This window comes from Vidua macroura, chromosome 3 (assembly GCF_024509145.1).
Source record: "Vidua macroura isolate BioBank_ID:100142 chromosome 3, ASM2450914v1, whole genome shotgun sequence".
NCBI lineage: Eukaryota > Metazoa > Chordata > Aves > Passeriformes > Viduidae > Vidua > Vidua macroura.
Window position 1 is genome coordinate 103,792,669 of NC_071573.1, and position 144,179 is coordinate 103,936,847.

The 144,179-nt window shown below is 39.1% G+C and overlaps 3 protein-coding genes across 12 annotated transcripts in view; 2 read left to right on the forward strand and 1 right to left on the reverse strand.

Annotated features, from left to right (window-relative positions):
• The first annotated feature begins 2,530 nt into the window (after positions 1-2,530).
• VSNL1 (visinin like 1) lies at positions 2,531-87,274 on the forward strand. 2 transcript variants are annotated; one of them, XM_053973917.1, is made up of 4 exons: positions 2,531-2,674; positions 40,833-40,999; positions 85,067-85,282; positions 86,228-87,274. In XM_053973917.1, the coding sequence occupies exons 2-4, from the start codon at positions 40,838-40,840 to the stop codon at positions 86,423-86,425; spliced, it is 576 nt and encodes a 191-aa protein (XP_053829892.1). In that variant the 5' UTR covers positions 2,531-2,674; positions 40,833-40,837; the 3' UTR covers positions 86,426-87,274. The 2 variants fall into 2 exon arrangements, with proteins under 2 accessions (XP_053829892.1, XP_053829894.1); XM_053973919.1 differs by lacking the exon at positions 2,531-2,674 and adding an exon at positions 3,479-3,583.
• Positions 87,275-91,942: 4,668 nt separating this feature from the next.
• Positions 91,943-131,616, reverse strand: SMC6 (structural maintenance of chromosomes 6). Of its 9 annotated transcripts, none has more exons than XM_053972634.1 (29): positions 131,516-131,576; positions 128,456-128,569; positions 125,193-125,338; positions 123,197-123,314; positions 121,163-121,268; positions 117,521-117,657; positions 116,913-116,974; positions 115,970-116,050; positions 113,432-113,533; positions 113,122-113,241; positions 112,939-113,034; positions 111,653-111,799; positions 111,206-111,294; positions 110,508-110,672; positions 109,613-109,791; positions 108,580-108,781; positions 108,346-108,460; positions 106,846-107,006; positions 105,720-105,855; positions 103,844-103,924; positions 103,051-103,221; positions 100,732-100,869; positions 99,855-100,000; positions 99,065-99,190; positions 98,346-98,451; positions 96,393-96,545; positions 94,574-94,671; positions 93,179-93,295; positions 91,943-92,166 (listed from the first exon to the last, which is right to left on the reverse strand). In XM_053972634.1, the coding sequence occupies exons 3-28, from the start codon at positions 125,331-125,333 to the stop codon at positions 93,187-93,189; spliced, it is 3,285 nt and encodes a 1,094-aa protein (XP_053828609.1). In that variant the 5' UTR covers positions 125,334-125,338; positions 128,456-128,569; positions 131,516-131,576; the 3' UTR covers positions 91,943-92,166; positions 93,179-93,186. The 9 variants fall into 9 exon arrangements, with proteins under 9 accessions (XP_053828609.1, XP_053828613.1, XP_053828612.1 ...); XM_053972638.1 differs by lacking the exon at positions 131,516-131,576 and adding an exon at positions 130,291-131,049 and having other exon boundaries at positions 98,346-98,448; XM_053972637.1 differs by lacking the exon at positions 131,516-131,576 and adding an exon at positions 130,291-131,049 and having other exon boundaries at positions 93,168-93,295.
• A 71-nt stretch (positions 131,617-131,687) lies between these two features.
• The window catches only part of GEN1 (GEN1 Holliday junction 5' flap endonuclease), a 21,994-nt gene continuing 9,502 nt past the window's right edge, over positions 131,688-144,179 (forward strand). The window contains exons 1-7 of the mRNA XM_053972641.1: positions 131,688-132,003; positions 134,851-135,048; positions 136,416-136,602; positions 137,944-138,120; positions 140,715-140,825; positions 143,150-143,223; positions 143,746-143,837. Coding sequence (XP_053828616.1) covers positions 134,888-135,048; positions 136,416-136,602; positions 137,944-138,120; positions 140,715-140,825; positions 143,150-143,223; positions 143,746-143,837 — 802 coding nt within the window. The 5' untranslated portion in view covers positions 131,688-132,003; positions 134,851-134,887. The remainder of the gene's footprint in view (positions 132,004-134,850; positions 135,049-136,415; positions 136,603-137,943; positions 138,121-140,714; positions 140,826-143,149; positions 143,224-143,745; positions 143,838-144,179) is intronic.

Here is a 144,179-nt window from a genome sequence, read left to right on the forward strand (position 1 = left end):
TTGCAGCATTTTGTATTGCGTTGTTTCTGTGATGTAGCACATATAAAAATAAGCCAGTTTTCTAGAATAATACTGTAGAGTACCTCTTTTTTTGGATGAGAATTTTGTTTTCAAATGCATTTGAAAATGCAGTCTAAGTAAACTGATTTTATATAGAATTACCTAAATGTAGACAGGGAAAGTTTTATATGAAAGCACACTACATAGTATCTTTTGTCTTCTGCTTAATCTACACCCTTTTCGTAGCTGATGGGAATTCTGCCATTGAATTCAATTTTTAAAAATACTATGATGTAAAAAAAGTAATATTTAAATGTGCTTTAGCCACTTTTTCTTTTTTTAATTCAACCTATTATTTCTGCTTTTTGAGGGTAAGCAAATGTTCAGGTTTTTGCAAAGGCTGACCCCAAATGATGGGGAAAGGGTCTTTAAGTCCCAGTCACACAGCAGACAATCAAGACTAAGGCAGCTTTCTACCAGCTGCCTGAAATACTGCTACCTTGGCAATTGTGGAAGAACACAGCAAAACCCAGCTAAGACACCACATAACTATGAGTTTAGAGCCACCCCAGAGCTCTGCACCTCCATTGCTATGCTGCTGCCACTAGAAAAGTTACAAAGATGAGATGAAGTAATGCAGTAACTGCAATACGGATAAAATCAAAACAGGTCACACAGAATAAATGTTGCATTGTGGTGGTACAAGACAAACTTATAAAGAACTGAGCAAGACACAGAAAATATGAGGAAAGATGTGGTTAAAACTTAGAAGCAGATGTTTACAGCACTTTAACTTTCATTATGCTAGAGATGATTATTAATGATCTGCCAGGCCAAGAATGCAATGAGGTAGCACAATATGAAGATGACAGGAAATAATTTAAATTAATCTGAACAAATAAAACATGAATTTCAGAGATATCCAGTCAAGTGTATCAAATCCTGTTTCTTTCTGCTAAGCCTGGAATGGAACAAAATTTTTAGCATTTTCAGACAGTATTTTTAAACATCTAGAAAATAAAAACATGAACTGAAGTGAGGGGTGCACTGGGAAATTAAAAAAAAGTATAAAATCATAAAATTGCTGCCTTCCACAAAAAAAGTAATTCTGGGAGCAAAATTGGTGACTTTTGCCAACCACAAAAAGATAACCTATGAATTCACTTGTCTACATTTGCAAAGTGAAAATACTGTCACTTCCTGTACATTTGTACACATCATTTGTGTACAAATAATTTGTGTGTTATAATTTAATTAATCAGGCATTTCAACAGTAAATGAAAAATTATTTTCCTTCTATCACTTACTACACAATCTTCATGCTTTCCTCTTTCTGAAATAATGAGCAGATAGTTAAAAACAGGCATGGTGTAATTCACTCTTTTTTATATGTCATTATTTTGCCTCCCTTTCACCTTCTTGATGTATCCATCTGCTTTCTGCAGTGTTGTGCTTAGGACATGCTAAATATGCTTAATTTATGTAAACAGTCAGTGACAGAGCTTGTCATGCATGAAAGTAAACACTGATGTATGTCTCTGCCTTAAAAAGGACCTACAGTCAGATACACGCTGTGCAGTGTCTTGTGTTGATCGTTTACTCCTACCACAAAAGCGACTGCTACAGTGACGGTGACAAAAGCGAGGGCAGGGCAGCCTCAGCTGGGTTTCTTATTGAAGGGCAAGACCAGTTGAATTTCACATTTCAGGGGTTGAATGATGTTTAAAAGCTAAGCTATATAACATCAACTTCCATGACAGTATAAGAAGCTTGTGGACAAGAGCCGATGTGTAAGCTTGCAATGGAAGATGACGCCTACACACACGTGTGACAGCTACAGGCGGGGGACACCGCTGCCCTCACCTTGCGCATGAAAAGAACCAGATGGGGATCGGCCTCTTCTCCAAGACAACTGGCTGTATGAGGACACAGTGTTGAGCTGTGCCAGGGGACGTTTAGGTTGGACATCAGGAAGAAAATCTTCACGGAAAGGGTCGTTACATAACAGAATGGCCCGCTCAGGGAGGTGGCGGAGTCACCATCCCTGGACGTGTTAAAACACTGGACGTGCCACTCGGTGCCACGGTCTGGTTGACAAGGTGATGTTTGGTCACAGGTTGGACTCGATGATCTCAGAGGTCTTTTCCGACCTAATTGATTCTGTGATTACCCCGCGCCGCTCGCGCTGTCCCCACGCCGGGCGCCGCACGGTTCCACGTGTGCAGCGAAGGAGCCGCCGAGCGAAGCGCAGCCCGCCGGGCAAGGCACGGACGACGCCGGGCACAGCGAGCCTGCGCTCGGCCGTGAGTGACGGCGAGGCCACCCGGCCGAGGCGGCCGCGGTGCCAGCGCCGAGCCCCGCCGGGCCCTGCCCCTCTGCCCGCGCCCCCCGCGGGTCCCGGCCCCGCGCCCCGTCCGCCCCGGGGCTTCCCTCGCTCCCGCCCGCGCCGCCCGGCCCCGCGCGCATGCTCGGAGCGGCGCGCGGGGCGGCGGTCCTGCAGTGCGGGGCGGCGGCGGGCGGCGCGCGGGGCGGAGCGGGGGCGCGCACAGGAGCTGCGGCGCGAGCGGCGGCGGGCGCGCACCGAGGCGGCGCCGCGTGTCCCTCCGGCCCCAGCACCGCGCGGGACCCCGGGCCCTGCGCCCTCCTCCGCACCGCGGACCGACCCCCGCCCGCAGTAAGTGCGGGGAGGGACCGCAGGGGGAAACGGGGGGTATCCGGGCTCCGCACCCGCGAGGTGCGGGCGAGAACCGGCTGCCGGGCTGCCCCGCTCGGGGCTTTTCCTCCCGGGAAGGCGGCGGGATGGAGGCGCGGCGGGGCTGAGGCGGGGGCTGCGCGGCCTCGGCGCTGCTCAGCGGTCGGAGATCATCCTCACCGGGAAAGTTGGTGTGCGCGGTCGGTGTGCGGGAGTTGTTCCACTGGCGAGATGGAGGGAAATTGTACCCGCGGCGATTTGCCGGTTAGCTGTGGAGAGATGGGACCGAAACCCCCACCGATCCGGATATGAGCACCGACAGCATCGAAAGGAACAGCTGAGCTGTCGCGTAACAATTTGTGCTTGGAAACGCTTTGGTGGAAGAGGGAGTCTGGCGTTCGTGTTCGTTTGAAAAGGGATAGGGAAAAGGGCGTGATTTTTTTTCCAGTAGGAAAAAAAAAAAAAAAAAAAAAAAAAAAAAAAAAAAAAAAAAAAAGGAAAAAGAAGACCGTGCGAAACCAAGCGCCAGAGCAGCCCTCACAAGGTCATCACACCACGAGGGAGGCAAAAGTGCTCCCGATCATGCGATCGCTGTATCGCTTCTCATACTGCCTGTAAGGGATGTTTTTATCATACTGCCTGTAAGGGATGTTTTTATCATTAATTTATTTAACAGGCGAGGTGTTTGCAGGTGGCAGCGGGGTAGGTGCGGGGCGGAGGTGCCGCGCTCCTGCTATTTACTAGGGCATCAATCGGAGTGAAGATGGAGGTGGGAGGAGATAACAAAAGCTGGTGTGCGATCCTGGGCATCTCCCAAACGAAGGCGTGAGAAGGAGGAGGGAAAGGAGACGGCAGGAGAGAGAATTTCATTTCCAAAGATCAAAACAAAAGGTGGAGCAGGTTGAGGCAGATCGTGAGCAGCCGGGGCGGAAAGCGAGGGAGGCGATTTCCGCGCCGACCCGAGCGGAGCGGAGTGCGGGGGCTCTGCGGGGGCCGGGATATGTGCGGCTGCGGAGGGAGGGAGGGAGCGCGGGCGGGGGCTGTCCGACCGGCGCAACTTTGCGCGCTAGCATCGCTTGGAAATAGGCTGCTCGCACCCGGAGGGACGTGCTGCTTGTGTGGGGCGAGGGGAGGAACGCCTGCCGGTGCCCCGAGGGCTTCTTCGCCCTCCTCTTCCATGCCCCGCAGGGAAGGACCGGGTCCTGGCCGCGGGGTGCAGGGGAGCGCGGTGCTCAGCGCTGCGGCGGGGGCGCGCCGTGCCGCGCCGGGGCACGGGGGCTCAGCGCCGTGCGGGCGCTGCCAGAAGGGACCCCAACACTGCCGCCCTTCCGCACAGCTCTGTCCCCGGGCACTGCGTGCTGCTCGGACCCCGCCGCTCGTTGCCCTCTGCAGCGCTGCCCGTGCCGCCGGCTCCCCCGGTGCGAGGCTTTTCCCGCCTGCCCAGAGGTGTCCACACCCCCCGGAGTCCCCCGCTCTCCCCACTGCCCCCACAAGGGAACGCCTCCCTCCTCCCACCCCAGCCAGGCGATCCCCTTCCTGCATGAAGCCACTTGGAAGGTTCCCTGCACCCCAATTTCGCATCCCGTCCCCAATGCCAAGAGCCTTTCGTCTGCTGGGTGTTCCCCCCGGCACCTCCCTGGCTTGCCCCATCCCGGGCTTGCTGCTCCGGCCTCTGGCGTGCGGAGAAACCGTTGGGGATTGGGAGGGAAAGGAGAAGGGGGGAGTTGATGTTACGCAATTGCAGACCCTCCGCTTCCCCGGCCCTGGAGGAGCCTGTTCGAGGGCTTTTGGGAGGTGGGACGGGGCTCTCCGCCTTCCTCGGGCGACGGGCAGCTGGAGCCGGAGCGGGCGGAGCTCCCGCTGCCGCGCAGGTACAGCGCTCCCGAATCCTTCACGACCCGGAGCAGTGCAGCAAGGCGGGGAGGGGGTTTACCTGCGCCGCCAGGCTTTTCAGCTTTTCGAAAAGCAAACGTGCAGATAACAGGGTGGTGAAAACACCCGCCCTTTTCATTAAAATTGAAGAGTGATTGCTTGGGCATTAAACCCATAGCCAATTATCAAAAGACCTAATACATGAATAAATTCTGTGTTCTTGTACAGAAGATGTTAATGTAACAGATGGGTTTAAGAGATACAGGTACTTCTCCCAACAATTCTGGTGGTGATATATTTTTAGCAATGTTTTGTTATTAGTGTGTCTTTGGATAGACATTCTCTTCCTTCATATATTGGAAAGTTCAGATCTCAGAGGTATTCTTTATGAAGAATAAAAAGATGGATATATTTTATAACCAGAATATGATATGCAACAGATTAATCACACAGAAGAATAAGTGTATGTGGAAGCTCAGTCTCTGTAGAATACATAATCACTGTCCCTTTCAGAACGTGTGCTTCTTCGTAGTTGTTTCTGTCACGCATTTTCAGAGTCATTGGTTTTCACTACTACCCTATTACTTGACAGAATGCCTTTCCTTTTTAAAGAACATAGTTCATTTAAGAACATCAGTTAGCTTGAAAGATCTTCTTTTACAGTGTTCATACAGCACAATCCATTTCAGATTTGTGGACTGTGATCAATTCTAATTAAAACTTTAATTATGTTTTTCTCCATTCAAACAAAGCATGAAGTAGTCTGGGCTGATGTTGCTGTCAAGGAAAAGTAAGGAAACATGTTCTTCATCTTGGTTATGTGTTATCCCTGCCTTTTAATTAAGGACTGAATCTTTAATCTTGTTATTTATCCACAAACTTTTATGACATTGGGCTGCAATATTTAACCAGTTTTCTAGGTTGCCCTGTCTTCTTGACTGATACAAAAGTATACCTGCACACCACTGATTTTTCAATGTGCTTCTTGTTCTGGAACATCCAGCTATTGCCAACAGATCAGTTGTGTCATCAAGCAGAATCTACTCTGGAGTATCACAGCGTTATGTAACTCACAGCACAGAACAAATGGCGGAGATGTCTCCGCTGCTGTCAGTCCGGTTGTGCGGTTCCCTGGTGCCTTCCCCTGCTCTATTGTACCAGAAGAGTCAGAGCTGATACCACCCCACAGCACCAGCCAGAAGGGAAACTCTGGCCAGAATGATGAGGCCAAGTCTAACTGGGATGTGATGGGGCAGGGCAGGCTAGGGCAGAGCAGAGGAAATGAGGCTGGCTGTGCAGGATGGAAGCAGTGCAATGCTGCTGGCTTTGGTGCTGTTTGGAAAAGGCACCATGTGTCCCGGGCTGTGACATCCTGCTGACTGCAGCATGTCTGGGGTCGGGGGGATCCCGACGTTCCTTCCAGCAGGCTCCTCCTAGAGAGCTGCAGTACCATTGTGCTCCTACAGGCCTCTTGACTTTGTTTTCTGTCTATACATTCAGTAGAGCTGCAGGAAGGATCTAAATCTAAGGATACAGGTTCCCTTAACAAACACATGAACGTGGTGGGCTTTGTTGTGGGTGATTCCATAATTGTTTACATTTCAAGCTGTTGTCCTGGTTCTGTTTTTTGGTTTTGGAATTGTAATGTTATGTCTGTGTGCACAATGGATTCCTAAGCTTTTTTGTATTGTATCTGTGCCTCATGCTCCCATTTTAGGTATTCAGTTCTGTCAACCTTTGCAGATTCCCATAGATTTCCAGAATTTTATGTCACTTGGCCAAAAAGTGCTGGCTCATCCTCTAATTGTGAATCAAACAGCAATGTACACTAATTGAAGATAGAGTTAGAAAATGTAAAGTATTAAAACCAAAACAGATTTGGTTTTAAAGTCCTAGGAAGTGAAACACGCAGCACTTACCCTGAGCAGCTGTGCTCCTCATCTGTGATGTTAAACATTGTCAGCACCGGTCTCCATTCTTTTGTTTTTAATAGGTATTGTTTTAGCAGTATGCACTGGGGCTAAATACCCTTTGACTTTTGAGTGGTCTGTAAAGAAGCTTGTTTCCAGGTGGGTTTGACTGCTCACCTGGGCAATCAAATTGCTTTCTTTATCAATTGCTTTAATTTTGTCTTACATTAACAGAGAAAAGCACTGTGCGATCTTCCTGCATTATTTCGCATGCCTAATTTTGATTCAGACTACTCTATAATGAGCCTAGACCATTTAATATGTCCCCATTTTCTTTTGGGTCACAATTACTTGCATTTGCACAGCTTTTGCATTCTCTACATCCTTGGGCTTTTTCTTTCTTCCCTCAGAGTGTAATTTTGTTCCTTCTTTTTGTGCATGTTCATTGCTTCTTTGGATCACTTCCCACCTTACCAATTATTTTCTTTGCTGTTTATTTCTTTCTTGGGAAAGACCATGGTTTACCCCATGGCTTCTCTCCATAGCATTGTTGAAAGCTCTGTGTGGTACAGGAATACAGCACCAACAGGGAAGGCTGTGAGCATTTGCTGTGCTGGAGGATGTAAGGATCCAGATGGGCTCCCATCACACGGCGGCGCTTTCTTAATTCAGCTCCAACTACTTGCCTTTATTCATAGAGAAAGAATCTTATATTTTGACTTTTATGCTATTGGTCTGAGAGTAATAGCTCTAAACCTTTTCAAGGAAAATTAAACAGATGATAAAAAGGATATTTGTTCACAGAATGCAAAATCTCGGAGTAGTGCTATAAATTTTTATTGCTTCTTAAGTTATAAAGTGCTAAAATATATATGTATTTTTTCTTTTTTTAACTATGTTGATGTTATCCACAGGGTCTCTACTTTCAAGAGCTTTTCCACATTTGGATGTGAGTGTGACTTTTTTCCTGCACATCAATTCAGACTTTTTTAATGTAGATTGTTTAGATAATGTTCCTCAAAAGGCTTTGTGATGGTAAAGTGATTTTAAAATTCTTTATCTTCCTATTAATTATATAAGATATTTATTTAAGATAATATTTAAGATAATTATTATCATAATTATCTTAAAAGACCCACTTGGTAATCTCAAATTATCACTTCTCATTATTTCAAAGCTTGTAGGTTCTTGACAAATTCAAGAATGTAGCAAACTCCTGATTTTTCAAAACAGTGAAACTGAGAAAATTATAATACATTCCACTAATTTTTACAGTCTGGGATTATACATATTACTTCATAGGGTTTATTTCAGGGAGAAAATCTTCAAAAATATCTGTAATGTGTATTCCTTTGTCCTTGATATCATAATTTCAGAACACATCATGTTTAGCTCCTAATGAGTTGAATCAACCAATATAATATCAACCAATGGGATTACTATGGTTGCTCAAACTTTGTACAAGTCAAACTGTATACTCAAAAAGAAAACAATTTGTGACAGTAATTTACAGAGTTTTTAGACTAATAAATATAAGGCTCCAAAACTTTTGGTGAAAATTACTTTTATTAGTTTTAACTTCTAGCTAAATAGAAAGTTGTATGTTAGAGAAGAAAACTCTTAGGTTCATAAATGTTGAAATCTACAAGGGATATTAATGAACATTTTAACCATGTCTAGCAGAGGCCATAGTATTTGGCTCAGTGATGCCTTTACTCTCCTTTTACATACAAATTTGAGGCAGGGGAAAAAAGTCAGTCTTGGTTTAAAGACCATGGAGAATGGAAAATGTATCTCTGTTCTCACTAAGCTTTTTTAGTAATTAATTATCCTTAGTGTTAAAATGTGACAGTTCTGGACTTAAATATGACTTCTTGAACAATCAATCCCCAAAGCAGTTTAGAAAAAAATCTTAAATAGATCACCTGTTGAGCCTTGTGTGTGTAGAGTACCTATGACTTGATTTTAATATCTGAAAATAATTTCACAGAGGTAATATGTTACTGAAATTTTATTTTTTAAATGAAAGTTTAGTGTTCCACTTTATAGAAAACATTTTTACTCAAAGTAGATATTAAGTCATTTACTGTAAGATGGAATAAAATAGCAGTGAGGAGACATGATTATTATCCATTTTGTGAACTGCATTTGAGAATATATGTGGTTTAATTAGACTTTATTCAGAATGGAGTAGTCTAAAATTAGAAACTGTTTATAAAAGCTCTTACAATACAGCATATTTCTCTGTACTCTTATCTGCTATATTTAGAAATACAAAGTAACTGAAGACTCTTAGAGAATGAAATATGAGATATTGGTTAGTAGTTAGAATTAAAATGCTTTTGTTTTTTAGTAGAAGTTGGTATATAGAGAGGAAAAAGTTAAGATTTTCTAAAGTTAGTGAAAGTGAACATTTTAAAAGTTTTTAGCATTGAAAATAAAATCAGCTTATATAATGGATAATGCTGCAAAAAGTTATTTGTGCAGTTATTGTTAACATACAGCACATATCTAGTCAATTTCATTACAATGTTCTTTCATTACACCAGAATATATACTATTTTTAAGCAGTAATTTTTCCTTTTAAATATACATTTTAAAAGCATACAAATGAGTAACAAAATCTGTGAATGTTCTTGAAATTTGTGTTTTGAATGGCATAAAAGGCTTTTAGTTTGGAAGATTGATAACCTGAAAAGTGGTTTTAGTTTGATGCATGAAACATCTGATGATATTGATGATTTTTGCAAACCAGACTGACTTGTACAAAAGGACTGCATCTTCAAATGTCTAACAAAGTTTGATCTGTTTTTGTTGTTGTTGTTGGCTTTTTTTGTTTTTTTAAAATTTTGTTGTTTTGTTGGGGTCTTTTTGTTTGTTTGTTTTTTTAATCTGACTTGGATATGTCACATCAACCACATTGTAAGGTTGAACAATGCTTAACAAAGAGGTCCAGTTGACTCAGATCTGTTCCCTGCCATCCATGCAGAATGAGAAAATTTAGAAGAATAGTATGAAATCAGTATGTTACATGTTTAACCTTGTTAAAACTTTATATCATGCATCCTTAAATAAAGAGAGTCAAATAATCACAAACTCTTTTTTCCATATGCATAAATATTCTTGCCTCCTTCTGTCAGTGAAATCCTAACAATACACCACTATTACTGAAATGCCAAAGTGTTTAACAAAAGTAGCTTCTAAGACTCCTTTTCCTCCTCAGGTATGGTAAGAAAACCACAAAGTAGCCTTTATCATTCTTCATAAATAGGTTTTGTTTGCAAGAGTTGTCCCCCACACTGGGTGAGTTCTTAGCTATTTAGTTCAATGGCTATTGTTTATTCATTTTAATTCCTCTTTGGGAAAATAGGAGGGTTGGAAGAGGCTGCGATGTTTTTACATTTTTCTCATGTGTCTGCCACAAAGAGGTGCTACTGGAACACAGATCAGTAAGTAACACTTGTTTCTACATGGTTTAAGTGATGAACATCACTCAGTCAGGCTTCCCACTCTGTTGTATGAGAATGTAATCATGAAGTGTCAACAAGTTCTAACTGCCTCATGTCTTATCTCATCCTTAGCTTTTACTGATCCCTTTTTTCCTCCCTCTCTGGCTCTGCTTCCTGTCTTTGATTCTGCTCCAAAGTCTCCTCTTGCCTAAGAGCCTCGCTCTCCCTGACGATACTGGCTGTGCGTGTTTAACCATGGTGGATACCTCCTTCATCTTGCATTTTAGCTGTGGTTTTGTGTTTGTTTTTTAAACTGGGAGCTTTATAAAACAAGGATCTGGCCATTGCATATGTTCTGGAAAGTGCAGCTGTATGTACAGTGCTATAAGGGTAAATACTTCTATTAAAATTCTAACATAACAGATACATACTGTGCCTACAACCTGCGCAGAAAGGTAGGGTGCATGTACAGGGATTGAATGGAGTGACTTTGAGCCAATCCATGCCTGGTAGCAGCGACTGGGTTTGTCTCCTGCAGAGCTAATTAGGATACATTCATACTGGTTCTGCTTCCCCCCGTGGGGCTGTTCACAGTGGCAAAGCCAGAGAGTAGAAAGCTGGCTGAGTTACACACTGTTCTCCAGCTCTTGGGCTGCAGTGTAGATATACCCTAGAATATGTCCTAAACAGCTGGGTTTGTATATAGGTATCTCTAGATATGTACAAGGTATCTGGTACTTTCAAAGTCTGTAAGAAGTCACAGTACAATGTAAACAGATGTTGAGTACAGCTGTGTTCCTTCTGTGTATCTTTTTATGTTGAGTCGCTCTCTTCAGTGCCTTGTAAATCTGCAGAGTAGAAACACAGCCTACGTACTTCTTTTTTTTTTTTTTTTTTTTTTTTTTTTTTCCTGGGATGTGGAATTTTGGGGTAAGAAGATTCAATAGAGACTGAAAATGTTACAGTAATTTATCATAACATTCCCTGTGGTTTTTTTCCTGCATAGTGCTATAAATAGTTCTACGGTATGTACCTATCATCTAACACAGTTGTTGTCAATTTGCTTAACAAAACCTATCACTGCAAGTCCTTCAGTTACAAAGCAGTTAGCTTTCTGTAGATAAAAATGAGCTAGAGAACTGTTGGCTAGTTATTTCTATTGTTTGTGAGGTACATTATTTTAGATTATTACCTTCTTCAAATATTTGTAACCAACTGTAGATTTTTTTCAAAATGTGCAGCTATAAATAAATGAAAACAGTGTAACAAAGATCTGAATTGTTGCTTGAGAAATCCATGGTATATGTAAAATACAAGAGTAATTTTTATTTCCGTATCAAATGGTCCTATCATTACTTTGTATTGCTTTTTTAATGTTGGTGAATTAAAGCTAGTTAATTTAAAATAAAAAAATAACACTGCAACTTCATGTGCTTCAAATACATGAAAAATAACTGTCTGACTATGACTTGAGTTTTAGTGGGTGTCTTGCATTGCACAGTCAGCTGAGGAGGAGACAGATATTTTTTAAATTGCACTTTCCATATAAATTGCAAGGTCTTGCAGTATGTGACTCATTTCAGCTGCTAGCATCTCTCTGTTGCCAACAGGAGTATATTAGTGTAGACCAATAACAATGTATCAATGTCAGCTCTTCTCCAGATAAAAGAGTTCATGAAATGTTCAAGGTTGTTCTGGTGTTGTATGTAACAGAGATAGCTGGAGATTGTAGTTCTTGTATTGCCCAGTAAACCCATCCATTTACTGTTGACAGTGTTGATATATTCAGAAGGTGTTCAACATCTGAAGCTGTGTGAGACACCTAACACATTCCCTTGTTTTTCCAACTCTGCATTTTGTCACTTTAACTTATGAGATTCTCAAGTCTATGAAGACCTACACAGCAGCTTGCAGCCATTTCAGTCTTGTACTTCTGTTTGCCTTTGAAAATACCTTCAAGAAGTTTGCAGAAATTAGCATTTTTGGTTTGTTCTGAATGGGGAAAGTTGTGGTATCACTCTGGGCACTTGACTAATGAGGTACTCTTGCATAAACATTCAGTCTGGGAAAAAGAAACAAACAAACTAAAAAGGTAGCAAATTCACACAAGTTACAAAAGCAAAGTCACCTTATGACAACTGTGCTGTGCTACTTTGCCATGCTTTAAAAATTCAAATTACAGCAAAAGGGAGTTACAGTAAAAGTGAGTTACAGTAAAAGTGGTTGTAGAGTGAAAAGAAATGTGGGCCATCAGTGGGCAGTGGCATTAGCAGCACTACTGGCAAATACTGACATCAGGAAATCTTTAGGAACACATGAAAAAGATTGCTTGATGGTCATTATAAAAAATTACCATAGAGTTAAATGTGAAGTGGAGATTTCTGGATTAATCCCTTCCTGAAGAAACTGGACCAAAGTCCAAGGCCATACTAATGTAAGGACTCATTCTCTGAGCTGATCTGTCTGATCCCTACTGGAAAAAAATTGATCAAGGAATGAGTTTGAATACTGCAGAGTACATGCTAAACCACCACAACATGTCTGTGAGTGACTAGATTTAAATACATGGGGAAATCTGTTGCTTTGAACACACAGAGTTGACTGGAAAGGTAGGTGTAAGTGTTCAGCAAGCTCTTAGCCTAAAGAGGATGAGACTCAGGGAAAAGGAGAAGGTGTGATCATGAATCATGTCAGAGATGTAGGCAGGATCAGATCTGTGAGGATTTCAGTGCTAGGGAGATTAAATGAATCAAAAAGGAAGAAGGGAGCGAGGAAAAGGAGTAGGAAAACATTTGAAGATAGCAGAAGGCAAAGGTGTTAACATCTAGGAAACACTGAGTGGAGTGTCTCACAAAAAGAGTGATTAATATGAAAAGTACTAACAGATGCACCATTTTCTGTGATTTTTTAGGTGTTGTGAGAAAACTCCACAGGGAAAATTTGAATTTTCAGGAAACATTGAATTTAATGATAAATCCATCTGATTCTTGCCACTTTTCTCTGAACTGCTTATTCAGATGTAATGACAGACAAGCTGTATCAGAATTGTGCTAGGGCAGAATCACCTGAGTTAGGTGCTCAGAGGAAACTCCTATTGAAATGCCAATGACTACCTGAGCTGTGATAACTTCTCTTATACTGTGTGTCAGATGAGTGATAGGTGCAGCTGTTGGAGAAAATGAAGGAGAATGGAGATGGTTTTAAGTCACATATAAGTCCTAAAAATGACCACAGAAACACCCCCAGTGCAGGCTCTCTCTGGCAGTGAGCTCTGTGTGGGTGCAGGGGAATTTGCTCATCTAAAGGCATTTAGGACATGAAACTAAGTGGGGAGAAGGATTGGAAAATAAAATGTGAAGTATTTGCATAAGACTTTATATGTTTTCTCATCATATGATTCATTGATCTTATGACTGAACAGCTGTTCTTAAAAAGTCTTCATTTCTGAAGTAAAAACCTGTTTGGAGAGCTGATTTTGAAGAATTTATGGGATAAGTTGCTCATTGTTTTGCATTTGTATTTATGTGCCATGTAATTTTTGACTGCTTTCAGTTTTGAATGGGATATGGCAACTACAATATTGGCAAATTTATAAAATTTAACATAATTTCATTTACTTTATATTACGTAATGATGATGCAGAAGGCAGAAACACACCTTGTCCAAGAGCTTTTAGAGAACTGATGGCAAAGCAGAGGATGGGATCCCAAATCCTTATTCTCAGAAGACTGTAGAACCTGTTTCACACACGTGCTTGACCACAGTGCTATAACTGAAGTTCCTGTCATGGGAGAAGCTCAGCACTGATAAATTTAAAGAGGCTGTACAAAACCTCAAACATTTTCTAGTTGTTATTAGTCAAGGTGGAAAAACATTTGGCAACTTGTGTAAATTTTTCACCTCTAAGTATTTCAGAGCCATACATCAGTAAAGGCCAATCTCTACCTCAAAGGAGTTGTTCACACAGTTCTGATATCATTCCCATATCCATGATTGTCTTCTGTCAGAGACAAGTAGTACAAGATTTGCAGGGGGGGTTACCACATCTGGGGTTTTAAAAGAATGAAGATGCAGGACTAGAACTTTGGATGAAAGCAGTGTCCTGTTGGACTTGTGGTGTGACACTGGTGTGCCCCAGTCTGTCTGTCTGATTGCCCCAGCCCAGGTGGTCTATTCTCCTGGAAGCAGGAGGGGGAACATGGCACCAGCTTGAGCTGAGCTCTCCCTCCAGCCTAACCCAGCCTTTCCTGGCAGGGCTTTATGGTCTATTTTTTTGTGGTTTATCTCACCCCAATGACCCTTTTTTTCCTTTTCTGGGTAAAGAAGCATGACCAGTTTTTTCTTATCTAGCTTGCACATGGCCACACAAATCCTGGGATATACACAAGACATTAGGTAAGGAGTTCTTTCCAAAAGTGAATATGGTTCTTTGGAGAGAATAAACCCTTTTTGGCAGGAGAACTGGATTGTGTCAGATTAAAATTGGTGTGTAATCATCCCATGGTGCAATGGGAGCAATACAGAGTTGTGATCTACCTGGGACCTATTCCTGGGGCTTGTCTTTCCTCTTGGCTCTCTGAGGTATTTGGTAGGAAGCTAAACATTGCAGTTTAGTAATATTGGCAAACCTTATAAATTGTTACAGGAGCTTGTGTGTAGTTGATGAACTAAAGATTTAACAAAATTATTAAATAACAATAGTAAGTAACAGGTAATAAAAATAATAAATATTGTATACCTTACAGTTAAATCATTAGTATCAGCAGCAGTCGAATTTTGGAACGTTTATGAAGTGGAAATAAGCAGGTATTTACACGTCTCCCAGTTTCCTGTGCTTTTGCTGGTGAGATCTGTTGGGTGGTATTGTGATAATGTCGATCCATTTGGACTAAGTCTGATGAGGAGTGAACTGCAGAGCATAGACTGGGCTCTTTAAGTAGATAGTGAGGACGTGCATCTCTCTGTTATCTCTGGGTTTTAATTACATTGGATTAATTACATCATTATATTGCATTTACATGCAATTCTTATGTCAGTTTTAATTATTAGTTAAGCCATAGTCCTTCACATATTTTTTCTTTTTAGGCTTTTGCATAAAAAATGCAGGTGTCAACATGCTCATTGCACGTGCACGCAATGTTGTCAAAGTACTGTGAAAAAATAAGGTCAGACCAGTTTCTTGTTTGCGTTTGAAGTTATCCTTTAGAAAGGAGCATGAGAGCAACCCCTGTGCTTTTTACCATACAGCTAAATTGTAAAGTTCTATGATGTACAGACAAATTCCATTTTGGACAGGCTTTGTAGATTTTTCCCTTGGACATTAGCGTTACCTGGAACCCAGTTTGACTGTGAATGAAATGTGAGGATTTCTCAGTACAATGCAGAGAACAGGAATAACCAGTTACATTCTGCTAATCCACAGGTTGTGCCTGAAATTTGTCGCTGCAGTAAGCCTTGGCAGGAGTGGCTATTATCCACTCTTCCTTGTTTCAGAGGGGCATGGGTGTGACAAAGTAAAGCCCAATACCTGGTAAAAATAGTGTTTTTAAAAGTACTAGAGCAGAGGAAAATGAAAGGTATGTATTTTATGTGGAATGGTCCATAAGTTGTGTGCTTCCTGGTTGTCCTTTAAAAAAATCCCTTATTTATTTGGCCAGCTGTGGGTGATCATTATTTCCCATTTATTATTATGGCAAAGTGTTTTAAAAAATGGAGTCATTTGAGCACCAGTCATGCTGGATATAAGTCAATTCAACTCCATCAGGCTCCATCAAATTGTTATTAAGTGCTCTCCAAATCCACATTACGGAAGGCAAAGATTTGCCATGTGTAAGAGTTGGTTATACAAATTTTTTCAGCACATCCAGACTGAGGAGCTCATACAGCAAACTTCCCAGCTTAGGTGTGTATTCTAAAAGTAGAACTACAAAGTCTCGTTGTTTTTGAACAAACAAACTTGCCAGTTTTACTCTGCTCCTGCAGTAGACTATTCAATGGGACTTTTTATCACTCTAAATGAAAAATTTAAATGTATGCTTCAGCTGTAGTGGGACTTTGCTAACAGCCCTGCATCCTATGGCTAGCTGAAAGGGCTCAGTCACTTGGTACTTCACTTATTTTTTCTGCCAGAAACACTTTTCACAGCACATGCCCTAATGTGTCACTGCAGTATAACTTGTTCCCAGGGGAATAGATGAACAAGCAGGGAGGAAATGATCATCCTGCTGCTCTTCCTGGGCAGGTTGCATTGATTAGTAGGCAAGGTTGCTCCCTGCACTCTGGCATTCCTGCAAGGATTTTCCATATCTGTCTTCCACTCAGCCAAAATCAAAACAAGCTGCAAGTAGTGGAAAAGCAGAATAGGCTAGTGGGAAGTGGCAAGCAGCTCTTCCTGTGGTGAGCAGATGAAGTAGCTTTTAAAAAGATTATGATCGGAATATAGTCACTAGCTTGCTCAACCTGTCTCAATTTTTTCTCCAAAGTTTATCAGATTATTTCTTTGAGTTTTGTGTCAGAAATAATCTCCTGTGCATCTGTATTGCACATATTACCCTATATCTAGACTACTTTTGGCTGGAATACATATTTTCTTGGCTGGGAAGTAGGTGGTGTGGAGTGAAGCACAGAGGTTGCTGCTGAGGTCCAGTTTCTACATCTGGTGTGGGTACAGCCAGCCAGCATCAGGTGTCTGCCTTGGGCAGTCTGGGGAGAGCTGTGCTGGGGACAAGCCCAGGAGCTGGGGCAGTTCTGAAATCCAGTGCAGCTCACCTCAACACCACCAGTTAGTGACAACTGGCACCTCCCATGAAGATCCTCCAAGAGAATGCAAACCTGAAGACTGCACGGACAGCTTGAATGATGACCTGCTTTTCCCTAAGATATAAACATCCCACATCAGTTATGCCCAGGTCAGAAGTTTAACCTTGCGTTTTCCTGAGGTCTGTGTGAACCTTGGAGAAAAAGTTTTGCGCTTGTCTGGGTCACACACAGAGTCAGGATACTGTGCCATTACCTCTGCTCTGTTACTTGGCTCTGGGAGAGCCTAAACTACATTTATCTACACTATTCATGGAGGAATTTGCAAATCTACCTCCAACATTTGTGCAGAACCTCCATATGGTATAGTGTAGAGTACAAAAACTTATAAAGTATTCAGCACCAGTGTGCATAGCTTATGTGGGGATTTAGGGATCTGTGGGGATTCTTTTAAAGTAGATTTAATTTAATTTAATTTAAATATTTAAAAAAGGATTCTATAGTTCACTGTAGAATCTTTAACTCTTTTGATTATTTTTATGTGGTAATTCTCCTTCCAGTGTGGAATGGTTTGGAATGGAACAAACCTTTCCACTAGACCAGGTTGCTCAAAGCCCCATGCAGCCTGGTCTTGAACTCTTCTAGGGATTGGACATCCACAACTTCTCTGAGCAACCTGTTTCAGTGCTGCACTACCCTCACAGTAAAGAATCCTACTACTGATAATCCATTATAACAATTAATAAATAATATGAAAGTTATTACTGTTGGAATCTAGTTCTGTGTATCTTATACCTTCCATAAGGGAGGCTTTATAGCAGCCTTCTAGTACCAAAAAGGGTAAAGCTGCAGAAGGAGTTTTTACAAGGGCATGGGGTCATAGGACAAGGGGTAATGGCTTTAAACTGAAAGAGGACAGGTTTAGATTAAATGTTAGCAAGAAATTTTTCACTAATTTTTCACACTTCATGCTGGCTGTCTGTGCCCACACCAGATTTTTCACTATGAGCATAGTGAGACAAGGTAATAAGTTGCCCAGAGAAGTTGTAGGTGCCACAGCCCAGGAAATGTTCAAGGCGAGATTGGATGGGGCTTTCAGCAACCTGATCTAGTGAAGGGTGTCCCTGGCCATTGCAGGGGTGGTGGAACTGGATGATCTTTAAGGTCTCTTCCAAGCCAAATTACGTGGTTCTATGGAAAATGAGAGCCCACATATTTGTAGTAAAGTGAAGAGCAAAGAGAAGTTCTCCTGTTCCAGACTGTTCTTTGGGAAATGCTATTCCAAGGTGTTTCCATGTATAAGTACTCTTATTCCAGGGAATTATTATTCATTGGAAACATAACTGTATTAACAAGTTGTTTTTCTGAAGAATAAGGAAGGAATGAGAATATTGTCACGTTGAATTTCTCAGAAGTGCCTTGTGTATTTCATATCCACTACCAATTTTAATTTGAACTATTGCTCAAGTATAGGCATGTTCATAATGATTAAATCACTGGAAGTGTTTGAAGGAATTACAGAAACTTGAAAAATGCTGGTTACCAAGGGAGTAAAATTAGTTCTCTATATGTAAGAATAGAAAGCTAAGCCTGAGACTGAAGCCCCAGCTCCATAAATGGTCTTGCTGCACATCATGTTCCTACCCACAAAATCCAGGATGCAATTACCTGTCTTTATTAGGCACAAAAGAAGGGCTGTCCCAGGAAGAAATTACCTCATCTTGAGGTTGGACCTAAGACAAAACTCCCTGATCCTGAGAAAGGTGTATTTACCTTTCTCAGGGTTTCCTTGCTGCTCCTGAGGCAATTGGTGGTTAATTGGTGGTTAACATCTCCATTTTGTCTCAGTGCCACAATCAGCCTCCGTTCTTTTTCCAAAAGCTCAGCTTTGTCTGAAATGCCACCATGTGACCCGTGGAGCTTGCTGCTGGTAAGCAAAGCTTGACTGACAGCCTCCACTGTTTCCAGGGTTTAGGAAACATTAGGAAATACTGACAAGATCAGTGTGATGAAATAAATAGTATTCTCCAGCTGCTCTTTGTCTTACTTTGAAAACATTACTTTTTATGGCCACAGATTTTCCAATGGGAAACACTGAATACAGTTCAGGACCAGCTTTATCTAGGCTTCCACTGGTCCTAACTCCAAGAAACTATCTGGCTCCTTGTGCTGTACAGTGTTAGAATTTATTCTGGTTTCTGACAGAAAATCGCCCTGGAGTTAGTGCCTAAGGCTGCTAAAGTTAGTGCTGCATTTTTGCATCAGCATTTTTGATGCATAAATAACTGTTGCATTATGTTTCTATCTAATATCCTATCTCAAGTATAGCATTTGGGGCACAATTAATGGTATTTGTTTATCTAAAAAGTGCTCTGTCAGAGCATACCGCAGGTATCTAGGTGGTGGATGTAGTGTTGCTATTTATATCATAGTGCTCTACAAATATTAATAACACTCTGCTTCAGAGTGAGCTATAGCCATAAACCTGTAAAATAACTCCCCACAGTTCTTCTTGATAGTCTGTTGAAATTGGACTGCTCTGACTGTACCCCCTTCAGGCTCACTGCCAGTCTCATATTTTATCCTGAAATTCCACAAGGAGACACTCAAAATAAACACTACACTAGCAATTGCTTGAATTATACTTAAGGCAGTAGGCACTGGTTTCACTTTAGCCTCTCTGTGGCTTTCTTGAAAATCCACAAAGTTTGACCTTCTGAATACACTTTGCTCTTATTTGTCTCCCCTGTTGACTGCAGTGGGAACTGAATGAGCACAGCTGAGAAGGGAATGGGTATATCATAGATGCTAACCTGTTATGACTGAATTATCCCTGTTAGTCCCGTGTTGCCCAGCCCCAGGAACTTTATACAGTGCATATCTCCTCAGTAGCTTGCTTTTAGCAAAAAAACAGCTATTAGATTTGCTTTTGAGTTTTTCTTAGGAGGAAAAAAAAAAAAAAAAAAAAAAAAGCAGTATTATTCCAGCTTTTTGTTCTGCAAGTGCTTTTTCTTTGCTTCTTTTGAAAGTAGCTGATCTTGTAATTCACTATTAAGGCCTAAAGGTGATCAAAATAGCCCATCACCAAGGTCAGTATACCCTTGAATCAGGCAGGTTTGCTAATTTTAAACTTCAGTGTTTCACAGAAAGTAGCATGTTTAGCAAGAATAAAGAGGTAGAATGTGGGATTGGGACAATATGAATGTTCACACATCGCTGCCAATGAAAGCAAAGCTTGCAGGTCTAATTTTAGGCTTTTCAGCCTTGGTATTGTTCCTTACAGCACAGTTATTTTCCATATGATACAAAGCACTCCTTTTCTTTTCAAGTTTTATAAACTGCTTTAGAGAACAAAAACAAGGACAAAGTGAGTATATGTCATGGTTGAAAGCAAATCAAAGAAGCTTAAGTAAGGCTGAAGGTAGTGATGGTTGCATGCCTCTATATTCAGAGGACAATTCTTTAAGAAAAACAAGAATCTTGAGAAACATGTCACAAGACCTGGAAGTAGAATTACATGGTGTCTGAACTGGCACCCTTGGCTGTGACTGGATGTGCTTCTACACATTTAGTTAATTTACACTGTGCTCAGATGCTTAGTAAGTTAGTCCTCTTTTAAAATGTCAAAATGACCTGTGCTGTTTGGAGAAGTAGGATTTTAAGGATACTTGCCTAACTCTTGGTGCTCCAAACTAAGCATTGTAGATGCAGTGAGGATGTCACAACTAATTCTTTATGTAACACCAGATAGATGCTGTTTTCTAAAGTTAACTTTTACTGATGCATTAATAAAGAATATTTTATAGAATTATAGGAACATAATACTGTAGAAATGGTTGTATTCTCTCCTGTAGATTAATTACCAAGGACTGGAACCAGTTGATACTAAGTCATTCCCCATGGAAGTGTCAGCAATGGTATTAACCTGTGAAAAACACCTTTAAAAATCATTAAGTTAATGTAGTCCCCATTTGTCATCAAAGAGAAGCTTATTATCTGCAGGAATATGTGACATGGTTCAGAAAAATCAGAGAACATGAATCTGTGTGATTTTTTTAGTACTTCTGCTGTTTGAAGCTGGTTGGTAACTGGCTGTATTGGCAGAAAGTTTCTTGGGAAGAGTCTGTGCAGGGGCTGCTGTAATGTTGAGCTGGTATTTTGTCCCACAAGCTCAGCAAAGGGCCACTGCCTTCACTGGGCTTCACAAACCAGGCAGTGCCAAGGTTTGGGTCACAAAGTGTGAAGCACAATTTGGCTGAAGGCTCTGCAGTTGTCCCCAAACTGGGTGAGTTATCTCAGTCTGAGCTCAGGGGGTAGAATATTTTTTCATGCCTTTCTAGGAGTTAAATGTTTAGTCTAAACTAATTGTGTAGACAAGAGTAAGTATTTCCAGAGAGCAATTAATGCCAGTCACCTTTTATATATACTTTCAGCATGGAATTAATTGCTTCTTGCTGAAATGGGTGCCTGTTTCTCTCCACTGCACATTGGAGCCTTGATGACTAGTTTAGATTAGATATCCAACTTCTAATGGCTGCCACCCAGGTAGAAATAACCTGGATTAATCAAGTTCCGTGCTACTGACTATAATAACTTCCCTGTTAGCATTCTGTGTATGATTTATGGATGCTGTGTTAGAGGAGTAGAGTCTTCTCTTGTTTTTCTTTGCAGTAATTTCAAATGGTTTGTCGTTAATAGTATGGTTGCTCAGTTCTCTCTTGTTCCTGATCATATGAAAGTTTTAAAAATTGTGGTTTTGTTATTGACTGTAAACATTAATAATATTGTAAAAAACACAAACTCATTTCATGATGGAACAGATTAAGTTAAAGGCTGGTTGGATGGCTTTCTGGATTCTGGCCAGCTTCTTGGAGGCATAAATCAATGTGACTCTTTTTCAAGTTAAAGAAAAAAAATGTTTCTAATAAAGTTTGGAGCACAGATACTGAAATAGGGTGGGAGCATGACATTAGTGAAGAATAAGCCAACTGTCAAATGGCTTTATTTGGAGGCAGGCATTAAACTTCAATATAGTAATTATTTGGATATTCTGGAGATTGTAGCTCCTCAGGGCTTTCCCATGCATGTCAGATCTAAGATTTCCCCCCCTACCCTTATTTTTTTTTTTTTTTTGAAACAGACCTACCTATATGGCAAGCAGAGCAGAAGAGCAGAGCAGAGCAAGATCTTTTTTAAAAAAGAAAGTACAAATGCTAGTGACATGACATCTCTGGCCTCATTGCCTTTTCCATTTTCATTATATCCTTTGATCAGGGGCAGATTGGCATCAGCAATAGTCAGGTTCATTTCTGCATTTGTTTTGGGGAAAACAAACACAACCAGTTTAAGCCTCTACTGAGAAATCTCAGCTCTCTTCTTCAGTGTTTTCATCTCTGACCAGTCTGTGGTGTTTTAGGGTACTTGGAGATTGTTTGCCCAGATGTGAGGAAAACATTTGCTATAGTCTCATTCCCTCCCAGCTTCATCTGCACCCCCATCCCCAACCTGTAAACCATGGTGTTCCTTTCATGGCTAGCTTGGGTTTCTTAGGCTTTACACAACATACATCACTAAGCTTTACAATCTATTTTTTAACATAAAATGCTCTCCAATACTTTAGAGTTTTCAGCATCATTTAAACATGCTGCATCCTGCTGCCATGCCTTCCATTCAGCCTCTGCCTCTCTGAATGATGCTGACAGCCCTGCTGGCAGCCTGGGCATGCATCCCTCTCTGCTCTTTGGGAGTGGTTGTGTTATCTTTGTGCCTGAAGATGCCAAAACTATTTAAATGTCAACAAGATGTTACCCAGATGATTTCCACTGTAGCTTAAACAAGCATACCTGGGTTTTTGCCCTTGTGCATCCATCTTGAATGCTATGAACATCACTGCTCTCACTGCTTTTGCTGATGGAAAGTCAGAGAAGGAAAAGACAAAGTACAGATAAAACACTAGGGGTGATGAGAATTGGCATTGGGTAGGGAGTAAGAACCAGATAGGAAGGAAGGAGGGAAGGAAAGTAGGAGAAAGAGTCAGGATGAGCTGGTACAGATTTAGTGGGACTGGCTTGGCAAGCCAGGGAGCCAAAAGTACAGGGTAAAGATTGGACAAGGAAGAAGAAGAGAGACAACTTGGGCCTGAGATTTATAATCAATTTGCTCTTACCATGTGTCTGTCTCACAGTAGAGCCATGGTAATGCTGTGCAGGCATCTTTAATGCTAAGCACATCTCTATAATAAAACCAGCTTAGCCTATATTTATTGTGTGTGTACATCTCTAAATGTGGTGTTGTTTTTCAGCAACACTTATAGCCCATCCTTTCACCAGGCTGCTCAGGCACGTGCTGTACCACACTCTGTTACTGTGCACTCACAGCTTAGCACTCACAGTTACCCAGGTCTAACAGTGATATAATACAGGATTATTCACAGGCCTGGCTATTTTCATGAAGGATCAAATGCCAACCTGAATTTTCACAGCTTTGCAGTGGCAGTATGTGAGAAACTGGGACCTTCAGAATGTTAAGAAGTGGTACCACGTGAGGTACCAAGGCATGGATTCACAGCCTTGTGAAGTTCAGTGACTGGCCTGCTTTGTATGCTGGTGTTGTATTCTTAGAAAGTAAAGGTGACAGAGTTAAAGTTGCATTTTGAGCAGGGAATGCAGCAACTAAATACTTGAGATGAGATTTGCATAGCTATTTAGATACCTGGTGAGATTTCTGAAGAGCACTCAAGCTGCTGGAGGGATGCTTGATACATTTGTACTGAACATCACCTTGATTTACTTGAATAGAAATGAACCAATGCAATTAGGCAACAGTACCTACATTAGCCAGTAGTCCAGACCCACAGAAGCACTTACATGTTTTTTGTAAAGCTGGCCTTATATCATTTGTCTGGAAGTCTACATTTTTCCTTTCCAATATATGCATATTTCCCACAAAAAAAAAAAAAAAAAAAAAAAAAAAAAAAAAAAAAAAAAACCCAAAACACCATAATAATACAGATTTTTATAAGCAAGAAAAGAGATTTTTGATCCTTTTTCTTGAATCTATTTCTTGACACACACTCGCTCCCCTCCCTTCTTGCTTGGTCATAGTAACAGGGCTACTCTGATCAGGAAAGATAAAGGGATTGTTTTTCACTATGAAAAAGCAGGTTTCCTGAATACCATTTGTTCTGTACTCCTTTTTGTCTTGGAGATCGAAAAATATCACTACCAGAGGCCCATCACTTGGAGCCTTGTTCAGTCCCAGAGGCCATTCTGTAACAAGTTCTTTTTATACTGAATCTTGTGGGAGTAGTTGAGGGAAATTAAAAAAAAAAAAAAGGAAAGGCAAAAAACCCCAAACCCTGCTACAAGTATAACTAGCTCAAACAGTTCTGCCTTCTGGCAGGGAACTCTTCTTATATTATGTCCTCTGATTTGATTTAGTATGTGTTCCAAACTCCTGGAAAGTGCCACTATAGTTTTTAACATTATTGTGTTTTTGTGATGCTGAATTCTGGGTATTTGGGGATTTTTTTTTTGTTACTATTATATTTTATTCCACTGTTTATCTTATTCCTAAACTGCAACCTTAATTTATTTTAACTTCTCTTCTGTGTTGTCACACCAGAGAGAATTAACAGCTCTACCAGCACAGCATTTAACATAAGCAGGGCCTGATCCAGCTGCAGACCTGTAGATTATCTGTTGCTTTCAAACTTTGAATCAAGACCAGGTGACTATCCAAAAACTGTATTCTTGTTCAATGACAAATATTGGAGATGAACCAGGAATTTGGGTGTGAAATCATAGTTTTTCAGCCCTAAATGATTGCAGCACTTCTTCCTAGGTTGTTAAAATACAGGACTCGATGAAATATTTTATCAAGTTTTTAGCCTTTAATGATAACAATATGTTTAAGGCATTTTCTATCTAGTTCTAGATTTTCCAAGTTTTGTGTAGTATTTATATACACATAATATGGTAAAAAGTAGTAGACATAAAAGCAGTTTTCACACATTTTTGCAATTTATGGAGAATGGGAGAAAAAATGAAAAGTATTCATAAATGACTTGTGGAATTGACTAGTGAAGTGAGAAGGTTTGTGTATGATCTGAGATTACTCATAAAAATTGGATTTAAATCTGACTATAAATTGCTGCAACATGATTATAAAATACTGAATATCAGGAATATAAAATGTCAGGTGGATTTATTGTAATAAGAGGAAGGCAATGCCTGTGGGACAAAATTCATTGATGGCTATACCAAGTAGAAATTGGGAGAGGAAATGGAAATCAATGCAGATAGATCTCTGAAATTACCAATTCATATCAAATAGCAGCTAAAATATCTAGGAACTAGTATGACAGTAGAAATATATTCTATTTTATAAGCATGTGGAGCATTCCATCTGTAATTATAGTCACATGTATGATAAAGAATTAGTAAATTTGTAAAAAGCCTAGAAAAAGGGAATAAAGTTGTTTAGAAATGCAGCACATAGGCTGGACAGAGTCTGGCTATTTCATGTCTGATGAGGACAGGTGAGTAAGAAATAGTCACTCACTCTTTCTCACAGTGCCAGAAAGAGGGTCACCAATGAAATTATTGTATAACGTTTAATTAAATTACAAAACTGCTTTCCACAGGATGTTGTGGAGACCAAGATATAAATGTGGCCAAAAATGGATCAGACAAATTCAGGAAAGCTAATTTAATCAGTGATTATTAGACATGATAGTCTGGAGAATCAATGGAGAGAGGACAGCACCTCCAACGTATGACTCATCCCATCCTAGGAGAAGTGTCTTAGATCAACTTGCTGAGTCTCTACCTGGAAATGACTGTGTCTCTATTGGTCTCAATTACTAACTTAGTACAGACACCAACATTTCAGAGCATTAAAGCAAGCTGATTTAAATCCCACCATAGATGTTATTTTCCTATACTAAAGATGTGGGGCATTTTTGCAATTAAAAAAGCTGTGGGTGCAATTCAGTGGTGAAGAGGGTGTTTGATTATAAAGAAAGGATATTTTCCTATTTGTCCATCAAGATATGTTTTTTTTTCTTTCTTGCAATCAGTTTAATTTGTATGCTTTATAGCAGAAGTATAATAAATATGAAAGAGATTATATCATCCCCAAAGAGATTATATAATTCCCAGTCTCTGGAATCATTAGAGAGAGCAACAACCATTTTTATATTAAACCTTTTTTCCTCCACATTCTCTAGTGATGAGTGAAGTAATCATGAGGTAATGCAAAGGAAGGCAGTGTTTGATATTTCTAGCTTTCCAGATTCTACAGACTTAAATAGTCCAGGGTAGCTGCCAGTGCAGTTCCTGCTTAGTATCATGGTTGGGAATAAAAATATTTCACCCGCTGCTGTCTCCTGTCACCTGGGAGTAGCAGTTGCTGTGAAAGGCACAGCCATGCAAAGGCTGTCCAGGCTCTTTGTCCTTGCCTGTTACCTCCAACAATTCCCCCTCAGTTTGGAGAGATCCTCCTTGATCAGCTTTGGCAAAAGCCTCAAGGTTGTCTCTGTAAATGCAGGTGTGCTAGAAAATAAAAATATCTTTTTATGGTTACTTTTCCTTTTTTTATCCAGCACCTTTGTAGTTCGGTTCCACAGACCTCAACTATTCCCATGGACAATTCAGTGACAGACAGCCCTAAATTAGGAAAAAACATCCTGCCCCTTAAGAATTAGAGTTATATATCATGCTTTCCAGGATTCATAGCCTAAAATAATGTCTTTTTCTTGCTTGTTTTTCTAAAATAGTTTCCTCAGTGGGTCCTTATCTACCAAAGGTGGACAGTGAATCAGAACAAAATTATATTTTCCTAGACAATTTAATGGAACTGTAGGCTGCTATTTTAGATTTGCAATTTTGAGACCTTTGGAAAGATTTCTGAGTCAGCTTGTCTGTGCTTAGCAACCTCCATCAATTGCTTTATCCTGGTGGTTGTTAAACTGAAGGAATTCAGACAACAGTTTTTGTGAATTTCATAATAATGTAAGTGTTTGTATATCTTTCGTTTGTTTTCCTCCATATTTTTATCTGCCTCACCATTGCTGTTTTTCTGTTTTGTTGAATGTATTTCTATAGCCTGTCCCAGAGCTGTTCCTTTGTAGCAGCTTTCCACATACTTTGCTGAAGGAGTTCTGCATGCACTGATATCTACCCCAATCAAAAATGTTGCTCACCTTTTTATGTCATCACCAAAAATATAACTCCTGAATTCCACGTCCTAGAAAAACAAGCATTTTAGAAAGTGATCTGAAAAGTAGGCATCTCTTTACACTAAAAAAGCCCAAACCACAACAAACTTGTTGTCCTTTGCAGGATGAGGCACAGAAGTTGGATGAAGATGGATGATGTGGTATTACAAATGTGTGGTGTGTTATATTGGTCTCTTCTGTCTTCTCCTCTTTCTTCGGTATAGATTTTATTATTTTTGGCCTTGGTAAATGCTACTGGAATTTAGACTGTATCTCTCTGTTTTTTTCATGTTGTATACCTTTTCTTATTTCATCAAAAAAAAAAAAAAAAAAAGCATGTTTGCACACACATGGATTCAGCTGAGCAATTTATGAGTTTTATTAGTACAGCAATAGTAGCCAGTTTTTATAAAAATTTATTTCAGTAGAGCTCTCATTGAAAAACAGTTGGAAGAAATTGTTCCAATTACTTTTGATGTATGAAATGATGAAATTGTGCTGTCCTTTAGCACAAGAGGCTTTCTCTCTCTTCCTCCCTGTCTCCCTCTGGCGTCTTTTAACACAGAGACCATATGCTGTGATTCATATTTGGGACCCATGGAATGTTGTATGTTTTACCATGCTGTCTTGCAGAACTATTGTACTGTATAAATTAAGTCAAAACTAGAAGAAATAGCTAACAGCTTTCAGATACTTCATGGCTGAGATTTACTGGGTTGTATTTGTAATTAGTCTTTAGTTATGAAGGACATACACGAGGCTCAGGGGCTTGCCATTAAGGTCATTAAATAATAATGAGGTTCCTGTACTGGGGACGTAGAGTCTCCTCTGAGACAGCCAGCATTCCTTTTGCTTTGTCCTTTTTGCTCATTTTGCATTTTCTATCAATATTAATGTCAGAGTGAATTCTTTTTTCCCTCTCAATATATAACCTTGCTAGTAGCTCTATCATCTGCAAAAATACTTACATTTTTCCAGGAAGAAGAGTTTATGAGGCTTATCTATATTATCTATGAGTTATTTCAAAGAGTTATTAATATGTGTTAATTAATGAGGAAACACCAACTAATAGTTATATGCATTATTGCTTTTTGATGCTGGGTTTGCTGATGTAATAGAGTCAGTCTGCATTAAAGACATATTAAAATTTGAATCAGTTTTGCGCTTTATGATATGAATTGGATTGGCAGCTCTGGAAAGGGAATGTCCTAGAGGAGGAAGCACACTTGTCAGTGAATACTTCTAAATTCAGTCCTGGTGGGGCTAGTTCAGTTTCACACATTCCCAGCTTTGACCTTTTTGCTCCACTATCCAGTCAGGATAGTAGTCAAGGTTGAAAAATGAGATCAACAGTGATTTGGACCTCTTGTGCATTATTCTAGGAAATAGCAGAGGGGATTTGGTGGTGCTGGGTTAATGGTTGGACTCGATGTTCCTAAAGATCTTTTCCAACCTGAACAATTCCATGGTTTTGTGGTTGGATCTATGCAGGCACAAAGAGCACGTGAGTTGGCAGCTCTGCTTTGGGCACTGCTGACACAGCAGCTGGCTGCACATTCCCTCTTTGCTGGTTGGGTGTGTGCTTGCTGGAGTGGGCAGGAAGGCTCACAGCTGGATGTCTAGCACAGCATTGCACAGCAGAGTCAGTGTGTTAAGCAACATCAGAAACACCTTATTTCCCTCCCAGCTTTCAGATGCTGCCTGCATAGCATAAATGGGGATTAAGGGAAGGCAAGCATTTTTCATGGACTCCAGAGGGAGAGCCTTTAGATATAATCTTGATTAATCAATTTCACTGAGCAAGGTTTCTCTGCAATGACTTTTCTCTGCTATAGAAGCACTATAGGGCATTGCAGCATTTAACTGTTAGGTTCAAGCTGGTGTGGGGGTCGGTCTCTTTGCTCAGGTAACAAGTGACAGGGTGAGAGAAATGGCCTCAAGTTGCATTAGGAAAAGTTTAGATTGGATATGAAGAAAAAGTTCTTCACTCAAAGGGTGGTCAGACATTGGAATAGGCTGCCCAGGGAAGTAGTGGTGTCACCATTCCTGTAAGTGTTCTAAAGACACATGGATGTGTCACTTGGGGATATGGTTTAGTGGTGAACACAGTGCTGCTGGGGTAATGGTTGGAATTGATCTTATATTTTTTTTCCAAGCTAAAGAGTCTATGACTCTAAGTTAGCTAAGTCTGGAGGGCAAGATCTCATTTGGCTGATTCATCTGCTTAAGCAGAGGTATCTAGTGGCACCTGAAAGGACTTAAAGGTGTCTGAGACATCCACATGGGACATTCTGTGTCTCAGCAGCTGAGATGACTTAAGTCATCTGAGTGGCTTAAGTCATACCAGTGGGTACTTGTTAGCGCATCTCATCCTTGTTAACAATCTGTCAGCTTAGAGTTAGATTGAAGGAACTAAAATGTTATTTCAAATGAGCCATCATACCACTCTAAGTAAAATTTTTACATTTATTCCAAACCATAATATCAAAAGTGATGAAAAAAACATGCCTTTCATAGTAGTGGAAAGAAAGAAATTTTATTTGAAAGTTCTTGAATGCTATTTGAATGCTTACGGAAAGCATTTTCAATTTTTCTTCTGGTTTTCTGTCATAGTCAAGGCTACTTCTGATCGAATTTTAAATACCTTTTTCCTGTCCAAGCTGTGTACGTGATTCATCTGTTCACTCATTTGTATGAGTAACATTTTTGATCAACCCTGTGTCCAACTCAAAGGTGTAAAGCCATTGATTTCATTCTGCAGAATTATGATTCATCTTCTCAGTAATATATTTCCTCTGCATTTAATCAGGCTCCATCTGAAGCAGTCACAAGGGATAGTTCTGGCGATTCATTTATAATGAATTTGGGGTGAGCGTTGCGTCAATGGATCACTAGCCACAATGATACAAACATTTTATTTTGAATTTGAAAGGTTTTTAGTAAAATAAAAAGCTGTAATCTGCTTTTCTGCTAACCACTCCTGTTAACATTGGCTGTAACCCAGCCATGTGGCTTTTAGTAATGCAGTGTTTAGCCCATAGGTCAAAATGATCTGTTGAAATCAGCTCATGCACAGCAGTCACGGGTATGCAAAAGCAGCTAACACCAGGGTTTGGGGTACTCCTTTTCATGCAGAAATGGAATGTAAATGAAGGTCTGAAGTGTGTCTGTATGTGTTAACTTATATTTATTTCAGTTATCACAACACTATTTGTAGACCATGTGCTGATATCACTGCTCAGTTTTACTCCACCCTTTGCGAATCACAGTTGTCATCACAGGATGCAGGAGCATGAACTAGATGAAAAAGAGATTGTCTCACTACTGTGTGAGTTGGGAACAGAGAGAAACCAGTCTGAGCAAGAAGGAGGGTGACACAGTGCTCACCATACCTGCTTCTCCCTGAGAATCCAGAGCAGTGAGACAGGGCCTTGCATCACGGGACATGGCTGCTAAAGGGACTCTGTTGTGTAAAAAGAGAGGTGGATATTAGAGATGAGTTGGAGAAATTAATATAGCATTTAGATGGTCAGAGTGAAATTTGTTGCAAAAGATATTTATTATTATTATTTAATAATAATAAAAAAGATTTTTCTTAGAGGTCAGTACTTTACTTGGTTAAGAACTATATTGAGGAAAAAGCAGGAAATGAAAAGGGCATAATGAAACAATCCTGAACAATTTGATCTCTGCAGTTCAGCTATTTAAAACTATTTTGGTTTGTGGGGGCATGGAAAAGAACGGAAGAGAGTTTTTCCACTGCTATGATGGACATAAATAGCATTGTGGGAAGGATTGCATTTGGTACACCAGCATGTTGCATTATAATGACATTAATCACACCTGAGTAAGTGTTGTGATGCACAGAAATAACAATCAACTTTGGCAAATGTATGTTTTTCCTAGGGAGAAACAGCATTAGGTTATCCACTGCCAATGAGCAAGGTGGGATTTTTCTTGCGTCACTTTAAGCATTTAGAAATCCAGTTTCAGATCCAAGAAGGTTTAGAGGGCTGGCTCTACAAGTGGCAGAAAGAAAGAGATGCTTGCTGATTCATTCTGACTTAAAAATATATTCATCCTGCCTCTTTCAGAAGTCTCTCTCTGCACGGGGTGAATCACTGAAATTTATGGCCCTCTTCATTGACTGCAGAGGGACCAAAGACAACTGACTTTTTAAACAGCAAATATTTGATTACTCCACCTTTGCAGAAGGCAGGGCAGTTATTGTGATGAGGAATATGGATATAAGTGAAGACTGAAGCATGTACTATTAAGTAAAGGCAATGACTTATGAGTCAGAGGTACAGTCCTAAAAAGGCACCTGATGGAGTCAAACTCAAATTAAAATGAGGCTGGAAGGTGAACCGTAAAAGTACTTCTTGGTAAGCATATCACTTTAGGGAATTTGGCTTTGCACATATCAAACAGAAGAGTAAAATGGCATTTCAAACTAACAATAAAACAAACTGATAGCAAATAAGACATCCTGTAATTTAAGTGGAAAGAAAGCACATGTTAACTTTTTTATAGGATGATTTTACTTTTTCATAGCATTGTGACAGAATAGGTGAATATTTATTTACAAACAAATGAAAACTAAGAAAAAAAATTGTGCATATATGTAAATGAAGTCAAGGCAGTGGCTAAAGTCTAAAAAACCTTCTCTCCAAGCATGAACCTTCAATAATCTTTATCTCAAAGAAAAGCAGCATTTTAATTGATGCTAGAATTGACAGTAGTCTCTACAAATTGACAAAAAAAAATCTGTGTCTCAGGCAGAGGAAATGTTGATACACTTTGGCATAACAAAACAATTGTTTAGAGTCTACACAAATGTAGACTGGTTCCAGAACACTGGAACATGCTCAGGGAAGCTATAATGTTCAGTCATGCCCTGTCAATCTTCCCCTAAAAAAGAGATGTTTACAGCAACTATCCCAGAAAATGTTCAGTACTGAATATTGGACAGATCTGTGACATATCTAAAATTGTATAAATCACTCTTGAAATGCAAGGCTCAGAAAGTGACCTTTATGTAATGCTGCTGTGTAATTTTCTCCAGTGGCCTCTTTGAAGTTGCAATGTCCAGGAGGTCACAGATTTCTCATCTCATGAGGGAAAGACTACTGGAAACCATATTCTAGAATAAAACCTCAGAGAAAGTAATCAAAAACTCTTATATTTCATATAAGGTACAAAACAAATTTGTCACAGCAAGGCTCTGATTTTGGAGCACTGTGGATAATTAGGTGATTGTAATGCTGTTCATCATATGAATTATTAGAGAAAGGTAAATGTTCTGCAGGCATTTTAAGATTATTATTTACAAGGACAGAATTTACTGGACAACAATCCAGTGAAGAAAATACTCATTCCATTGCTGAAAAGTCAGTCTTCCTCCTCAAATCACACATCTTTGTTAATTACTATCACCACTGCCTACAGACAATGGACCAATAGCAAAATGAAACTATGGCAACAGATTTACTCACGTATGTGTCTGACACTCAGCATTAACAAAGCTGATTGTTTTCATCAGAAATTAATCACTAAATTCTGTAGAACATATAAATCACTAAATTTTATTGAAATATTGGAAAAAAGGGGACTTGGAAGAAAATAAACCACAAACAAACAAGTCTGAGCTATGACGTATCAAAGCCAAATAAAGGAGGTAAGGGGGAAGCAAAAATTTTCTTAAAGAGAACTGAGCATTCAGAGCCTAAGCTTCCTCCAGAAATGTGGACACTCCTCCACGTGGTCTAAAAGAGCCCAAGAGAAAGACAAGCAAAAGGATTTTGTTCCTGTCTTTCCAAATCTAAAATTAACTGGTACAGCCTGGAAACTCTTCTGAGCACTTGTGTCTCGTTGGACAACACAAATAATTTACACTTTGTCCTGTCATCTATGTCCACTTGTAAAGGAGGAAAGCCAGCTATGGCTTTTTGTGAGCAATTTCCCAATCCAAATGAGAAAGAGGGCAGAAATGAGACCCCATGTGTCTGCAGGTTTGTTTCTACCCAAGCTGCTGGCTTCAACATCGGGCTTTGAATAGAGCCCTACTGTGACTCACAGGGCTGCATCAACAGTGGAGCTACTTGTGGGTCTGGAATGGCCCTTGATTCTCATGTTGAAAATTGAGAGAATGCCCTTTTGCTTTATTCCAAAATTAACAGAAAACAAATACATACTTTTAATGAAATAAGTTCAATGTTAGTTTTCTAGTCACCTAGAGAGAAAAGCCCTATATATCAGTCATTGTTATGTTAGAGTATCCTTCTGTACAAGTTTTACCCTTTCAAATGCTTTCTTTATTGCTTGAATCTAATTGAATATCCATCTCATTTCAAATAAAATTTAAAAATATATCTCTCTTCTTTTGCTTAGACCTCTTTTCTGCATTTATTATTCAATTTGGTTGGATAATTGCATTCCTTAATGCCATTACTCTCTATTTTCCCCCATTTATTTTACAGAGAGAGCTTACAGGCCTGAATCTGATATTTGGTAAAGCCAGTAAAGTAATTTGAAATCACTGGATTTATTCCAGTTTTTGCTGTAGTGCCACATAAATCGGAACTTAGCCTATTTTTTCATCCATAGTTTGAGGTTTATGTTATCAGCAGTAAATCATGACTGCTTCTAATTTCAGTATGGTGTTACACAAACGCAGAATCACAGGATGGGTCAAGTTGGAAGGGACTGCAGTGGATCATCTGGTCCTGCTCAAGCAGGGTCATCCCAAAGCTCATGGCACAGGATTGTGTCCAGATGGCTCTTGAATATCTCCAGTGAGGGAGACTCCACTACCTCTGGGCAGTCTGTTCCAGTGCTTGGTCATCTGCACAATAAAGAAGTTATTCCTCATACACACATACATGTCAATTCTAAACTTAAAATAGAGCCCTAAGTTTTGTATGAAGGAGAGAGTTGTTAGTTCAGGGTCAGTTTTGTTTCTGGGTAAAGGGAAAAACGTGGTCCTGAGGTCACTACGGGAAATATAACAATATGAAAGTATATGTATCTACCTATACCTGATAATAATTTTTCTCCTACAACAGCTACTGAAAGGATGTCTGCAGTTCTGGAATCTTAGAACTGTGGAGGTTGGCAGGGACTTCTGAAGACTGTGTAGCACTCAGCCCCACTTGGCAGGGTCAGCTAGAGCAGGGTCACTGTGCCTGGCATTGCCCAGCCCCGTTTGGCTGTCACTGTGGTGGGTACCTTCTGTCCCAGTACCTCCGCCAGTGTCTGGCATGCTGCTCCTTGCCTGCCTTTTCTGTCCTGGCAGCAAACACCTGGAGCTGGATTGCTTTCATCTTCCACTCCTACAGGTTTTTGCAGCCCTTCTTTCTCGTGGGCAAAGTGCAGGTGTGGAGCTGCTCTGTGTTTGGATCCAGGCGTTCTAAGAAAAGAGTAGCAAGATGGGACTGAGCTGAATGAGGCAGTTCTTGTCCTGTAGGAGTCTGGAGAACTGCAGATGCCATGACATGAAGTAAAGGCTACTTCAAGGAGAGATAGTGAAAGGAGAAAGTCCCTTCTAGGCTGACTGACCCCTTTTTCAGAAGGTTTAATCATAGTGTAGGACTTATGTCAGAATCTTAAGAGCTGGTATCATGCCACAGTGCCAGAACCTCCTCATTTTAAAATATCTTCATCTTTTGCCTGTATTGGGAGAAAAAAGGGCTTTCCTGAGTGGTTCTACTATGCAAGACATAGGACAGAGCTCAGCATCATCCCTGTCACATGCAAGCTGACTCAGAAATTGTGTCGACGAGTTATGTGAAGAGGTTCTTCACTAATTGCTTAGGGAAAATATAATTGTATAACAATTTGGGATGGAAGGGAACTTAAAGATCATCTAGTTCCAGACCCCCATCCACTGGCAAGGAACCTTCTCTAGAACAGGTTGCCTATAGCCCTGTCCAACCTGGCTTTGAACACTTTCAGGGATGGGACATCCACAACTTCTCTGAACAACCTGTTCCAACGTCTCACCACCCTTACTGTAAAATATGTCTTCCTTATATGCAAGGGTAAATCTACCTTCTTCCAGCTGAAAACCAATGTCCCTTGTCATGTCATTACAGCTCCTAGTAAAGAATCTCTCTCCATAGGGATGGCAAAATTCCTCTTATTTTCCAAATATATAGTTCCTTGGATACTTATTTCCATGGGACTTTGGGTATGAGGTTGTTGTTTGTTTTGTGTATGAAAGACAGACTTTAGCTCCAAATTTCTTCTTCTGTAAAATAATAAATGTATTTGAACGAATGAGGCATCTGTGTGGCTTGATAGCCTATCTATCCTTTGTGCTGGCATTAGTATAGAAAAGGCAGTATCTGACACAGCCTGAAGAGAAAGGAACAATGCTGGGAGTTGCTAGGAGTTATCAGCACAAGGCTGGAAATTTGATAAACAATCTGCTTAAAAATCATGTGAAAATTATTCTGCTACTGTAGATTGTAGACATAGGTCTTTGCTTTCCCCAGCATTAATTGTTTGGGGGTTTGTTACCCCTATATATGCGTGTATGTTGGAGTCTATACACTGATGTGCTGTTTATAGATTTCCATTGGGTGAAGGACTGCAAAGACACCCACCACTCTTGCTTGCTCAGTGCCTGGATTTCACATGTCATGCCCAGGAGTCAGCACGTTCCTGTGGGAGCTTGTGGGCTGGGAGTGGGCAGAGGGGTGGGGATGAACCACAGTTTTCCTTCCAGCCTAATGAGTGCCTGCCAGCACAGCTGAGCTGGCAAAGTGAGTGTTGTCATTTGCCTCTGGCATAGTCCACACGACTCATTCCCACTTCCCAAAGCCAGGGAAGAGCAAGAAAAACATGCACCATACAAGGGAATTCATTTAATGCACAGACCTCACGAGGCTGCAGAGGTATTCGTTGACTACCAGCTACCTCAGCTCCTGCAGAATTACTGGGAAAGTGAGCATGTGAACATGGGCAGGTGTCAAAGCAGCCAGACTACATGGGAATAAGTTGGGGTGGCCTAAATCACTTTGGTGCTTTTGCCCAGGGTTATAAGGTGAATCTTTTTGCACTGCTGGAATCAGTGTTGGGGGGGTAGGTGGCTTGAGTGATCAGTACCTCTTCTCCAAATGTTGCCTTGGAAGAGCACTTTTTCTCTCAGCTACCCATGTGCAAATTTAGTGAAATTAGGCAGCTACTGTGGATATCAAAAATAGGTGTGTGACTGACCCATTTATGTGTGAAACACATTTGCCTATGTTTCACAGAATGACAGACTCACTAGGATTGGAGGGGGCTTCCAGAGATGCTCAAGTCCAAGCCACTGTTCAAGCATGGTCGACTATAGAGGATTGCTCAGAGTTGTGTCCAGCTGGGTTTTAAATATCTTCAAGGACAGAGACTCCACAACCTTTCTGGGTAATCTGTTTCAGTGTTGGATGACCTGCTCAGTAAAGAAATGTTCTCTTACATCAAGAGAGAATTTCCTGAATTTGAATTTGTGCCCATTGCCTCTTGTCTCACTGGGCACCTCTGAGAGGAGGCTGACTCTGCTGTCTTTGTTCCCCTCGTTGGGTATTTAGACCCACACTGATAAGACCCCCTGAGCCTTCTCTTCTACAGGCTGAACAGCCCCAGCCCTCTCAGACTTCCTTTCTATAACCAGTGCTCATCACCTTTGTGTCCCTTTGCTGGGCTCCGGTAAGTCCATGTCTGTCCAGTATAGGGAACCCAGCCAGCACTGGACACAGTGACCTGGGGAATGGTGAGAACTGCCTCAGCAGTGCTGGGCAGAGGGAAAGAATCACCTCCTTCAAACTGCTGTCAACACTTTTCCTAAAGCAACTTGGAAAGAGAGTGGGTTTATGTAACTATGTCTAAGGAAAGCAAGCAAAACAACACAGAGCTGGGTTATAGGGACATTGTTGAACATTGTTGGTGCTGTCTTCTCAGTGGAATTTGGGTCCTTTTTCAGCACAAATAGGATCTCTTTGGCAGCACTCAGTTTACTCTTCCTTAGGAACACACAGAGTTCAATTTGTTTGCTCTTGGTCCCTTTGAACACTGAGCACATGCCAAGGAGGCTGAAGGGGAATGAGAGGAGGGGAAAGAAGACTGGGAATGGAGCTGTGTAAGCAACAGTTGAGGGGGTCTTTTGAGATCATTAAAAAGCTAACAAGATTCTGTAAGTCATGTTTTGCTATTCAAATTATTTTTTTTATTTCTTAGGTGTGTAGTTTAAATTTTGTTTTGTGAAACTACTCACACAGACAGTTTACTGCTGGCAAGCCAAATGGGAGAGGCAGACCTGATAAACCTGTGCAGGACTTGTTGTGAAATATTCTAGGGAAAAAGCCTTGCCATTGGCCAGGAGGTTTGGATGGTGATCGAGTGGAGAGCTTTTGAAACAACATGAGCATGTGTGGGACAGGATAACATTGCAGGAAATATATCAAACAAACAATATCAGGCCTTAGAGCTAGAGGATCTGTCTGGCTCCCCCTGAGGTCCAGCACAGCAAAGAGCAGGCATATCCATCCTCAAAGTGCCTCACCTGCCGCTGGCACAGCCTAGACTGCCTTAGGTTGGTTGTTGGGGATTGGCTGTTCAATAAAATTCCATCTTTACTATCTGACTTTTCTATGGACCTGTAAAAGCAGCAATTAAGGTGTTACTTAATGAAATACTGGAGTAGCTTACTAAGTATTTCTGAAAAGCAATTTTCTCTGGATGGCTGACAGCCTTTTCAAGTGTTTCAGAAAAGTGATATGTTTTTAAACACAACCTTCATTGCTCTTGCTACTTGTTGCATAACAGTAGAGTTTTAATATTTTTCTTGATCTCTAATTTTGATTGTGTTGCCCTTGCTAGTGTTAATAAGCATTCTCCTGCTAGAGCAATCTCACTGGGAACAGACCTGACATGGTATCGATGCTATGTGGCACCCACATACCTGGTTCCTTGGTTATCACGAATTTCTCCTCCACATGAAGCCTTTTTTTTTTTTTTCCCTTTCTTGATTTTTTTGCCAGAAAACACAACTGATTATGAATAGCAGTGCTTGGATTGTCACATTGCATGGTTGGAAATATGGCACTTAGAAACAAATTTACAGTTGAAAATAATAAAATTTGCTAATCAAAAAAATGCTTGCAGAGTGATCTTTCCACCTCTTGAAATCTTAGTGATTGTGCAGCTGTTCTCTCCTGTCTTTTCCTAAGGCATATTTGTAGATTTTCACAAGGAAAAAACTTGTTTGGGAAACTGTGATTGTAAGTTAATTAAAAATAGTTTTCATTTTAGAAAACTAAATGTGTTGGCAGTAGCATACTCATTGCTAATGGGTAATTGTACTTTTTCAATAATAGTAAGAGATTCAACGAAGCTCTAGAAGATGTTAGGATATGATTAACTAGATAATCTATGTATTTGAGTTTTATTCCCAAATAAGATGGATGTCCCAGAGCCAAAAGTCTGAGTTTATATTTGATAATTATATGAGACTCTTGAGCTTTCTTGCAGATTGTAATTCAATTACTCTAAGAAAAGAGCTTTAAAACATGAAGAAAGAATGAGTGCTTCTAATTCCAGGAAATCATTGTGACCAGCTCGGTCAGTTTGCTTATTCTGTCCCAAACAGACCCCAACAGATTATGCACCATGCTGTGCTGGAGCAGCAAATAAGAGTACAGAGCCCAGCAATCACTAATTATACCTTTCTTAAATACTGGTTTGGTTCTGTGGATAAAATAGTTTCTGAGAGTGTTTATTAAAATGTCAGCTGTGATTTCCTTTACTAGGAGATATTCTATGGTGAGGTACATCAGAAATGGCTGAAAGGTGTTTGGCACTTACTGGGCAACCTGTGACAGGCAGCTGCCCAAAATTAGGGACCTGGATCACAGAGGCAAAAAGCTGGTGACTTGTTTCTCTGACTCTGATGATAGGATATGTGTGGATATGTGTGTCTTTACTCATGTATTCTTCCACACATGCAGACCCACTCTAGATGTTCTACAGTGGATTATGTTCCCGTCACTGAGAACAGCAAAGGCAACTTTGGCAGATGTGGCTGAGATTCACCACATCTGTCCTGTTCCACCTCTCTGGAGTGCCAGGTCCAAGGGCTGTAAAGCTAACATGGATGAAGATAAAAAAGCTGCTATAACAGAAAAGTGATCAGTCAAAACCACCTGATTTTTGCCCATTGAGGATGCTTTTTTTCATCTGTAAATATTGTTAAGTTAAATACTTCTGGGGATATGAATCCAGGTGAATAGTCAAGCAAAAGCACAATTGGTTAAATTAAGAGAGAAAAAAATGCTTTTTGAATCTACCTAGTATAGTTACTGTAACTACTGAGTATCTTTGGGGGTTTTCTGGATCCTAAGCAAAGCACCTCATGACTTCAAAAGGTAACAGAGTGTAAATAAAAAAGAAAAACAGGAAGTAAACATGCCCCATAAAGAATAAAACAAATTTTAAAAATACATTGTTTCTTGTAAAACCTAACTGAGTGGGAGCTAGAGAAATAACTGCATTAGTATTCTTTAGTCTCCATGGGATTTAAATTCAGAATGTGCCAAACTGTGTCATTGTCATAAATGAGAAGATGGGGACTTCAGAGATAAGGCTGGGGCAGTTGCTCTAAATACCATAAATTGCCAACCCATAATTCAGTCAAAACAGCTGATTTCTGGACATCTGCATGTACAGTTTTACCTGTGGCAATTAACTGGAAGATTGAACTCTCACATATTTGTGCTAAGTTTACCAAAATCTGTGAACAGGAGCTTGGCAGAGCCTCAAAGTAAGTTTAGAGCATGGAGTAAGTTTAGACCAGGGAGGACCATGGCCAGAAAGGAGAGGGGCCATGAGGTCTTTCAGGAAAAGAGCTGGTGCTGCTGGCACTATGGCACCAGGGGATATGTTCAACACACACAGAGACCAGGAGGAATTATTAACTTTGCATCTGCTCAAGGAATGTTCCCATAAAGAAAATTATATAAATATATTTATTTGTTGGAACAGAACAATATATATCCTTCTGAGGAGAAAGAAACTTCTGCTTTGAAATAGGGGAAGATGCCAAAAGCAATAGATTAAAATTGGGAATGGGTGGTGATATGGACTAGAAATCAATGCATGCAGTGTTGTGCAGTTATTAGACACAGATGTTAAACTGGAGATAAAAATGGAAATGCAAAGCTGGGCTCTGGAAAGAAATTATTCATTGCTTTGCAGTTCTCTACAGGACAAGTTAAGTGCTGTCTGTCATCTGATTAAAAAGTAGCAGAAAGACATCTGTCATGAAAAAAACTGTAGCAAAATAGGAAAATGTTAATGATGAGTTTTTCTCTAAAGTTCTCTGAAAGGACATCTTTGGTCAAATGTCAAAGCACCTGAAAGTATCTCAAAGGGCCAACATGAGTAGTACTGAAATTACTGTATTTATCTATACACACATGCAAATTTAGTATTTCTGTTTAATATTTTAAGTGTATACAAAATGTATTTAACAAATGCAGTGAATATCTTCAGAGTTAATGGTGATGAAATGTAAACAGTGATGAAATGTAAACCATCTAATGTTTATCAATTATGCATTAAATATATAAATATACATCTATTTATACATACGTGTATGTACAAATGCGTAAGAATTAAATTGATTTTTCCAGTTTGGTTTCAAATGAGAGCAATCTGTCTCCAGGCCTTGAGATTCCTAAATGAAAGAAGAATGCTGCCTTTTTCACTGTTTTCAGCCTCCAATAATCAAGCATAACATAGGTTCGTCAGGAAAATCATCATCATCATAGCAAATCAGTGAAGTTGTGTTTGACTGAAAGCAGCAGTGAATACAAAACAATTGTTCAAGTTATGTGGCAAATTCCGATTTAAAATGTTCACATTTGGCTAATTGTATTCATTTATTTCTTCTTAAGGCAAAATGGGGAAACAAAATAGTAAGCTGGCCCCTGAGGTGATGGAGGATCTGGTGAAGAGCACGGAGTTCAATGAACACGAGCTAAAACAGTGGTACAAAGGATTTCTAAAGGACTGTCCAAGTGGTAGACTGAACCTTGAGGAGTTTCAGCAGCTCTACGTCAAAGTAAGTTATTTACTAAGTTATTTGTTAACTTAAAAGTAAGTTATTTGACTGTAGAAAAAGTTATAAAGTAATGTAAAACAAACATATGGTCCACAGCTGCTGGTCATTTAGACTGAGGAATAACTTTCCTTGGAGAAGCAATGGTGAAGATGAGGCAATGAGTGGGAAGTGTTACCCTCTTCACACCAGTGATTTGTGTAACTATAGTGACAAGAACCAAAAATTTAGGAAAAAGGCTGTGATTTATTCACAAGAAATGTAATACATTCTCTGTGCTCTGAAATTCATGACGTGAATTTCAAATTTTGAAGGTGATGTTGTTCACCTTTAAAGGTTGGCCATGGTCCTGTTCAATATAAACCATGTGATTGCTGGACATATTTATATAAAAGAGGTGAAGTTTCATGACTGTATGACCTGCAAATAAATTATGCACTGTCCACAAAACATTTCTTCCATAAATTTTAGGTCTTGCCTTTATTTTTTCCCAGCTGTCACTTCTTCTGATTTTATTGGGAAGGGAAAGCAGGCTGATCTGCTTATTTTCTTCTTATTTTTCATTACTTTGTTACGTTCAATGCAGTCTTTCCTTTACATTTATTATGTATTTGTTCTGTAACAAGAGGAACATGGGGATAGCATGAAATGTATATTCATGTTACAAAGATAATTATATTTTAATTCAGAATTGAGTGTTGACCTAAAGGTCAGACACTCAAAGTAATGTTAATTAGGACAAATATTGAATGGCAATGATGAACTGTAGGATCAGAACAGCTCATAAATACAATGTGAGGCTGAATAAAAATAAAGCAGCCTTTCAAATGTAGTTAATAAGTAGTTAAGACTGAGCACACTGGCAATTTTTGCAGACAAGTGGGACTGTCATTTTCCTTAAATGCACGCTGCAGTTCTTTCCTAAATTTCTTCAGCGCTGAACCAGATCACTCTGCAAAGTATTACCTAGACCCTTTTTCTTTCTATTGAATGGTTCTAGCATAAACTTCTAATTCAGCTTACACAAATAAGCTTCTGTCTTCATATTTTAATATTCATGGCTGAAGAAGATGTTGCCTCACAATCCTATTCCTAAGAATAGGAGTTTGTAATGAATGAGTTTGTAATGGATTATATTTTCAGATTAAAGACTCTGTACAGCCTCAGGTGTTGTGCTTGTTATTGACTGATAATTTGTAAGTTCCATTTTAAACAGTAATCACTGCACATCCAAGAGCAGACATCCAGTCATTTCTCATACATGTTTCTGGGAAAAGTAAACAGTCTTTAAAAAGGTCTTAATAAAGTATGTCCACTCTTCAGAAATGATTTTTTTCTTTTTGGAAAATCACAGTAAAGGTGTTTTTTTGGGACTTGTTTTGTTTTGTTGGTTTTTTGTTGTTGTTGTTGTTTGTTTGTTTGGGGCTTTTTTTGGTTTTGTTTTTGTGGGTTTGTTTTGGGGGATTTTTTAGGGATTTTTTTGGTTTGTTTTTTGGTGGGGTGGTGTTTTGGTATTTTTTTTATGATTTTGTATGTGAGGAAAAACATCTGTAAATAACTCAGAACTCCCAGGACTTCCTTCCTTCAAACAGGTGTTTGAAGCATTCATAGATATTTCACAAGATACTTTACTTGTGAAGACACATCAGAGAGTAAATTCAATATCATGTTTGCACAGATGGTAGTGCAAAAAATAACATGAAGACTACAAACAGTATTTTGCTCTTGAAATTTGAAGACACCTTTGTAATCTTACTAAGCTGCAATATCCAGCTTTTAGTTTTATGGCCTCATGTATCTTTAGACATGGACATCAAATATGATTCTGTCCCTTGCTTTGGTAGTTGTGGGGTTTGATTTTTGATATGTAATGACACTGCCATATATTTAGTACAGTTTATTGTCATCCTGTATTTAATGTCTATACGGGGCAAAATACTAATCTTGTGAGGAGAAATATGATTAGCTGTAGTAAATCCAGAGCTTTTCTTCTCTGTGTCACAGAAATGCTTGTAAAATAATGTCTCTGAGGAGCTCACAGTCTGAGTGCTGGCCATGGTGACAACTTCTTCTGTGTAGGACATTCTATATACCCCAGAATGTTTATCTTCTGGCTGCAGATAAACCCCTAGATGTAAAATTTGATCTTTCCAGGAGGAGTCACCAGCAGGAGACCTGAATCATTATTATTACATTTATAGCATCTCAGTTCACTTAAAATATATTCAGGGTGAAAATGCATGAAGAGTGTATTGATTTGTAATTCTTCTACATAAACTTCTGTTTGGGAGGGATGACATTTATCTGTTTGTCTGAACTGGATTTTATTGAGGAAGATTTCCATAGATCGATATATTTTGAAAAGAAATGCAAGATTTTTCTCCACTTCCAATTCACGTTGACTTAAGGTGACATTGTTTCTTTGCTTGTGAGAGCTGTGAGGTGCATTTTCATGTGTGTTGATAAAAAGATGTTGGTCATCTCACTTAGGTGCAAAGGAAACTCCTTTTTTTTTTTAGTGATACACAATAGAAAATATCCTCAGCTTAAATAGACAAAATATTTTATATTAGCAATACTTTGAAGTGAATTTCCTGGTTATCTGCACTTCTCTTCCATCAGAATTACAAAGTGGGGTGCACAATCTTAGGGCATAGAAACTGCTTGGGTTTTTGGTTTATTTTATGAAACATAACTAGGTGTGTCCTGGGATCACACCTAATGTGTTACTGTATCTAATTACTGCTAATGAGTTTGAGTTGGTCTGAAAGGAAACATCCAGAACAGGTGTGATGTGGATGCCAGGTCCTCAACATGAACCCTTCCAACTCTACATATTTTGCATCAATTGTACTGTGCTGTTTACTGATGTAGATGAAGACTGTATTGACTAAAGGGGGAATTACTCTAATTTGGCTTGGGAACATTTGCTATTGAAGTTTCCATTATGAATACAAATCATCCAGTGTTTAAAATAAATACCAGTTACACCAATGGACTCTACAGAAAAAATACTTGCATCACTTTTAATGGAAGTGTCTATAAAATATTTAGTCTAGAATACCTCTTTTAAATAAGCAGCTAATAGGCAGAAATATACTTCATTTTGTTGCATATTGAACATTTTCTGCAATATAATAGGTTCATTGAAAAGACTAGTCCATTTTTGGGTAGATAGATTCTTCTCAGGATACAAAATCTGTGCCAAACTGCTAGGGCTCATGTTTCCCTCCGTGGTGCTGAATGAAGTGAATGCTTCTGCAGTTTTTTAAATAGTTTATTAAAGAGTTGGTTATATACTGCAAGCCCAGAGCCACAAAGAGTCCTAAATACTGAAACACTGAGATAGCTGTCCTGACAGTCTGCACAGAGCATGGGAGAGGAGAAATCTGTGGATAGCACTCTGAGGAAGCTAAAACTCAAGCCAACATTTTGTAAAGGAACATGCAAAACCACAAGGCATTGCTCAGGACAGGAGCTGGTGCTAAATTCTAAGTTTCTCCTGGGTATGGGAGTTGCATCTTCCTACTGCAGAGAACTATCTAGAACAGTAGAAAAAGCAAAATCAACTGAATGGAGTCCTTTTGCTTTCTCTCTTAAATGACAAAAATAATATAATTGCCTTACCTTTATCACAGTGGTTTATGTACTACTTAAGCTGTAGAAAACTGAATCAATTAGAGGAACAGCATTGCCAGCAGGTCGAGGGAGGTCATTCTGCTCCTCTACTCAACCCTGGTGAGATGCATCTGGACAGTTGTGTCCATTTCTGGGCTCCTCAGAACAAGAGATAGAGCTCCTGAAGCGAGTCCAGCAGAGGGTGACAAAAATAATGAAGGGACTGGAGCATCTCTGCTATGAAAAAAGCTAAGGGAGCTGGGCCTATTCAAGAAGAAATAACTGTGAGGGGATCTCATCAATGTTTATCAGTATCTGAGGGGAAGGTGTCAAGAAGATGGACCAGGCTCGGCTCTGTGGTACCCAGAAAGAAGTCAAGAGGCAGAAAGTGATGCACAGGAAGTTTCTCCCAAATATGAGGAAGAAATTCCTTACTGTGCAGTGACCACACACTGGAACAGAGTGCCCAGAGAGGCTGGGGAGTCTCCCTCACCAAAGATATTCCAGAACCCTCTGGATGCAGTTCTGTGCCATGTGCTTTGGGATAACCCTGCTTGAGCAGAGAGGTTGCAGCAGCATGATCATCTGCTGTGGTGTCTTCCAACTTTACTCATTCTGTGAATTATCATGTCTCTGTTTGAATCTGCACTGCTTGCCCTCTCATTTATCTACCTGTGATGAGATGCGACCTTCTGGGCTGCTGGCAATATCCCAATTAACCTATTTTTCCATAGGAAATAGCATCAGAAAAGCTGAAACCTAAAATTTCCTTCTTCAAAGAGAATACCCTAACTGTTAAGCTTAATCCTTACTCGCTGTCTTAATTTTTCTTTTTCTCTCCTAAAAAGTCCTTAATTCTTTTATCTTGCATAAAACTTCATTATCATTGCAGGCAGAAAGCTAAGAAATTAATATACAAAACTGTCATTAAAATAAAAGATACCAGTAAAAAACTCTTGAGTGTTCCTATCATTTTTTAGGGTTTCTTGCTGTCTAGAGGGCCAAATACATTTTCCTTCAGATCTTTTGAATTCACTGTGTTTAGATGAATATGCCCTAGAGTGTATAAGTGTGCATAATCACTGCTAATATTCACAGGAATTATGCATGTTTATTAAGTGGAAAATAGGCTTCTATATTGTGATACTTCTTGGAACTGGGTCACTGAACATGAGAAGCATATCTCTGCTCTAAGAGAAACAAGCACCAATTGTCCTTTAGCGGGAAGAGTAGAGTTAGGAATGATCATGATATAATGCTAACATTAATAAAGTAACTTCCTTTGTGAATTTAGTGCCCCTATATTATTTAGATATGTTTTGGAGTTTTATAGACAACTTTTAAATGAAGGAAAAAAAAAAAGAAAAAAAGAATGCTATTTCGTTAATTGGAAACAAATGGTTTGTCATATTTTTGGCTTCTATCTCACATTTCTGGCCTTGAAGGGAATTGATTTTTAGTCCTTCATTTTAATATGCGTAGAACAAAAGAATCTCAAAAATCTATTGAAATTTAAGTGGGTGTATTTGCAGCCTCTTTCAAGACAGACTAGCATCTTTCTAAAGATGGCACAGAGCTCCTCAAAATATCAGGTTAGAGCTGGATTTCAGGCTTTCAGTGGCTGTAAAAAAGTAGAATTCCAGAATGGCACAGCTGTGTTTACAGATGTCCCAAACATAGATGCAATTGTACTGGCAGAAATTGATGTTTCCTGGGATCATCTCTTAACTGGTAGAGCTGTGCTGGTTTTATGAGTGTGCTTGAGCACTTAAGCTCTCCCTATAACAGGAATACTTTTAAGGTATATTATACCAATGTTAAGTATATTATGCCAAATATAATTGATATATTTAGCATATTACGCCAATCCTGTGATGCTGTAGAACTGCAGCATGTCTTGAAATAATGTAGATTATAAAAAAATATTGACTTATCTACCCACAGAATGATTTTAGTCTTGTTGCTACCTTCCAGAAGATTACATCTGGTTTGCCAGCAGTATTCCTGGACAGTATGACAGGATATTTGCTTGCATGAATCATCTAAATTTAACTGCAACACAGAAAACATAATATGTATTTATTTAGAAAGATTACTCAAAAAAACTCTTTAAACTTATTAATATTACAGTGTTATTGAATTTTTCAAATGGATATGGAATAATAAAACTAATGCTGTTATTTTAGAAATTTTTGATGCAAACAAATAGAGCGACAAATAGCACTGGTTTGTGGACATCACAGTATGGCTCTGTAAGGAGGAGTGCATATCTAGATGGGCAAATAAAGTCTGGAAAGGAATGACAGTAACATTATTTGCCTCAGTAGAAGCTTTGCTTATGGGGGGTAGTAAAACAGTTGATGAGGTAGAGATTCTTAATGCATTCCTTAAGCACTTAATACAAATCTGCACATCTGAGACAATTACTATAAATCATTAGGAAAAAAAAATCTCTTTTTCACCAGAGGTTCAGTGAAGTTGCTATGAAAAGAAAATTAATATAGCAGAATCTAAATGCAGTGTGCTGAAAAGCAACTGGGCTTGTGGCCCAGCACTATCACTGGGGAGTGCTTTTCAGGATGAGCAATCTTCTCAGTGCTCCAAAACTGTATTAAAACTGGGTTCTGATAACTTTAAAACCAAAAGTGATTGCAACTGTTTTTCAAACAGGACTTGGCTAAAAAAAAAGGCATGGTCTTTTTGCTTGGATGTTTTCCATACAAAACTGCTTTTGCCATTATTCTTTTTCTTCTCCTTATAGACATGAATAAGCAGGTCTGTGCCAAAATGCAGGTCTACTTCTAAACCACATAAAAGGCTTATTTTATATTTCAAACAGAAGCTGAGATTGTGCTCCATGAATTTTAAAACAAAGGACCAGAATGCTTCTTACTTATAAAACTGAAATCAAACAACCCCTGAAGGCAGTGTTAACTTTGAAGCTGACTTTGAGCAATTCAGGGAAGGGGAGGATACTGGTAACGTGCCTTTCTGCTGCATTTCTGTCTCTGTGTTTATCCCAGGAAAAATAATGTCTGGGCTTAATATCATTTTGTGGAACAGATTTTAAAATCTATCTTTAGTAAACAGAGCTTTAAAAATCAGCAACCATGTTGAAAAACAAAACAGAGTTTAAAACCACGGATTCTCTTTTAAGCTGCAAAGCAAATTGAAAACAGTAATTTGCAGAAGAGGAGCAGCATGCTGGGTAGCAAACAGTTCTGAAAATACGTCTGTAAATCACAACACTGGATACTAAGAGCCTTTAACAATGTGGAATGGAGTCAGTTTAGATTGAAACACTAATCTCAGTGAAGCTAATGGGAGTTTTCATTCCTGATCTTTACTTAAGCGCTTAGCACTGCACTGAGCTCCCAAAATTGTTTATCTTTGTGAGACCCAAGTGCTGTGAAGTCTGCTGCAAGCACCATTAACCATTAGTGTCCAGTCCTGCAAGCTGGATCTAGAGTCTGGAGAGTTCCTCTCATCACATGTGAAGATGTGCACACTGGGAGCTGTCATTTAAAGGCAGCAATGGACCTAAATCTGGGAGAAAAGGGGTGAAAGTAAGGGTCCTAAATCTGGTAAAAAAGTTTCATAGGCAAAGAAGGACAAGTTCTTTTCTTCTTGCAATATTATGGCTAGTGGCTAATTTTAAAGGCTAAAATTTTTTTTTTCTTTTTTTTGCTTCTGTTGCAGAGCATCTAATGGCCATGTCCTCTAGAAAATCTCCTCTGGAGACTAAATCTGGGAAATGAGGAAGTCAGACAATTTTAAGAGATGAAATCTAAACAGCTAAATCTTAATTGCTCTGAACAGTAGCTTGTGGAGTGTCCAGGCTAGTGGAATGAATATTCCTAATGCTTGAACAAATCAGTAACATATGCTGACACTCTGTCTGGAAGAGGCAGGAATCATGGTCGCATGAATCCAAAAAGCAGTCCAATTGTCCAAAGGCATCTTCAGGGCTTTCAGAGTCAGCAGATGTGTGGGAATGCAAAGATTTAGTCCAAACCTCTGATTATTACCAAGTATTGAATATATCTGTAATTCTGTGGCTATATGTGGTTCTTGGAGGCATTTAAAACTGCCTCCCAATGCATTGAAGAGAGTACATAGAGACAGGACAAGATGATCCAGCCTGGAATACTTAAAAATATCACCATTTACATGCATGCCCCAGTTTCCACCATAGCCTGATAAAAGAATGCAAGCTGGGTAAATTTTCCAACAATAACATGCAAATTACTTTCACTTGATCTTTTATTTTGAAGGAAGTTCACCAGTTCCCAAAACTGTCATGCATTTTTATAAGAGACCTTCTTCATTTGCAGCTCACCTTTGATCTATGTTTTATTCCTCTGAGAAATCAAAACAATGAATTTGGGATACTGTGATTATTTCTGAAGCAAAATACTGAATTCATTAATAAGGTTATCTGAAGGGTAATAAAGGAGCACTGCAGCTTGGGTGGAAAGAGCCATTGCTAACACTAAGAATGAAAGAGCTCAAAGAAAAAAAAACAGTGAACTGTCAGCATCACATCCCATAGCTGTTATCATGTTCAGATCTACTAGTTGCTGTAGCAATGCTTATTTTACCATTGTTACATTGTCCTCACAACAGCTATCAGGACTGATCAGTGATTCACAACCTCTACACAATCTGTTGCAAAAGTCAAATGTTTCAGACTTTTGTCATCCTGAAACTTCTGCTTCCTACCTCCTTTCATCCCACCTCAGTGCTTTCCTTGTGATCACAAGGAATAGTATTCACAAAAACAGTGAAAATCCTTGAGTATGTGCAGGAGAGAGAAAGAAAGAGAGGTAATATTGATTGTACTTCTTCAGAGATCTTCCCTTCTCTTGCAATCAAATAAAATTGTCATGAATGAAGCACGTAAAATCTCTATATTATGTATGAACAGTTGAAATACTAAAATGTTAAACCATTTGCTTGATGTCTAGCAAAGTCAGGATTGCAATTACTTCATGGGTCAAAATATAAATGTCCTTTACTTCATTTCTTTGGAGTGAGGGTTTGTTCTTTTTTCCTACAGAATGGCTTAACAATGCCTTCCTGGAGTTATACATATACATAACAGTATGGCACTTCTGGCCAGATGTTAATCAAATATCTAGTTGAGATCTACACTGGTTTCTGGGACTTGTAGTTAAAGTGTGACCATGTCTTAGTGGAAACCTGTATTTTAGGTCTTCAGTGACCTAGATTTTGAAATGCAGATCATCCTTTTAGGATGATACTAGCCTTATTCTGAAGGCTACTAAGCATGTGTTTTTGTTACATGAGACAAAGTAAATAGGATCTTTCAGTAACTTCTTGTCACATTTCTTAAGCTATAAACATTTGTTTAATATATATAAAAAAGCTGTTTAGTATTACAGGGTCCCTGAAGGATGCATTAAACCAGGGTACTTAATTTCCGCACTGGAGTGAATTACTGTGATTTAAATTTTTTTACTTTTAAACATTAAAGTGCTTTCCTCTAGTATTAAAGTGTGCATTCAATATCTTGCTTGTGCACAAGGCCTGGAGCTGAAAACAGCATTCTTATTTCAAAAGGTATGGGCAGGAACTTGGTACTCTGAACCACAGCCCTTCACCTCGCTGCGTTGTCTCTGACTCCCTGCCTCACCTTCTCCTCCCTCTCTCCTCCGAGGAAACTCATCAGTCCTGCAGCAAGTTAATTTACTATACTAAAACACACTTGATGGAGTGAGTCACTGTAGCTGGGTGTGAAAAATCTCAAAACTTAAAGGGGACTCGTTAGAGTGAACCATGGTGCTCACAGCCAGGCATTGCCTGTGTCAGCCCGCTCCATCTGCTTGTGGTGTGCTGAGATGGCAAATCACTGTTACCACTGCAACACATGCTGCTGTGGGAAGCTACAGCTATGCAGCTAATGAAACAAGTGCTTTTTCAGAGTACTGTGGAATGGAAAAGCATTTGGGAGCTTGGTTAGTTATCAAGTCAAACACAGTTTTTATTATCATGTAGACATTAGTTGACATTCCTGTCAGATTTCTACTACTCATAGTTTGAACACTTCTAGTACCTTGGGATATCAACTTTTTTTTCTTCAATGAGAGTAAATTTCCATCTTTTTATGTTGAATTAAGACTCATAGGAATAGACTAATTGCACTGACAAACCTAATGATTGCCAACTTGAGATGACTTACTGCTACCTGGCATGAGAATTAGATAACTATCGTAATTTTATAGTCAATCACAAACAAAACAAAATGAGAAAAACATAGAGTTTGGAAGATAAAGTAATCAACAGAAGGAAAATTAGAAGGAGATTTTGCCATTTTACTAAAATACGTATGAAACATTCTCGGAAAAATGTGATGTGAAATCCACTAGGTTAAGAAGATGTGAAGGTTGGCTCTCTGATTGCATGAATAGCCCAGAATTGAACATGCAGCTTTAAATAAAATCCTCCTGTAGTCCAGAGAAAGAGCAGTATATACAAAAGTGTCAGTCAATACTGCAGTTCACCTCAAAGTGAATAATATCAATTGGGGATTATTTCCGTGTTAACAAAAAAAGGAATTAAAAATTCCTACGTCATTAATTGAAATAAAATTCTATGTAGACTTTGTCAGCAGCTTTCAGAAGAAGTATCTTCAATTATGAAGTTATTTCTAGATGCCTCTAAAGGTCCTCTTTAGTTTGGTAGAATATACCCTAAGATTGCTGTAATCCCTTATTAGGATATTACACACCTCTAAGCATACTTATGACTCTACAGCTTTCTTTGACAGATATCCTCAAATTTGCTCCTCCTTGTCAAACCCATCAGGGTAGGAGATGCATGAAGCCCTATTCCAAGATACATGAATTTTGGCAATGTAGTTCCTGTGAACCACAGGAACCTGGTGCTAATACCAGATACACAGGGATTGATCAAAAGGAGCAGTCCTTGAATTTGCTTTTGTGTTTGCCGGCTCCAGCTTGTACTGCTAATGTCCATGTTGGCTGTACCTGTGTCCCTCTTCTAAATACCTTTTTGGTTCTGAAAAAAACTTTAATTGTGTTGTTGTTTATTAATGTAGCAATTGTTCCCTGATTTTATGTGTTAGTGATATAATTATAGCTTAAAACATTTAACTGAAATGATGGAGTTGTTTAAGAATGGATCAGCTAAAACAGAAAATTGTGTTGTGAAAGCCTCACAGGACATCAGAGGCATGCAGATGAATTTAGGCAATGTACTTCCTCCTAGCATGGATCTGTTTCCACCAGAATAAACTCCATGCATCTGCTTTTCATCCAGCTGCTAAATGCTGGTCTCTGGAAGGTGATGCTCTTTGAATGTTGTCCTGGTGAAATGCAGATGTCCTTAGCTTCTTTCTGAGCCTTTCTATCCTCACACACATGCCCTAGCCCAAGCAGGAAAGGATGGAGTTGTGAAATCACTGCTTCCCATCTACCTTCTGCTTCCCATTTACCCTCTCACCCACACCTTGGCACATCAGGTGCTGTCCCCTGTGCTCAATTAACAATGCTAATTTCATTCAGGAGGAAAATACATCTCCTTTCCTCAGGGTCCAATTTCTACATTTCTGTACAAAGCATCTTCAGCACATTGAGTCATATATTACATGTGCGTTGGTACACTCAGTACAAACATTGTAGACACACATTAAGCTTCTTGATTAGGACAAGTGATTTAGGTGGCAATCACTTTTGAGCTCACAGTTGCTTAATGATGACCAAATCCCACAGTTTTCTTGGAGGGAGACAGTTGTAGTACATCTAGAGCTATAGAAGGATACAGCTGAGCATCATTAGTTTTTATCTCATGCACAATTGTTTTTCATCTCGTCTCTTCTGTTGCACATTTGTACAGAACAAGGGATATCATAACACTCTATTTCTCTTAGAAGTCAAACTTCCCAATATTTTAATATAAATATTTTAGATATTTATTTATTTTAAAATATAATTTACATACTTGACATTTGTTTGTTTCACTGTGTTTTTTTAAAACAAATAATACTTCAGATAACACCTACACTGAGAAAGGTGCACTTTCTGAGATCTATATTGTGGTTCTTAAAACTCAGCAAGAAAACTGTGGCTAAAGTATAGAACACAATGCTGAAAATTGCAGTTTATAATAGTAATAATCATAGTTAATTGTAAAGGTGCTATATTAGTCCTGGCTTGAAGAAGCAATTATTTATCTGTTGATTAGCTCTTGCCACAATTAAATGCACAGCATATGACAAGGGAAACCCAAAAAATTAGTGACCTTGTGTTAGAATTGCTTGCTCAGTGCCACAAATTAGCCCCTATGGTGTGTTAGTCTATCCACTCATTTGTTTTAAAGATTCTTTTCCCCAGGAGCTTTTCTGTATAGTACAAAAATGGTGTTTAATGGACCTGAGGTTATTTTCACAGAGACATAAGTTCTCGTGTTATTCTAATGTACAGCCAAGGATTGTAGGAATAAGGATATTTCTGCTTCCTGTATCTACTACCCTGGGGTATTTTTGAAACACAAAAAATCATGAGAAAGAGCACATGCTCTGGAACAACCTGAAAGGAAAGCATATTTTCATTCTCAGAAAATCTAGTTTCTCATACAGAAAATCACTATCAGGTCCACAGCAATAAAACTGAGTAAAAAATACTGCTAACAAAAAGTAAATGCTGGTCTTTGTGCCCAGCAGTTTCTTTTAAAGTGATGTACCTCTTTGTTACTTCTCTGTAAGAATAATGTCATTTTGCCAAAAAAACGAAATCTGTTTCCAAAGAATGAATTGAACACATTCAGTATGAAAATTGCATTAACTTGTAGCCAAATTTATTAAAAATGCAAGATTCAAAATTATTAGTTTGGCACACAAGTGTCTAATAATTCTATAGAAGTGGACTATCTGTGGGAAATTAGCTCTTGAGCTCTATCCAGAAGGCAATTGTCAGTGGGAGAGAAAAAAAAACTGTATTCTGGCTGTCCAAGGCTGGAAATTTTTTTCTGCACAGGCACAATAAATAGTTTTTGATAGAAATAAAGAGACTGCCAAATCAACCTATCAGAATAAAAAGTGTGTTGTGCTTTACACATGGGAAAAGTGCTCCAGAACAGTTAATCCCTACGAAAACATTATCCCTGGATTATCACCAGTAGTACTCGCCTTCAGGCAGTTTTCAGTTATTTGTTTCCATTTTCTATACATGTACCCAGTGTTTTTATTTGCACGTGACTGTTCATCTCAATCATTTTCTTTGCTCTCATCTATTCTGGGCTTGTGCGTGTGCATTTTACATGCTGCCAGAGTACTTTGGGCTATATTTATGTTTCCAGATTCATAGAAATATTGTTCTACATATAATGTTATGAAAACCAGTATGTAGTCCTAAAAGGACGACTGATTTCCATGGAGTGGCCTATGTCACTGCAAAGTACATCAGTGAGCCAGAATGCCTTGTACTTTTCTCCTTCCCATTTGTGCAGACACGATATAAAAATCCCATGCTAGTCCTGTGTCTGGGTGGTGTGAGTGAGTTCACATAGCTCCCTGGCTGAAGAAGCCTCACGGGTTTTATTGCCAGCGTGTTTGTGCAATAGCTGGGTCAAGGGACAGCTGAAATCGTGTTGCTATGCAGACAGGATGTCTTGGAGCCAAAAGGAAAACAAAGGGAGAAAGAAACTCTTTACAAGAAATGCAGTCCCTAGTTACTGTGTAGATCACTTCCTGTATAACCAAAGGGAGTGGTAACAGTGCACCTCACATCTGCAGTGCAGTGGAAGCATTATGGTGGAGGGTAAGATTTTGCCCAAAGTGAGGATAATTCCATTAATATAATCCATGATGGATTAAAAATGTGCTTTTTTTAAATTGCCAGAACTCATTTATTGCATTAAGGCCTCAATTCTTACTATCTTGCTATCCTAAATTGACAAAATGCAATATAATGAAAAAGTAAATGTTTTCCTCCTAAAGGAGCAAGTACCCTCCTTCTTCTTGGAGTGCACCAGAAGATGCAGCCTTGGCATGTACAAACTCCTGTGCAATCCTGGCTGTCAGGCATGTGGAATCTTTAGATACATCCCCACCTTCTTCTTAACTATAATGTGCTCTTCTTTTCTTCCCAGCTAGCTCATAATCCTTCTTCCCTAGGGCACTAGCTAGATGAGTGGTGAAGCCTGATGGAATGTCTGTACCTCTGTCCTTTTCTCCTCCAGCTTTTGAATTTCTGCAAACTTGGCCTTGTGACTTCAGGGTAATGAGAAACTTGCTGTTAGTCGTGCTCATTCAGCCTATGATTGGGGCTTGGTCATTTTATTTTCATTTGTCACTCTCCTTCCCTCAAGACAAGGGCAGTCCAATATCAGAAAGCCAGCCCAATCCTTTATGCAAAGAAGAACCTTATATCTGGAAACTTCTCTAAAATAAAAGTCTACAAGCTCTGTCTGGCAAGATGCTGCATAGCAAAGCATAATGAATGGGCATAATTAAGTGTTTGTTATTCATTGTTAACAATGCTGAGAAACACTTGAGAAAAACAACTATCCAGATTCTATTACCTGAACTAAAATGAAATGTGTCCAGAAAGATTTTTGAAGTGCCTTCCTTTTAGTCTTTAAACATAAACATTTCTAATATATAAAACCAGAGATTGGGTGGGGGTCATTCTTTGCAATTTTTAATTTTTTTTAACTTATTTGGCAGTAATGAAAGTTATATACATGGTGGTATCAAATAGTACAGGCTTGAGAAATGAAAGTAAATTTAAAAGAGAAGAAATTGAGGTTGAGTAAGTGCAAAACTGCTGTAGACTTTGGAAGACTTAAAATTACATTTATTTTTATAAACCTAAGGGATTTAAAAATTAAGAGAGATGATGAAGATTATGTTGACAGAGGGACATTATCTAGACAAGCCATTCCATATTTATGATTGTACATTTATAATAAAACACATGGTTGTGAGAAGACCTGCACTTGCAGCCTTTAGATAAGGTTGTAAATAAACAGATGAAATAGCCAGTGGTGCTGTTCAAATCCATGGGAGATTTGACACCTTCTGAGGGACCAAGGTCTGGCTTGCATTTTTCCAGTTTCTTGTTTTATAACATATGAAACCCTGCAAAAGAATGACAGATGGCCCTATGGCTAATTTTTTTTTTTTTTGTGATGAAAATATGGTCACTTTTTGTCTCTTGTATGGAAATTCCTTCTCTCTTGGTAACTCCCACAAGCAAATACGCCATTGCCAAGCTGTTCCTGAAGTGATAAACGTAATATCTGGAAGCACAGAGAAGATGCTGGATTGGGCACTCCTGGGAACTCCCAGTCAAGCCATTGTGGGTTTTTTCAGTTCATTGGTCAAACAAATCAGATTACCACATCTGTTTAGCCAGATGGTCTTTCTAGTGTCATGAGGAAAGTGCAGTTAAAATACTATCTATAACTAGCACAAGGATTGTATTGGCAACTTGACGCAGAAAAAGACTTACATTACAGAAAACCCCTCATAATGGTATTTGATGACAGTTTCCTTTTTTAGCAGGCAAATGAGCTGAGCACCATCCCCATCCATGGTTTGGGTAGGTGGAAGCCATCACACTGAGTAGAGCTATGGCTGGTTTCTAGATTGCAAGATGGGAACACTAATTAATATAATATTAATATATTAGAATCATAGAATCATAGCATTGGTTGGGTTGGAAGGAATCTTAAAGATCATCCAGTTCCAGCCTTCCTGCCATGGGCAGGGATGCCATTCACTACATCAACTTGCTCAAAGCCTCATCCAACCTGGCCTTGAACATTTCCAGGGATGAGACATCCACAGCTTCTCTGGACAACCTGTGCCAGTGCCTCACCACCCTCATGATAAAGAATTTCTTCCTAACATCTAATCTAAATCTGTCTTTTTTAAGTTTAAAACCATTGATTGCCCCTGTCCTGTTACAGTCTGGCCATATAAAAAGTCCTTCTCCCTCCTTGTTATAAGCCTCCTTTAAGGTACTGAAAGGCTGTTATAAGGTATCCCCAGCTCCTTCTCTCTCTTCTCCAGTCTGAACAACTTCAATTCTCTCTGCCTGTCTCCACAGGAGATGAGCTCCAGCAGTCTGAGCACCTTTGTTGCCTCCTCTGGACTTGCTGTTAACAGGTCCACATCCTTCCTGTGCTGGGGACCCCAAAGCTGGATGCAGCCCTGCAGGTGGGGTCTCATGAGAGCAGAACAGAGGGGCAGAATCCCCTCCCTGCCCTGCTGCCCACGGGACTCTGGATGCAGCCCAGGACACAACTGGCTTTCTGGGCTGTGTGCTCATGTTCAGCTTTTCACTCACGAGAACCCCCGAGTTCTTCTCTGCACGTCTGCTCTCAGTGAGCTCTGCCCCCAGTCTGTGTTCATATCTAGGATTGCTTCAACCCATGTGTAACACCTTGCACTTGACCTTAAGAAACTTCATGAGGTTCTTTTGGGCCCATTTCTCAAGTTTGTCCAGGTCCCTCTGGATGGTATCCCATCCTTCTGTTGTGTCTTCTGTTAGTCTCAGCCTGACCTGCTTGATATATTATCAGATCTTGATTTGTTTTTTTTTTTATTTTTCCAGCACTTGCCAACAAAAGACTACTGTGTCTATTTTGGGTTCATTAGACTTATTTTTCTTCTCTTCTGCTCGATCCACTCTACAAACATTATTATTATTAGGTCTCCCCCACCTAATTAAAAAAGAAGAAGGAAACTACCTTTCCAGCTAAATAGAAATTACTTCAGATCCTTTTCCAAATTATCATTTTGTTCCTTATGGCCTTATAAGGAAGATTCTCCCAGAGGATAATCAAGCTGTGGTTGACTTCTAAGAATTTGCAGTGACTAGATATTTGTGATGGAGCCAATTGAACATTCAAATGTTGTATGACAATTTAATATAGCTAATAAAGTGGATTTTGTCCCTGTAGACCTTGAAAATTCCAGTATTATAGGAGAAATGCATGGGACTTGGCTACTTGTGGAGAGCAAAGGCATTTCAGTGGGAAATTATCTCATTGCAGGATAGATGTATGAGGGACATGGTAGAAATCATTCTTGAAAAGAACCTATCTACCTGTATCTAAAGGGTGCCAGTGAGCTGTTAGATGTCTAGAACTGGGAAGAGGAACCCAGACCTTTGTAAGAGGTATTTGAGAGAAAAGCAATTTTGCATAATAACAATAATAATTAACATTTTATCCCAATTGCAAAATATCATATAGATTTTATAATGTTGTTTGGAACATATAAGCATATTTTATATCAAGATATCATAATGCTTTCTTAGCAAATGCTAAAAATCCCAGAGATAATCCTATTTCGCACATTCTTTATATATTTGTTGTTGTTAAATTCAAGTATGCACTGTGGTCATTGAAAAGAGTTTCTTCCCCTTTGGTGGAAACACAATCAAATTCTGTGGACTCAGATGGACAAAGGGAAAGCAAAAGCTGAGATACTTGGAAAAAAGTGTGCTTTTAGGTATTTGTAAACTATTTCTTTGCTTAGCTTAGAGCATATTCATGCTAGGAAAAAAAAGATTGTTTCTGACTTTTTATTAGTTTTGTGATAATTACAATAATTACTTTAAAAGTTAAAACCCAGGAAATTCTAAATGAGACAGTATAATTATAATATATAACCATAATAATGCTTCCTTCCATTCCTCACTTGGGTATTGTGAGGCTTAATTAGTTAATGTTTGTACAGCAGTAAAATGCAAAACACCGTAAAAGTATTAAGCATTTTTCCTGTTTCAGTTCTTCAGTATAACCAATTATCTTTCATAAGGTTTTTAAAGGAGATAATTTAACAAGATCTATGTAAACCAAACTGTATTTTATATCTGTCTTGCTGGGAGATGGAGTGGCAAATCAGTGTTTAATTGCATCACTATTTCACATGAGCCTGCTGACACTGTGACAATGGATTTGGCCTAGAAATATTTGTTGATTATCATATTTCTGGGCCATGCAACAAAATTAAAGTGTTCTCATGGGAGCCAGAGACACAGCTGATGAAAATAAATAGAAAATGAGTGTCACAAGCTGACAAACCATCATACTTAGAAGGGGGAAAAATAATGAATAAATAGCATTATGTTGAAATAAATAAAATATTTTGTCAAATATTTAGAGTAGGAAAATCTGTTATTTCATCCTTTCCCTGCACAGAGTTCAGTGAAGAAAAACAATCTTGTGTCATATATAAATATGCAATGCATAAACAACAAATGGAGCTAGAACTCAGGGAATATGGCACTGTAGAGCAAAATATGAGGTTTTTAATTATCTTTAGATCTAAGAAGTCCTGAACAAGGTCTTTGTATCAAAATAACTGTTTTACACACTGTAAGAATCAGTCTGGGTTGGAGGTGGAAGTAGACATAAATTAATTTTCAGATGATCTCTTGCACCTCTGGGGATGATATGCAGAGTCGGTCATTTAAAATCCAGGGCATTCTCCAGCAGACCATTGGTTATTTAGTCACCCTCATCTCTACCATTGAGCTTCAGCACAGAATCAAGGGTTGGGATTAATTTTGCCATCTGAAGGCTAGTTTGCTTTTTTGGGCTGCACTAGAGTCAGTGGAAAGACAGAGGTAGTTCCACAGGATTATTTATTTTGTCTGCCTTATGCAGAACCACCTCTGTTTCTTTAATAGCTGCTGGACCAAAGGACAGTTCTCAAAGGAATTAATCTGATCATAAACCTTTATTTTTGAAAGAAATTAATGATGCTATGGAAGCAGCATTCTCCTTTCACTATAGAGGGATTTTCATGTTTTGTATCTGTCTTTTAGATTTAGACAACATGGATGCAAATTAGATAAATTGCATGAGGAGTGTGGGCTCACCCCTCAACATGTTACATGCCAGCAATGCAGAAAATACTGACGTAGGTGTAGAAAGGGACAGTTCTCATAATTGACAGGGGTCATTCTCAAGTTAATTTGTTTCAGTTTGGAGACCATTTTAGGTTCCCTTCTTTTGCTGGTACTGTAGAATTAAGAAGCTTAGGTTGTAATCTGCATGTTTCTGTGAGCACATGGATCTGTCAAATGCAGATTAAAACAGGTATTTTTTTAAGCAAAGATGGAGTGCTAAGCAGTTGGCTTTGGATCCACATTAACACTTGGATCAATGCTTTTTAAAACAAGACTTAATGAAAACGGATTTAGAGAATAAGAAATCCCAGTTCTATAAAGGTGGTGAAAGTTTTGCGGTTGACTTTTGAGAATCTATTATTTCACCCATTAAATGAAATGAAGAGCGGCCTATTTTACTGGTAATCATATGATGGTTAAAATGCTGAAATAATCAATATGTAAAAGCAATAATAATTAAATATTGACTCTTACATTTTTAGCTTTAGTCTCTATTACTTGTGTCAGGCCAGTTGGATATGTATTCAAAACTGTACTTTGCTGGAAAGAAATGGTGCCACTTACTTCACTCCCAGACGATTTATAAACATCTGCTTTTAGCATGCAAAGGCTTTCCACTTTTGAAACCATGAGAATTTCCATTATTGCATTTACATGTGCCTCAGCTGCTGCTAAGCAACAGGGCTGTTACCTGCCAAAGCCTGGAGTTAAATCCCAGATCTGTAAAGAGGATGGATAGAAGCACAGATGTATAATATACTTAAAATAACAAGTGAGGAATGTGGTTTTGGAAATATGTAGAAGAATACAATTCCATTCTAGAAACATGTGAATAAGGGTTATATAATGTATTTGAGAAAGTTAAGAAAATCAATCAATTTATTGTATTTTGGTGATTTGTTCTTGAAAACACACTGTGGTCAGGTTGGTTTTGCTTTGCCGAACCTTACCAAGAAGCGTTAGGTGTATATGCAATGTTGGGTAATGGGGAGTAAGGAATAGGGAGAACATCACCAAGAAAATTTAATTCAATTTAATGCATATAGTATCTCTAAATCATAAAATCATATAATAGCCTGGGTTGGAAGGGATCTTAAAGATCATCTAGTTCCAACCAAGTTTGGTTCATAGTATTTTGCATAGTGATTTTGCTTCTTTTAGAGACAAATGTATTTATATTTGGATAATAAATGAGTCAGTATCAAGTGCTTTTCAAAGGCTTGATTTGCTTTCTTTTCTATCAGTCTTTTTGGTGTCAGCTTTGGCTCAGCTGGGTGGGACTGTTTCTGAGAAATTGTTTGGATGTTAGAAATGCTGTTGCAGTTAATGGCATTAGCATCTATGTCTAAGGGTGCATGATCAATAGTGTTGTACCAACACAAGGCATAAAGATGGTCTTTACCCTGCAAAATAGCCTGCACTGGGGAGGAGGAGGCAGTGCACAGAGGGGAACGGACCATGAGAATAAATGTGAACAGTGAAACAACACCAAGAGCCCCAGAAGTCACAACCCAAATGCTATCTGCCTAATTGGCAAGCCTTGGGTAACAACAGACAGACTTCAAGGAGACATTTGAAAAGGAGGAACCACCCTGCAGTGGGAAATGCTGCTTGCTACGGAACTGTAATTGGTAACAGGCAACATCCACCGCTTGGAGTGAGGACCCAGTCTGCATTTGTGCCTTGGTAGAGTGAAGAAAGAGGTACCATGAAGGCTGCAGTTCAGCTGACAGGACAGCTAAATGAATTCTGCAGCAGTGTTGGCATGGTGTTAACAGCAGGAAGACAAATTTTGTAGGACAGAGAAAATTTTCAGTGAGCAAGTTCAAACTGTTTGGACAGTGAAAGTGACAGATATTCATTATGTTCAACAGAAGCAGAAGTTCTTTATTCTCCTCTAAAATTTGTTCATGTTTCTCTAGTTTTGAAGGCATTTTATAATTCCTTAAGACATTTCCTCCCCTAGAATAACACTATATGCCATTTAACTTTTAAAATTTTATTAATCTTTATTAAAGCATTTAAGGGAAGTTTCCTAGAAAATGGTTACACTTTCCTGCACTTCAAGACAGAGTTTGATGACAATATGACATCATAAAATGTCATTTTAACCAGACAGTTTATGCAATCAATTCCTTATTCTTTAATTCCCTTGGTTGTCTAGAAACCAATTTATATACATGCAATCCCTTAGGAAAACTGTTGTAAGAGACAAAGCGTTTTCATATGTATTGTTAGTACTTTGGTACACACTGCTTTACTAACAAAACTGTTGAAATGAGGCAACAAAACTGTTGTGACATTTGGGGCAAAATGTTTCAATGTGAAAAACATTGAAACAAAATTCTATGCAGAAGTAAAAAATATACACATTTATAGCTGTGCACAGTGAGAACAGAACAACTGGATTTTTAACATAATTCCAAAAAAAAATAGGATTATTTTATCTTTTTATAATAAAACCGCATTTTTAGGGAGAAATGGCAAATGGCATGGAAAATAGACATACAAAAAAATCAGATTATATCAATAGTTCAGTCTGACTGAACAAAATTTTTTTCTTTAACGCTCAGGTAACTGTCCAATTTAGCTGTACTTCCCCTGTCTAGTATCACTAGTATGAAGTCTGAAATGTATCTATTGCTATTTACAGTGTGCTGGGGAAGAGTCAACACTGTGTATTCTTTCCTTATCTCTTAGAGGTTTCTGATGGGGTAGGTGAACATCTGTGTAAAGATAATCTTGTTAATACCATTTCCTTGACTTTCCAAAGAATCTAGCAAAGACCTTCACCAGACTGAAATTAGTGTCTCCTGAATTTCTTACAGAAAAGTTATTGAAAAGAAATAAAAATTCTCCCTAGAATCAACAAGAACAAGAATATTTCTACTGAGTGCAGAGAAACTTTGAGAAACACGTACACATCAGATAATCCCAGACTTTCAACTGCTCACTTTAACATCCATATGGGGTCTTTGACTGGATTTTCTGGGTTTCTGTGCCTCACAATACTTTATTTTTTTTTTACTATATTATGTTAATGCTGTTTTGAAAGGCAATGTATTCTTAGCCTTAACTTTTTTTTTTCCCCTAAGGATATGTTTAAAGCTTTAGGAGAGGCAATGGCTATCTCATTTGAAAATCTTACTGCTGTTCTCAGAGCAGTAGTTGCTATCTCATAGAGCATGGCTACCTTTTTCTTTTCTCATATGTATTTTGATTCATAAAGGAGGACCATATTACTTCTTGAATGGCAGCACCTGAATGTGCCAACCTGAAATGCTTGGAGTAAAGAGATTGTGTCATCAGCACCAGTGGAGAAAAACCATGGGAAAAAAAAAAGAAACCTCTAAATATTTTGATTATTCCTCATGCTAGCACTTCCAATGAATGATCTCACCTGCAGTCATATGTTTTAACTTAACTGAAGGAATCTGAGCTAATGTACCCAGGGAGAAGTTGAAATACAAGTTGAAATAGGATCATGGGTCACAAATAAAATACTTGTAAGCAAATTAAAAAAAAAAAAAAAAAAAAAAAGAGCCAAAAAAGGTCATGTAGACGTGGTGCTTAGAGAAGTGATTTAGTCATGGTCTTGTGGAGTCAAGTTAATAGTTGGACTTGTCATGATCTTAAGGGTTTCTCCCAACCTAAATGATTCTATGATTCTATAAAAAACACATCTGGATGACATCACTCAAGGCAACAACTAATCATTCTTTCCAATAGTACTGTTGGAATTAAGGAACTGTGTCCTTAGGTTAACTATCCAAGAGAATGAATCCATTAATCCCCCTGATTTTGGATGAGAGCAGAGCCTCAATTTCACCTGTTCTGACAGTGGGAAGTTGTCTTTGCCAATGGCTGTGCTGGCAGAATTTGTGCTCACCATGACCCCCATCTGGGACTCCTCGGGACACAGGGGTTATGTTGTCACCCCTGAACCAGCAACTTTTGGAGCTGGGACCATAGGGCAGATCCAGAAAGGGCAGGTAGCCTTTATTCCTATCCTCTTCAAGCTGCCACCTAAAAGTGTCCTTGCAAATTACTCTTCTGTGTTGAAGGAGTGAGGAACAGTGCTGTGAATCTGGCAATGCTATTTCACCTACAGAGAAAATAGAAGCAGCCTCCTGCTAAAATAGTCCACTGGTGAAATGGGAGCCATCTACAACTACAAGGAGAAGTCAGAGTTCTGGTAACAGACAGGTTGGAGGAAAGAGTCCAAAAGCTGAGGTGGTTTCAGCTGCCAAAACAGTCTTGAATTCCTCTGGAGAACCAACCATCACTAAATTAAGAAGAAATAATTGATTGTCTGGTCTTGTGAGACAGTTTTTTAACTCTTAAAGGATTTCCTCCTCTCATTGGCTTAGTCTTTAAAAGATATCTTCCTCTTGCATATAAGAGAATCTTTCTGGCAAGAAGGCTTACTGATGTCAGTGAGCTATCCCTTATTGTGCAACCAAGAACATGTAGTTGTTATTTTCCCTTCCACTGCTAGTGTGTGTAATCAATAAATTGTGTGAGCAGTGGCTATTCTGCATGGTAAGCTTTATTTTTTACAAATCAGAGTCCAGTTTATTACAGCATCTGTGCTTGGGTTTGATCTTTTTCTCCCCGTGCCAGCATGAGAGAAGATCATTCTTTGTCTGCCTTTGCCAAGATAAAGGGACCCAGGGTGGGTGATAAGATAAAAAGGTCTATGAGTTAAGCACCCCTCTGTTATACTCAGAATTCAGAAGTGAAATCCAGGTGCTGACAGTCTGTCTCAAAGTAATGAAGCACTTCCACAGCAAGAGCTGTGAATTGCTCTAGTGGGCTAATTTGGGAAAAGGAGCATGAACAGCCTGTATAGATGAAGAGCACTTTTGGGAAAAATTTGTGCAAACAGCATGTCCACAGGAGATCCTGGGTGTACCAGCATAATGGAGACATTAAAGAAATAAAAACTGTACAATTAACCTAACTGGACAAATTCAAGGGGAAATATATTTTCATTTCTTCTTCACACAAGGTGTGTGTCTAGCTGCCTGCTCAGTGAGGGGGGGGGTCAGCTTAGTCACTTGAGCCGATATTTTCAGGAAAGAGCTGATTTTCCAATGAAAAATGTGTGGGGAGAGGGGGGGGGTTACATCTAAAAGTGCTCCCAGGAATCATGGCATCCCATGACCTGTGCTGAAGATGGCTGTGTCTGTCAGTTTTTGATTGCTAGGGTGGAGAACCCTTCCTGGAGCAGGACACCACAGCAAAATCAAACCCTTCCACAAAAGCAGTGTTTCTGTCTCCTCTAGAGCACATAAAGTAGTACCTTGAAGTATCCTGGGGGTTGAGACGTAATCTTAGCACTACTGGAAAGTATTACTTCAATGTGGTTTTCTAAGCTGCCATTAAGGTCCCCTTGACACTTGGTATTAATGTAGTTTTGGCCCTTGGCCTCTTCTCTGTTATGCTGAGCAAAGGCAGCCATTCTGGGCCATGCTAGGTCAGAGCTGATGGCCAAGGCCACTGGTTGGGCCTGGAGTTGGTCTGTCATATCAGTCTGGGCAATATTTGCTGTCTCCTTTCTCAAGAAAATGAATATGATGTGATTGAGCTGTGTGCACGCTTGCAACCTTCTGATGTATCAGATAATTCACGTGGGCGCTCAGTTGTGAGATGCAATGATGAGTTTCTCTGAGCCCGATGCTCAAGAGGTTATCCTTCCCCTGTTAGCAAGCTTAATAACTTGTTCAATATCGTATTTAATAATGAAACTAAATTATTAACGATTTCAATAAAGAATTTGATATTAACCAATTAAGATTATGAAGCCTACGGAAGCAATCGAGTACTTGTTTCTCTCCCATTCTATTAATAATTTAAAACAAGATAAAATGTATTACATTATTTTTGTATTATCATTATGATTTTAAATTTATTGCTTAAACCATAATAGGTTATGCTTAGTAGCCTTACATACAGATCTTGCTAAACCTTCATGTCTATTATAAGTTTGTAATTCAAGGCTTCAGGTATGCCCTGCAAACTATTTTCATGGCTTTTTAATTGTGACATATCCTGTAACCGTCCAGTGATGTGATACAGTGATTATGTCTGGAAGAGGTCTTCATTAATAAAGGCAGTAGCTCTTTTAATATAACTGCTTTTGCTCAAATGTCTGCATGTTTTATAAGCATTGTTAGATTGACATTTATTTGGGATTCATGTCTGATTTCTGAGGAATGACCAGTTCAGTGCCTCAAGACAGCATCATGCATGTTCATTGCGGCCAGTCATGAAGCAACAGATGAAGTCCAGTGACTTCTCTCCCCATATTCTCCATTGGTGATATCTTGAGCAGAATCACTCAGTTCACTACTTGATGAACTGTATAGCTTGTATTAGAAAATAACTGCTTATAAAAGCCGTACAATTAGGGCATAAACAGAGATAATACTGGCCAGTAATATCAATAATCACCAGAAACCATGAGCTTGCTAAATGACTTTTGTTGTGTGACAGCTGAGTTTAATAGGTGCTTCACTACAACCTCAGTTTTTATTAACAGAGAATAATCTTTATTCTTTGCACTGACAGACCAACTCTGTTAATATCCATGTAAGTTCAAGTGGTTCAAAAATTGTGATGAAGGAGACTGGGCTGTTTACTGCACCACTTGTCCATTACTGTCACATCACAAGTGTACTTGCCTCTTTGTCAAACTACCCAAATGATCTTTTCTCAGGTTAGATCACTGAAATAATCTTCTTTGTTTCTAATCTGGGATGATAACCTTTAAATGAGGTTTGAGGGGGTAGGGCTTTCCATTTGCCTTCTGTTACCAGCTACTGGCAATTGTGTTGGAATTAAAAGTCTCTAGAGTTAAGCTGTTAATGCCATAAATGATTGATTTATTATCACTCTTTGGAAATGAGTTTATCATGGGAGGGAGCTGAAATCTCTCAGTTGTAGAGTGAAGGGGGCAGGTTCTCAGTTAAAAAAAAAAAATTAAAAAACCAACAAAAAACCACAAAACCCAAAACAAAACAAAAACCAAAAACAAAACAAAACAAACCCCAAAACAAAACAAAACCCCAACCTAAAATAAAGCTAGAGATGAAGGAGGAATAATACCAAGTCTTCATGCAGGCAGCAGAACAACTCTTGTTGGGGAATGACAGCTGCTGATCAGAGCAGTGACACAGGAGCAGAGGTCCCAGCTGCTCCCCGTGGGAAGGTTTTTCCTCCCTCCCTGTTCCCTCAGTATTCCTCTGGTTGCCTGTGCAGGACTGATTTTAATATTCCCATTAACATCTAAAATGTCATGTTGCTGTTTCAGTTTAGGTTGGAAAGAGGATTTTTGAGGAAGATAAGTTGTTTTGAGGAAAAAACCTCTTCAACATGGAGGAGCTCTTGACAGCATAACCTCCCTCTGCTCAGGGGCTGGATGCTCTGGGGACATGGTTTGCAGGATGAGTTGTGTAATCTAGGTCCACATCAGCAGCACAAGTCAGAACTGGGTGCCAATTGTAGCACCTTTTAAAATGAAGAGCTTTTAAAATGCAAAATGCAAGAAATTTATGTACAGGAGACTCTAGATTAAAGTATACTTGAAGAAGTAGTTCTACTTAATGCTGAAAAAGCCTTTGGGATACAATCCCATTTCATCCAACCTGTTTGCAAATTAATTATGCTAAGCAGGCTTTTTAATTACATTGCTTGAAGGAAGAGCAGCAGAACATGTAAATTCCATAAGAGAGGAAGCAAAAAGGTTTCCACTGCCAATTATGGAGCTAAATTCAACCAAGGCAGCTGAACCATGATGGGGCAGAGTGTGATTATTTTAAATGAAATCTAGAGAAACTCCCAAATTCCTCATTTTTGTTTTTGTCAGAGTCCTGCAGTGCTTTGTTGTTTCACACTGGTTATGACATTTTTCCAAAGTTTTAAGACTTTCCATTATGGAGCTTTTGACAGTGATACAACAGCCTGTAGCAAGTTAAAGTGCTTGGTTCTTGCTTGGAGGAAGACATTATCAAGGATAATGTTTGACTTACAGCACAGTGGAGGTTTCCACAGTGTGCCCAAATGTTTCTTGTGAGAAAGACAACCAAGAAGTGCCAGGTACCCTGTGTGTGGCATCCACCACCACCATCTAGTGGTGGTTACCTTCCAGCCTGATGGATAGCAGTTTGGAGAGTACTATGTAGAATTATCCTGGAAACTGGGAAAATTCTCACCTGGGGCTATTCTACCTCAATACATTTCTGCATCATTTATTTGTTTACTTAGTGAAAACATTCAAAGAAAAAAAATCTGTTTGGAAATCTGTCCCTGTATAACAGCTGGAGAGGCCATGTGAATGATCAGTATAGAATGAAAAATGTGATATGAAAGATCACTGGTATTTATAAGATATTGCTGAATACAAAATACTTGCAAATGTGACTCTTGAATGTCATGTACACAGTTCCAAAAGAAGTGGAGGAGTTTTAAAAGGAAAATACTTTTTAAAAATCCAAACAAAACCCATGACTCCCTTTTTGGCATGCTTCTTATTATGAGCAGTTTAAACAACATTGGGAGTTGAGAAGAAGAAGTATTTAAACCTATCATTTTTAACTCTATACTATCCTTTTTAGACACATATTTGATTTTTCATTTTCACAAAAAAATAACCTTCAGACATTCTATCTGTGACACATATAAGTACTGTGCTTTATATAATAGCATCAAGTGCACACTGGTCAAGACAGAACCCAAAATACCCTTGCAAAATGTCCATAAAATGCTTCAACAGTTACTCCAGGTTACAAAAGATTGTGTTCAATTTGCTTAACTTTGTCATGTTGGAGTCCAAACCAGTTATACATTGGGCACCTCCAGTGACCACCACCTAAAAGAAGAATTCATCCTATCTATTCCAAACATCCTTCTAGTTTAAGAAGAGCAACCTCCTGTTGGAGGTGACTGCTTTTTTTCATTCACTGTTGAGGGAAGCTTGATAAGTAACCAAGATGGAATACCTGGGTTTGTAACAGATAAAGTGAGATAAATTTTGTCCAAAAAATAAATGCACAGTTATTAGAGAAAAATAAAAGAAAAAATCACCATTGATCTTATGAATCTAAACTGAATTTTTAAACCTGGCCTTTATTAAAAAATTAAGGAAAAACAAACCAAAAAACCCACCTAAATAATTTTTTTTTTTTTTTTAGTTAAGCATAGAAATCAGAGTTTTCTGTTCTGATATGCAATTGGGAGGATTTGTCTTGCAAGCTGTAAAATAATCTCTTCTGTCATTTCCTGAGGTGAATGTGAGATATTTCACATGGGCTTTAGGAATCCAGACCTTTCTCTTATGGTAAAGAAAAGGCTTTGAAAAGGCAGCAGTAAGAATTCTGTTTACTTATCATTTATGTGTGGACCCTTTATTCCAGTCATGTGAATTCCAGCTTTAACCTCTCCCTACACTGTACTTCTCAATTGGCAGGTTGCTGAGACTCTGGAGAGGGACCCTGGGCTGAGGGTGGGTCAGTGATACATGGCCAGGCTGTTTCTGCAGCCCTGGTGCCCTCTGCGACCCCCTTGTGAGACAGAGGGGGACCAACAGTGCACATCTTAAATTCTTACTGCACCAAGATGTGAAAACCAGCTCCATATGGGGAAAGACCCATGCTAAGGTCATCTTCTGCACTGTTCAGAGCACCTTTTTCCTTCTCAGTCTCTTTTTTGAGGCCATGATCTGCTCTCTGCCTTCCTTCCCTGGCTCCACATGTCTGCCTTTGCATCTGCTGGTCCTGGCTTTGTGCTGCTCTTGTTGAAAGGAGCAGGGAGCTGCCCTGGGCCAGTGTGGACTGATGTTGTGCTGGCACTTCAGTGGAACCACCAGCTGGGGAGCTGGCCCTTGGTCTGAGTTCAAGGCAGCAGAATTACCACAGCTCTCTTTGAACTGTTTTTTGCTCTCTTTATCCTCTGTTCACCCACAAAGATTTATTACCCTTGAGATGTATCAGGTTGACACTAATAGGAAATGAAGCTTTTTGGTAAGGGGGTAGAGATCCTCTGTCAAAGTCCAGTCAGTCCTCAACCTTCCTGCTTAGACTTTTTACAGCATTGCAGTTCTGTTGATATGCTATATTTTGCAGATACCACTAGCAATTAAGCAAAGACCACCATCTCATTCTATGTGGCTGCCAGGCAGCTGTCAGATATTAATGACTGGAGTTTGCTATGAGCAGAGCTGGATTAAAACGGGTGACCTACATCTGAAAGACTTTGCATCTCACTTCCTCAAGCTATTCACCCCTAGACTTCTTTGAAATGTAATGCTGTTTCCTGGCTCGCTCTTATTAATCACATTTACTGGTGTCTGCCTGTTTTAGTCAGTGAAATGTCTGGGATCGATATTTCATGGTCCTCTTTCTCGGATCACACAATTTCTACCCATCCTAATTTTTATTCACTCTGGTTGACCTTAAGAGATCCAGAAACTGGATAATAAACCAGGAGTAAGAAGATCAAAGCTTTCTACATCTAGGTCACTTCTAATAATCCAGTGGTGGTCATTAGAGCATATGCTTAGCAGCTGATTTAAATTCTTTCAATCCCTTTCCTTGTGGTCACAAAATAAAATGTGTCTTTGTTTGATTGGCACTTTTTTTGACTTCAGAGAGAGTTTAGCTAATTAAGAACAAATCTATGAGCAAGGCATCTATTCAGGATTTGACCCTGGTTTAGTAAGCTGCTTGACTGCTATTGTTTCTGTAAGATGGGAACCAAATAAAGAATCCAGTGTTGAAAAATTAAAATGCTCCAGGCTGTCAGTAGAGCTTAGACCTGCCTTGCCGTGTGCTTCCATTCAGGGGGAAGATCGCTGGTGTAGGGGTCCTACAGAAAGCCTGCAGCTGCTGCATGTTTCCAGAGAACACTGAAGAAATAAAGGTTCTAGGCAGAGATCCAAAGCAGGGATGTTACCAGGGTTCAGCCTGCGTTTCAACCTGCCAGCACACAAATTTTCCAGACAGACTGGTTCAGCAGTTGAGGTGGTTCCACCCCAGCTCCTGGACAAAGCATGTGACACATGACACATACACGTGTGAGAGGCAGCCCTCTGTGCTGCATAGCTGCTGCCAGACACCAGATGCCATGAAGGAACAGAAAAATGCTTTGAATTTTGTCATGCATGCTTTTGGAAGGAGAGTGATGTTATTAGCAGCAAGATTGTCTCCTGAAATCGAAATACATAATTCAGTTTGTGGTTCAGTTAGTTCTATTAAAACTTTGTCTTTATTTCTGCTGTCAAAATATATTTAGAACAAAACCTTCAAGTTGAAGGCAGGAAAGATTAAATTGCTTTTATCTTTTCAAGTTAAACTGAAAAGAGATGATGGTGGCAGGGGCTTTTGAAGGTACAGCAGTGCTGTAGCCTCCTTGCATCTGCTCTTCAGACAGGGAAGGACATGCCCACAGGATTTTGATGCAAGAAACATCATGGGACCACCTTCCTTCCAGTGTCACAAAAGTTTCCAGTGAAAATGCTCACTATTTGCAGGGCCCCAGAGCTGTGCCAATTCCCTGAAGCTTCTTGGGATGCTGCCTAGCTTTTAGCAGCCCAGAAGTGTTGAGCAGCATCACATGCTGAGACAGTATGAAACTGGCCCCCCCACTGTGGGAGCTCCTGGAAGGTCTTCATACTCTCCCTCACCTTCAGACAATCTTTAAGTAAAGCTGAAAACCTGGCATCAAACATTGCCATGGAAAGCAATGAATGGCACAGTATTCAAATGTAAATGACTAAGTAAGTGGTTGAGACTTGTTCAGAAACATAACACAGACATAAATGCCTCATCTTAGCTCATCAGTTGGCCTTGGCATTTGTTACTAATGCCTAAAACCAAAAACTAACCTTTCCATGGAGAATTTGGCAGAAGATCAGATTCCCGATCCAAAGTATTTGGAAACCAAGATCTCACCTGCTTTACATGGAAACTGTAATTCCTGGGCTTTTCAGAGCAGCCAGAAATTTGCCTTCCCTCTCAGTAGAGTGCTATTTGCTTTTGTGTCTTGAGAGCTGTGACAATTGTTTCCAATATCCAAATTTAAAAAATTCTGTTTCTCGTAGTTTTGTTTGGACTTCTCAGTAATCTTCCTGGGGAGAGTTACGTGCTTCCACACCACACAGTGTGAATAACAGGTGGCTCCTCCCGATGTCTGTATGTTGTGTAACTGATGTCTGAATGTTGTATAACTGATTTGCAGTGAAACAATGAGCTTTGCACCTTCTGGCATCAGTCCTGGGCATATCGTTCATGTGCTGTTTGACTGCAGTGCAAGGGCAGCCACCCTGGTGCTCCTGGTACATGTTATACAGCCTGTGCCTCACTGGGGACTCAGTCTGCAACTGCAGGATGATCCTTTATCTGGGAATTTGAGTTTTCATAAAGCCTACTTAAATTCCATGCTGTTTTCACCTGATAGTCCCAAGCAGATGGATCAAAAAAAAAAAAAAAAAAGTGATAGGTCAGGTATAAAAGCTGGTAGATGGCTTATTTATGTGTGATCCCATGAGCTCATTTGTTTTGTTGCTTGGCTTTACAGGTTCTCTGGTGTCCACCCATGTGCGTAGGTAGTGGGATTAGATTGATGCCAGCAAAGCACTTCGGGATCACTCAGAGTTCTGTAGGTGTGAATACAGCTTTTTTTTAAAATTGAAAACCTGTTATTAAGTACACATCTTACAAATTGGTATAGCTGGCTACATCTACAGATTGTTGTCTCTCCGGAGACTATGGGAATGTTGATATCTGTCAGGGGAAAAGCACAAACTGGTTTTCTGTGACTAGAAAATGTACATTGCCCTCTTGTGAAAACACAGCTCTGCTGCAAGAGAAACAGCCAAGGATATATTTCAGTTGAAAAGTCAACATATTCTGCCACTCTATAATTATAGCTCAGGTTAGTTGTTGCTTTAGACTGACATCTCAGTGTGCTCACAGGACAACACAACTAGATCCTTCCTATTTATGTACACAGAGTAGGAAAAAAACCAGCTTTTTTACCCCCTTAGTTCTGCAGTTGTCCTGGATTTTAGTCTCTTCACGACCATGCTGAACTGTGCTGTCATTGTATTGCTGTGACAGCTTCACTTGTACTTCAGCTTCTTGACAGGTCTCAAACACATGATGCTGTGGCCTCAAATTTACATTGTGCTCAAGCTTCAGCACCACACCATCCCTTTCTCTCCCTGCAATTTCAGATCAGCACATGAAATAGCTAGTTGTAGATTGCAGATATTTATGCATGTTACTGGACGTGCAAGAGAACTGTCTTGTTCATTGGTAAATCTGGAAGAACTACAGGTACATCATCGGTTTAGGACAGAATGAGGAAATACCACTTTATATTTCAGTTGAGAATTAAAATCTTACTCTTCACTGAGATATTCATGTATTCAGCCTATGGTTATGCAAATCTTCATAACCCTAAGAAATCACAAAGTTTTCACCTGGAACAGGATCTGGGTCATGCCTATGTTTGGCTCTATAAACCACCTTGGGATTTATCACCCCACCAAGATGCAGCATCTCTCTCCACTGGGCAATGAGCATTGAACTGGTGTTTGTTGGGCTAAATGGGCCAAACCATTTAAACACATCAGCTCACAAAAATATTTTTTTGGTGAGCAGTGCTACCAGAAGAAAAGAGGGTATACTCCCAGATACGATGTGTAGGTCCTGTGGCATCAGTTGGATACCAGGACTTTTCCACAGCTGAGAGGGTGTCCAAAATAGACTGAATGAGAGAAGCCAGATATAAACATTTTTTAGGGTAGGGCTGGAAAAAGTATTGATGCTACCTGACTGCAGGTAGAAGTGATTAAATTTGAGACATTCTGTCTCTGCCACCAGGGCTTTATTTAGATTGAATTTAGACAATTTTCTTCATGAATAATCTGGACAGCTGTGAAAAATCTACCTTTTTCAGTGCTTGCTTTGAGTATATGCTCACTGTTTCCCAAATGATAAGAGCCAAAACCTTGACACAAGGATTCTCCAGCTGGCAGACTTCTGTGAAAATATCATTCAGTTCTGGGAGCTTCCAAAGAGCTGGCGGTGTGCTGACATCCTAACAGGAGAGACTGAGCTATTGGAGGTGCAGGCTTTTGTATGAAAGGAAGAGCAGAGCTACCTACTAAAGCAGTCTCTGATTGACATTCATAGATTCCATAGAATTAAAATCCTGTTCCTAACTGCTAATGGTGTCTTCTTGGGTGAGTGCTTAAAATGTTGAATTTGAGAGCTCTGGAGCTGTGGTTTAGGATTTTGCCTTTTTTTCTCATGCAGTGTCTGTTCCCAGGGTCATAGCAGATGATGCTGCTAAATCTGCCCTGGCAGCTGGACTAGGTATTCTCTAGGCTCCATCCCAGGTGCAGCAAGAAATGCCAGGGTTATGATTTCTAGTTGGACCCTAGACCCCAGCCTGGCACATAAGCTTGTCTGTTTTTTTGACAGGACTGAAAAGAATTGTCATCCATTAGCTTGGTAGGCTATTGTTTTCTTTAGACATGTCCTGTCCATATTTTGAGTTTATTCTCTCCTATTTTTTAACAGGAACTAGACAAAATTCTCCTATGTTTCTTGTTCAGACAGTATTTGTTACTTCCTCAGATACTGGCTGCTTTGTAGAAGGTCATTTCCTGGGCATATTTCACCCTTAGGTGTTTGGATGTCACTGAGGAAAGATGCAAAGAATTTTGAGATTTCTTTATGAGGAAATCTGATTGTAACTTGAGTTATAAAGATGTTGCCACCTCTTCATGAAGATGTTATGCTATAAGAAGGAGGAGGTTACCCTGTTTTGGTAAGAACATGAACTCTAAAGCAGTTCAAATGCCAGCTCTGTCATATATTTTTAAATAAGATGTCACATGGTGTCTCTGTGAAACTCATTGCAATCTAGAGACAGCTGCCATAAGAGAGTGTTGCTCATTGAATGCCTCTTACAAATGGGTTATTAAATATTTACAGTCTTTGACCTCTCAAATCCTTTGATCATCAAGAAGACTCTAAGATACGAATGTGTTGAGAAAATGCAATAGAGGAGGAAATTCAGAAAAGCCCCCTTGCTGGACAAAAGGCCTACCTCTTACCTCTGTGAAATAGCAAACAATTGTGAGAATGCTTTCTCATTTAATTCTCATCTTCTTGTGCCTTTGGTTTTGATATTCTTAATTTGTTTGAGAATTTAACACCTTTCTAGAATAAACTCATTATATTTTATCCTTAATTACATCTGGTATGAAATGTGAGTCCGTCAAGTAAGTGTAAAATATATGTTGTTACTGTGCCTCTAGAAACAATTTGTCTCTAGAGAGCACCATATGCAGTCAGCTCACAGAGGAGATATGAAAGAACTTGAGGATGTCAGGAGCTGGGCTGTATCCCCCAGCTGTAAACTTTAAAAGGATGCTTTGGGAACTGGCTTCACCAAGAACAGTGTTCCTGGGAGGCTCCCTCTGGCAAGCATAAACCGGAATCCTTTTGGAAAGCAGTTGGTAGCATAATAGGTTGGCCGTGATTACACTGTTTACTGTTCAACCATTAATGTCTATACAGTTTTTTAATCATCTTCATTGACTCTGGGGTACGAGAATATTAAGGATAATACAGCGTGCTGCTCTCACAAGATAGAAGAGTGAACTTCTCTGAAGGCACATATGACTAATCAAACCTCCATTGAGTTCTCACCCCCCTACCAAACTTTTTTTGCCATTATTGTTGTTATTGTGTTCTTGTGTGCTTGCTAAGGACTGAGTAGCTGTTGTTGTGTATTCATGAAATGCTAAAATCTGATTTATTTAACATGTTTACCAGAATACTTGGAGGGGGCGGAGGAGCACAAATCTATTACTCATATTCATTAATCGGCATGGAAAAGTAAAAGTTGCTCCCCAGTGTGAGATAGTTACTATAATTATAGTGCTGGGCAGTTCAAATTGCATCATTCTTCATTTTTGAGCGTGTTTTTGAGGTAATGTTTGTTAATGGGAAACATTGATTATGATACATCCCTCTAGTTATGCTTTGCCATGTTTATAAATAGATCTTGTATTTTGCTACTTGCAATTTTATTTAGTTGGACTTCCAGGTTTTTAGAGATTTTTTTGTGAAAATGATGGGGAAAATTCATATAGATCTGATTTTGAAAAGAAATTTCATTCATCACTCCAGTGAAGATGCCAGTTTTACATTTGTCAGGCTCAGAATTTTATGCACAACTGAAGTGATGCAGGGATCTTCAGCTGGTCTGGTGCACAGAGGGAAGCTTAATCCAAAGGAAAACATGTAGCTACACTAAGCTTCTGTGATAAAAAAAGCAGCAAAGAATCAACATCAGGGAAGTGTATTGCTTAAGTGCTTTTTGTTGTGTCTTCCTTACAGATGACTCCCAGTTATGTTATTGAAACTTTGGGCACTGCAGTGATGTCAAATTGTGCATGCAATGAGATATCCTGGTGTTGGAAGAATGGGCATGTATAGTAGCTTTCTTTTAAGCATGCATATTGATGCTTTTTTTGTGAGTATAGTCCTCACTTTTCAGAAAAGGATAATTTTCAATTAAAGGTAACTCATACTCTACAGATTTTAGAACTTGTCTTATACTTTCCTTTTTTATGGTCTTACTGCATTCTAGTGTCATTTTTTTGTAGACTAAGTGTATAAATAAGATCTTGAAGGAACCAAGTGGCAGGTAACTGGTTGACTTTTCTGTAGTAGAAGAGGTTACTCTATTCATAGTTTTTTTGCATCAGTGGTAATTTAATAACGGGATAAAGGAGCTGAAATTCAAAGTTACCATGCACTGAAGGATTTAAGGTAACATCAGCAGGCAAATGCAGGAGAGGAGGCAATCTTTCCTCTCATTTGCCATGCTCTAAGTCAACAAGCATCATGTTCCAGTTCATAGTAATACGTTTATGGATTTCCCTAAAATAAGACCTTGTGATCATGTCTGATACCTGTTAGAGTGGATAAACCCATAGAAACCCACTGGAAGCTGATAATACAAAGTTACCCTGGTACAAAGTTACTGAGGAAACAGAATCTGTGGGTAATTTTCCCTCTCTGAAGATCCAGTTCATGGAATATCACAAAAATCTGCAACCCCCAAGAGTTGATTGGAGTTGATTGAGATGAAATGTGGGAGGAACTCTACTCTGTGGCATGACACTGTCTTCTTTAGCTCGCCTGTTCCCTAAAAAAGAGACACTTTTGGGAACCATCTAGTACTGAGTATCACTAGTATCAATACGCACATTTTGTCTCCGTTGGCTGAGCACAGCCAGTACCAGCTCAGCAACAGCATGTTCAGGGAGGTGGCAAATCTATGTGAAAGCAGTTATCTATATGGCCCACAGGGAGGTTTTCTACAGAAAGAAAAGAACACATATGATAGAAAAAATAAAATTTGTACTATGAAGATTTTCCCTTCTTGCACCATTTTAGACAAGGAAAAAGAATGTGATGCTCCTTTTTATGATTCCTGACATCCTTTGAAAATCTCAAATGTTCAAAACATCTTCCCCTTAGGGAAGCTGGTCTGGGAGGCTAAAGCCAAGTGTACCTGAGAGCTGTCATTGCTTGAATACCTGTGGTTTATTCTAGGCCTGCCTGTGCAGCTTCTTAGTTACCAGGAGGTGACACAATGGGTTGCACCATTCCTGTCTTCTCCCCCACCATTGTGAAAATCCTTTCAAGTCACAAATAAATGGCTTCCAGCCTCCTTGCACTGTATTTTCCCCTTTCTTACATGTTGAGGTTTAGATGTTATCCAAATGCTGCTCAACCAAGATTCCTAGATACTGTGACTATCAATAACAGCAATAATAACAGTTATCTGTGTGGAACTGCAAATATGCACAGCACTTCCTGTAAATAAAAGTGGGTTTTCTTAAACATCAGTGAGTTCAACAGTATTGTCCCATTTCTAAGCAAGAACCGATTTAGTCCATCCCCTTGATGTATGTCTCTATAGATATACACATATAGATTCTCTAGGTGTATATATAGGTATAGATACATGATCCCTTGCACCAGAATGCTGGTATTTCAAGGTTTTTATATCCTGTTGGGCTTATAAGCCTTGGCCTTGACCTTTGAAAGGGTTTATGTTATTTGAGAAGGATAGATATGGACAAAAATACATTCTCTTGGAAAGCTGTCTTCTTAAAACTGCACTGTGGTAAAAGAGTCTTTTTTTATTATTAATCTTCATAAGAACAGAATTGGAAGGGTTACAGAGGGATGAATCTCATAGGTCAGGTTGTACAGAATTTTTGCAAGGCTACCTGAAAACCTATCTGCTCTCAGCTTCATTGCAGAAGAAAAGCTTTGAAACGGACCTTGCAGTAGTTAAAAATGCAGGCCTGATTTTAAATGATTCAAAACTTCATTTCAGTACAGCTCCTCTGTGAATTGCTGGATTGCTTTCAAACTCAATACCGAAAATAAAAGTCAATAGATGTGCTTAGGGACAACAGGGGAAAAAAATGATCACACCAAGTTGTTGCCCACCTGTCTGTTCTGTATTATGTCAACTATTGCTGTTTTTGCTGCCATCCAACTCTCCCCTTTTGGGGTCCATTCCATTCATTCCCTTACCTCTTCTCCCTTTTGGGAAGTATCAGTTCTCTGATAGGCCCAGCTACAGCCATTTTCCTTCTCTCTCTGCAGTTTCCTTTCTGCAGTACTAGGCTATAACAACTCCATATGTAGAGGAATTTTAGGAGGACACATTACATAAGTATATGAGACAGTCAGATATTTCAGGCACACGTATTTTTTTCTGTAGTTCCATCTGTATATTCATGAGATGGTTGTCTCAGACTTTAGTGACTCGTGTTTCAAATCCCTTTTTGGCTGGAAATGGCTCTTACTTATGCTTCTATAGCCCTTTCTTTTGGGAAATTTGCACTAAGGACTTCACAACACAGCAGGCATAGCATTCAAGTTAATACTCTGAACCTTGGGAACTAAAATTCACTGGGGAAAAAAAAGTCTCTTTCAGAAATGAAAAGAAGTCAGATGATCTTTACTGGTGGGAGGCAGGGGGAAGGAGGGGAAAAAAAAGGCTATGTCTCAGTGTATCCTCCATTTGGTATGTTCCCAATTCCTGGAGAGATAACACGGTGTCAAGAAAACTGAAGCTGTAATTAGGCCAGGAGAGAGCCACAATACAGCAGGATCCTGATAGCCCTGTGCTGTCTCTGACCTTGGGGTAGTGGAAGACTGTGCCAAACTTAAAATAAATAGTTTCAGTGCTGCTGCTCAGTTAAGGAAGTTCCAAGAGAAATAACATTTCTCTTGTGGTAGTTGTGTTGTTAAGCACCAGCAATACTAATTGTTTTGATGAGAATTCTCCCTGAAGATTTTTTTTTTTATTAGCACTGAGTAATAGCTGAGCTGCTGGTGTATTGACCTATAGCAGTACCACAGCTCAATTAGGTTTCTTATTGTCCAAATCTAATCAGAGAAAATCTGGGATTGAAAATCGATTCATTTCCTGCTAGTTAATGACTAATTCCCCACAAATGTGAATATAAAGATTAACTTTTCATGTTTAATGGTTTTATAGAGGTAGACCATGCCAGATGAGTGTTTGTGAAGAAGAAGCATGGCTCCTCTTTTCCCATCCATCTTCCTCCAATCTCTTGGTATATTCTAGCTATTTAGAGTCTTATCTTAGCCTGTGGTTTGTGCTTATTCTCTGGTCTCTTAACTCATGTCTTACACAACTGAAAGGAATTGCTATTGATAATTCATGGTCAGCACCTAAATTCTCAAATATTTCTTCTCCGTATTCTTCAAATGAGCATTTCTGTGGTGGTTAAAAGACCTGAAAGACAGAGCAGCTTAGTCCTTAATCATAGTGCAAGGGCTAGGCACAATCTTTGAGGTCTAGGTGAGACACAAACTCTTTGCTGATCCCACTTCAGCCTGTACAAGTTGGGAATTTTCCAGGTGAACCAACAGAAGAAGTTACATTTCTTGGCTCTAAATACTAATACTATCTAATACTAATGCTAAGTATCTAAATACGTCTTCTTTTTGTAAAGAACGAACAGCTGTTTACAAACCTCCCCATGTGTCTCTGCATGCACATGTGCTCACAGCACTAAAGCTACTGAGCAGAGACATGAGCAAACATCCATGAGGTTTGGCAGCTCTCCCCAGTTCTTGCCAGCTCTGTGACTTCCACTGCTGCAGCATCTGAAATCATCACAAATCTTTTTTTCTATTTATCCTCCCAGTGCACCTCTGAGGTGGGGACAGCTCACAGATTCACACATGGAGAACTGAGTCCTGGATCTAAAGAGACATTTAGAATTAGATTTAGATTTAGATTTAGATTTAGATTTAGATTTAGATTTAGATTTAGATTTTTTGGTGGTCCATAAGATTATCTTCTCCAAAGGCTCAGCGCCGTGCTTTAGCTGCTGCTAGAACTACAGACCCACAGCTGTGGATGGTCCCTTCTCTTTGGGATCCTCTGGCAGGCTGAAGCCAGATGTCTGGGATATTTCTGCCTTAGGTGGGATATTTCTACCTTACACTACATATGTGCTGGAGAGTGCAGCAGTCAGACCTCTTCCAGAACATGACAGATATGTGGCTGTGTCTTTTTGTGCTGGCCTAGTTCTGCCTTTGTTGCATCAGTTTTCAATTTTATAAAGAGGTGGTGGCAGGGACAGGCTGCAGGCCTCCAGGTCACCCCGGTACCAGCATGGCACAGCCTTCCCAACAGGTCCTGGCAGTCACAGCCTGGATACCTCTTCCCCTTCTGGTGTCTTAACAGAAGTGCAAAAGTATAGTGCATTGTAGTAAATTTCAATTTTTTTTTTTTCTAAAGGAGACAGTTAAGAGTAATCTTTTTTCTTATCTCATCAACTCCCGTGTTGTGCTTCTGGCAGGAATCCACAACTTCATCTTCTTGGAAAATTAGTGAGGAGAAACCTGCTCCCCATCATGATAGGCATCCTTCCCAATGACCTCAGTTCTGAGGAGCTATAAGACCAAGCTAGACCAGCAGCTGTCAGTATCTGGGTTCAACTTTAAGAGGTTTGCTATTAAAAAACACCTGTCTGTGCTTCAAAAGCAGCCAAACTTTCTGATTCTCAAAGTGCTCATGTTCTTTACTTACAAAGTTAACATGGATGCCTAGCAGATTTACAAAATAAAACACTAATAAAGTAGATAAGAAGGGTAGGTTTCTCCTTCCTAAAGCATAAGAGCATCCAATATTTAAGGTTTTTCCCATGAGAGCCAACAGCTTGGCTTGTTTTTATGTGCTGGCCCTTGACAATGCTTGTTCTGCTCGTTGCACTGGCTGTGCCCCCTCACTCCCCTTCTCTGCTTCAGCTCTCAGCAGAGCTGGTAGTGCTGAGGCCCAGATCTGTCCCATGATGAGCCCCATCTCCTCTGACAAGGGAATCAGCAGCTGCTTCTTCCATCCTCTCCAAGCCTGGGTTACAGAAGCTCTGTGCCGTGTCCTGCTTTCCCACCTCCTGTTCTGTGTTCCAGCTCCCGCCAGCTCTGGAAGCTGTGACCTTACATCAGCTACAGAGTTGTCACCGGGGCATGTGTAGGCAGAGTGCCCTGCTTTCTGTACACTACTGTAATTCTAGTTTTCTCTATTTTATAGCAGAATTTCCCTTTAATAGAAATGCATCCCCATATCCCATGATAAAACGTCATGTGGAAAACAAAGCACTACTCAGGCCAGTCTATAGATTCACTCTACCCCGTTCTATTAAGGATGGAGAAACCTTTTCTTTCCTAACCCCTCCCTATCACTGGGGAATTTGGGGAAGTTGATTTTGGTTTGTTTTTTTTTTTTCTTTAGCCATGCTAAAATTTTGGTTTAGCCACGTGCTAAAATTTTAGTCATATGCTTTAGCATATGCTTCATGCTTTTGCAATAATTTCCTCACAAAGATGATCTGAATTAATTGATCACTGGCTTACCTGGGAACAGCATCACTTCAAAGAGGCTAAAGCAGTTGCAGCCAAACAGATAAATATTTCCTGGTATTTGATCAGTTTCCTCAAGAGTTATGTACAATTTGTAGGTGTTATTCGCTAGATATTCTGATTCCAGGAGTGATTGAATGCCCCCATACACCAGAAAAGTGTCTAGAAACACAGTGGGAGCTAAGAATCTGCAAGAAAATCCTCTACAAAATTTCAAAGCAGATTAAGGGAATTTTTAAATCTTCCTTTTACTTTTCTTAATTGGCAGTTGACTGTAGAGATAGCACTTTGTTCACACCCCAACATGTTGATCTAACTGGTTAGAAAATACACAGATGAAGCAAGAGATGAATCCTAGAATGGTTTGGGTTGAAGGGGCTTTATAGATCATCTAGTTCCAACCTCCTGGGATGGGCAGGAACACCTTTCTCTAGAGGAGAGAGGCCTTTCACTAGATGAGGCTAGAGAAGCAGAAACAAAGGATTGAACAGTGTTGGGTTATACCCATGGAACTGGGTGGTATAGTTTGTCTTGATTTTTGGACAAAAAGGGTAAATCGGGAGACAATGCTGGTGCATGGACTGCCCTTTTCAGTGGCAAGTTGCAGTAGAAGGAAACTTGTTGCTTTCATGTGTAGATTGATTACCTGGTCAAGGCTTTGCATGGAGCACTGAAAGCTGAAGCTGTATCTGAAAATCCCAGTTGTGTTTCTTTACTTTTGTTCTAAAGTATTTACTGAGCTTATGTGAGAGGCAGACTAAACCACCCTCCTCATATTCCCTCTGACAAAAAAGTGGTGTTTGTCTTTCAGAGATCCCTGTCTCCCATTGCCACTTGGCTCAGGCTGCTCTGAAAGTAGTTAAAGTCTGTGCCTTTGTACTTTGCTAAGACCTCACTGTGTTTTAATAGTCAAAAAAATGTTTTACCAGAGCTGGCATCTTTTGCTCTGTAATTGTTTTCATTTTCTTTACTTCATGTCTTATTTATGAATAGTTTCAAAATAGGCCAATGGAAATCTTCAAGTAGGTTTTTAAACAAGTTTTGACAATGTTTTTGGGTTGTTCTGAGCTAAAAATAATACAAACCAGCAGGTACAGACTGGAGAACAGTGCCTTCAGTCCCTAAAGGACATTTTATTGCATTTACTCCCTACAGGAAGACAAATAGGAAAAAAAATTTTTAAAAGGTAACAGTTCCATATGATGCTGTAAAGGCCAAGACTTAGCTGAGCAGTGCCACTGTCTTCTTCACCTCAAAAAAGAAAAAAAGCATGGTCTTGTCTATGATAAAAAATTAGAAGGATGTTTTTCTAACTGCTACATGAGGCTAATGGTTTGACCAGCAAAGAGGTAGGCACATCTTGCTGATGCTTCTCCAGTGGGAGACTGAAAAATATGTTCCAGAACAACTTAAAAATGGTTTTCAGGATCTCCAGCCACTGACCCAACCTAATTCCCCACTTTATTTTTGGATCTTACATGTTTTTGGGTGTCTGACACTTCTTCACCTTTTGTGTAGGCGTGCTTTTTCATTGTACTTTTGTTCTTTGGTCTCACCAGTATGTTTGCATAATTTCTGTATTTTGGTTTTTTTCTGGGCAGCAAAAAGAACAGTCTCAGTTCCCTCCAGGTATTTACCTTTCTTTTATAGAGACTGTAGAGTGACAGTCACAGGAACAGAGATCAGGCAGCATCCTCAGAAGCAGGCAGCTCTGAGAAAAATACTTGGAAAGACTGTAAAATTTTGAAGTGTTTTGTTCTGTATGCGTCACAGGATACTCATAGCACAGATTTAAAAAGCAAAAGATTTGTCCTTTCAGCTTTGAAAAGCCAGCAGACTCTCAAGAAAAGGTGGGGGAATACCGCTCATGAGAGCCATTTCTTAACCTCTCAGCAGGAGACTGGAGAAGCGCACATTCTACACATACGCTACATATCACCTATGTTAACATTCGGAGCTGGAGCAGGAATTGGAGGGGGAGCTGGGTCATGGATGAGAGGAAGCAGTGAGGAACCTTAAAATAACATTCAGGTTTTGGGCAACATTTGCAAACTTTGTTTTGACCCTGAATGCCAGGCTGTGAGCCCAAGTAGCCTTCCCATGGAGGGAGCTCTCCTTGCTTTGACAAAAGGTTGAGGCTGTCACTAGAAGAACAATTGAGTAAAGTCTGGCAACTGCAGCCACTGAAATCCTAAATTGTATCAGAGAACCCAAATATCTTTGTATCTGTTGATGAGCCCAATCATGATCATTTTTAATGGCTGGAAAGCAGAAAGTAGGAAGGATCTACACCTTGACCCCTCCATCAGTCTGATTATCAAAACAGAAATAGGGCTTGGGTTGCTACAGGCAATTTTTCAGGAGGAGACAATACCAAATGATCTTTCAGGGAAAACAGGAAGTTGAAAGGAAACTTTCAGGTTGGGACCCATGTGGCAACACAGCAGTGGCTCCTGACATGATCCACATGGCCACATAGTGCAAGCAGCTGGCTGAGCTCTAAGTTTTGCATTTTTAAGGCAAGACACAGCTCTGGATGGGGAAATTGAAAATTGTAAAATGCAGTTCCACTTCAGCTGCCATTGAAGACTTTCCTTCAAGTTTACATTATAAATGCAGTACTTAATAATAATTGGAATTTTAAAATGAACAAAATAAGATGGCTCTCATATGGGGAGTAATGCATGTTTATATTTTAGGAGCAGGAACACCTCCATAAAAATTTGCTGGGAATATAATAACAAACATTGTTAGTGTATGGTCCCTGCACTTCAATAGGAGTTCAGCACTGGTTTAAAACTCCCTTTCTTTAGTGGTGTGTTTTCTTGAGTTGGGCCCACAGAAAGAACAACTACCTGCTCAAATGTCTTAAACCATACACTTCCTGAGGGGAAACTATATCAGCTGAAAACCTACATGTTCTGGTCACTTAAAATACTCTGTTAAGATACAGTCGATTACAGTGTTCACTGAAGGATATTAGGATATTAAACACTAAAAGCATTGTGTTTAAACTGTATTGTTTAACTGAATCTGTTTTCATCTTGTGTACTTGAATGCTGGTTTGCAGAACGGAACATATGTTCATGTGGGCTTTTTATGTTACATGTGGATTTTTTTTTTAATATATGAAGTTATATAACAACAATCCCACACATATACTTGGTTGCAACATGTCAAGAGCTGGTTAAAATTCTCTTAGAATGCACCCTGGCTTCTTTATTTCATAGTCAGAGAATATTACACAAAATCTGCCATTTACACTCAACTTCATTTTAAGATTCATCTAGTTAATTTAGCTTTAAAGTAGCATTATATGTATTTGTATTATAGCTTGTGGAAACCTGAGCAATTTTTGTAGAAATACGTTTTTAATAATCATTCCAGTGTAACCGTTAGGGAACCTTACATTGCAGATCCTCAGTTTCCCACAAAGCTCACCAGCCACTCTTCATAAATGCCTCACTTTGGTGTTTTGCAGTCACGTATACAGCTCACTCCTTTGCATTAACACAGTTCTATATATTATTTTGCAGTTCTTTCCATATGGAGATGCTTCTAAGTTTGCCCAGCATGCCTTCCGAACCTTTGATAAAAACGGAGATGGGACCATTGACTTCAGAGAGTTCATTTGTGCCCTGTCCATCACCTCACGAGGCAGTTTTGAGCAAAAGCTGAACTGGGCCTTCAACATGTACGACTTGGATGGTGATGGTAAAATTACAAGAGTGGAAATGCTGGAAATTATAGAGGTAAGATCAATATGACATTCAAAAATGTCACAACGTTAATAAAATTTGATTCCTTGTTCACACAGACTTTAGATTTCAGGCTTACCAGAAGCTGTATGGTACATTAAATGCACATTACACACATTAATCCTGCACTGACTGGTGCCCAAGTGGTTTGCACACTAACATGTTAGCACACTAACATGTTTGGTAATAGATGTAATCTTGGAGAATTACATATGAATTGGAGAGTACATATGTGCATATAAGCTTTTAAATATCCTGAGATTTTTTTTCCCTGATGAATGGATTAATCACAAGAACAGCACAGGATTTACAAAGCTCATCTCATTCACTTGACACCCATGAAATTATTGAACTGTAGCTCAAGTAGCTGAAGCCTGACTGTAGATTAACTTCAGATGATTACAGAAATTTACAGGGATAACAACATGCTATTTTAAGTGAGCTGTCACAGATGGGCTTTAAGATGACCACAATTTGTAAGAGGAAGGATAAAGTTTACCACCTGCGTCATCTGCCGGCAACTTGCCACAGTAGTTAATGCCAGATTGTGCCCACATGTACACAGAAACCTCTTTAAGGGTGGTGACTTCTAAAACTAATTATTCAGAATTTATGTGAAATATTTCAACTAAACAATTGATCCAGAGAGTTAGTTACAAGAATTTTACAATGTGAAACAGGAAGCCAAAGAAATTCATTCCGGGATGCAAAATGTAACCATCAAAATAAATCTACATCTAAAGAAAGTAAAATATATTCTCGCCTGTTTTAAGTATCTGGAATTTGGGCCCTCAGAAAGAAAAGCAAAAGAAAAACCAAAAACAATCTTTAGAGAAACTTGCAATCATTTTATTGTTAGAACATATTTCCAGAATTTGATCACATCAAAAAATTAGATTGAATTTCATGTTGAATTTTCCATTTGGTTTCTTTCCAAAGGCCATCTACAAAATGGTGGGCACTGTGATAATGATGAAAATGAATGAGGATGGTCTGACGCCTGAGCAACGGGTAGACAAGATCTTCAGTAAGATGGATAAGAACAAAGACGATCAGATCACACTGGATGAGTTCAAAGAAGCTGCAAAGAGTGATCCGTCCATTGTATTACTCCTGCAGTGTGACATTCAAAAATGAGCTTGTGTACGACGCGTCATAGACTGCACAGAAGTTTAATGTTCCATTCAGTTTGCAGCTATTTCCACACACACAAAAATTTGCTTGGACTACCTATAAATGGACTTGCTTCTTGTGTTTGAAACACTTGTGTGCATGAGAATGTCATTTGCTAAAGAATTTTAAAAGTATATATTATAAAAATAAACTGCCACAATGTGATGTGTGCAATGTCATTTCATAACAACCCTTTTCCTCTGAATCCTGTGCTGCAGGCCTGTGCTGCAGTGAATTATATTATTTATTGTTCATGTTTTACTGATGCTAGCTCTGTGTCTCCTAGACTGAGTAATGTTAGTGACACTGAATTCCCATGGTAATGTTAACTGTTTATTATAAATCATGTCACCATTCTGCTGTAAAGTAGTACTGGACAGACAGAAGGGAAGAGCTTCTCGGCTCCCAAGTCTGATCCACACGTGCTTGTGTTGTCAGTGGATATAAATGTACTTCATTTGCATGCCTTTTAGGTTTGCCTTAATTCTTACCTCATTTGCATCCCTTCAATCTGGAAAGAGCTATGTCAGAGGAATGCAGTATATTAAAAAAAAAAAAAAAAAAGAAAATCCTGCTAAAATTAACCCTTTAATTAAGAATATATATAAATATATATATATATAAGGTTTAAAATATTGTTTTATTGCAAGTTTAAAGGTTTTATTGGAAGTGTATTGATCTTTGCCAGAATTTTCAAAAGCTTCCACAGAGGTTGCAATATATATGTCCCAAAATAAATTTATAACATTTGACCTTTTCCCCTAATTCTTATTTCATGTCGTCAGCATGGTAATAAAAAAAGAAAAAGTTCAATCTCTTTAATTATCTGTCACTGCACACTGGGAAACATGTATTTCATTACTGAAGCATGAAGAAAACTACTTTACACTCACTCACTAGAAGAGTCATATTATACAAAACCAAAAGTTGTAGTTCTTGTATTTAAGGCTGGAGCAGCTGTTGATACTCTAAGATGCTACTGCTAAGATTTACCAGCACAGATACTAAACCTGTGCTGATTTTTAAGCTGTGTAAATGAAACACAGTTTATCTGCTCGGCCTAAACCTGGTTATTAATGTTTTTTCCCTCCTGAAGTAAGAGCTTTCCCTCTTAGCATCTGACACTAAACTACTTGGTGTTTAATATAAACTGACATGATGTTAAAAATCACTACTGATAAATTAACCATGAAGTATGATGATAAAGGAGGGATAGTGAGGAGAACCAACTTCCTCTTCAATTCTATGTGCACAAATCAAGTTTATCTCTATCCTGTTACAAATTCTGCACAGCTTTGGGAAAGAATGAAGAACTATCAGACTGCAGAAACTGCAGATGAAAAACCTTCCTATGCCCCATTTCCCTGATGCTTTAAACAGTTGGTTGCTTGCTGGATTAAAAGAAAAAAAAAAAAAAAAAAAAGCAATCTGAGCACCTTACAATTGCATGTTTGATATTTCTTCCTTACCTTATGAAGAAACAACACCGTACTTTTAATAGCTAAAAATCAAACAATAAAACATGACATAAATCAAATAATTCTCTGTATTTTCAAATTTGAAAAGCAAAGCTCATCTTAAAATTAAAGGGAAAAAAACCCCAAGCAACAAAAAGCAGTTTTACACAGCTTGCTAAGAATTGTTGTGGGGGGGGGATCACAGAATCCCTTGCTGCCACAACCACAGCCATACTATCATTTTTCAGTTGCTTTGTATTCCAAACAGCAAAAGCAGAAATGTCAACTACATTTTCTACACCAGAATTTTACTTAGACTAGCCTTAGCAAATTAGGGAGAAGTATGCTTCATGCATTTGGCTGTAACTTAAAATACAGATTCTAGAAATTACATACTTCTGAGAATGATATGCCCACATTGAATACTTCTCAGATTTTATGCCTCTGGTTTACATATATGAGAAGCAATTTCTCATTCAGTGTTTCCCTGCACCTTGAATTTATGTAGCTATACAGGCTCCATTTACTTTAGTGCAGCATTAAGCAACGCACTGCCATCCAAAATGGCCAACAACTCAAAAACACAGTCAAACTCAAAAACACAACATCAGCACTGCAATCTTCTCTACAGGTAGCCACTACAGTAAACTCTGTATTTAAAGAACCAAGAATATGATGGTTTTGAGACCTTAGTAGGATCACTGCAAAAATAAGTGCATCCATGCAAGGGCTTTGGTAATTGTTTATTCAGAATTAATTCTCCACCATGAAAATATGCTTATAATAATTATACAGTCAGGAACACATCTTCATCAAGTACAGGGGTAGATTAGAATAAATACAAAGTACTGATTTGAACGAAAGAGCAGAATTGTTGCCATCTCCTCCAATATTTTAAGTAAGTCTATAAAAGCTTGGGAGAAAGCTGAAGTGTAAGCTCAGTAGGAATGCATTCATTTTCCTTAATCTCTTTTCTCCACACAACTCATTATAGAAGACTAATGAAGATAAATGCTTTACTGTTTTCTGCCTCTGCACTCTTGCCATTTTTTTTTTTTTTTATACTGAAGAGAATCAGGAGGAAATAATGCAATGCCATTTTATCTCAAACTGTAAGAAGGTCTAAAGCCGACTCCACTTTCATAATAAAATCGAGTCAAGCTCAACATGTGGCTCATGATCATGTCCTAGAACCAAAGAATGGTTTGGGTTGAAAGGGACTTTAAAGATGATTCAGTTCCAACCCCCTGCAGGCACATCTTGCATTAAAACATGTTGCCCAGGACCCCACCCAGCCTGATCTTGAGCACTTCCAGAGATAGGGTGTCCACAACTTCTTTGGGCAACTTATTCCAGTGTCTTATCACCCTCAAAATAAAGAATTTCTTCCTAATATCTAATCTATATCTACCACCTGTTAGTTTAAAGCCACTCTCCCTCGTCCTGTCACTGCGGGCTCTTGTAAAAAGTCCCTCTTCAGTTCTCTTGTACCCCCTTTAAGTACTGGAAGGTGTCACGAGGTTTTTCTGGAGCCTTCTCTGGACTCGACAGACACAACTCTCAGTTTGTCTCCATAGCAGAGGTTCTCCAGCCCTCTGAGTATCTTTGTGGCGTCCTCTGATCCTGCTCCAGCCGGTCCATGCTCTTCCAATGTTGAGGGCCCCAGACCTGGGGGCAGTACTCCAGGCAGGATCTCACAACAGCAGAGTAGAGGAGTAGAATCACCTCCCTCGACCTGCTGGTTCCAGACAAGTTTTGCCAAGCATGCACTTTGTAAGGTGCCCCCCAGTATCTTCATATAATCCTAAAGGTGTAAGTACCTTGAATTATGGAATTATAGAATTGTTCAGATGGGCAAGGACCTTTACAGATCTCTTGCCCAGCTCTCTGCTTGAAGGAGATGCAGGAGTCTATTCAGTAGACTCCAAAAACTTCCAAGGACAGAGATTTTACAGCCTGTTTGCATAACATGCTCAAATACCTCTTACCTTCACCATGAACAATCCCTCCTGGTTTACTCGGCCAGAACCTCCCCACTTCAATTGATGACCGCTGTCTCTTGCAGCATGCACATTAACAAAAAGCCTGGTCCTCTTTGTCAGTAACCTCCTCACACGTGCTGGGAGTCTGCCCATTACCCTGGGCTGTCTGAGGTCTGCCTGTAGAGGCAAACAGCCTCAGTGCCTGGTGAAGAAGAGGACAAAAAGAGCCCTTCAGCCCCAGCTGTATCTGTGTACTAGTGGAAGCTTCCCCAGTTATGGATGACACGGCGTAGGGCTCACTCCCCTGCAGCTGCTGGATCACTGAACTGGCTGTGTCAGAGGCCTCTGGACAGTGCTGAGGTAGCTGTGCAGGTCACAGGAGTGCCTGATGCCTCCCTGCGAGGCAGTTCTTTTGCAGAAGGTGTGCTGTGGTTGAGGAGCTGTCACCAGGTGAAGGGGCTTCAGGAGGAAGTGAACAGGCTATGTGGTATTCGAGTGAACAAGCACAAGACAGGTTATTTACAGAGATGCCACAGTATCAAGACTCCCAGGAGTTTCAAACCTCCATTGTAGTGGAGAAGCAGGTGGACTCAGAACCCTGCAGGGTAATTAGTCAAGGCTCTTTTAGTCAAGGGTCTGCTCAAGATGAAGGCTGGAAGCAGGTCACTCCACATACTGGGAGGAGGTTCCTCCTCCTCCTGAAAACAAGTAGGACTGGAACCTTCTACAACAGGTATGAGGCTTTGGAACAAGGTCAGATGATGAGGTGGGAGAAGGTCCTACTGGGACAGAGGGGCCTCCTAAAGCAACACCTCCTGTACCCCGCATGAAGACCTCCTCTGTTAACAGGAAAAGAAGGGTAGCAGTAATAGGAGACTCCCTCTAAGGGGAAGAAGGTGAGGGAGGCCTTGATATGCAGACCAGACCAACTCATGGGGAATTCTGCTGGCTCCCAGGGGCATGGGTAACAGAAATTACTGGAAAACTCTCCAATCTAGTAAGGCCCTCTGATTACTATCCACTATTGCTTGTTCAAGCCAGCAGTGACGAAAAAACAAAGAGAATTCCAAGAACAATCAAAAGAGACTGCAGGGCCTTGGGTTGAAGGCTGAAGGATCAGAAACAGACATAGCGATTTCCATAATCCTTTTGGTAACAAGGAGTAATATTGACAGGAATAGGCAGATCCACCAGGCCAACTCATGGCTCCAAGGCTGGTGTAAGCAAAAAAATTTCATTTTTTTACCATGGGATGATTTATTGAACACCTGCTCTATTGACGCCTGATGAGATGCACCTATCTCAGAGGGGCAAAAGAGCTCTAGGACAGGAGCCAGCAGAGCTCATTGACAGAAATTTAAACTAGCTTGGAAAGAGGAAAGGGACAAAATCAGGCTTGCAAGTGGGGAGCAATGGCATGGTGTGCAAGGACTTGAGAAAACGAATGGGATCCCTCCATCTCCTTCAGGTTTGTTGGCTGCAAAGCATCACGGCCAAAATGTTTCTATACTAATGCACACAGCATGAGGAACAAGACTGTCACAAGCCTTTGGCCCAATCCCAGAGATCTGATATCACTGGTGTAAGTGAAACTATGGGCTTAGTCCTGTGATTGGAGTGCCCTGTTGGATGGTTACAGGCTGTTCAAGAGGGATGGGCAGGGCAGAAGTGGGCGAGGTGGCATTTTAAGTCATGGCAGGGATGTAATGCATGGAGCCTACAGTTGGCAATGGCACAGTTGCAAGCCTCTAAGTAAGAATCAACATACAAATAATGCAATGTCATCTTGGCAATCTACTATAGACCTGAGGAACTAAGGGACACTTCCAGCTCAACTGCCCTTCTCCTTATGCAGGACTTCAACTTGCCAGAAGTCAACTAGCAACATAACACAGCTGATGGGTCCCTTTCAATTCAGCATTTTTTATGGTACCATGATTATATAAGGTGTATTTCCTTCAATTCTTACCTAGCTTCCATATTTTAAAGAAACCTACAAGTTTTACACCATGCTGCGACTGAAAACAAATTATGCTACAAAGTCAAGTTAAAACTTACAGTGTAATAAGGTTTTATTGACGAAGTGCTATTCAGTAAAAAAGTGCAGAAACTGCTGAATGTTGTTCTCTGAGTAGTCTCAATGGCTTTTGTAGCCATGTAACATCAAACAACAACAAAACATCCCCTAAAACAACAACAGAAAAGAAATGCAGCTGAACTCTAAAAAGTGTTTTTTTTCTGAAGAGTTGCCAAAAATTTCAAGTTCCTGGAGAAAAAAAAGAACAGAAGAACAAAAGGTTAATTTGAGTGAGTTTGAAAAATCTGGTTCTTCTTTCTCCCTCTTATCCCCAGTAAATGCTTGCAATATCGAAACAAATCAAGTTTAAGTGCTCTAGTCCCACGGAAACATGGGAGGGGAGAGAGGGCAGGGAGACCAAATAAAACACAGGTCTACAATGCTGTAGAAAAGTTAATACATTATTTCCCAAAGTTCTTATTCTACTTCATTCCTATATATTGGAAAGACTTGTGTCTCTTTAGCTTATGATAAAATTAATATTTAGAGACTTATTCTGTACCTGGAAACTCAAGAATGTGTAAGAACCAGTTCACCAAGATTAAGAATCTAGGTTTATAAAGACACAGCTTGCTAGGTTTTCTAAGCTTATGTCCAAAGACACTCAAACTCATTAGGAAAGGAAAGAAAGAACTATTTTCCCACCAAGATAATTTACTACATATAAATTTTTCCCTTTTCTAATTATGAAAGTATAAGTTCTAATAGTTTCTCATGTTCAGCTACTGTGGTTTCACTGGAAAACAAATGAAACTCATTTTACTGCATGTATTAATTACCACATATTTAAGAAATAAAGCATAGCTAGGAAGAAAACAGTATTTGTAACTTAATGCTAATTTTAAGTGTGTAGAGACACTAAAACATTACCACAAGTATCAGTTCAAACAGTTTATTAAAATATTATTTCAGTTATACAAAATATATTTCAAATTTTTCAGAAGAAAAATCAGAACAACAGATAAAAAAATTCTACATTTGGTAGCTAAAAATATCAACAGAACATTCAAAATTTTCTCCTCATCCAAACTGTGCTTATTGTTCTGTGCATACACAGTAATCCTTTAAAAAATAATTAATAACAATACAGAAATATCTTCCTGAGAGTATCTAACAATTAAGCATCTTTTTCAGTATCAGGAAGCAATAATTTTACATATATTATTACACATTTGTCTTCAATATAATACCATATTCATACAGAGATACTTATTGATCTTCATCTCCATCATTTCTATTTTGGAAATTCAGTGTTCTTTGGTCTCTTGGAGGGTCTGGCATGCGGAGGATTCGAATATGGGGACTCGTAGGCAGAGAACTAAAAATAAAGGATGCATCATTTAAACAATGTTTCTTCTCCAATAATTTTAGTACTTCCATTTGATTCTTTACGTTATATATTTTCCTTTAAATAACTCCACCTTTTTTCTTTGACAGTTTTAAAAAACAGTAACATGAGGTGAAGTTCGGGCTTCACAGGCCTGATTTGAATTAAAGCTTGAGGTAAAGACAAGCACTCATTTAAATCATGTGATTTCTAACAATTAGACTGACTTAACTACAGAAAAGGTTATTTTACGAAAACCTCCAAATGAACAAATGATGGACTACAAGTAAGGATTTGCCTTACAGATACTGAAGTAGCACACACTATACACACATGTAATCAGTCACAACATACTAAGAAGGAGCAAAGTTACTAAACATAAATTTACACAGGCTTCTCCACTGATTACCCGAAATGGATTTTTCCTGAAGTTGCCCCCATATTTTTCTTAAATTTAATGTCTGCTGAACATGAAACAAGGAGCCATATAACAAATTCAAACTGAACTTGAATTACTAATTTTTTCAACAGTAACTATACAAAAAAATCCTGTGTGTTTACTAGATTCAGAAAATCTCCACAAAAGCTTTTCCACTGAAATAACAACAGATACCACTACTTAACTTTTTATATACTTTAGTGAGGGAAGTAAATTAGGAATAAATCAACTTCTTTTTGAAGACTGCTTTAATTATCTTCTCAGGCTTCATTAGTTACACTATGTTAATAGAGAGGAATTGGCTGCACAAGGTTAGAGACATGACTGTCCCTTTAAACTGGGAATGGCTCTACCAGGGTTTTATATAGAGGTTATGAAAGAATTTTGAACCACTAGATGACAAATTTAAAACATGGTGTAAGCTATGAGTCTCTAGATCAGCAATATTAAAACCCAGAAAATAATATAAACTCAAATGACAAACCCCTTGAGAGTAGTACAGAAAAAAACCCCAAGTCTTTTGTTATTTTTGCGAGAGGAGAGGGACATACAAAGCTAAGAAGAGCCTGTTTGACAAATGAAACATTTCCAGAAGTTGTTTTATTTCAGATAAACTTATTCAAGTCCCACTGAATTACCTTTATGTAAGGAAGAGTAAAAAAAACTTATTAAGAAAACCTTTTAAATTCACAGAACTGCTTCATTTTTTATGTTCTACTGCAACAAACAGCAAAATTTAATTCTCCTCACATTCAACTTTTTCAACTTACACTTCTTGCAAGAGAACTCCCTTGCAATTCTTGTCTTGAAATAAACCACAACAATATTACCTCATGCTCAGGGGGGTGAACAAAATGAACTGTCGATGCCTCTGAAAATCAGCCCTCTCCAGAATCATGTCAATGGCAATTCTTCTGCTAACCATATCCTAAAGGCGAAAGATTTGTCAGGAAGTGGTACTGACAGTAATAAATACATTAGAAAGCATGATTCTAGAAAACCTATCGGAATTAACTGCTATACAGTCATGGCTGGCTAAAGAAAATATTTAAATAAGACTAATAAAAACTAAGAAAACCTGAAGAAACATTAGGGTAAAAATCTAAAAGCTACGAATTATAGCCTGGGAAATTCTTAGACTGTACTTTTTAGCATACACGGGCAATGGAAAGCTTCTATCAGAAAAATCACACATTCATCTACTTATAGTGTTTTTCTATCATCTTTGATGTGCATATAGTACTTCTTACTTTATTGCTATGCTGAGATGAACTGTACTTTAGCAGAATAATATTTCCTGTAAAATCCTTACTGAAAAATCACCTGAGAGGATTTAAGGGCTCCATGAAACCAATGATATTATGGAGCTTGTTTTTATTAGGATTATTATTGTTATTATCATTATTAATATTTGGAATGGAACCTTACGCATTAGGCTTACTGAAAAGGATGAGCAATAGGAAGCTGTTACTAGGAGGGACCAACAAAGCTCTACTGCTGTGCACTGTTCCTCAGGAAAGCAGAGATCTCCCACAAAAACACATCGTGGAGTCCTCATGTGGTGGGGCCCTGTGATTACACCAAGACTACAGAACGTGTGGACAGTAAGGCTGCATTACTGGCACTGTGGTGGAAAGACAAATTGTGTGGAATAATTTACAGAATAGATGACATGCAAGCTCTTTGTAAAGCCTACACTTCTGAATATCCATCTTTTTCAAGAAAGATGGATAAACTTCTGCACAACTAACTTTTAAAAGAGGATCTAAGATTTGAAAGTTGGCTGAAAAACAACTGCTTCACTACCTTAGATGCATACTGTTCTTGACATTCTTTAATAGAAACTATATTATCTTTGTTCCCTCTAAGTGATTTCTAGTAAATAAATTATTGATGAGGAAGGGACACTGAGACAAAATAATATAAGCCAGTATCAAATCTTTGTCTCACAGAAGTAAATATTTTCTCAAACTCATACCACCCTGCATATTTAATATGTAGGAAACAAATCTTAAAAAAAAGAAAATAAATTTCAAAATGGGTTAGTGGCCTGTCCAGGGAAGCTGTACACAAAAATAAGATTTATCACTTTTAGCTAACATTAGTATTTATTGTTCATTATTCTGCATTCCAACATCTTGGAAACATGTTCCTAGCTGAAGTATGAGTTTCTATAAAATGTTCCAACATTTTATAGTTGCAACAGTGAACCCAATTGCTACATTTGCTCTGAAGAAACCCCACACTGATCCCAAAATTGGCATAAATCAAAGCACATGCCAAGCCCAGAATGTCCCAGCAATATGGACAGTCAACCTCTGACAAATACAGAGCCAGTTGATTTATTATTTTTGTGCTGAAGAATGGTTTGAGCACATAAATTAACAGAAAGGCTCATATTACTGGATACCAACTTCAGAAACACATTAAGCTTCCAAAGTCACCAAACAAAGTGAACAAGATCACTAACAAATTTTGCTTTGGGGGATTTTGATTTTGGTCTGGGGGCTTTTTATAAGTTACAGTTAACCATAGTGGTTTTAAATCTAATCAAATACAGTATACAATCTAATCAAATAGTAACAACCCAACTATTTCATTAATTTATACAAATCAGAATGGGAGATACAGTTTAAGTTTAAACTATACCATGTAGACATCAAATTCATCCATGCATCTGAAAGGAGATTCAGAAATGTTCCACAGAGAAAGAATGAAACAAACTGTGGAGAAGGAACGTTCACCTCCTGATAAGGATCTCAGATCACTACGGGCAGCTTTTTCATCCTCTCGAGGCTGAACCTTGAAATAAAAATATTGAAGCAATTTTTAAATCTGAGATGAAGATATACTAACAGAATCATAATTTTAAGAGCAAACACATTATACATGAACAGATCACTTGAAAACACTTTTCTGTATTTCACTGCAACTGCCATTCTGGAATGGGATGGCTCCTAGCCATTTAGTAACACATTTCTAGGATCACTGCAATTTCTTCTATCACAGTCATACACACTGAACAGACTGAATGACTCTGCTGGAGTTTTGTTATTCAAATCTCTATTTCTAATAGCTGTTACACAGTGCTTAATAAATGTCAACATAAATGTTTCCATAACAGTAAAATCCCATGGTTACCAGCCACAATAGAAAACCAGGTAATTGATTTACAGACAAATTTTAAATGAGGAAGGGGTACATGGAATACATGAAACATTGTGAACAGCCATTTGGTTACATTGATTATGGTGACATCTTGTGGCACCACTTCTGTAAGATGAAACTTGGGCATTTTCTTGCCCTGCTAATTGCATTGACTTTAACAAATTAAGCAGGCAAATAAGGATTATTTTGAAGTGGAATCCTTTTTTTTGCAGGGAATTGTTTTCTTTTTGCAACTTACATTCCTTGACTAAATACAGATCTCTTTTGTGAGATATGTGAGACATCAGCTATTAAAAAAATATATTCTGAAAAAGCCAAGTAATGACTTGGTATTTTATGAACTGAGTTTAGTGTATCTTCAGATACACGTGCTTCACCTGTCTAATTAGGACTGTGGCATGTATTTATGTTGCTACTGCACATTTTTCCCCTTAATCCCTAAAACTGAAGTCCGCCACAGAAACAAAAGTAAATAAATCCATGATAAAACTTTTCGGGATGTATGTTAAAAGATACACAGAAAAAACCTATTGAAGCTTTCCTGCATTAAGTTGTTTAAATAACAACTAGAGCCATTATAGAATCACACAAATTCTGCTGAACTTCCTATCAATGATCCAGGAATGAGTTATTTTGAAAGACTAGATGACCAATCCACATTTACTCCTTGTAATCTAGCAACTATTTAAAATGGCAATGTTTTCTGTACTTGCTTGTTTTCAACAACATCCTACTGTCACCAAATGGGACGAAAGAAACTTATCCAACACTCTGGATAAGTTTTAGATAAGTTTGATGTGATTAAGCAGACATGTATTCACTGAGGCTTTTGGAAACTCTTCCAACGTGTCCTGCTCAACAGACAAAATCTAGCCATTTTTACATACTTTTTCTGCTGAATCATTGTTACGTAGGTTCTTTTACATACTATGCATACATAATATGCCCAGTCTTTGCAATGACTGGTTTTGCTAGTTATAGAACTTCATCAGTATTCTTATCCTAAAACAATCACTGGTCATCTCTACTGAAGTCTACTGATTGGAATAATTGATATTAAAACCAAGATGGGAAGGGTAGGGGGTTTCCAAGCAGCATACCTGGTGGGCATGACAGTCTTCATAGTTTCTTAACCAAAACATAGAAGTCCAGCAATTTCTTGGTGAGGTTCCTATGGCTGCATATTTCAAGCATAACACTCCTAACATTTCTATACCTTATACTTCACAATTTTCTACTTGTACTCATAACTAACTCTTTTATATGATTAAACGGATTACTTGATCAGAATAACATTACAACTTAGTGTATCACATTTTGCAGAGGGAAAAACAATTTATTCTATCATTTGCAATGCATTCCTAGTGTCTGAGACTAAAACAGATAATAATTCATTATGTATTATAGCAATTGAAGTAATATAAAATAACTTACTGTTATGGAAAGTGTCTCATTCTTGTGATCAAAAATTATATGTCCAGAGCAACCTCGAACACGTAATAAAAGCTCAAAGTGGAGTTTGCATTGTATAGAAAGTCTCCTTAAATCAAGCAAACAAACATTAGGGGAGCAAGTTTTTAAATACATGAAAAAGTGACAACAGATTTTCATCAACAGTTGTGCATCATTAAGTATTAAGCCCTCCTCCAATAACAACATTCCCCCAAAATCAACTGCACTCTCAAGTGGACGACATTAGACATACTGGAGAGAATCCTTTTGAAGGAAGGCAACAACAAAATCTTCACGGATAGGTATAAGATATTAACGGACTGAAGCAAGAAAGAAGGGATGTACACAGTAATGGAAAAGAAGCTGTCAAACTATAGAATCTGAATCAAGATCTTCAAAATTTTTCAGCACACAGCAGAGGAGAATTGTTTGGCCTAAAATGAAATTATAGGAGCTCAGCACCACTGATTATAACCAATAAAAATGAGTGACAGCCCAGATTATTTCAAGTCCTCATATGTTGCTGACATTTTACTGACCAAAACCAGAATTCAAACAGAACTGCCTTGGATGAAGTCAGCACAGTTGAGGTTCTTGGGATGAAGCAAAATACATGCCTCTAAACTCTCAGGCATGATAAGATTGAAACTGGGAGCAAGCTTAGGTTAAAACAATTGTTGTGAACACTGTCTTAAACTCACCTTAGGAATTGCCGATACACTTTGAGCCTCTCTGTCATTACTTCATCCAGCATTGCAATAAATCTCCTTAAGTTCTTCACTTTATTGCTTGCATCCTCATATCTTTCCTTTGCATAATGAAATTGCCTGTTTTAATTAACAGAAAGGTTAGGAATAATATGCATTGCATTAAAACTGAGCTATTGCTGTAAATGCTGAAAATCATTTTGATAACCAAAATATTCAAATGAAAACTTTCTTGAAAGTGAAAGCTAAAAGCATTTGATAAGTAAGACACTGTTCACAATGAAATGCAGACAATAATTAAATCTTAATTCTATTTTTAATTCTTTTGAAAAGAAACTTTTTCACCAAGAAGAATAAATGACTGGTTTCTCCATGCTCAAGAATACCTGAGGGGAGTGCTTCCCTGAAATACACTCAAGGAGCTTCCCAGCTTGTGCATTAGTTATTCAAACTAGAATTATGCTTAATCCTCAATGCATCACAAAACAATGGCGAGTTAAATTTGTGTTACCTTAACTGGGATACTTCAAAACACTAAGAGGATATTTGATTATTGGTAACATCATATATACAGCACAGATGCTGCTTAAAATCACTGCAAGGTGTTTCAGGACTCTTAAACCTGTTCAGTACTGGGAGAATCAGTACAAACATTTCTAGAGCTTCACAGATAGCTTAAGGAGTAAAAACACACATAAACACACAGTGAGTCAGTAAGAAAACTCTTCTTTCCCCTCTCTTTTCCATCCTACCTGAACTGTTTTAGACAGTAAAGATGACTTACTGTATTATTTCTTCTCTGTTTCCACGGTGTCTGCTTTCTAAATTTATCTTCTCTCTCAAGCGATTCATTTCTGCATCAAGACTTTTAACAGTTCTGCTGACCTTGATGGGCTCTGAGAAGATTTGCCTTGCTTTTGCCATTTTTTCCTAAAGTTTGAAACTCAAATAATTGTCACATTTTTCAAAAATCTGTTTAGTCTTCACAACGAGTATTTTATGCTACAAACTCCAAGCAAGAACAATATTTTTGTGTTCTTTCTGTTTTCATTACAGCAAACCCAGTTAACAATTTTATCGACAGCATTTATACACGGGTAGTTATTTCAGTGCCAAGAACTGTATCCAAGATTTTTAATACAGTCACGGTTATTTAGCTAATGCAGATAAATAAGGAACCAAAATCACCATATTTAAATAGAGCAGTCTTCCAAAAGTCTTTATGGATGTGATTTTAGAGTTAGTTAATAAAGCTTGATTAAGTCTTGAAAGACCAGATATGGGGCCTGTACAAGGAAAACCCTACCATCCAAGAAACCAAAACAATATTATTCAATTTAACTTAAGCCGCAAATTTTAAGTAATTTTAATCTTCTCATTGCAAAAGACAGAAGAAATGGTCCTAGATGGATGAACCCTAATTTATCTGTCAAGAGAGAACTGGTGTCCTATCAGAAAAAAAGAGGCCTCAATTCACTTACACAAAATTACTTTACTTGCTTTACACAGTCAGTGTAGGACATAGCTGAGAGAATACTCAGTGCAGCTGAGTATATTAATATGGTCTGTATGTTATACAAGTGGAATGATTTATTATTAAATATTAGAAGAATCATGACCATCTGACTTCAATAGCTAAAAAAAAACCCCACCACACATACCTCTAATTCCTTTTCTTTGGAAACTAGTAATTCTTTGTGCTTATTTATGCAAGCCACATGTTCTCTCTGTTTGTCTTCATAGTGCTGCAAACGGTGTTTACTGTTTTCCACTTCTGACTCAGCCTGGTTTAATTCAGCCTGTTTGGAACAAATCACGATGTGAGCTGTTTGGGGTAGATTCCTGAGAATCTCTCTAGTGTTTACTGACTTCTCACAGGTTGTTCTAAATTATTTTGCTTGCAGTAACACTACTTCTAGAGTCTGGGAGCTTTAACAGCAGCTTATGAGAAAGTCTATGCTCAATTCCGAAAAGGAACAAATACATGCAATGATTTTAGCAATTATATCTTGAGGCGATGTTTTAATCTTTAAAAAAAGCTATGCTTTCTCCTAAAGCTCAAAAAACTGCATTTATTTTTTACACTACATTCTATCTGGAACTTCTGATGCCTGTGTGATATCAGTCAGAACTGCATTTCTGTGTGAGAATTCAGTGCCCTGCTATACCTGTAATATAAAATCATAGAATCATAGCATAGTCAAGGTTGGAATAAACCTTTAAGAACATTAAGCACAACCATCAACCCAAAACCACCACCATACACACCACTAAACCACATCCTCCAGTACAACAGCCATACATTTTTTGAATGCTTCCAGAGATAGTGATTCCACCACTTGCCTGGGCAGTTTGTTCCAATGGTTTACAACCCTTTCCATGAAAATTTTTCTCCTCATATCTAAACTAAACCTCTCCTGGTACAATTTGAAGCCATTTCCTCTCCTTCTGTCACTTGTTACCCAGGAGAAGAGACTGAGCCCCACCCCACTACAACCTCCTTTCAGGTGGTTGTAGAGACTGGTAAGATCCCCCTCGAGCCTCCTTTTCTCCAGGCTAAACAGCCACAGCTCCCTCAGCTGCTCCTCACAGGAATTCTGCTCCAGACCCTTCACCAGCAACCTCTATTCAGTATTGATACTGTCGAAGTGGTACATCTTTCTAGAGAAGCAAAGAGGTATAAAGAATGACACAAATTAGGACATATTTTCTTCTTCATCCCTGTCAGCTAGATGGCTTGTCTTAACAAAAATAAAAAAACACCAAACCAAACAGAAAAATACCAAGAAACAACTCAAAAACCTCAGAACAGCAAGCACGAAAACCAACCATCACCAACAATAACATATGCTCTTACTTTTTTCCAATCCTATCTTAAAACCACAACCTGCTATGTGTCAACAGTTAATTAAACAACTGTTGAACACTTAACAACACATCTGATTTAAAACCTCTTCAGGAATTTCAGTGCTTCCCTCAGCTGTGTTCAGTACTCTAAATAACAATAGCAATAATGCTTTTCACATTCTGAATACATCTCTTTCCATACAGAGTGGTTCTTTTAAAATAGATCATATTTCTAGAATTTCCATATTAGATACATTAGAAATAACACATTTATTTGTTGCTTTGCTGCCCTGTTTCCTTACTCTTTTTGTTTGCTCTTTTAATATGGGCTGATTATGCAGCAACTTACAGTTTAAATGAGATATATAAGAGATTCCCATAGTGATCTTTTAAGTTTTCTTCATTTCATCCTTCTACAAGTTTAAAGTACTACATATATATAGTATATATATATATATAGTGTGTATATATATATATATATATATACTATATATATATACTCTTATTTCTCTTTTCTATTTTCAAACCATAAGTTCTTCTTGCCAAAGTGAGATTGCCTTCCATTTGCCAATATCAAATTTTGTATGTCACCATTCTGCTATTTTATCTTAAGTCTTGCTATTTCTCTGCCATTTCCAGGTGCCTTCTGTAGTCTTGAATAATTAAAACTATATACTGGTACCTTCTGTGATTATGTAACTTCATAAAATAACAACCAATTCATCTAGAACTTCAAATGATATTTTGAGAAATGAACAGTTATAAACATTCTTAGCCAAGGTTTCTTAGAAACAAACAAGCAAAAACAACAAATGTGATGCATGAGAAAGGAAAGTCAAGGAAACTGTTCTTCCTGCCTTGTCACTCCATGACTAAAGACACCTCAAAATGAACTCTCTTTAAACATAAAACACTACAGTGAGTACTCGTAACAATCAACATGACCTTCAAAATATTGCCAAGCATATTTTCCAACATGTTCTAGATGGAATGCTCCATTTCTATTTTCCAGGTAGACCTTAAGTATATCAGGCAACAAGAAGTTCTCTTCTCTTGCCTCACCTCTTCTTAACCTCATTCACCTTGACACACAAATGGAACAAATCAAAAATAAAATATAAAATTACTGTTACCTTAATTGGGCCAGCAATTTCTTCTACTTGATGAATTTTTTCTTTCACTTCTTCGAATTTTTTTTCAGCTGCTTGGAGAGTATTTTTCAGTTCTTCCATTTTTCTGCTTTGTAGCTGCATGTCTTGTTTTACAGATTCCATCCTACCCTTATTTTCTTCAGCTTCTTCTTGCTGTCAAAAGGTATTAAAGTTAAGAACAATAAAAGGAGACACATTTGTAAACCACCACAGATTTTTTTACTATCAGTATTAGGGTACAGTATTACATAAAGTACTCTATAATTCTAGTATAGGAGCAGTTCAATGTAATTGTCACTAAAGTCCAAAGGAAGAGGCTGACGGATTTTGTAGGAGACCACTAAATCAAACTGCAAAGTAAAAGTGGAACTTCATATTTATGTGACTGAAAAGTAAGAGGATTTTATTTTGGAGTTGTGATGAAAGACTAAAAAGAACAAGGTAACTTCCCTCTGGATCTGTGGCCAATATATATCCAATATATAATGCAATGCAGGAAGAGTAAGTGGATTGTTGTTGTCTCCCAGAAAATAAAACCATTCCTAATGATTTATCATCATAAACATTTTCTGATTCAAAAAGATAAATATTGCAAAACCTGGGGAAAAAATTAAATCACCAAAAATAAATAAAATCACTCAATTTACAGAAGTGTTTAGAATTATGGAACGTGTTCAATTCTTCACTATCCACCTTTGCTTGTTTCAAAACATTGCCAACTTTAAAAGACATTATCCATATGCTGATTAGACATAATTGCATAATCTATTCTTACTAATATATGGATGTCCGCTGACTGGTGCTCTTCCACATTTTCAAGATCTGCTATCTCTGCATTTGCTGTTCTTACTTTTACCTGGGAAGAAAAAGAAAATACATATTCTGAAGCTTAACTAAAGAGAAAAGTTCACATTTGTTCATTTAAGTCATCACAGGAAAGAAGATACTTGTATTTTTTAGCTTCGTTAGTGACTAACAAGAGACACAATTCTTCACACCCACCTGTGGAATTCATTTTCATGAGATATAACTTGTTATGAAAGTTGTGTGCTTTAATTCATTACGTTATCATATTTCCATTCAATATGACAATTTAACAAAATACACTTTATTTTTTCTCCAAGTATTTATCTGCAGCATTTCAGACTACATGCTAGGTCTTTTTTTTCCTGCTTCTTACTTATTATTTACTGAATATAACCTTATATAGTATTGTAAAGACAGTCTGAAGTTTTCCTCATCTGCCTCACGATCATCGCAAGGACAGAGACTAAGACCCTGAAGACCCTGACTGGAGTTCTGGCCTGGTTGAGGTGGACGCTTGCCAAGTGAGTGTTTGCAGATGCGCTTGCTGTGCCGCCACGGTACACTGCTTTGAGCAGGGACTGGCAATGAGCGGCTTGCTCTGTACGCTGGCACCTGCTTCACGATCCCCGCTCATCACAATGGCCCATGCATTTCCCCACCTCTTGGCCAGATGATCCCCCACAGAAGATCCCTCATCTGCCTCACGACCGCCATCAAGGACGGAGATTAAAGCTCCCCACCAAGGACTGAGACTGAGACCCTTAAGATTCTAACACAGGGGCACTGGCCTGACTGAAGCAGGATGTCTGCCAAGTGTTGCCTACAGGTGAGTTCGCTGGACCAAGAAACAATGGGTCCTGATCACTGCTGGGACTGGTTTGTCCTTTTTGGAACTGGACTGTCTGTCCACTGTCCTGTACCTGTTCCCTCGGCATACCGTCCTGTTCCCTACCCTGGCAGAAGACTATAAAGACCCCTGAGTCAACCAAAGACTTCAAAATTCTCCCCAACGTGACAAGACAGATCTATTGGCTGGACCATGAAGATTTCATCTCTCTGTTGGTAGCTATTTCCCTTCCCCTTTCTCTTTCTCTCTCTATCCTTTATCTCCTTTCTAATCCTTCTACTGCATTTGCTGTGGGCACTCAATAAAATTGGTGCATTTGCTTTGATTAATATTAAAAATCCTCTCTGTGTTGTTTCTGCACTCTGAGATCAGTAAAACGAACCATCACAAATCCCGCTTGTACTAGCAGATCGTGACAAGTATGTATTAGCTTACACTGCCTACCTAGAGCACCACTGGCCACCACAAATATATATCCTACCCAGAAGTACCAGAGACCACAGAAAGGAAGCTAGCAGCTGTAAAATGTTTTATAAACAAATTAGAATTAAGAGAACTTAAAGAAGAAATATTCAGTGTATCAAGATCGGTTAAGAATATACCAGAAGAGCATGAAGATAAACAAGATTCTGGGAATGAAGAGGCAAGGCTCAACAGAAATAAAGGAGGGAGAAGCATTATATGATGCAAGTGTCTTCTCTGTGCAAAAACTTACTACTAGTGTCAAAAAAGCAGTAGAAATTTGTAAGATTTAGCACAAGGTGGGGAAAGATACCAAACCGAAACAACAGCATGTGTAAGGATTGATGTAGCCTCCATCATTCTGTCCTCAATTATAAAAGCATACTACAAAAAACAAAACAAAACATGAAAGCAAACAACAAAAGTAAGGATAAAAATTAAAAACTATCAGGCACTCCAGATAGACTGCAGAAGTCAAAATGAAATAGGGAAAGACTGAGGAGTTTCTAAAAACTAACACTGTACCTATTTTTACCTGTAGTTGTTTTTGGTGTCGCCGATGACCATAGAGATGATCTTCATTCTGCCTAATCTCATTTTCAATGGAATATAAGCGTTGCTGAGAGGCTGTCAACTGTGCCCTTTTGTTTTCAATTTCCTTATCCAAGTGACTTTATAAACAAAGTGATATTGAGATGTTACATACTACACATATATTATTTGTGACATACACATACAGAAATACACAAAAAAAAAAATTACATGCATGACAAGACAAAGGGTAAAAATGCACTCCTTTTTAACCAGCCTACATCATTCCCCCATAGCAAAATTGGTAATGGAATGCCTGTAACACTTTGAAAGTTAAGATAATCTTTGAGTGAAATTTATTATATACTGACATGAACAAATTAACTAACACATTTAAAACTTTTGAGTTTCTAGAAATAAATTTTAACATTCAAATCAGTTTATACGATCAACTATTAATACTAAAATTGCCGAGTATGTCTCTAAGATAATCTGAGCCTCAAAATGAAAGTATTCTATTGTCACAAATTTCCTTGGTGACAGCTCAAGTTTGTAATCTTTGAAGTACATTTTGCTTTTTCAACTACCATTTTGAAAGCAATGAGAGGAAAAACCCCTAAAAATATAAAAAGTGATGGAATTCTCAAAGATACCTACCATGAATGAAGTCAAAAGCCTGAGGAAACACAGATGCAAAGTTTGAAACCAACAGGAGGATGTGTGCTAACAACTTTGGTTTGAATAGTTAGGACTCCCTTGCAGTAAACTATGACATCACTGTTCAAGTATTATATTTTTAAAGAAACAGCCTTGATTCCATACTCTCTTTGACCAAGCATAAAAAAGAAGGTAGCTAGATTTCCTGGAGTATTGAGCACAGAAAATCCCTGCTTGGTGGATAAAATCTACATGCCACAAGCTGAAAGATAACTAAATACAATGCAAGTTTGTTCCTATCACAAAAAGGCACTGAAATTAAGAGATTTTCTAGAATTTTCAGAAAGGAACTGTAAATCTCAGAAAGAAAATGGAGAGACTAGAGAGTAGTGTACATGCAAATAGACAAATATGCAATTCCACTATTCATGCCAACAAGCACACTTTTTACAAACACGTTACAAGATGCTAACCTGATTTCTGCTTCAACATCTTGACTTAGGAGCTGGGGTCTGACAGAATTGGAAGAGTAATAGCGTCGTTCAAATACCTGATCACCTTCAGCAGTGAAAGCTTCTTTACAGTTTCTTGGGGGCCGATTGCACTGCATTACCTCACGAGCCCTCCGGTTATTCTGAAAAACAAAATGGCCTTATAATACCAGCAGAAATGCAACGCTAATTAAAGATAAGAATTTTAAAGTTGTCTAGATGTTTTCACCCAGAAATAATTTCAATTCCTAATGAAAAGAAATACAGTAATGAAAGAATGTGAAAATTATCTGTAACGTCAAGAATGTACTTTTCTTAGTTGAGTAGGACATTTATGTTCTCAAGAACCCACTAAGTTTAACTGGTCATTTATTTGTGAATTCTGTAGTCTAATCAGTCCCTTAGAATTTGCCTTGGGGAAAAAAAATCACTAACCAGAAGGTCACTATGCACAGATATATTCAACTGTCAAAAGCAAAATAAACATAGAGGAAACAAGCTCCCAAAGCAAGGTATGAAGGATATCAAACAGTATTCAACTGAAGTTCAGGGAAACATGTTATTAAAAAACCCCAACATTGACAGTGCCAGACTAAGTAGTCACAAGTGCCATTGTCCAAGACAATCATGTTATCTATTCCAATCTATCAATTTTTCCATAGAATACTTGAGATTTAGTTGAAAATTGTTCAGGTAGGGCTCAAAGATAATAATGTTATGAAAATCACTGGTTAGTTCAGGCAGAAAGGGAAGAACAATCCCAACATTCCTGCCATGAGAAAAGCCTATAAAGTTCAGCTGTCATGTAACCCACTCAGTGACAGCTGTGCTTGATAAACAGTCAGCTCTGCTTTAGACAGAACACAAACTGCCTCTTTCAAGTAAGAATGTCAGAGGATAAACTGGAACAAGAGATTTTGGAGAAAAGTAAAATTCACAAAAAGTAAGGATCATTAGTTCTGCTTACTTAGAGAATACTTTGCCTTCTCTAAATAAAAACATACACACCTTATTTTGATCTTTAAACATTTTACCTGTAATTTTATCTGCAGGAGCTGGTATCTTCAGTACTAACAGAAAATCAAAAATCAATTAAGATCAGAAATCAGATAGTGTCAGAAAACTTAGCTACCAGCTGCTAGGTACACCTAGTAGGGGTAGTTGGAAATTTTGGTAACTCCTGGACTACCCAAAAGCAGCACATCCTGAACCCACCAATTAACAGAGACATGAAACAGAGCCAGCAGTTAGGAGGCTGATTACACACACAAGGAATATTTAGACTGGGAAACAACACCACTTAGAGGCCCAGAAAGGTAGTGGCAACCCAGGACCAAAACAGGGAAGGTCCTGAAACACATGGGGCAGAGAGGAGAGCAAAACTTCCTCTACCTCTTTTATCCATTACAGACACTACTAGTGAAGACATCATAAATGTTCCACACATTTCTTTAAAGATCAACAGGAAGCATAAAGCCTTACTTTAATCAGCAGGACTGTTTCTATACCCCTCATATCAATCAAACAATTGGCAACCACTGGATTGTCTATTTCCAATGCTGTCAGAACTGATGGGAATTCTGGATGATAAACAGCTCTGAAAAAAAGAAAAAAAGCCAACATTCATAAAAGTCACATGAGATTTTTCAAAAAAAAAATTACAAATAGTTCTTTTCAACCATCAAGGCTAAGCATTAAAATTCAAAACATACTTACCTCTGACTAGTATCATAAATTCTATTCTGAAATTTATTTACAATTATTTGAGGTCTATGTCCACGTGTATAATATTTTGACATCAGTAACTGGAGAGTTCTTTCATCACTATGATTATCACAGCAAAATGCCTGAAGAAGACCTTTTAAACAGGATTCAATAGCCAAGATCAGTTCAGGATCTTTTGGATGAATCAAAGCACCTAAATAAATGTAAGAAGCAAGGCTTTAGGTGATGTGTTCCATGACAAAACATTCAGTAGAGCATTTTTACCACTAAAGGTTCTTGTTTTGTTGTATTGCAGGTTTTTTTAAGAGTCTAAAAGAAACCTTTCTTATAGGTAGAAAAAAATTAAGAGGTTGACTAAAAGTTAAAAGTTAAAAAAGTTAAAAGATTCTACAACAGGCCTGAGAACACAAAAATATAATTTCTCTGCCTAGAGACACCTACACATAGTTGGAGGTCTGTATTGTGTTCCATTAGGGTACCAGTTGTATGGCAGCTTAGCAGAAATGTATCAAGGCAAAGATAGCTTGTCAAAAATTTAATGCTTTAAGGATGAAGGCAGTGGAACAACTACACTGTAAATTAAACAAACATGAAGATTTCCATTATATCACCTGTCTTCAGTAGCACATGTTCTTACCCTGCAGTATATGCCATGTACTTTATATCCAGAATATGCTGAAACTTTTCCTCCCATTCTCAATCTGAAAATAACAGCCATTGTCAGAGCTGGACAGAAGACAAGTGACAGCCAACTTCCCAAGAAAATCTCAGTTGGGTCTGTCTGACCAGTTCCATGTAAAACATCTCAAGTTTGAGAAACTCACAAGTCAGCCACTGGACATTTTGAACAAAATCTATCCAAGACCTCGACAGTGCTATCCACTGAGGAACAAGCAGTCAAAGCACAGTTCTCTGATGCCTTGAGGATGTGGGAGAGTTGGAGGGATGCACCAAAAGTTTACCATTGTAAAATACCTCAACAAAAACAGCTCATGAGAAAATATGTTTCAGAAATTATTCTTACCTAAAGGTCCAAGAGGTTTCTTTCTAAAGTGTCCTTGTTTATGGGCTACTTCAATTGCTTCAAGAAATGCTGGTACATGTGGTCCAAATCTTTTCAAAGTGTTTGTTTTACTATCTTTCAGATCTCTCAGCTGTTTCTGCTGGGCATCCAGTGCTTGTTGCACTTCACTGCTTTCTCTCCTAAGATACAGATTTTTTTTCAGTATTTATAGAACCTAAAGTGCACTAAAATTATTGTAAAGCCTTGTTTTTTCAATTACTAATACCATGTGTATCAAGATATCAGCAGTTCAATGTAAAGCTAGGTACACACATGCAATAATAATTTTATAGTTTCAAGAAACATGAGGGGAAAAAAGCAAGAGAGAAAATTACTACTTTGCAACAGTTCTACAAGACGTTTTTATTTCTAACAAATTCTAATAAAATTATTTTATTTCTAATTATAGGTTTCAATTTCACTGTCTTCAAAGATCTACAACAAAACACACAGTAAGCATTGGTTACAATAATTGATAAGAGGCATTTAAATTAATATACCAGGTGCAATAAGGAACAATTCTCAAATCCTTTAAGACAATAATTGGCATTGCCATAATCCCCTTCAGTAATCATTGTTCAGGTTTCCAAATCAAAGCCAGAGTGCTTTGTTTTTCCTATCTCAGGTATGGGCTAAATTAGTATTTGCAGCACTTTGCCTCAAAGCCTCTGTGAATCTGCCTTAACTATAGAAGCAGTAATTACTCCTAAGTGTATCTATTCTCTTATAATATGAAAAAGAAACTGGAGCCTAGCACCTCAGGGATCACAAGTACATTAGAAGGGATAGAGAAAAGAAAGGATTCTCTCTAACTTGAAACAGAGGTAAACAATTACAATCAAAAAGCATAACTTACCTGAGTCTAGAATGTTCTTCCCTACACTTAGATATAGCCTGCTGAAATTGATCCAACTGCTGACCAATCATTATTTCTTCATTGTGCAATGCCTTTAACTGTTCCCTTAAGTATGCAATTCTCCTTTGTCTTTCCAATTTCTCAGGCTCTGAACCCTGATTAGCACTAGAAAAAGAACATAAGTACATATTTTAAAACCATACCGATTATTTACACGTGACATGAATTTCATTACTTGTAGCGTACAGAAGATTTACTCATTCCGTTACATTTAAGATTCTGTTAAGTTGCAAGATCTACATAGCAATAATGCAATTTTTTTAAAATTTTCTAATCATATGTAACTCCTCCCAGTTACATTCCTATTGCATTTAGTTTAAGACATATTTGTTTTGCACTATCGTGAAGCCAGAGAATATCTATTATCACCAAAAACAAAACAAAACAAAACAAAACAACCCCAAATTAAACAAAAAAGCCACTTTTGCTACCCAGTTGCCTCTTCTTTTGACATTCTAGTCAAAATCTTGGTATGTAAAGAAGCAGGATCAGAAATATTCAGGTATTTAACTGGACCCTGCTAAAGACTAAATAAATATTTTTTATCACTGCAGGTTTTCTCATTAATCAGAAAAGCTCACTTCTTTTCCACCTAGATATTAATAAATATACACCATAATCACTGTATCTGTATTTACCAGCTTTTCAGTTCTTCAATTCGTTTATGTAGCTGTTCACTGTCTTTTTCCAGACGTTTTAACTCTGTTTTGGAACGATTATAAATGATCTATCAAGGAAATAGAATACAGTAGTTTAAGAAATAGAAGAAATAATTTCTGAAAGAACTACAGTTTTGAGTAAATACTGAACTGCACCAAACCAGACAAAAAACTTGATTTTCAAAAATTACATCTATTAATTTATTTTGACCTAAGCTTAACACTGTTTAGTAACTATGTAAAGGCATAAACACCAAGGCTCCTGAACAGACACTACTTGCCAGACAGGTAGGAAATGAAACCTGTTCTGAACTCACCATGGACTCAAGAAGCCAAGACACAGGTGTAGAATTACAGATGGGTAGAGCATGGACAAGTTTATAGCTTTCAACTGGTATGAACTTTGAAAGGGTTTTTTTTGCCTACCTCAGTTTCATTGACTGTTTTTCTTTTTGCCTGCACTTCAGCCTTCAAAGAAATACACTGAGGATGAAGGGCTTGTGCTTCTTCACTTACTGTTATCAATTTGTCTTGTATTGCTTTGTACTTTTTTTCTGCTTCATTCACTTTTACCTTTGGTGAAAAAAACAACAAAACAAGTAGTAATGGAACAAAATTTTCTTCAAAACCTCTTAATGTTACAAGACAAATATCTCTCAAAAGAACCCATCAGACACATTTCAATTGTTTGAGTTCTGCTGGGTTTTAAAAAAAAAGAGCAAGACATTGTCACTAAGGATATGCTAAGATGAAAACTCATAAATGTTCATTCTTGGGAAATCAACAGACTACCAAATCTGTGATGCAGACAGCAACCTTTTTTTCTATCTCAAGGTTTACTCAAGCACAGGACCTTCAATAAAATAAGGTAAAGTACCATGACATCAAAAGAAATGAAACCAGCATCTAGACAATGTTCCTTCATCGCAACATAGACATGCTGATCATAAAGGAAAAATGCCTCAATTGTGAAACAAATACTTTTTAAAAGAAAGAAAAAAAAAACATAAAAACATTAAAAAAAAAAAAAAGGAAAATAAGTACTAACAAAGAAAATTTCGAGGAGTTTTAATAGACTGAAAAGTTTTGGGGTTGTTCAGCCTGAAGAAGTGGAGGTTGCATGAAGACTTCATAGCAGCCTTTCAGTAGCTGAAGGGGGGCGAAGGAAGCTGGAGAGGGGAGTCTTCATTATCTGTATTGATATGACAAGGAATAATGGGTTTAAACTGAAAGAGGGGAAATTTAGGTTAGATTATAGCGAATGAATTCTTTACTGTGGGGGTGGTGAGGCAATGGTACAGGCTGCCCAGAGAAGCTGTGGATGCCCCACACCTGGAAGTGCTCAGTGCCAGGTGGGATGGGGCTTTGAGCAGCCTCATCCAGTGGAAGGTGTCCATGCTCACGGCAGGGGGATTGGAACTGGAAGATCTTTAAGGTCTCTTCCCACCCAAACTATTCTATGATTCTACATTCAAAATGATGCCTGTTTCTCTGCACAAAATGTGTTTCAGATGTGAATCAGAATGTATGACAAAATTATTCTTTCTTGCTACCTACAGAAGTCTTAAGAACCATCACAAAACTTCCCAAGGTCTCCTGTAATCACTGCTCTTTTGTAAAGGCAATGATACCCAAGAAAACCTTCACAACATATCTCTGACTTGGGGGGTGATTATAGTTAGAGTGATAGATGGTTTAGACCATATACATACCTGGCATTCTTCTACCTTCTGAAGGAGCTCTGTATTTCCTTCTTCAGCTTTGACACCTTCTTTGAGCAGTTCTATTTCTTTTTCCATCTCACTCACCTAAAGAAGCCTATATTAGCATATGCACAGCAGACTGGGAATGAAGCACATTTCACATGAACAAACATATTTTAGCAAGACATTTACCACTGCCCACGCCATTTGATGTTTCAAATCTTCGAGACGACTTTGCATGTCATTCACAAATGCGATGCTTTTGAAAATTTCCTTCTTTTCCAAATAAAGCTGCTTAAGTTCTTCAAGACGCTTAAAAAAGAAAATAGGGGTTCAATCATGACTGCAAAAAGATGTGATATAATATAAAATTTTGGAAAGATTTGGGGTTTGTGAAATTTAATGTCATTGAGATCTAATAAAACCAAAACTATGCAGTTTTACTCCTGTACTTCCTTCACTGCTCAGAGCTGTCCTAATAATTACTTCAACTTTTACATACCTCTTCCCCTTGTTCTATCTGAATACGGGTATTTTTTTTTGTTTTCTCAATAAATGAATAATCTTCTTTCATTTGTTCCAGCTGAGTTGCCTTCATAAAAAACTAAAAAGGAATAAACAGATGCAGATGTGAGATCACCTTATCTAAGTGGACCTTCAGTAATTACAACAGAATAACCATTCATCCCAACATCCTGCATGTTGAATGATATCCAAAGTGAAAAAACTGGTCAGGTTGTGGTGGTACAACTTCCACCCCCTCCTCGGGCCACTAACTGACTAACAACCCAAATGGAACATCATTTTTGTTACTGAATTTTCAAAGAACGTTACTGACCTGAATTGTGGTCAGGACTAAAGCCCACCCTCTTGTGACCAATGGACAACGGTCCCAAGTGAGACCCACTGACTTCTCCTGGACCACAGTGGGCTGGGACAGCATCCCCCTCTGAGTGAGACACCACTGTGAGCCAGAGAACTCTCAGGTTTACTTGGAGGACTGCTGCCAGAAGCTGCCAGAGCCTGGGCTGATACCCCCAACTCCTCAGGGATCACCCTTCACCTGCTGAGAAGATCCAAAGGCATTTGACATGAGTACTTCTCTGAGCTGCAGGGGAATTTTTCACAGGTACACAACTAGTACATACTCTTAAGGTCTATTTACATACAAGTGTGCACATGGTATAGCAACTGTAGTATGAATGCTTCTTAAGATTCTTAGGTACTTAGATTAGTAAGAAAATTAGGCCTACAAGTGAGTTACCACTGTGCTATTGTAAACTCTTTGAGAATCGTCTGTCAAATTGTTGAAAGCAGGCTACTAATTAAGTACTGTTAAATTAATGCACTGTCAAAACCTTCAGGCCTAAACTGTGGTCAGGTCCAGAGCTCAGTTTGGCAAGTGGGTCCATTCTGAACCTTGTGACTTAATGGGAAGGTCTGCCTTACTCCTCTTTATCCTTACCTTTTTCCCATTCTAATCTGCACATAGATCATTTTAGGCTGATTTTGGTTTCAGATTGATTAATTTCAGGTTTAGTCCAGTTTTCCTCTTGTGCATCTATATAAGTAGAAGAGTGAACCTTGCCAACGAACCTAGCCACAATTTCACTCTAATATTAAACCTGCTTTAGCTGATACCTGTGCCAGTGGTTCCTTAGGCAACTTAAAACACTCATTTCCAATAGGGGTATTTCTGAATAATGAGCTAACTCAGCAGAGCCCTAAAATTTAAATTTATCCATCTCTTTAGAGAGAAGAATCTTCAAAAATATTGTTTGTGCAAGTGGATGATTGGTGCAATCAGACAGTACACTGGCTCTGGTTGGGATAGAGTTAAATTTCTTTACAGCAACTGTTACAGTTTTAGATGCATGATCAAAAAAGTACTGACTATACACTCTTATTTTAGCTGTTGCACTGAGGCCTCCTGTTTCTCACTCTGCCCTCTCAGTGAATAGACCAGCCAGGTGTAGAAGAAGTTGTGGAGGTATACAACCAGGCAGATGATCCCAAGCAGCCAAAGAGATACGCCACCTCAGAAAATGTCACTGTGATTGTTTAGCCCCAGCCACCTACTCACTTTCCCCTGGCGCGTGATAGGGAAGAGAATCAGAAAAGTGAAAGCAAGAAAACACATGAGTTGAGATAAAAAAAAGTATAATACAGCAAAAGCTGCACACGCAAGCCAAGCAAAACAAGGAATTCATTCATCATTTCCTGGGGCAGGCAGGGGTTCAGCCATCTCCAGGAAAGCAGGACATGCCTAACAGTGACTTGGGAAGACAAATGCATCATTCAAAACATCCTCCAATTCCCTCTTCTTCCCCCAGCTCTATATGCTGAGCATGATACCATATGATCTGGGATATCCCTTTTGTCAGCTGGGGTCATCTGTCCTGGATGTGACCCCTCCCAAAGCCTTGTGCACCCCCAGTCTCCTTGCTGGTGGGGTGGAAGAGGAAGAAAAAAAAGCCTTGACTCTGTGTAAGCCCTGCTCAGCAGTTACAAAAACAGCAATAAGGAAAACATCTCCCCATTATCAACACTGTTTTCAGCACAAATCCACATAGTAGCCCTCTACAAGCTGCCATGAAGAAAATCAACTCTAACCCAGCCCAAACCAGCAAAGTCATGCTCAGCAATAAAAACAGGTAAGAGAGGGTGTAGGGGGATTAGCCATCTTTTGCTTGGGCACTGGTTGGGCCTCAGTCTACCAATAGGAGGTGTTGAGTGATTCCCTTTGCATCTCTTATTTTGTTTCACTTTCTTTCTCTCTCCTTCCAGCTTTCACTTCAGTTATTACACAAATTATATATCATATTTCTAATTTTTTTTTTTACTTTTACTCTTCATTTACCATTCTCCCATCCCAAGCTCGGGGCAGCACAGAAGGGAAGTGTGGTATTTAGCTACTTACCTGAGTCAGCCCAAAAAAGGGCATTAAAATTAAGGAATTTGATTTTTTTTTGCCAGATGGTCTAAAAATTTGCAATCAGTATATTAATGTTTTATGACTATGCTAAATTTTTTTCCTTACCTTGTACTTGTCCCCTTCATTTTTAGTCTGTAAAAACTGTTTACTCATCTCTTGGGTTAAAACAGACACAGGATTATCTACCTGCAAAAATAAATAATTTTCATTTTATTTTAAATGCAAGTTACCATGTAACTGCAAATCCATGAAAGTGAGCGCCCTGTTTCAGTCTTGCAACCTATTACTAAGCTAATGTTGTGAAATCAAGCTTGCTAATCCTCTCACATCTTCAAAAAAAATCAAAACATAACAAACAAAACCAATAACAAACAGAAAATTAAAAAATCCAACTATATCAAATACAAAATAGAACCACATCAAGGACAACTAAGGAACTGCTTCCAAGAGGATACATGACTTCTATAAAAACAGTATCTGTAAGTTCCATTTATTTAACAAAATCAGCATTAGAAATTCTTGTTTTGTCAAAGTATTGCAATAAATGCAATTAATTGACTCATATAGTCTTACAGACATTGGCACAAAATAAAATCAGTACATACTAACTGAAATTTCTATTATTTGAAATGCTAAGTAAGTTGAATATTTTAAACTTCATATGCATTACCTGATCTTTTATTAATCAATTAGGCAGAAAAATAATATTCAAATTTCTGAAACAGCAAGAACTGAAATAATCAGCACAAAAAACTCTCCAGATACAAAAGAAACCTACATATGTCAAGACTTTCATCAACAGGACACATGACTCACAGCTCACAGATGACAGCAAATACTTATCTGTCTGGGACAGAATCCTATTTTGCATTGCATGAGGTATATATTTCAATTTTCCTTTTGCTGATGAATTTGATCTTTAAATGATATAGAAGAGGTGCAACTCTCTCCTTTAAGGAATGGTACATTTCTTTTTAATTGAAAAATTATAGTATCACATACCAATGTCTTCTTAAATTGCACAGAATTTAAACACTACAACAACTACCTGTATATTAAAGTGATCCAGTATTCCTATGAGTTCTTCTTTCTTTGAAGAAATTATGGTCCCTAGTGGTAAAAAAAAACAAAGGAAAAATATCAACAGGTACAATGTCCCAGAGTATTTTCTTCATTGTAGAAAATGTAAAAAATTAAATCCATATTTTTGTAACACAGACTTAGTCCTAAACTAGAAACACTGGTTAGGGGTTTGTTTTAATTATTATTTTTTCAATATATTTTCACTTGCACAGAAAGACTTCTAATTGAAGTCCTTCTTTGCCTCATAAACCCTCTGTGACAGAATTTAGATAAATCAGCAAATTCAATAAAACCTCAAAAAAGACTAAAAACTATGTTCAGCCTCATCACACAAGCAGATTTCTGTAAAAACATAATGTAACACCTGACATACTAATTAATACATGTCAAGAAATACATAATTGCTTTTGACATACTTAGTTTGGGATAAAAACAAAAAAATGGACATTGTCATCATCCTTGAGTGATTGTATGAAAAGAGAAACTTCATCTTTTACTAACATCAAGGCATTCAAAGCAATGAAGAAGTTTAGAAAACTTCTAAGACCAAGAACAAAACAAACTACCACAGACCAGATTTGCTTTTCAGTTTGCAAGTTCTGCTTCCATCCTGATTAATGCGCTGATTCACAGTAATAGAGGTACCATACAATTCTGGTTTAAATGCATCTCTTCCTTGGTTTCGCAAAGTTATGGAAATATCTGCAGAACTAAAAAAAAAAAAAAAAAAAAAAAAAAAAAAAAATCCCCTGAAATTAATTTCAAATCTAAAAATAACAACAAAAAAAAATCATAACATTTCAATTTTCCATATAAATTGTCTTGTGTCCTACAGGTCACCACTGCAAGTCACAGTACCAATCAGAAAAACAAGTATTTATTTGGTTTGAGCCATAACAGGATTAGACACATTGCTGGTTTAAAACCCAGCAGGAAAAGTAAACCCACTCAAGCTGTCCCCTCCCTTTCCTCCAGCCCCTTCCCACGGTGGAGGAAACAACAGTAGAGATTACAAAACAGGATCACAATTTACTGCAAAATCTCAAAACCACAATATTAGTAGGAGTGTACAAAACAGAGAGTGTTTTACCCACAGAAGGGTATTCACCACTAAACAAAAATGCTTCCCCAAGACAGCACCTGGCATGGTTTCTCAGACAAAGGCAAAAAGGCAACTGGCCTCGTGCTGGGCCATGTATGGCATGAGGAAACAAAGGCACTATGTCAGAGATGCTCATGGCCTAACTTTCCTCTTCCCCAGCCTGAAAACAACGGAAAAACAGGGACAAGACAGAACCTGGTGGGACCTGCCAGGGCTCTGAATCATGTCAGGGGACCCTTTTCCTGGGCCTGACTGCACACGAGCGGGACTGGAGCGCTCAGCGGCTCTGGCAGCGGCGGTGCTGCACTGCTGCTGCACAGGCACGGCGCCTGTGGCCGGGGCTCCACGCGGCTTGGCTGGGCTCTGCTCCGTGCCGCTGCTCCGCGCCGCTGCTGTTCCCTCCCTTTTCTTCTCTCAGTGGCATCTCGGGCTCGCCGGCGCTGTCTTTCAGCACCAACCAGAAAAGCCGTGGCTCGGAGGAAGGGGAAAGGGGCCGTGTCTTGGGGTGATTTCATGATGATGATCTATTCCCGATTGTCTGCTTTATGTCCAAAAATGGCTGCTGTGGCTTTAAGGTGGGTCCAGAGGAGGGGCGCGAAGCTTTGCGGGCTCCTGTGTGGACTTCGTGTTCAAGACTCACTCGCCAGCACGCTGGGTGCTGTGGAGAGCAGCAGTTGCTTTATTGCTTAGCTAACTCGATTTTTTAGGAGCTGAAGCAAGAAGTTTCCTTTTTCCCCTCCACCCCAACTTTCTCCTGGACAGCAGCAGCAATCCTTCTGCAAGTTTTTTTGTTTTTTCTTGAATTGCTTCAGCTTGGTTTTGGTCCAAGATCAGATAATCACCAAGACTGGCAGTGGTGGCCACTCCAGCCAGCCCAAAACCTCGGGCAAAGATGAATCAATAAGAGAAAGGACACCAAAATCCACCAGCTGTATCTGCTGTGAGAAGGGGACCAACACCAGAGGTTCAGCAGGTTCCCATCTGATTTGCCCAAGCCGCTGCACGAATTTTTCCCTCTTCCCTGAGACAAAAGCCAGCCACCATTCTGTCCCCCCTTTGCCATGCAGTCAGCCTGTTTATTTCTCCCCCTAGCATTCTGAGGTTTTTTTTATTGTGGTGTGGGTGGGATAAGGTTCTGAAAGTTCAATATCTAGCATTTATTACATTTTTTTCATGCCATGCAGGCACTTTGTTAGTTAATAAACAGGGTTTTTCTAGTTTCACCCACTGGTATTCATTTTCTAATTGGCAAAAGGGATTACTGAAGCCATTCTCTTCTGAGGAGACACTCATTCCAGAGTGTTTTCTCCTAAATCTGTCTCTAAACCAAGACAGACTGCCAGTGGCAGAGACAGGCAAAGTCTGCTGGGCTGACCCTGACACCTACACACCCGTTTTCTTGAACCTGGGAAAATCAAAAGCTGCTTTCGGCCCCAGCTTCCTTGTGCTGACACCACAGCCCTGCCATGATGTGGGTGGTATGGAATCAAACACTGCCAGAAACTCCAGCCCTCTTCTCCATAACCACGAGAGACACACTGCTGCCATACACTGACTGCTTGCACCTCCTATGCTTCACCTAATGAGCCAAAAGCAAATATTTGTGAGAGAAGATTTCATCCATCTTCCCTTCTCATCTGAGTGCCCTCATTTTACATCACAGAATCAAGCTGCTTTTTGGTAGTTCTCCTTTTTCAAATTGGCTTCTGTATAAAACAGTTGTCTGGCTTCTACAGCCTAACCAAAGTATTCTATAGCAGAATGCTTGAGCCATTCTTCTGGAAAAGATGAGATGTGATTTCAGTTCCAAATTCCTTCTTCCTGTTTCTCCAGTGAGTGCTGGAACATTAACTTCATATACATAAGGCAAGTACTACAACAATTTTACTCTTATGCATCTCTGAAAGTAAAAGGCTGGGACTCTGAATAACAGCTTCATGTAAATATAAACTCACAAGCCTCCTATCTTTTTATTGGTTTCCCTAAACACATTATCTCCACTCTCAGAGCAGATATGAATCTGCATCTTGCATGTTTAAATATGCAGCTGTAAGTCAAGGTCTTTATATTCATTCACGTCACCAGAAAGATTGAAAACTAGTTAACCTCACTGCTTGCAAAACAATGATAACTAGTCACCTATGAATTTTTCTAGTGGACTCCATTTTTCTGTAGGATATTCAACTGCAGAGTGGAAGTAATACAGAAGAGCAGGGAATATAGAGAACATATCACTATGTTAGCTAGCTCAGTGTCTCAGTTTCAGGTAGGACAGAGCTAATTTTCTTGCCATTACTGTGAGGGGCAGAGGCCGGAGCCATGTGAGTGTTGTTATTCTGTGCCCCACACATCATCCATGGGGCCACAGCTTCAGTTGGAAGAGAAGGAGAGCACAAAGTGGAACTGCCACCATTTTGTTCCTTTATTCCAGGTAAAGTGGATAGCAAGTGAAGCAGTGGGGTGGTTCCAGTCCTACGCTGGAGTTGGTGTGTCATTGTTTTTCTTGTCTTGGGCTTGGGGAGGTAATGTGGGTGCAGATGATTTGTGCACCGCTGTTCCTTTTTTTTCACCACGGAGGAACGGACACTTCCATTTGCCATTTTCTTTGTCTCAGAAGATGTCTGACTTGGGCTGTGGTGCAGTTGCCTTGAGTCAGACTCTGAGCATTTTTGCTTGTAAACACCCTCTTTTATACACTGTTGTTATTACTATTGTCGCTGTTAGTGTTTGTTTTCCTTATCTCGTTGATGGCTTTTTGCAGCACATTTTTATTACAACACATAATCTCTACCTTTATCCCTCTCTCACTGAAGGGGACAGAGACCAGCTGTTTGGAGCTTAATTTCCAGTTGGTTTTGAAACACAACATTCAGAAATAATGATATACTAGTGGTAAAACTTCTGAAGTTTTTTGTTTTCAGGGTTTGGGGTTTTTTTTTGCGAGGGGAGAGTGTTGTTTAAATATGGTCTCTTCAGCATTATGCTTTTTATTCAAGTCTGGTGGATCCCATAAGAAGATGCAGAAAATTAGTGTAAACAGAAAACTCATTAAGCTAACCTCAATGACAATCACCAAACTACAAATGCAACTTTTAGATTGAAGTTTAACTTACGTCTCTCCTTTTTGAATAAACATTTTTAATGAGGAACCTCTGTTAGTTGCAGTGGCTTTTCCACCAAGTCCAACAATTAGTGCTGTCAATACAGAACTTTTTCCACCTGTAATTGAAGCATTGAACTTGTTTTAAAGAGAAGATACTGTAATTTCTACTCCACTCATATGACAATTTTTTGACTTGTTATATATTCATGCATTAGAAGTCCAAATTCTGTCCTTATTGAACATATAAAATAACAATAATGCTAATAAAGTATCTGCCATTTTCAAGGTTCTCCCTAAAAAAACCCAACGTGCTGAGCCAAACTTCTGTTACTTCTATTTAGCAATTTGCATTCAACACGGCATAGGTCAGAAGGAAGGAATCTCCCCTTTTGTAAAAGCATACTGAAAACACATATACAACAAAAGAAATCGAACACACATTACCATTTATCTAACTATCTGAAAGGTTTTAAGCTCTCTTTCAAAGTTTACGTTTATTTTTTTAATTCTTTCTCCAGCAGAAACAGGATAGTATCACTTCCTTTTCCTATAATAGTTTCTATGTCCTGGTTTAGCTGGGATAGAGCTCCTTTTCTACCTAGTAGCTTGTGCTGTGTTTTGGGTTCAGCATGACAATAATGCTGATAACATGCTCATGTTTTGGTTGTTGCTAAGTAGCAAAGCTGAGGACTCTTCATTGTCTCATACTCTGCCACTAAGGAGGTGCACAAGAAGGCAGGAGGCAGCCTGGCCAGGAGAACTGACCCAAACTGGCCAAAGGGATATTTCATACAATAGAACGTCATGCCCAGCGCATAAACTGGGGGATGCTGTCCAGGAGCCATTGATTGCTGCTCACGGATGGGCTGGTTGTGAGCAACTGCATTATGCATAACTTGTTTCTCTTGCATTTTATTCCTCTCTTTCTTTCTGTTTTTCATGACAGTAATTATTATATTTTATTTCATTTCAATTATTAAGCTGTTCTTATTCCAAACCACAGCTTTTACCTTTTTCCAATTATCCTTCCTATCCCACTGGGGGACATGGGGAAGTGAGTGAGTGGCTACATGATATTTAGCTGCCAAAAGGGATTAAATTACAACAGTCCTTTCTAGCACCCAGTGTGGGGCTTAAAGGGTTGATATAACTGACCAGAGTATGTTAAAACAAATTTGCTCTAAGCATTCATGATATTAGCTTAATAGTTGCTGATCACAGTGCTGATTTATTTTTTCTCAGAGCTGTTGTGCTGGTTCTCAAAGCTGAATTATGTAACACCTTCCTCATAGCATGAGCTCCCTACTTTGGTGTTTATCACCTTTGGGGCCTGGGCTAAGGCTATAATTTTGAAGTACTCTGCAATGCTGGCTGATAAGGCATGATATGATAAATGACATGATGTGACATGACGGATCCGCTGGCCTGGTCTGCGCACTCGGCGCCACCCTCATCCCCGGGCTGCGGGAGCCATCTAGCGGCGACTGTTCACAATTACACCTTTCACCGTTCCCAGAGCCAACCTAGAGAGGCCACGCGTACCCCTCCTTCTCCAGGCTAACAACTACAACAGCTTTTCAAAATTTTGGATGTCCTCGGGAAGCTCAAACCATCAGGAAGCAGGATGTTGCTGAATGTACTTCAGATCTAGTTTACCATTATGCAACTATCAGCAGTACTTCAACCCCCCATTACAATCATGTGGTTCCTCCAAACTCAGTGATGGCCACTGCAGGCACTTGGACAATTATAGTGCATTTAATAATAAACATATAAGTACATTTAGTTCAAATAAAAAATTATGCATTATTTAGCTATTAAAATATTTATATTCACATTATCTTTTGCAAAAATCTCCAATTTTAAGACCTAGTTCACCAGCCTTTAACTACTGGGATAGACCAGTGTGGTACTTCATTTCAAAAGTGAATCCTTGTCCACACCTAAAAGATGGCCAGCAATTCTTTTTCAAATAAAAAACTACGTCTTCTACATTATTAACAGAAGTGTTCTTTGACAAAGATGCTATGCAATTAATACTTACTTCCATTGGTTCCAACAACAAAATTGAGATTTGATCCAAACTGAAAAGGCCCCAGATTTGAATGGCACATGAAGTTCTTCAGCTGGATACTTTCAATTATCCCAACCTCACCGTCAGGCTAAAGAATGAACAATTAAACTCAAGTTATATATGCATTTTAATGAGATTAAGTTTATATATTTTAAACACAATGAAAATCAAAATGACTGTATGATATAAAACATCGGTTGTTGCAAGGCACAAGGAACAGAAGGGTTTCACAACACTGTGTAAAGTCGCTTGCTATAGAGCAGTTATTTAGCAAAATAAAAAGTTACCAAAGCTGATCCCTCACACACAGTAACTTTCAGTTCTCCCTATTACTACCTTACTGTCAATACACGAAATATTAAGACAACAGATCCACAGAGTTGGCTGACCAAGTTAAAGCATGTTTTTAAGGGCATTGTCCAAATGTCTTGTAAATACTCACAGGCTTGGGGCACCAACCACCTCTCTAGGAAGCTGTACTGGCTTTGGGTTGAGGTAGCAGGGGCAGGAAGCTACAAGGGTGGCTTCTGTGAGAACCTGCCAGAAGCTTCCCCATGTCTGACAGAGCCATTGCCATTTCCCAGGCACCCTCAAGACACACCTACTGCTGACCAAGGTTGAGCCCGTCAGCAACAGCGGTAGTGCCCCCAGGATAAGAGCCAGGAAAGGGAAATTGCAATTGCAGCAACTGCAGCCAGAGAAGAGAGGAGTGAGAATATGTGAGAGGAGCAGCTCTGCAGACACCAAGGAGGGGCAGGAGGTCCTCCAGGCATCAGAGCAGAGATCCACCTGCAGCCCATGGAGCAGAAGCCCCTGCTCCTGCGCTGGAGCAGGTGGATTTCCAAAGGAGGCTGTGACTCTATGGGAAGTCTACACTGGAGCAGGTTTGCTGGCAGGACTTGTGAACCCATGGGGGACCCACACTGGAACAGGCTGTTCCTGAGGGACTGCATGCTATGGAAGGGATCCACACTGGAGCACAGAATGACTCTTCCCTCTGAAGAGGAACGAGTGGCAGAGACAACATGTAATGAACTGACTGAAGCCCCCATTCCCTGCACTGTTGGGTTGGGGTGAGAAGAAAATTGGGAGTGAAGAGGAGCCAAGGATGGGTGGAGGGGAAGGTGTTTTAAGATTTGGGTTAATTTCTCATTATCTCTCAAATACAGATTTGCTTGTAAATAAATTCAGTTAATTTCCCCAGGCTGAGTCTGTTCTGCCCATGACAGTCACTGGGGAGTGATCTCTCCCTGCTCTTATCTCAACCACAAGCATTTTGTTGTATTTTCTCTCCCCCGTCTAGGAAAGGAGGGCAGTGACAGAGTGGTTTTGGTGCACACCTGGAACCCAGAGAGGTTCAACCCCCTAGAGAAGCCTGGTCCAGTATCTTACCACTGGTAAAGAAATGTTTCCTAATGTCCAATCTAAATACACAGGACAGTATTCGCAACCTCAAAAATCATTTTTTAAGGTCTTCTGTCAAACTAAAATTCAACTACTAAAAGAAAAGCAGAAAAAAAAATTCCTGTTTTCAGGTTTCTTTCCCATCAAAATTTGCATTTCGAACACTAGATTTTTTTCAGATATCTGAAAGTGTCAGCAACGCAAAACAAACAAGTATTTGGCACTTCTTTTAAGTAAATAAATAGTTTTCCAAATATTTTGTTTGCCTTTACTATAACCATAAATGAAATATACCATAGTTCTATCAAAATCCATTTCCTTCATTTACTTCACAACTTCAGTAGTATTCCTCCTATTAAATCAGAAGATTGTTATGTTATGATTGACTATTATAACTGGATGACCCAATAAAGTAAGAATAACCTCATGCAGAAGTCCTTACCACAGACAGCATCCCTAGTTTCTTTTATCTTTCTTCTACTGATGCCTACATCCAAGACATTTATTTCAATAGGCACAGAACTTTTCTTATATCTTCATCTCTATGACTTTTTATACTTACCAACTGTGAAGGGGCACTACTATTAGCTGAGAACTCTAAAGTTTCTTCATCAGACTCATCACTATGTACATCTGTGTATTCTTTTCTCTGCCTTTTCTGGGACCCAGGAGTTAAAACACTTTCTTCCTTTCTCTTACCCATGAGTACTGAAAAATGAAAGTAATGAAATATTATAGTTTTCAGTTTTCTAGGTGACAACACATCCACAGGTGATAACACAGAAATACCGAATTATTTACTTTGGTAAAACAAGTATTAAAATCATAGCAAATATTGCAACAAATACTTTCCCAGAACTGAAATCTCAGTTAACTTAAGGCTATGCTTGCTATGAAGGAGTTGCATCAAAACAAAGGAAACACAGCTTCATTATTCTAATCAAGCTGAATAAATAAAATCAACCTTGATTCTGTTTTCCATGGTAGATTAGACTTTGGAATACTTGCTAGAATTGTTTTTGGTTAGTGATGGAGCTGAAGATTATGGTAAAAAGTGTAACTAACATAGTATAATCAGCAGCATCAATATAGGTTTGATTAAAGTCAGCTGCATGGCCAAAACCAAAGTGTATTAATTATTTGTGGTTGACAAAGGCCAAGAAAATTAATATGCAGAACACATAAAAGTAGAATAAAGGAAAATTTAGATTCATAGCTCTGTTCCTGAGCTGTTTCTTACACTACAAGGTAATATAACATGATCGCAGTAAACAAACTGCTCCTAATAAAGAGTAACTATTCTCTCTATATAGAGGACACATGTATAAATTTCCTCTACAAATGAATAAATAATGCACAGACTTCCAGCACTAATAGGACTGGTCTGAAACAGATCTTGCAAAAGTAACAAGCTTTACTAAAAAATACAAAAATATTGTATTTTCTGTAATCATAAGCTTATGGCATGGTTTTTATTCCCTCAAAAGTACATATTACATTCTTCATACCTACAGACCCAAAGACCTACACAAAATACAGAAGTTGACATACTTGCCCTCAGTAGAAGCAAGGTGCTATTTACACAAATGCAATACACAATCTTTTTATTTGTCAGCAGTTAAGTCAGCTACTGATAAGTATCTAAAACAGGCTAAAACTAGTATCAGTTGCAGAGTTTTCTGATATCAAAACTTTTCTGAAATGGATTATGCTCTCCTACTCAGCTTTGTTTGCTGGAATTTCATCTAGAGCTCCCCTGTAAGAAAGATGACAACCAATTTTAATGCACAGCACCAGTTCAGGGAAAATTCAGAGGCAATAAAAGTACTTAACATTTACTCCTACAGAAAGATCACTGAATGACACATGGCCTAAGAATGTGCTGCTTATTTATAAAAAAAAAAAAAATTTTTTTTTTTAATGTGTAGGGTGCAGAAAAGAATGACCAGCATTAAAGACATAGCATGCCCAAAGTTGGTAATTCATGTCTAAACACACTGGGGGCTTGGAGGCCAGAAGACTCCTAGCCATGGATCCAGGTGATGACAACAAGCAAGCACTTCCTTGTCCCTCAGGACAGATGGGATAATCCAGGAGAGAAGTCATAGAGGTCAGCCTAACAGCTCCTAACATGATCTCCTGGAGGGAGGTGGCACATTCTGTGAGAAAGCCGGGTGGGTCAGCACAGCGGGTCCAACTGTGCAGTGCACAGCCTCGGGAACCCAGGGGCTCCCTTGTCAAAGCCCTCCCAGAGCTTCTCAGTGGGTCTTGCTCCACATTCTCTCTGTTTTAAGATTAGTTACTTGGAGAATCTACAGAGAAATCAATGAAATAAAGACTGCTGAAGCACAACTTTAGTCACAAGAAGTTGTGCCGCAATGGAAAGGAGCAGACTATTTTCCCTTTTCTCATTCTGTCTCATCCCTCTGAGTGCAAGCATCTTTTTACACAACAAAATAATAAATCACCTCAAGTCTTTGATTCTATGAAAAAGTAATGCAGGAAAAAACTTCTTTAACGTTGTTAGGTGAGCTCCTAAACACTTCACCATGAAGATCTGTATGCATGGGTCACTGTGGAGAAAGATGCTTCTCTGAGCAGTTTCCTTGTGTCAGCCTAATGCTCTGGTCAAACTACTGCCTGAATTCAGCTGACAAGAGGTCAGATAGCTTAAACTACCAAGTACCACAGAGAACAGCATTTATTATAAGAGACACACGAGACATCAAAATTTCCTACTTCATTACAAAGAATATCTAATTTCTAGTCTATATATTTATTGACTGCTTTATAAAATACAGTGTCTTATGATCCCCTCATTAATTTTCCATGACATAGCATCTAAAAGATAAAGAAAAAACAGTATTAATTGTTGCATCCCGGGTTGCGTTCAGATTAGAGTTTCATGTTAGTTAGCTGGTTCTGTGCACCCCCGTGTTTCCCCCCGCGATGGTTCGCTCCAGGCTGCCTGCCATTGGAGCTTCCCCACGCCACTCCAGTAACCACCCCCTGTTCATTCCTGAAACTTCCCTGTCAGTTATCCCATCCCCGCGTCCCCATTCGTCCCAGAGCCCCATGTCCACCCCTGTCGCGTCCCCGTTGGTCGCCATGGTCCACGTCACCAGCATGGTGCCTGTCCCCATTGGGCGGGAGGGCTTCTGCCCTCCTCGGCCCGCCCCCTATAAAATCCCGCACGCCCCCAGTCCCAGCGCCATTTTGTCCACACGGCCCTAGGGAGTGGCCACGGTTCTCCATCGCAGCTCCACGTGACAATAAAAGCTCTCCAGCCAACTGCACAGACAGACTGGACATTCCTTCGCCTCTTTGTCTCGCCCTAGCACCAGCCAGAGCGTGGCCAGCCCCACCCCGGTGTGCTGAACGCCGCAGCGCCCGGGTCGCGCAGCAGCCCCGGTCCCGCCAAGAAGCAGCGCCTTAGCCGGGCTCTCCAGAGCGGCCCAGGACCGGGGAAAACAACACAACGCCGCACTTAATCCCTTTCCATCATGTGGAATGAACAAAATTCAAAGCAAATGTAGAAATACAATAAACTTGCCAGCTGACACTCCTGCAATAATTTTGTATGGTAGAGATTTCTTTATCAAATATTAGAGAAGGAAGAGAAGGAGGATGATTATGCTTATTACTGATTATTATTACTATTATTATTATGATGATGCCCATGAAGTATTTACAGCTAAACTACCATATCCACTTTATGTTATGTAGTTTAATACAACACACAAGGCAATCAAGGAGCAAATACACTTCATGATTCGGCTTACATATCTTTTGCTATGCTACTCTGGGTTTACTACAAACACATGCCTTCATGCTCAAATTACTCAGACCAGGAAGCAGTCACTTGCAAGCTCTTGGCATCCATCACCCCAGTATGAAGACAAGTATTCATGGAATCTGCTGTTTCATTAAAATCTTCCTCTAAAAAGAAGGGGAAACATAAGCTTTAAATGCTGTAATTAATAACATCCAAACTAAAGATGAGGGCTATGAGTTCCACTGCTATACAATTTGAACATTTAAGGAAAAGAGAGTATAAGAGTGGAAAACAGAACAAAATAATCTCATGTAATCTAACTATGAGGAAGGCAAAAGACAGAACTGTCTGCACCTCAAAACTGTTGAAGAGCTAGTACTGAAAACAAAACTTAACTGGAACTACAGGCAAACTCAGCCTCAGAACTTATGACAAATATCAGTGGATGCAGAACCTTCCCTGAGTACAAAAAACCCAAAAGGAGCAAGAAATTGACCACAACCACAAGGAACCCATTAATAAGATTTTACAAGAAAAAAGGCTTTAAAAGGCACAGGAAGAAATAACCAACATTAAAAAAAAATACACAGAAAACAACACATTTGAATTTTATCTTCATTTCATCTTGATATTTTTGACAGGAAAAGATTTTTTTTTACATTACTTGCTCCCAAAACTCTTGCACCAAGGCACCCCTGATTTTCTACATTAAGTTTTTAATTGAAAAAACTATTGCTTTCAGTCTCAGCACTACTTACCCTAACTTTAACAACAATTTGGGAATAACTATTCAAGGCAAAGGAAAAGGAGCTGATCCAAGCTATCTGAAGATTATTAAAGTATGCAATACTATACTGGAAACAATCTGGCAAAAAAATACATCAATACATTTTAAAATATATAACAGACTACTGAGAAGCCAACAAAGGACATTATTGACAAATGTTAACAAAAGGATTTTTTAATGGATCAGGTATCATACGTAATATCTAAAGTATAAAATATACTTTAGTGTATTACAATATAAAGTAAGACTATGTTAATGGAAACTTGTGATGACAAAGTCAAGTTAATAATTCAAACAAGAATCCAACAGTCATTCAGGAAGAGAAATCAAGAGTACTGATTTAATAAAAATAAACTTCACTATCATGGAACATAAGAGTATACAGTTAGGAATAAAAACTGGATCTATAATTGGGAGCAGGCAAGAGAGATTCAGTTATAAAAACAGTCAAAGGACCACTACAAATTACAACAAGCAATTTTTATGCATATAGTGAGAGCACAAAAGAAAACTGCAAGCCCCAAATGTCCTGTATAAAAGGTAAGGACTGCTATATGTTAGAAAAGTACTTACCCTGCACACATCAAAGGATAGGAAGGCAGAGGCTGCATCCACTGATATTCACCCATGTTCCAACTTAATCAATGGCCTATATTTCCACAGTACTCACTGCTATGGAGTTCTACAACTGTTTCCCTTTTCCCTGCCTGGCTGGTCACAGCTTGGCTCATCCAGAGCTGACACAACCAACCCGCTGTCACCAAGCCCACATCACGGGTTTCCTAACAGCCCCTGCTGGCCTGGTATCCACATAAGGTAGGCAGGTATCCCATCTGTCTTGTGGGACATCCACTTTAAACACTCTGGACACAGCTCAGCTATAACCCTGCCTTTCACCCAGCTGGCAAAACAGATGTAAAGCAAAGACATCAGAGCAGACCTATTGCAGGATGAACACAAGATATGGTAAGGAGAGGAAGAAAATACTTGAGGTCTTTAGCTGATATATAGCACACTACATTTAACAGTCACAAAAACAGCAATAAAATTACAAATTAACACTAACAGTTAATAATAATGAAGGAAGTACAACACTACCTGTTGTACTTAAAGGGAGGTATTTCAGATGGTGGAAGTCAGAAGCCCAGTCTTCAAGACACAGCAGTGGAGTGCTCTACATTTTTGGGACTATCTGAGGCAGATGTTCCATGTTAGACTGTATGTCTGACGTTGACAACTCCTCTCCTAATACATTTGCAGCCAGTGCATAAGAAGACTATGCCATCCCATCAAACACTGGAGAAGTACTGCCTGACCCACAGAATCACAGAATGGGTAAGGCTGAAGGGACATAATGGGTCATCTGGTCCAGCCTCCCTGCTTAAGCAGGGTCATCCCAGAGCACATAGTACAGGATTGTGTCCAGGCAGTTTCTGAATATCTCCAGTAAGGGAGACTCCACAGACTCTCTGGGCAATCAGTTCCAGTTCGTGTTCACCTGCACAGTAAAGATATTCCTCCTCATGTTTGGGTGGAACTTCCTGTACATCAGTTTCTGCCCGCTGCCTCCAGTTTTATTGCTCGGCACCACCAAGAAGAGCCTGGTCCATCCTTTTGATACCCTCTCTTTAGATGTTTATGCAGACTGAGGTCCCCTCTCAGCAGTCTTTTCTCGAAGTTGAGCAAGCCCAACTCTGTCAGCCTTCTCCTCATAAAAGATGCTTCAGCCCATTAATCATCTTTCACAGCCCTCCACTGGACCTCCATCTCCCTCTTGTACTGAGGAGCCCAGAACTGCACTGCGGCACCGAGGGCAGCTCTGCCTCCTCTACGGACAGCGAAACCGAAAGCGGGGCAGAAATCCCCTCAAGTCCGCCATTACCTGTTGCTTTTCCCAACACCGAATGACCCGGAAGGCTCCCCCACCCCCTAGCAAAGAGACACGGGTCCCTTGGCGGCTGGAACGCCCGTGCGGCCGCCGCTCCTGCTCGCCGCCGTCAGAGACGGGCACCCGAGGGAGCGCTCACACCCGGCGGGGCGCCCACGCTGGGCAGCGGGTGACAAACGCCAGCTCCGACCGCTAACTGGCCCCGCAGAGCCACCTGCGACAGAACCGCGGCGCCAGGCCGGGGGCAGCGGGAGGAGCGGGAGGAGCGGGCGGCAGCCGTTGCTCCGCCCTGCGGCTGCCAGGCCGTCCTCCCTCCCTCCCAGCTGTCCAGAGCGCGGCGCGCCCGGACAGCGCCCGCCAGGATCTTAGCCCGGCATGGGTCACCCGTCCCTCGTCTCCCCTCCCTTCGCCCCTCGCCTGCTCCCGCCCCGTTACCTGGGACAGCTCCCGATCCGTGCACGGCGGGGCGGACGGGGCGGGACGGGCCGGAGCGGGCGGAAGAGCCGCCGCCGCGAGTGCGGCGCCTGCGCGCTCCGCGTCCCGCGGGGCCCGTTTCCGTGGGCGCGCCATTGTCGGGTGGGGGGGGGGCGGAGCGCTCGCCGCTCTGGAGCCGGTCAGAGCGGGCCCGGCGGGGCTCTCACGGGGCCGGGCGTTCCCGTTGGTCCCCGCGGAGGCGGGCCCGCTCCCGGGCCGAGGCTGAGCGGCCCAGGGGAGCTCGGGCACGCCTGTTCCTGTGGGCGCGGTGCGCGGGGAGCGCTGGCGCAGCGGGGCGGGAGTTTCAAACGCTGCGTGCGAGGACCCCGCGCGTCCGGGCGCTTCGCTCGCCGGCAGCGGCTCGGGGTTGTGCTCGTTCCCCGGGAAAGATCCGTAGGCGCTTGAGGAAGAATCTGCAAATGCTGGAGCGCGCCGGTGCTGTCCTTCGGGTGCGCAGGTTTATTGGCAGAGCTGTGCTTGGGTAACGCAGAGAGAGGGGGAGAGTTGTTAAAAACGTCAGGGCTTTCGTGTTTCCTCTGCCGTGTTTTTCCTCTTTTTTTTAAAGGCCTCTGGGTGAGACATAAAATATATGCGTAGATGTCTTTGCAAGTTACCTTGGTCATATGTGAAAGTATCTCTGTATGAATTTAATTTCAGCGTTAAATGGTTTCTGTGGTTATTTTTAAGTAACTGGCATTTCTAGCAGTGTAAAAAAAAAAAACCTTAGTAGAGTAGAATGTAGTCTTAAAGCACTACATAAGACATAAAAGCTTTATAGGTTTAGCACATTCTGGCCTAAGGAGACATTGAGAAGGTTTTGTAGGGGGGTAGTTATGTTTGCTGTTAACGATCTTCAGTGATTTCTAAGTATATGAAAATAAACAAAGTTCGGTCTTCTTTGGAAGTTGCTATCTCTTTAGGGTTGGAGGCTTGTGATGAACGAAGCTCTTAAATAAAATCCGAGTAGACAGATCATTCATGTTAAGAGTAGTTGAGCTATTTGTACACTGAATTAAAATTTAAATATTTTATGAAATACACTCAAAAAAACCAAAGACTGCTACCAGTCCTGCAGGCTTTCATAAGTCACCATTAGATATATATTCAATGTGATGTGAAAAACTTAAGTCCTCAAATAGCTATGCTTTAATAAAAGTAGAAAAGTCAGCCTTTTTTTTTTTTTTAGTTTTCAGTTTTTATGCTTTTTTATTATTACTTGTAATCTGACCAGATGTAGGGTGTTTGTACTGTATTTGTCTTTCCCATTAATTAAGTACTATGTGACACTCCATAACAATGTTTAGAAACTAACAGTTGTTTTTTAAGAAATTGTATTGATGCAGACTAGCAGAAACCAAATTACAAAACACCAAAAAGACATCTCCCTTCTTTGTTAGGTGCTGTCTCACTGAAGATGAATTATTGTGTTTGTCTTTTGGGAAGGTTTGGATATTTCCCCTGTGCATCAGAGAAACTGATTATCCTGGACTTCAAGAAATTGTACTATGTAGTTGTATGCTTGAATTGTATTTTTAACTAATTTTTATGTGCTTGACACAGCAATACTCTGTCTGCATACACCTAAAATGAGGTTGAGTCATTGTAGTAGTTAAAGAAATGGATTAGAGACCTAAATTCTGTTGAAAGTAAATCATAACATGAGAACTTGGTTTAAAAACAACCTGGAATTGAATAGCTGCCTTGCTTTAAAACAGAATTAGAGTATAAAAGAATGCACCCTCCAAAGGCAGGCTTGGTGTTCTGACAGACTCTGGTGTTAAATGTGAGAGACCACACAGTGGCTTAGCTCCTCACGTGTCTTAAGCAGATCTCGGAGCACTGGTAGGTCATCTAGTCTGATTTATCCAAAGGAGCATTTTAATTTATCTGAGTGTACAGTAGTGTTAAAAGCAGAAAGAAATACAAAACATTCCAGATTTTATTTGATTTTTATATTCTAATACTGGGAGAGAAGAGAACATAAATAAGCATGAGACAAACTTTGTACCATAAGGCAGTGCAGGAATAAATTGGTATTGTGAGGGTGGAAAGCAGAGTATGTGCTAGAGGCCTTGTATAAAACTGGCAAGGTGTGAAAACCAGAAGAATAATGAAAACAGAAGAAAATGAGTGTGGTAATGGCGTACCATGGAGAGTGAAGATGTATAACTAAAGTTACATAAGACAAAGAGATTACCTCCTAGTGGGTGTATGTTTTCAACTGGCATGCATAGTGCTAGTCACACATACCAAAATTGACACAGTGAAACACACACTGGTGTGTTTCTGCAGTCACAGTGTTAGAATTGCCGGGACATTGGTTTGGAAGGGAAATTCAGAGGTTACCATGTTGCACTGAGAGCTTACTAACAAGTTGGCCCAATCCTGTTTAAGAGCTCTGTGATTGCCTGAAGTAGTAAGTTTGGACTCTGTGCCCTAAGTGAGAAGTTCAGAAAAGTAACAATTTCTTGATGAATGTGGATATCCTGGCCAAGAAAGAGGTGCACCATCCTGAGCCAGATGTGCATCTCGCACAGAGCTATTCCCCAGATATCCAGGGCCAGAATAAAGTAATGCCTCCTTCTTAATACTACATTGGAGTTCTCCTCCCAGATTTCAGTGCCAATCACTGCTGATTCCCTCTGCTCAGAGAGGCTTCCATCAGCACTGGATTAAAAGTAGAACAGTATGGCAGCTGGATGTTAAGAATGTCTGCAACCTGTCAGCAGCCACAGCAGCAATACCATCTTTTTTTTCCTGAACTCCAACTTGAATTTCCCAAGCCAGAATCTCTGGATGTTGACCCCTCTTGTATCGTCTTGGAATGCAAGGAAAGTTTAAATTCTGTTGTCATTGTAAATATTCCTCAAATAGCTTTAAGCTACTTCTATTTTAGCAGAAAATTTTAATGTGAATCCTACCTCAAATCAGGAAGTAATTTCCTTAAGAATTCTGTGGTTTGTTTTTTAATAAAACTTGGATTGTGTTTATGTAAGGGATTTGGAAATGAATAATTTTTTCAATGCTTATTTTTTCTTTTCCTTAACTGAGTTTGGTTTTATTTATGTTCAGCTTATTAATAATACAACTGTTCTGTCCAAAGAAGGTATTTGGTTTATTTATAATAAACCATCTGTGAACTAGAGTCACTACGTTAGAAGACTTGGTTGCAAGTGTTCTTGCCTCAAAAAGTAGAACTTGCAGTGACAAATATATTTATCTTCTGAACCTCACAGTCATAATGCTTCACTTCATGTCATATGCTGAAACTATTTTATTTTGTTTGGTCTTCACAGTTAAAATCTGCCTTCTGATAACAAGGAAGTGAAAACAATGGGAGTGACTTACCTGTGGCAAATCCTTGAGCCTGTGAGACAACCTGTCAACATGAGTAATCTCAGAGGGAAAACACTTGCTGTTGATTTAAGTTTGTGGGTTTGTGAAGCACAGACTGTTAAAAAGATGGTTGGAGTAGTTACCAAGCCACATCTCAGGTATCCATATCGATCATTCGAGCCAAATGTCTCGGAGTTGTGTAATTTAAGAATGTTACTTATTCAATAGACTTCTAAGAGTAGCTCTGAAATTCATATGACTGGTGTTTTGATTCAGTTATCACTTATGCTACATATGTAAACAATTTGAAGTTAGTTCTAAGTAGACCCCCATGTTGAATTAATTATGTTTAAATCATTCTTCAGGCATTTGAACAAACTTGAGGAACATGTATATATTTTTAATTTAAATGACTTATCTAAGGAATGAGCATTTCTCAGTATCTATAATTTCAAAGCACTGTTCTCTGCAAACAGAGTGTAGAATACTGAGTTACTAGATGGTGTTATACACTCCTGTGACTTCTGTTGAGTTCAGCATGATATGAAATATCAGCATGATACAAAATCTCAGCATTTTCTGAGAATAATGTCTTAAAATGTTTTATGCTTACAAACCCAAATGGATAATTAACTATAAAACTGGCAGCATTACCAAAGTCATTACATCAGTCTGGTAGGATGTCCTGTGTGCAGTGGAAAGGAAGCATCAGTCCAGACCTCCAAAGCAAGACAAAGGGTTGAACAGATTTCTACCAAAAAAATGTTTTCAGACAGTTGAAAATTAATTTTTTTAATAATTTGTATTTTTTAGTAACTTATTATATGAATTGATTTTTTACATCATTTGTGAAAATAGAACTAACCTCAAAAGACCAGCTTACTGTTTATTGCTAGTAGTAACTGTACAAAATTAAATCTAGTGTAATGGTCTCTTCATGTCTATCAAAGAGATATAAGTGTTTGATCTACTCCTTTTGTTAATTTTACTATTGTAGTCCAAATATTTATTACTGCAGCCTTGTAAAACTCCACCCCTCAGTGGTGCTGGTTTGCATATGAAATAAATTGGCATGGTAATGGTATCTAAAAGTCTGTCCAATACTACAGCATTCAGTCACTTGAAATCTACCTATATTGATAGATTTGGGGTTCATATTTGATATAAAAGAAACAATGTAAATATGTGTTTGCAGGCAGATTTTGGATATTGAATATATTTTTATTAAGCCTTATAAGTTTGCTTACATCTTTACACCCAAAAAAGATCTTTTCTGTCCTTATATGGTATTTTCTTGGGAATTTTGTAAAGCTGCTACAATTTCATAGTATGACAGTTTCAGCCAAAGGCAGGAATATAGATCAGAGGTTTGTTTAGCTTGGGGGTGAGAGAATCACTAGAGGTAAAGACAATGCTAGGATTTTTCCAGTGGTAGGGTCAGGAAAATATAAGGGATATAAGGAAAGGTCTGAAGAAATCAGTCTTACAAGTAGTTCAGCTTATGAAACACTTCGCTTTATTGCAGAAACCTATTTTTTCGGTTCTCATTCTTTACATCAATGGGAATTAAACTAGTGTTTGTCATGGAGGGAGAGGCCCCCAGGCTGAAAGCAGACACCATGAGCAAGAGGAATGAGATGCGCTATGGGCCTTCAAAGAAAGCTGGAACTGTAAGAACAGGGAGATCTTTATTTAAAGCCATGTTAAAAGAGGTGAGTAACTGAGTTAAAGTATTTTTAATGTGATAGAAAGAAATCTTAAACAGATTAAATACAGGAACTTGAAATAATTGATAGCTTTTGCTACAACCCACTCCTGAAGGCCAAGTAACTGAGGTTCTTGTTAAGAGATTCCTTTGGGGCACATTAGGGTGGAATGACACTGAATGACTGGTGTGTACATCTTTTACACTTGAGCCAGTGTAAAGGAGGAAATTGGCAAGATAAAAAAAGCATTATCCCACCTCACGGGATCTGGTTATTGTTGGCCTCACCCAGCTCAAAAGACAGCTTGTTGCTAAACAAAGGCTGTTTTTTTGTTGGCATCCTCCAATGGTGGGTGTGTACCTCCTGTATCGTACTGGATCAGAGGTTTCACCAACACACACCCAAAAATTCTCCTCTTTGGCTGGGGGTGCAAACCTGGCCTCAGCAAAGCTCCTGCTGCTTTTTTAAATGGCCAGTTGTTTGAGTCATTAACCCCTAACACTTCAGTGTCTCACAGCTTTATACACAACAAATGTAAACAATGTTTTGAGGTTTGAAGTCAGGCCTTACAGCATCTGTTAAGTGTTACAGAAGAGAAACAATGTCAGAAAAATTTCCTCATATGTTCCTGTGCACATTGTGCTGTTTTGATTGACAACCATAATTGAGGATTAATTCCAAAATTTAGCTTTGCTGTTCTTTTATGGTGTTATATCTATACTTCTTCATATCCTCCCACCCCCATTAACCATTTTTGTCTATTCAAAATTTTATGAAGCAGAGTTTATGGGCACTCAGGGCTTCTCTAGACTGTACATACCAATTCATCTTTTATTCTAAAATTCTAAAATAAAATATTTTCTCTGAAATTTGTAAGTATATATTGATGTGTCTTGTACAGTGGTCCAGTCTTGGTAGGATGACAGCATTGTACTTTTCCACTTGAAATTCTTGGAGTTTGGCACCTGTTGGAAGATGTCTGTTCTGGCTCAGCATTACTGCTTGAGTAAACAGCATTACTTCTCAAAGATAAATACTCCTTTGTTACTACTCTTCTGAACACATCCTAGATATCTATTCAAAGTATAAAGATTTTTGTGAAGGAGTAGCCATTAATCATGCTGTGTTCAAGTCCTGTAATTAATACTTAGCTCTTTGTGGATATCTACTTTTCGCTGTTACAGGAAATTATTTTTTGCTGAAGTAGTGCTTTCATTGATGAGGTGTTATATAGACAGAACAACAGTAGCAGTTTTTAAATGCACTTGTGTCTGAGAAAATGCATGCTAATAAGTGAATTTAATAGCTCAGCATTCAACCTCTTCCCTTTTGTGTTTCTTCTTCTAGTGTCTTGAACTGCTGGAGTGTTTAGGTGTCCCTTGGGTTCAAGCGGCTGGAGAAGCAGAGGCAATGTGTGCTTACCTAAATGCAAAAGGCCTTGTTGATGGCTGCATTACCAATGATGGAGATGTTTTCTTGTATGGAGCTCAAACAGTTTATAGGAACTTTGCTATGAATGCTAAGGTAATGTACCTCACCCTGTGTTCCCACTCTTTCTATAGACTCTTTACAGAAATGTAAATAGAAAGAAGGGACTTGAAAAAATACTTATATGTTATTAAACTTACCTTGTAGTAGTTAGATTTGTTTGAAATAGTATGTTTAAGATGGGAACATTTTATTTGATTCACTGGTAATTCTTGTATTGGCTGTGAGAGGAAAACTACTGAGAACAGGTTAATATTGTCTGTGTTTGTAGTACCCTGTGGTGTCTCATATAAAGCTAAATAGCAATTTTTTTTTCCCATTTCCTCCTTTATTGTGGAGAAGTTGAGTGAAGTAATTGCTTCCTATAAATTTTCCCCTTAGGTCATACAAGAGTGATCAGTCTTCTGGGGCTAGTAAGTGTTCACACACTTGTGTCTTACAGGTTCATTTTATTATGAATAAACTTGCAATTAATGCTGTTCTTCCCAATTGAATATTGAATAGTGTAGGGATTGTACGTCTTTATCACAATCAATTTTTGTGATCATTCATAAAACCAAATAATTTATGGCCTTAAACTGAAGTGTTCATTTGTTAAGAATACAATTTTCCAGAAATGGTGAAAGGCTACCCCAAATTTCTGTAATTTATAATGTTCATCTGAAAGTCTTGTTGAAAAAATACATTGGAGATATGAAAAAAGCAATAGAAGAAAAGAAGTGCACTACAAATAATTAACTCTAAAAAATAATTAGGGTTAATGGAAGGTTGTTTGCTTTGGTGACACCATGTTTGAGTTCTTCCTTGACCTGGTTCTTTCATTCAGCTTCCTTGTCATTTATCACCAACAGTGAAGGCAAGCTCAATCTTTCAGGTGTACTTAGGTACATATATAGGTCAGAATAAAAAAATAATTTGTGAGTGTGCAGGAGGCACACTGTCAGGGGCAGCTGTTCTAGCAAAATGGATCACTTTGTTGGCACGTGGAGGGATTTTTTTGTCATGATTGAGAAAGAAGGCAGGCAGTGGCCTATGTTTTAATTCATGTTAATCTTGATTCCATTTTGTATTTGAGTCCCTTTACCTTTCAAATATTCCTTTAGCTTATGCCTAATAAGTTAGGTAACATTTTTATTCTTTTTCTTTTATTTTACTTAAGTAGTACATTGAAATGTTTACATGCCTTTTAAAAACTTCGCTTCCTGAAATGACTTGGCACAACCACTAGGATTTGATAATGTTAGTTTTGCCACACTTTTTTTCTACAGGTAATAAACAATAAAAACACCTAGAGTCACAGAATATACTGACTTGAAGTGACCCATCAGGGTCATTGAGTCCAGCTCCTGGCCCAGCACAGGACATCCCAAGAGTCACCATGTACCTGAGAGCCTTGTCCAGACACTTTTTGAAGTCTGTTAGGTGTATCTTGGTGCTCTAACCACTTCCCTGGGGAGCCTGTTCCAGTGCCCAACCACCCTTTGGGTGAAACACATTTTCCTGATACTCAACCCTAAACCTCCCCTGACACAGCTTCATGCTGCTTCCTCGAGTCCTGTCATTGGTCACCAGAGTGAAAAGATCAGAGATCAGTATCTGCCCCTCTCCTTTCCCTTGTGAGGACGTTGAAGAGTGCAGTGAGGTCTATCCTCAGTCTCCTCCAGGCTGAGCAGACCCAATGACTTCAGCCACTCCTCATACAGCTTCCCCTCAAGGCCCTTCACCATCTTTGTTACCTCTTTTGGATGCTCTCTAATGACTTAATGAATTTTTAATATTGTGGCACCCAAAACTGCCCCCAGCACTGGAGGTGAGGCTGCCTCAGTGCAGAGCAGAGCAGGACAATCCCCTCCCTTGCCTGGCTGGTGATGCTGGGCCTGATGCCCCCAGGACAGGGATGGCACTGCTGGCTCATGTTCAACTTGCCATCAGCCAGGACCCCCAAGTCCCTTTCTGCAGCACTGCTCTCCAGCCTCTCATTGCCCAATCTGTGCACACAGCCAGGGTTACCCCGTGCCAGGTGCAGAATCCAGCACTTCCCCTTGTGAAAAGTCATATGGTTGGTGACTCATCTCTCTAGTTGTCTCTCTGCCCTTCAGGGAGCCAACAACTCCTCCCAATTTAGTGTTGTTGGTAAACTTACTTAGTATTCCTTCCGGTCCTGAAATTGAATTAACCCTTTTGGTATCCAGTTCAGGATAATAATGAAGATGTTGAGAAGTGGGTTGAGGATAGGAGCCCTGTGGAACTCCTGTTGTGAGAGGTTGCCAGCTTGATTTAACCCTACCCGCTGTGACTCTTTGTGCCTGACCTGTGAGCCAGTTGCTCACCTGTTGTGTAACATGGTTATCCAGCTGTGTGCTGGACCTCTTGGATTATTTTAGTTTCTTTCAACAGTTGATGCCCATACTGGAAGTTCCAGAACTGTAGTTGTTCATGTGGTAGCCATGCATTACATTATAAATTTTAATGGCAATATTTTTTTTTTTTCTATTAGACCCCTCTTATGGGGTAGACCCCTTTTCTGTGGGTGTGGGTGAATAGGGGTGAGTAAGCAATCCCAATTGAACATGACTCAGGGCAGTTCCTTCCCTGTAACAGAAATAATATGTAATGAATTTCTCTTGCAGGATCCACATCTTGACAGTTACACAATGTCCTCTATTAAAGAGAAACTCGGTTGTGACAGAGAGTCTTTGATTGGGCTAGCAGTTCTTCTGGGCTGTGATTATCTTCCAAGGGTAAGCAATATAATTATTTTTATTTGGTGCTTACACTGTCTTGAAAAACAACAAAGTGTATCAAGGGAGAACGTACATGCTGGGAAAGCTTATGCAATGCATGATTACTGAGATCCAGTAGAAGATGTGTAGGAGGAAGTCACTGTAAATTCTGTTTGTAAAAGGTTAAAGATATTCAGAATGGTTCATGAACATCAGTCTTTCTTTTGTTGCATCCTGGGGTTCGGGTTTAGATTAGGGGTTTTTAATTTATGTTAGGTCAAATTCTGTAATCCCGCGCACCCCCCGTGTTTCCCCTCCCTGCGGTTGTTCGCTCCTAGCTGCGTGCTATTGGAGCTTACCCCAATCACTCAGGTGGACACTCCCCATCCTGGCCAGAGAGTTCCCTGCCAATCTCCCCGATGCCACATCCCCACTATCCCAGGGACCCAGGAACCGCCCCAGCCCCGTCTTGGTCAGTCGCGCCCGGGACATGGAGCCGTGTCCGGGAACCCGCAGCAGAAAACCCCGGCAGCACGTGGAAGCTACGCCACAGCCAGGCTCCCAAGAGCTGCGTGCGGCCGGGGAGAACAAAAGCAAACGCTGCACTTTCTAAGACTGTTTTGTGTTGTTCCAAACCTTTTCTATAATGGAGGTGAAGGCAAAAGTTTAGATGCTGATTACATTGAGCCAAGGTGTGAGAACTCGATAGTTTATGAGGATGCTTCGTTAACAAGTCACGTACAAGTGCATCCCTGGCAGAGGAGCTGTGCAAAATGAGAAAAAATGGATTTGTCTGTGCTCTTTGGAAGACTTAGTAGTGGTGGTTTTGAGCTGTAGTTATTAGTAAAGGCAGTTCTGGATACAGTTTGGATGTATTCCTGTTCCATTGTTTGTAAATATATAATTTATGAAGAATTAGAAGTGATCTATTTGGAAGTTTACATAATTAATTGAGAGGAATCTGTCATTACTACTTCTTTATTTTTTTCTTTCCTGTAAACTCTTGGGGGGTTTTTTTGAGACTTTGAACAGAAGCTGTTGTAATGGCTATTTGAAAGGGAAAAGAAGAGGGATGAAACTTGATTTCCATACAGTTCATCATGTAGTGACTTCAGGCAATGAATGCTCCCATTCAGGCTTGCAGGAGATATCTAGTTATTCTTAAATAATTATATCCCAGATAAAACTGTCCTTTAAACAATTGATACTGCTGGAAAAACAAACATTTCATTATTTTGGTCTTGGGTTTTGTTTTCTGTTTTTTTTTTTTAATTTTGCTTCTGTTATAGGAATCTGTAAATAGTTTGTTACTACTGTAAAGAGAAGGAGTAAAAAAAAAAACAGTGGATAATCAGTGGATATTGTACCAAAGTAGTTCCTGGAATGCCAAGTTCTTACATAGTGTTAAAATGTCACAATTATATGATGCCAGATAGATCCTTTGAGTTATTGCAGCTCAGCAAAGTGGATGAAGACAGAAACTTGTAAAGAAAGTTGAATTATGGGAGTGCATTGGGAATGGAGATTGGCAGTACAGATAAATGAGAATACCATGGTATAATTGCACTTATTTTGTTGAAAATACATCAAAATAATGCTTTCCTTGCAGAAGCTGAATATCTGACTTTACTTGAATGTCTGACTGTAGTCCAATGGGAACTTGGTTTGAAATGTAGATTTATTTTATATGGTTGTATGTATTCAGTTGTGCCATTACAACTGAATAAATATAGATTTATTTGTAATGCTGCTGTAGAAAGTACATTCAATGCAATCTTCTTAATCAGGTGTATTGATTCTTGGCAAAATAGAGTGAAGATGTAAAGAACTGGAAAGCAATATGTGTGTGTTTTAAATCGTAGTGTGATACAGTAGTTTGGATCAGAAGGGACCTCTGAAGTTCACTTAGTCCAACCGCCCTGCAGTGAGGGACATCTTCAATTTAACCAGGTCACTCAGAGCCTCATTCCAACCTGACCTTGAATATTTCTAGAATGGAGCATCTATCACCTCCCTGGGCAACCTGTGCCAGTGTTTTGCTACTTCATTGTAACTTCTCTATTCTGAATCAAACTTTTTAGTTTATTATTGCTTTCTGCTTCCTTCTTTGCCTTGTTTTATCTCAGGTGCTGTTTAGCATAAGAACAGCTTGTGTGTTACACTGGCACTACAGCTGTAATCTGTCACCTTCTCTTGGCCCTTAAACCTGGTCAAAAATATTTTTCTCAATTTATTCTCAACATCTGGAATAACTTTTTGTCATTATGCTATGTAATAAAGATGTTTTTGTGAGAATATGAATATTTTGTTTGTAATTAAATAATATTAATATTTTTCTATAGGGAGTTCCAGGAGTTGGGAAGGAACAAGCTTTAAAGTTAATTGAGACTCTGCAAGGTCAAAACTTATTGCAAAGGTAAAATGGAAATTTATGTAAGTGCTTTTTTATTTGAAGACTTAATAGTATGTACTTCAGCTCCAAGACAATGTTTGTAATTGTTTTAAGTTAGGGAGGATATTACCACATTCCTTACCTTGTGTTTGCTAAAGGAATTGGGTGTTTTGCTAGGCAAGTCTCTTACTTGTTTTAAACATTAGCTGGCTCCTAACTCTTGAGCTTGCAGGTATAAGTTGATATATTGGAGTGAAAGTTGTAGGGACTGATGAGACTTGCTGATTTTTAGTTGGGTTGTGGATTAGGAGTTGAGGTACCAAGTGCTTTCTGTGTTTGTTATCATAATGTGTTTGTCAATGCTAGAAACCTGACATGATGTACTGTAAAAGAACCCTGTTTCATAAGTTGGAAAACTGTTTCTTGGATAAATGCTTAACAAAGAAGTATATAAAAGATATATAGAAGTATAAAGAAATTATTTTTCAATGGTTTAAGTGTGAAAGCTAAAAATATTTCTTGATCCTTTTAATATCATCCTTTTAGGTTTGAGCAGTGGAAGGAACAATTTCAGTATGATGATAATCCACATTTGGTTGTTAAAAGGGTAATTCACTGTTCAGAGTGCCATCATCCAGGTCAGTGTGAAAAGTGCTGAGCTGTACTTTTAGCCTAATTATTTACTTTTTAGTATGGGGTGATGGGTTTTGTTTTATTGGATTATGGGTTTTTTTCTACTAGCGTTAAAAACGCTTTTCAGCTTCAATCTTCATGTTTTCAATATTGTGTATATGTACCCTCATATAAACACTTCTAAGGCTTGGGACTAATTTTCTTCAAATGTGAAACTAATTGACAGCAGATGGAATGTTATCATAATGCTGTTGTGGGATCCCAGATATTTGCCTTCTTAACATGATCAGTAAAAACAGCATGTTATACTCTATACTGCCTGGCAACTATTTCTTTAGTTGCTTGAA

What these genes read in the sequence shown, in the direction of transcription:
- SMC6 (XM_053972639.1), bottom strand. Translation starts at nt 125,333, where the DNA reads ATGGGTAAGAGAAAGGAAGAAAGTGTTTTAACTCCTGGGTCCCAGAAA. An exon ending in ATTGAAGAACTGAAAAGCTG is followed by an intron (nt 110,673 to 111,205) that starts GTAAATACAGAT and finishes TTCTTTTTCTAG; the next exon opens with TGCTAATCAGGGTTCAGAGC. An exon ending in AACAGAGAAGAAATAATACA is followed by an intron (nt 99,191 to 99,854) that starts GTAAGTCATCTT and finishes TAATTAAAACAG; the next exon opens with GCAATTTCATTATGCAAAGG.
- VSNL1 (XM_053973917.1), top strand. Translation starts at nt 40,838, where the DNA reads ATGGGGAAACAAAATAGTAAGCTGGCCCCTGAGGTGATGGAGGATCTG. An exon ending in TTCAGCAGCTCTACGTCAAA is followed by an intron (nt 41,000 to 85,066) that starts GTAAGTTATTTA and finishes ATTATTTTGCAG; the next exon opens with TTCTTTCCATATGGAGATGC. An exon ending in AAATGCTGGAAATTATAGAG is followed by an intron (nt 85,283 to 86,227) that starts GTAAGATCAATA and finishes TTCTTTCCAAAG; the next exon opens with GCCATCTACAAAATGGTGGG.